This window comes from Cupressus sempervirens, chromosome 2 (assembly GCF_028749045.1).
Source record: "Cupressus sempervirens isolate cs-2001-9-10 chromosome 2, ASM2874904v1, whole genome shotgun sequence".
Taxonomy (NCBI): domain Eukaryota; kingdom Viridiplantae; phylum Streptophyta; class Pinopsida; order Cupressales; family Cupressaceae; genus Cupressus; species Cupressus sempervirens.
In genome coordinates this window covers 159,842,882-159,987,060 of record NC_143119.1, presented here as the reverse complement: position 1 = coordinate 159,987,060, position 144,179 = coordinate 159,842,882, and the positions used below count along the sequence as shown (strand labels likewise).

Below are 144,179 nucleotides of genomic sequence, written 5' to 3'. Positions count from 1 at the left end.
GTATGCTCAAATGCTCAAATGGGCTTCAATGGAGGATTTTTGATAGATTTTGGTGAATGGATTTGATGTAAAAATGGCTTCTAAAAATGGCATTATGGCTTTACTTTCTAGATTGTGTTAAAATGGCTTGGGAGAGGATTCCTTAAATAGGCAAAGGGCTTGAGGGACCAAGGGCTAGGATGCAAGGATGGGAGAAAGCTTATGGAAGGTTTAGATTGAATGAGAGGAGGACACATGGATTGTGCTTCTTTACAGCCAATCAGAGAGTGACACATGTCACAGGGTCATTGGTTAGAGCAAGAGGGGTTGAGGGGTCAACAAAGGAGGCTCAAAGCTCATAAAGACCCTCATAATGGCTTGTAAGAGAAATGAATGGGCTTGTAAGAGTCATTTATGGCTTTGTGGGCTTCATAAAGTTTTATGGTTGGGATATTTTGAGGGGATAGACTTTGGCTTGGCTTAGAAAAGTCTTAAGCTTGTTTAGGATTGAGCAAATTATTAAGGGTAGGATTAGAGATGGCTTAGGATTAGATTAGGGATGCTAGAGATGGGCAAGTGGATGGCATTTAATGAGGGTGGGTGAAGGAGGAGATATTTGTTAGCTTTGGCTTGGGTTAGCAAGTCTTAACCCATGTTTAGGGAATGTGACAAGGTTAGGAGGGGATTAGGATTAGGATTGAAGATAAGGATTGACATCTTCTAGAAGAGTCTAGGCTTTGGATGAGGATGAAGACTTTCTAGAAGAGTCTAGAACTTTCTAGGATGAGGATAAATAAGGTTTTTAGGAAACAAATAAAGTTTTATTTATTTCAAGGGTTTGGGTTGAGGAGATATTTATTAAAATATTTTTAATAAACATGAGAATTAATATTTAATCTTAATTAAATATTTTGAGTTGGGATTAGGGGTAGGAAATGATGGGATTAGCCTTTAATCGAAATTAAAGAAGGATTAGAAGATTTTGGAAGAGGTTAGTGATCTTAAGGAAATTGGCCAAGTTTTGGGCAAAAAATAAATTAATTATTTATTTTAGAATTTTTGGTCAATTTATTAATTAAATAATTAATAAATAAGGAAATAATGTTTAAATAAGATTTAAACATTTTTGGGAGGGATTTCTTAATTAAATATTTTTAATTAAGATAAAGGGATTTAATGGCATAAAAATAAATTAATTAATTAAATAATAAATGATGATGTCATCAGGGACTTTTTTCAGAAAATAAAAATATTTTATTTTCTAAAGGATTTTTAGGTGTCTACAGATACAACCTTTACTAGATTATGGAAATTGGGGTATGCCCTTTTAATATGTACTTTATATTGGATATTAGGGCAGAGATGTTTAGAAAACCATGTAAAGGAAGGAATGCCTTCCTAATTTCCCTAATGCAAAAGGGGTATTTGTATATAATCTTTACAATATTAAAATAATTTATAATGCATGGTATCAACATATGTCAAAAAGGGTTGTACCTCATCAAGAATGTATACTAGGGTATGCCCCTTTTAATTCTATAATTTTTATAGAACTAATGTCCCAAGCTAGACTAGAGGTTTTCTTTCTTTGTTCTTTCCTACCTATGCATGTTTGAATAGAGACTTTGTAAACATATTTTATTAATTCAATCTTTAGGGCTTAGGCCTTTTACCAATCAAAACAAATAATAACAATAATAATTGATATTAATTATTAAATGCCTCTTACCTCTTAGGGTTTCCCTTTTAGGTTTTACAATCTCCTTTTATAAGGATTGATCTCTTGTACATTTTTCTTCTTCTTTTAGTCTAATAAATGTATTCTTTAGAGCCAAATTCTTGCCTTCTCTTGTCTTTGTTTCTCTATGACAGGTTCTTTCCTGTAGATGTTCTATGGGATATGTGGGTTTGTATTGCTCAAATCCTTCAAAAAAATGCTAATTTTTAGTTTAACTGATTCTCAAATAAAAACACCAATTTCAAACATTCTTGAAATTAAAAACATTACATTTATCTCTATGTAGAATAAATCTTAGATTTGACTTATTTATATAAGTTATTATAAAACAGATCAAATCAAGATATAAGAATTATTGAGTCATTAGTTGAAAAATGATTGAAAGATTGCAAGAAAAGCTAGATGTACAAAATTGGTGAACACTTTAAGAGTGCCTAATTTTTTAGTGGATTGTTTTGGGTTGTCCATGTTCTATTTGTTCATATAAGTCAACTCATTTTGTAGTAAAATTGATTTCCAACTTTAGTGGTATGGCTTTTTAGCTTGCAACACATTGTAAAGCACCAAGATTATCTCCTAAAGGTCAAAATTAAGACCCTCTTTTACATTTCCAAGTGAAATCCATGAGCTATGTGGTCTATGATTGGGTCAAAGGCAATAGACCATTAGGATTGTCCTCAATCATAATTTCCCAAAGATTTTAATGGTCACAATTGAGAGCTATGTTAATTGTTTCCATTTATAGTGATGACTTAGATATGACTATTGTATGGATGATATCTAGTGAAACACTATAAAAAATCAATCTTATTGAATATAATATTGTTAGATTATGACAATTAAAATGACTATTACACAGAATTGCAACACAGTGACTAACATATACATAATCCACTATAGTTATAGGTTTATACATTAATTTAATAGAAAATCCTTTTCATCCACTACAATATTTAGGGTCAAATTGCGACGATAATTTGTGACCATGGCATAATTTGTGGTGATTTTCATTTTTTCACAATTATCCTTGACGTTATCACAATACTGATGTTGGCATTGTAATTATGATGCCTACATGAGTATTAACAAAAAAAAATGACATTAATCATTCTCCATTTTTTTTTACTGTGGAGAGTTGCGCATGAAAGAGAGTGAAGAGCTATGAATGATATCATTCTGTTGTGATCAGTGCATTTCATTGTTGTGATCTCTACATTTTGTTGTCATGCCCTTGCTCTATGATTTGTTTATCATGCCTTTGTGATCTCTACATTTTGTTTTTGTGCCTTTACTTTGTGATTTCATCGACATGCCCTTGCTATGTGATTTTGTTGCCATGACGTGCCCTTGTGATCTCTGTGCCCTTTCTTTGCAATTTTTTACTCATGTTGTACCCTCATTTTATGATTTTGTTTTTGTGCCCTAGCTCTACAATTTTCTTCAAGGGATATGTAAATTTCTATTTCTTTTCCTTCATATTTCCTTATAAACATGTATATTTAGAGATCCTTTTTAAGGTGCTTATTACATCATAGCTATACAATAAAAAAATTGATCCAACTACATACATATCCAAGAATCCAAATAATAAAACAATAAAACCCACTCAACCCATGCTAAGTGACTTACCTCAAGATCCTCCACAAAAATAATGTAGACTAGGAAAAATGGGAAGAGTTCACAAGAAATTTTACAAAAACATATCATAGCAGATATTTTTAGAAAGAAATTAGCCATAACCCAATTAAATGGGTCTAGTTTCTAATTAGTTGGGTTGATTACAAATTCCTGTAGAACTACCATTAGATTGGGTACAATAAAATGAACAATCAATTGTTCCTAGCTAGTAGGATCACGTACAGTTTTCCAAGGTGATAAAATTGCATATGCAAGGAATTAAAGAATAACTTCAATGAAGAGTTGAGTGTAGGGATTCGAAGAAGCAAGTTATGCTTTTGTTTAAATGCCATAATCATGAGGCTCATCCCCTTGCAAAAGCCTCTACTATAATTACATTACCTCTAAACCATGAAAAGGATGTTGAAGTGGTTCCCAAACTTGAAACATTCTTATAATCATTTGATACTTTGGATCATCCCAGGGAGATTGTTTCAATACTTGAAACACTCTTATAAGCATTTGATATTTGGACTCTAAATTCTCAAAGACACTTGCAAGTGATTCCAATGTCATAGTACCTAGCACAACACTTTCTTGGATTCTATCCAGTGGCTCCCATAATATCCTATATGTTGTCTAGTTGTTTCTATCGTGCAGTCTCTTTCTAAAGCTGCTCCTTCCCCTTCTCTTTCTAAATCCACTCCTTATCCTTCTCTCTCGTGCCTTAAATTTTTATTTTCAAATTGTTGAATATCTGCCTCTACCTTATCCAAAATCAACTTCACGCTGTGTTGTAACTCTGGCATAGGTGTTTGATCATCGATAGCTTTCATTTTAGCATTAAATTTTTCAAGATTGATCAACACCCTCACTTGTAGACTTATCATGTCAACAACTTTCTATATTGTTTCAACACCATGTTCTTGCTTCTAAGCTAACAATTCTTCAAGTGCATTTTATTGTAAAACATTAATTTTGTTGAACAATTGTAAATTCTTATAAAGTGCATTGTTATTTTCATGTATGTATGTGTGTGTATGTATATATGTATGTATATATGTATGTATATGTATGTATATATGTATGTATGTATATGTATGTTTGTATGTATATATATAGAGAGATCTTGTGGATTGTGGATTGTGGATTATAAACAAAATAAGAAAAGAAAACACGATATTAATCATTCTCTATTTGTTTTGATTGATTGTGGAGAGTTGTGCACAAAAGAGGGTGGAGAGTGTTGAATGAGGGTGGAGAGCTCTGAACATTGGTGGAGATCAATGGAGATCTAGGATTTTTTTGTCGTTCCCTTGTGATTGTTGCATTTCATTGTTATGTTGTAACCTTGTGATCTTCGTGCCCTTGCTCTACAATTTTCTTTAAGGGGAGAAGAGGTATCTATGTAAATGTTCTTTTTTTCCTTCTAAACATGTATCTCTTATTTATATATAATAGCTTTGGTCATATTCAAGGATAATTGGTTATGATGATTGTATGTATATGTGCATGTATGTATGTATATCAGTTCACTATGTGAGATGCTTTACATGCATGCATACACACTTGCATAGTACTTGTGCTAAATTAAATTAATAATTCATGTATTGAATTCATACAAGAAATTATCCTTGCATTCAATCTAAATTATTCATACCAAACTAAGTATGCATAAATCTGTACTTACACATTATAATATCCTTGGTGATTGAGTAAAGATAGCATGCATAATAGTATTCAAGTAATGATCGAATGCATTCACATTAAGTCATAATATGACTGAGAAAAGGATCCATTTATGTTACTCCATACTTATTTTATTGAACATTTTGTTTAACATAATCAGTAATACTAGAATTATATAGCTACAACTAGTACTCTTGTTTATTTTATTTAATCATATACATTTAAGACTATTATTTTTCTTAAAATTAGATTGTATATTTGTTATCACTAAAACACAAATATAGATCTTTGATACTTATCTTTTTTAATTTCAAGATCTTCATATTTAACTTGAAGAGTTTCCACTACTAGGCAGTGGAATAGCTACAATGTGGAGCCACATAGCTCATGGATTTTTCCACCAAATTATATTTTTGTCCTTCAAAAATATTATAGGTGAATGTTCTTCTAATTTTCCGTACATTTAATAATTTGTTGCTTGTGATTTGAGGTAATTTTTTATTCTTAGATAGAGACATCTATCATAAGGAAGGACATGCCAACTTTGATCATCCTGCTTTCAAAGTTGACTCCCTTATCAAATTAATGAAACTACTTGCAACTGACACCCTAATTTTTTGCAACTTGCCTAATCATCCATTCACATAACCATTTTTCTCTTACCCCACCATAGCACGCAACCCTTGTTTGAGGTTTATATCTTAGTCCCTCTTGGGTTTTGAACCTCATTCAACCTATTTCAAAATGGTTCCATTGGTTAAATGAGGTTAACATATTTGATAAGTTCGGTGTCCTAGGTAGTTTAGTGGTTTCAATGTTCAGAAGGCTCTTGGCTTGGATTAGAGTACTAAGATTCAAAGACTTTGTAATTTAGATTGAATGGTTCATATAAATTTGTGCAGATGTTTTTAGATGTCTCCAAGAACATTTAGGTGTATTTTGGTTCATAATAGTCCATGCACCAAATATCAAAACCAAACTTCACATTTCAAAGGCTAAAGGTTTTGAACATGAAACTAGTGCTTCAAAGTGTTGGTTCATCAATCTAAATGTATAGTTCAATGGTTATGGTTTGAAAATTCCAAGTAGCCCATACCATTTTAGAAGACCAAGTCTCGTGACTATTCATACCAAAATATTCATATGAATTCAATCAAAACTATTCATACCAAACTAAGTATGCAGAAATTTGTAAATATAGATTATATTATCTCTTGGTGATTGAGTAAAGATCAAATACAATTTTCCAAGGTGGTAAAATTGTATATGTAGATGTATGTATGTATACATGTATGTATGTATGAATGTATATATGTATGTTTATATGTATATGTATGTATGTATCTTTGGATCTTTGCATTTTATTGTCGTGCCCTTGTGATCTCTACATCTCGTTGTCATGCCTTTGTGATCTTTGTATATGTATGTATGTATATACACGTGTGTGTGTGTGTGTGTGTGTGTGTGTGTGTGTGTGTGTGTGTGTGTGTGTGTGTGTGTGTGTGTGTGTGTGTGTGTGTGTGTAAAAATACATACACACACATATGTGTGTATGTATGTATAGATACACATGCATATACAAAAAGAGAAGCTTCTTTTTATATACATACATACATAGACACACACATATGTGTGTATGTGTGTGTATATATACACAGACATATGCATAAAGAGAAGCTTCTCTAATCACTTGCTAGGAGAAATATAAAGAAATACATGTTTAGAAGGAAAAGAAATGAAATTTTATATAGGTACCTCTTCTCCCCTTGAAGAAAATCACATAGCAAGCACTACTACGTGTGGGCCCAAATTACACTGTCATTGCAAATTGCAAAAAAAACATGAAAATCACCACAAATCACATCATCATCACAAATTTTCATGGCAATTTGACCCCAAATGTTTTAGTGCAAAGGGTACAAAGATGAAAAGGGCATGAAATGACAATAAAATTGCAAAGAAAGGGCATGGAGAGCACAAGGGTGTGACAATGAAATGTAGAGATCACAAGGGCACAACAATGAAATGTAGCGATTACAAGGACATGACAACAAAATCATAGATCTCCACTGGTCTCCACCATGGGAATGGAAATGGAATACAAAGATCACAAGGGAATGGTAATGAAATGTAATGATCACCAGGGCATAGTAATGAGATCTCCATCATTTAGAGATTAGAGTTCTCCACCAATTTTCAAAGCTCTCCACACTTGTTCAAAGCTCTTGACCCTCTTTTGCGTGTAGCTCTCTACAATCAAAAAAATGGGGAATCATTTATATCGTGCTTTTTTTTAAATAAAAAAATCTAAAATCAACTTCACATTGTGTTGTGACTTTGGCATAGGTGTTTGATCATCAATAGCTTTCATTTGAGAATTTCAACATTCAAGTTTTCAAGTTTCTTCTTCATTTTATACTCCTTTCCACCCTAAAAACCACTTTATTACTTCAGTAAAATCAGAACTTGAATAAAGCCAATGATACAAAACTTGTTGCCACTTTGGAAAAAATGTTACCTCCAAAATTGCAACATAACACATACCTAAATTATAACCCAGTTAAATTGGTGTAGTTGTTGATTAGTTGGGTTGATTACAAATTCATGTAGAACTGTCATCAGATTAGGTACGATAAAACAAATAATCAGTTGTTCCTAGCTAGCAGGATCAAATATAATTTTGCAAGGTGATAAAATTGCATATGCAGATGCATCACTTTCATGCTAGGCATGAAGCGCATTCCCCAATTTATAATCAATGGTTGGATATAAAGACTCCATACACTGGCCCAACAGTGGAAGCCAACAATGTGGCCATGCATGTATTGAAGTTAATTTGGGCATCATTATATGATTCAGAATGTTATGAAGTACTAAACCTGGTAGTAACTTCTCCCATGTCTCTAGAAAATGTAGCATAGGTTTAGGGTCTCTTGGCTCCCAGGAATTTGTAGCATAGGTTCAGGATGGTAACTCCTCACACTCAACTCTTCACTAAAGTCATTCTCACTACCGTGCAATGACATTACCTCTAAACCATTCAAAGGATGTTGTAGTCATTCCCAACCTTGAAAACCTCTTATAAGCAATGGAAAAGAAAATTGAGATGCAATAGATAAAAAATTGAAGATGTTTTTAGAAAGAAACAAGCCTTAACCTAGTTAAATTGGTCTAGTTGTTGATTAGCTAGGTTGATTACAAATTCCTATAGAATTGTTATCAGATTAGGTACAATCAAATGAATAATCAGTTGTTTCCAGCTAGCAGGATCAAATATAATTTCCCAAGGTGGCAAAATTGCATATGCAGATATATGTATGTGTGTGTGTGTGTGTGTGTACATATATATATATATATATATATATATATATATATATACATATACATATATGTACATATATGTAAATATATATATGTACATATATATATATATACATATATATATGTATGTATATATATATGTATATATGTATGTATGTATATATATATGTATGTATGTGTATGTATGTATATGTATGTATATATGTATGTATATATGTATGTATGTATGTATACATACATACATATGTATATATGTGTGTGTATATATACATATATACATACACACATGTTTGTGTCTATGTATGTATGTATGTATGTATGTATAGAGAGAGATCTTGTGGATTGTGGAGATCAATTAAGATCTACGATTTTTTTGTCATTCCTTTCAGATCACTGCATTCATTGTCGTGCTCTTGTTGTTGCACCCTTGTGATCTTTGTATATGTATGTATGTGTGTATGTATATACATATGTATATGTATATGTATATATATGTGTGTGTGTGTGTGTGTGTGTGTGTGTGTGTATATGCATACATACATACATACATACATACACACATATGTGTGTGTGTTTATGTATGTACGTATGTATGTATATAAATAGAGAGATCATACATATATATATATATATATATATATATATATATATATATATATATGTATGTATGTATGTATGTATGTATGTATGTATGTATATACATACATACACACATATGTGTGTGTCTATGTATGTATGTATATACATACATACACACATATGTGTGTGTCTATGTATGTATTAATGTATGTAAATAAATAGAGAGATCTTGGCACAATAGAAAAACAATAAAACTCACTCAAATGCTAGCATGGCCATAGATACAATGGAAAAGTCTATTGGTAAGTAGATTCCTCTTTTCTCTCTCATTTTTCATGTGTTTATTTCACTTGAACTATTATTTCTTAGGGGGCATTTTGTAATATTGGATTCATTTAATGCGAGAAGTCAATGAGGACATTCCTAGATGTACTAGTGTGATGAATTTCTCATGAGGTAATGAGAAAATTCTAGGTACTTTAAAGATTTATCTCATGAGAATCTAGGTAACTTGCAATAAAGCCTAGTTTTTATTTTGAGCATTTATATGAGTAAGAAAAAAAAAACCATGCTTATACACATATGGATGTTTAGGTAATCAACCTTACATTTAATAAAAGGAATATGTGCTTCAAAACCAGCTTTGCATTAAACAAAAGAATCATGTATGCACAACTAGTTTTATATTTGAATAAGGGGTCCCCTTAGCAGTAACTACAAACTATAACACAAAGGTTGCACCATGGTATTACAATATTGTAATTATAGAAAACCACCTGATTCATCTGAGTGGGTATATGATGGTGAAGAGCTATATTAGGTGAGTAAAGGTCACTAGTGGTTATAGGAATATAGCTACATCAAAAAAATTAGAAACTAGAACTACATATTTGTTAGAGTGAGTAGTTCAATGGTCCTGATCCCATGGATACAGGTATGTAGGTAGCCAGGTAGGTGGAGTACGCCTCTAGTGTGCATATGCCTTGGACATAGTTAGGTAGCACTTAACTATGTTAAGACATTATATGTTAACTCATGAGGCTCATTCCCTTGCAAAAGCCTCTACCACAATGGCATTACCTCTAAAGCATTCAAAGGATGTTGAAGTGGTTCCCAACCTTGAAACACTCTTATAAGAAATAGCAAAGAAAATGAAGATGCAATACATATATTACTATTACTTATGTATATGTATGTATGTGTGTGTGTGTGTGTGTGTGTATACATGAATACATACACATATGTGTGTGCCTGTGTATGCATATATATAGAGAGATCTTGGCACAATAGAAAAATTGATCTAGGTGCATACATATTCTAGAATCCAAATAGCAAAATGCACTCAACCCATGCTAAGTGACTTACCTCAAGATCCTGCACAAATTATCACCATGCTCATTGCTCTCTCCATTGGCACCATTATTCATTATGTTTTTCAAATAGTTTATGGCCTTATTTAACCTTTGTTGTCCTCTTGCCAAATCACCCAATATGGCTAGAATATCTAGTTGTGCACCTTCTATTCTATCCAATGAGAGATATCTTCTCCTTTTAATTCACTATAATCCTATCACTTTCCACTCGTCAATCTCAACCCAAGTGGATAGCAGGGTCAAGACTCTGATACCACTAATATATCCTAGAACATCTAAAAGAAAATGATAGATGAATAGTTCCAATTTTGAGCATGAACAAGCAGATTAGATTATTATTATTTCAATATGAAATAGAAAAAAATTCTAGAAGTTCAAGATATGTTGCTCCTCATTCTATTAATTATGATTCCATGCTACAAGTCACAGAATAGATTGCTCAATGTTGTTTGGACTAAATGAAAACTCCAAAATTCTTATCCCTGTTAATATAAGGTATGCACTACCACAACATAATGGTCACTACCAAATATGATGGTAAATATTAAATAGTATGATTGTTTACTAATATGCTCGCAGTCAAAAAATTGATCACTATCAAACATGATCTTTGTCAAACAATGATATCATTCCTAACACAAAATGTTGATGGCACTGCTATGATATTCAAGATACTAATTGTAGCCACCTTAATTGCAGCTAATTTATGATGTCTAATGACTAGATCATAGTTCTAATGTTAATGGCATTATCAGATATGTCAATGGGAACAACACTTGAAAACACTTGGACCTTGATCACTAATCAATTTGGTCTCCATGGGAAAATTCTCCAAATTGAGAAAGAGCACACCAAGAAGGATCTTGCACCCCCAAACTACAAGCTCAATATAGAATTCAAAATTAGAATTATCAAATAAGAGAATAATTGATGATGATTAACCCCATTGTGATTCATCTACCAATATGAATTTCTTTTCTCCAAATCATTGCAAGTTGACCCTCAATTGAAGAGGTTTCAAGATTCAAATTGAAAGATGAGGCCACTCTAAGAGTTTTGCTAAAAGAACATACCATATAAGGATCCCCTTGACAATTACCTGTAATAGTCCATAAGAAAAAGAACGGGCTACAAGGAAAAAATAAAGATAGGTCTAAAGTATAACAAGGGAACTTGACACCACACTTGAGTGCTTAACTTAATGAATGAGCACACCAAGCAAAATACCTTGTGTGATGAAGGATTATATGATTTTCTATATATTTCACCACATAGTTGTGCATTGTAGGTTCACATACATTCTTAAGTAGACATTTGTGAGCACTAGGTGTGTAAAGGCTCCATGCAAAAACATGTTCAAGAAAAAAGATCATGAACATTTTTTATGACATATTTTCCAAGAGCATACACAAGTTCATCAAGGTCACTTCCATTACTAAACTTTCATTTACATTTTTATTTTTACCATTTATTTCTTTATTAATTTTATTATAAGAATCCATCACATTTTGTATTCGGTGATGAAACCAATGGGTACAGTTATATGTTTAGAAAATGGGATAAAAAGCCCAATATCAAGGTCATTCACACAAATAATATTTTTTTAAGGGACTTGATAACTTAATACACATTACACATTTCCAAGGATATTCTAACTTGAATGTAAAGGGAATTTAGATGATTCAATAGCATACTATCTCATCCATGGCACCTATTTCATTTTCAATTCTACAATTGTTGTATCTTACACATCATTCCAAAGACTTTACACCAAATGTGTATTGGATAGCATCTTCAAAAATAATCCAATGCATTACAAAATCTAAATCACACCACTACTGTTCCTCATTTATCAAATGTTATCCTTAGACTTGAATCATAATTACAAACTCTAAATCACACCACTACTCTTCCTCAAGATCCTACACAAATAAAAAATGTTGCCTCCAACATTGCAACCATATGATAAATGGGAATACCACATGCCTAGGCCATAACCCAGTTAAATTGGTCTAATTTCTAATTAGCTAGGTTGATTATTAATTCTTATAGAACTTTCATTAGATTAGGTACAATAAAATGAACAATCAGTTGTTCCCAGCTAGTAGGATCAAATACAATTTTTCAAGGTGATAAAATTGCATATGCAGATGCATCACTTGAATGCTAGGCATGAGATGCATTCCCAATTTATAATGAATGTTTGGATATAAAGGCTTCATACACTAGCCCAACAATGGAAGCCAAAGATGTAACCATGTATGTATTGGCATGCTCTCCCTGTGAGGATCCCAAGTATCTACTACTATTGTTAATTTGGGCATTACTATATGATCTAGAATGTTATGAAGTACTAAAGCCAGTAGTAACTTATCCCATGTCTCTAGGAAACATAGCATAGGTTTAGGGTCCCTTGGCTCCTAGGAATTTGTAGCAGCTATTCTCACTACTGGAAGAATAACTTTAGTGAAGAGTTGAGTCTAACGAGTTGAAGAAGCAAGTTCTGCTTCTGTGTAAATGTCATATAATCACAAGATTCATTCCCTGGTAAAATCCTCTACCACAATGACATTAATCTACTATTCAAAATATGTATGTATGTATGTATGTATGTATGTATGTATGTATATATGTATGTATGTATGTATGTATGTATTTCTATATGTATGTATATTTATGTACGTATTTATGTATACAAAGAGATTTTGTGGATTGTGGAGATCAATGGAGATCTAGGATTTTGTTGTCATGCCCTTGTGATTGTTGCATTTCATTGACGTGCCCTTGTGATCTCTACATCTTGTTGTCATGCCCTTGTGATCTCTGTATATGTATGTATGTATGTATGTATACATATGTATATGTATATATATGTGTAAATATACATACATACACACATATATGTGTGTGTCTATTTATGTATGTATGTATATAAACAAAGAGATCTTGACACAACAGAAAAACAATAAAACTCACCCAACACATAACATGGCCACAGATGCGATGGTAATGCCTATTGGTAAGTAAATTCCTCTTTTTCTCTCTCATTTTTCATGTGTTTATTTTACTTGAACTATTATTTCTTACGGGGCATTTTGCAATATTGGATTCATTTTATGCAAGAGGCAATGAGGACATTCCTGGATGGACCCATGTGATGAATTTCTCGTGAGCAATGAAGACAGACTTCCCCTGAGAGTAGCAGGAGGTGATGAGAACATTCCAGGTACTTTAAAGATTGATCCTTTCCTAAAGATTTTAGATTTTAATGGGGAATTTAGATGTTAGGGGGTGGGGCCAAATGAGCTTCCACCTTTATGTGGTTGGCCTTGATGAGTAGAGAATATTAAACTATTCTTGAAACCAAGTGAAGCTCAACATTAACCTATTATTGTATGACAACTAATTGTGTGAATCTCTTGGTTTAAGGCAATGCAGAAGGATGCCATAGTTAAATATGCAATCTCAATTCATATGTATATGACATTAGGTGGAGCTGAAAATTGCAACATGTTTGCATTTTTTTTAGAGGTCTTTAATTAGGTATTTTAAGTTATAGACCATCATGAACATTGTTCATGATGGCCTATAATTTTAAAAACTTAATAGACCTATTAAATAAATGTAATCATGTTGTGTTTTTCAGCTCTGCCTAGTGTCCATGCATATAGAATGCAGTTGCATGCATGAGCATTCTTGATTTAGAGTGGCAGAATCTTATTTTGGATGCGACAAAAAAATGACATGCACTGGAAGATGGGAAAATGATGTCACTTTTGCAGGTTTGGAACCTTTTTTGTACTTTAAGGATTGAACCTTTCTTAAATATTTTAGATGTTAACGGGGAATTTAGATGTTGGGGGGGTAGGGAAAAATGAACTTCCACCTTCACATGGTTGGCCCTAATTAGTAGAGAATATTAAACTATTCTCAAAATCAAGTGAAGCTCAACATTAACCTATGATTTCATGAAAACTAATTATGTAAATCTCTTGGCTTTAGGCAATGCAGAAGGATGCCATAGTTCAATATGCAATATCAATTCATATGCATACAACATTAGGTGGAGTTGAAAAAACCCAACAGGTTTGCATTTTTGTTAGAGGTTTGTATAGACCTATTAAATAAATGTAAACAAGGTGGGTTTTTTTTAGCTTTGCCTATTGTCCATGCATACAGAATGTAGCTTCATGTGCATTCTCAATTCAAAGTGGTAGAATATTATTTTGGATACAACAAAAAAATAACATGTACCAAAAGATGATAAAATGGTGTCACTTTTGTAGGTCTAGAAGCTTTTGTTATACTTTAAAGATTTATCATTTCTTAAAGGTATTAGATGTTAACAGGGAATTTAGATGTTGGGGGGGTGGGGGCCAAATGAGCTTCCACCTTCATGTGGTTGACCCTCATTAGTAGAGAATATTAAACTATTCTCAAAACCAAGTGAAGCTCAATATTAACCTATGATTGCATGACAACTAACTATGTGAGTCTATTGGTTTCAAGAAATGCAAAAGGATGACATAGTTCAATATGCTACTATAAATGCTACTGTAATTCAAATAGATTTAAAGTTTTGAGAATAGAACCCTATACACAATTATATGTGAATGATAACTTCACCTCAATGACCTACTTTGGAGGCCAAAAGTGGTATGGTAGTTATCCATTTGAAATGTCCCTCCCTAATTCCCTCAAGTGATCATGCATTCCTATCTGACCATCTTCATCCTCTACAAGAAAACATTTGTTGAAAAGAGTTACTCAACCAAGTGTTCCATTAAATTCAGCATCCCATGTTGTATTATCTACACTTCTTCTTTCTCCAATGAAGAAACATGTTGCATCCAAGAACATATCCTTATCTCGCTTCCCTAGAGCATCATAGCTAAATTTGAGCCTCTTTGTGATGTCCTCATGGGGAATCTGGGAAGACTTATTCAACATTTGTCACCAAATTTTTTTAATGAATACAACAAGGCATTGCAATTATGATGGCTTGTTCCAATGTATAGCCATCACTCCCACAACATTATCGTCACATAGTTGTCTCAATTGTGATAGGCTATTTTGATGGATATTCATCGCTCCCATAGCATTGTTGTCGCATACATGTCACACTTGTGACAATTTCTCCAATAGCTAGTTGTTGGCCCTACAATAGAGTGAAAGCTTAAGCTATCACAATTGTGATAGACTATTATCACACTTGGGATGGCATAAAGATGAGCTCTTTCCCTTGTCTTGCTCCTAGTTACAAAAAAATTATCCATCACAATTGTGATAGACTCCCTTGTCATCACAATTTGTGACAAGAAAAGTCCAACACCTATTCAATGGGAGCCAATTCGTGGTACTTTCACTTGGGTGATGGGTGGACGTCACAATTGCAATAGCTTGTCTTCACAATTTGTACCCAAATGTCGTAGTGATCATTCTTATTAATTTAGTTTTATTTTGTATTCACAAAATTAATATACCTTAACTTAGGTTTTGAACCTTACAAGAAAATTGTAGGCTATACTTTTTTATATAAACATTGAATTTGAGTTTAAGTGACTTATTTCAAGACCTATATATTTTGAATATTTGGATATGACTAATCAGGGACATACCCTAGGGATAGGGTGAACCACATTAAATCTTTGTATTTTGTGATCTCTTAAGTGTGCATTATTATTTTCTTATATTGGATATATTTGCATGTAATTGTTATATTTGTCTCATTGATCCTAACAAGTGGTATCAAAACCTAGTTATTTTAGTTATCCTCTGCAGGAAAGTCTCATAGTTGAGTGGGAATGATGATAGACAAGGGTAAGCTGAAGGTTGAGAAGTGTAATGGACAAAAATTTTATTTATGAAAAATAAAAAATGGAGGACTATCTTTATCAGAAGGATTTATGAAGGTAATTATAAGGAAAATCTAAGAAACTGGCTGCTATGACAAATGAGGATTGGGATATTTTGGATAGAAAGGCATTTAAAAGTATTCATTTATGCTTGATATAATTAGTGGGATTTAATATAAAAAAAGAGAAGATGACTAAAGATTTTATGAAAACCCTAGAAAAATTGTATTAAAAGCCTCCACTTCAAATAGGGTATTCCCCATGAAGTGTTTATTTAATATGAAGATGGTAGAAGGTGGATCTATTGCAAATCATTTAAATGAATTTAATACGGTGACTATTCAATTATCTTCTATAAATATTAATTTTGATGAAGAAATTAGGTCTCTCTTGATTTTGTGTTCTTTTCCTTAAATCCAGAATAGCTTGGCAATGGTTGTGAGTAATTCTATTTCTGGATCTAATACCCTAAAATTTGATGATGTGATTGGTGTTATTTTGCATGAGGAAACTCATAGGAAAAGCTCAAGTGGATCTACATCACAAAGTGATTTGAATGCACGAAGCAGAGGAAAAATGAATGAGAGAGGAAACAATTCTAGAAATCATGAGAAATCAAGAGGAAAATCAAAGGGAAAGAGGTCTCAATCTAGAGGACCAAGAGATTGACAGTACTCTAGGAAATGAAGGAAGCAAATATGGTAAGTAATAAATCTAGAGAGGATGTTTTTCTTCTTTCCTTAGAAAGTGTCGATGAGTCACAAGTTTTTAATTCAGGGGCTTCATTTCATACTACTACTAGCAAAGGTTGTTATCTTTATTATGTCCAAGGAGATTTTGGGCTAGTTTATTTGGGAGATAATGAACCCTATCATATTATTGGAAAGGGAAAATTTAAGAATAAGTTGTAAAATGGGAATCATTAGATACTACAAGAGGTAAACATGTTCCAAGACTAAGTAGGAATTTAATTTTAGCAGGGCAATTGGGTGATGAGGGTTGCACAATTACTTTTAATGATAAAAATTGGAAGGTTTCAAAATTTTCCTTAGTAATAGTGAAAGGTGTGAAAGTGTGCACCTTATATCTTTGTGCATGTCATATTGTTCCTTATACTTTAATTATTTTGGAGAAAAATGAATATCCAGGAGCAGTTGTTGCAGTTGAGAAAGGGGAATAAATGGTTGCTATGGATTTTGAAACAACATTATGGAACAACAGACTTGGGCATAGGAGTGAAAAAGGTGCGAAATTACTTCATTCAAAAAAAAAATGTTTTACCAGATCTGAAATGTGCCAATATGGATTTATGTGAAATTGGTATGTTTGGAAAACAAAAGAAAGTGAGTTTTGTGAAGAGTGGAAAGGAAAAGAAAATTGAGAAATCAGAGCTTGTGCATACAGATGTGTAGCAGTTAGCTCTAGTATCTTCCCTTGGTGGCTCTTATTATTATGTTACATTTATTGATGATGCAACTAGAAAAGTATGGGTTTATTTTCATACATAGAAATATGATGTATTTACAACTTTTAAGAAATGTAAATGCTTGGTCAAAAATGAGACTGGTAAAATATTAAAATGTCTTAGATCTAATAATGGTGGTAAGCATTACAATAATGAATTTGAAGATTATTGTTTTACTAATGGTATTTGTAGGCAGAAAACTATTCCAAGGACTTCACATGAAAATGGAGTGTTTGAATGAATGAATAGGACAATAATGGAGCATGTAAGGAGTATGATGTTGCATGGTAGGCTACCCTTAAACATGTGGGTAGAAGTTATTAATAGTGATGTATATTTGATTAATAGAGGTTCCTCTACTACTTTGGGTTGTGATATTGTGGAGGAAGTATGGAATGGTAAGAAGGTGAGTTATTCTTTTCTCAAAAACTTTAGTTGTGAAGCATTTGCACATATAGATTATGAAAATAGAACCAAGTTGCAAGCTAAATCTAAGAATGTATATTTATTGGATATGACATTGATGAATTTGATTATAGAAATCTGGATTTTGAAAATCACAAAATGGTAAGAAGCGGGGATGTCATATTTAATAGAAACTGTTGTACAAAGATTGATTGCAATAGTATAAGAAGAAAGAAAATGATTATGTAGTGTTGGATGATACTCAAAGGGATGATGTTCCAATAGTCTCATACTCTACAAAAACTTCAACAATAAATAGAACACACCCAAGTGAATGTTGGACGATCAACAAGACTAAGTAGAACTCTAGAAAGATTTTCTCCCTCTTTGTATTTATATTATTAACAGGTGTTGGTGAACCTAAATGTTATTATAAAGCTTTGTAGGTTGATACAAAGATTCAGTGGGAGTCTATAATGATAGAAGAAATGGACTCCTAAATGAAAAAATAGGCTTGTGATTTATGTTTAAGTTACATGTAGGTAAAAGAGCTTTACTGAATAAATGGGTTTATCGGTTAAAAAAAGAGGGGGGAGGTAAGAAAATATTTAAATCAAGGTTAGTTGTAAAAGGATTTATATTGAAAAGGGGCATTTTTTTTATGAGATATTTTTTCATGTTGTTAAAATGACTTCTATTTGCATTGTTTAAAGTACTATAGCTACTAAAGATTTGCATTTACAGCACCTTGATGTTAGCATAACTTTTATTCATGGTGATTTGGATGAAGAAATATATATGTAATAGCTACAAGGATTTGAAATCAAAGTTAAGGAAAATTTAGCATGCGGATTGAAGAAAAGTTTATATATATTGAAGCAAGCACCTTGGCAATGATATCTTAAATATGATAGTTTTATGCATGAACATGGATACACTAGGTTTCATTCAAACCATTATGTTTATTTTAAGAGGTTGGATAATGACAACTACATTATTTTATATTTATATGTTGATGATATGCTTGTAGCTAGGTCTACCATGGATCACATTAAGGGGTTAAAACAATAGTTAGGACATTCATTTACTGTGAAGGATTTGGGCGTAGAAAAACAAATCCTTGGTATGAAAATTTGTAGAGATAGGAAGAACATAAAATTGACAATATCTTAGGTTGATTATATTGAGAAGGTGTTCTAATGTTGCTCTATAGAGAATGTCAAAGTTGTTAGCACACCTCTACCTGGTCATTTAAAATTGATGAAGAGTGCTCCCCTTTATACCATAAGCACATAATAGAAACAAATAAACAATAGTAATTATGAGAACATATATGGGCTTCTTATTATTGCTGCAAATGCAAAATTACAGAATTCACAATTATAATATGCTAACCCACATGGGCACCTTCATTGCAGTAATCTACAAGACAAAGCTATGAACTATCACCCAAAGTTGTCCTCAATAATGTTTGGGCATTTCTTAAATAGGCAATTTTATGCCATCTGTGAAGGTTCTAGAAACTCAAAATTAATACCTAGGGCCGACAGACCCTAACAATACATATAAAGTCGGGCAAATACATTTTGATATTTATTTTGGACGTTTTGGTCAGCCTAACTTCGGAATGCCATAACTCTCAAATAGTTGCTCTAATTGGCTATTATAACCACTTTATGGAAACCCCTACTCCTAGTCTACAGGCTTAGATTTGGGCAAGTTCCCATTAGTCAAATTTTTAGACCTCATCCAAGTAATTTAAGGCCTCTAAAGGTGAGCCTAAAGTTTATATACCAAAATCGTAAACCACAAATTCACAATAAATCCATGAATATGCATGATATGGCATTGAACTTCAACTTATGGGCTAATATATCTAAGATGAATATCCACCTCTGAAATTAGGACATTCCAAGCTCATATAACAACTTACTAAAAATAGTAAGTTCCTAGAAATAGTAACCCCCCTGTCTACTAGTCTTAATTAATAGAAAAGGTTAAAAATAAAAATAAAAATTGGGTGATGCAAGATTTCCCTCACACCCATGATGCTCATGCATTAAAAACTGAGAAGTGACTTTGTCACGTCTCAGGTGTTCAGAGGAAAACTGATGCAAGAGCATCCTAGGGTAATTGGTTATCCTACATGATTAAGGGATTTTCATGGAGTTGAGTGGACCTATTTGGGTGTTAGGCAATTAATTTTGATGTATTTAATAAGTATTGTAAGCCTTTAAAAGCATTTGGTATTTAATTTTTGTTGGAGACCAACTTGTGGCTCTTCAAGTAGTTAATGTAAGGGATATTTAATTTGTAGCTTACTAGATCAACTTGTGGCTTAGATTGGTATAAGTAGGGGTTTTGGAGAAGTCTTTAGTCATTATGCATCCATCTTGGAGAAGAGTAGGTGGTAGAGGAGAAAATTATGGGAAGGGCTAGTAGCTGAGGCTTGGGAAACAAGGAGATTTCTTGGACTTGCGAGTACTAGTTGGATCTTCCTTGGAGGTTTCTACTAGAGTGTGGATTTGGACTAGATAGGGTTTGGATTGGATCTTGAGGGATCTTCTAAAACTATTATTTGCTTTGCATTTGATCATAATCAAGAAGGCCTTACAACCTGACACATTGCATGTAATCGATTATATCTATGAATAAATTATTGTCATTCAGCTTCAAATCTTGCATTTTTTTTCATCTTTTATTGTGTGGTTATTTTTTGGGGGCTAGGAAATATCCTTTGGGGATTCTCCTACCTTACACTGCATCAAGTGGTATAAGAGTGAAGGTTGTTCCTAAGTGTGTAGACTAAACATTGAAGTTGAGGCAGTTTGCACTAGGATCTTGATCTTGGAGGATTTTATGAAAATCCTGGAAGATGCCTCCAAGAAGATTGGACCCTATGGAAATTTATGATTTTAGTGATGTTGTGGAGGAAAGGATCTCAAAGAATATTGGAGAAGAATTTAAATCTGAGATTGCATTGATGAAGAGTGACACAATTGCTAAAATTGTGAGTATTTTAAGTGGTGTACCTCAACATGTGGGTATTGAAGATGGTTATGAGGAAGTTGTTGAATACTTTAAAGTTGTTGGATCAAATGGTGAGGATAGAACTGATCATGTGGAGAGACCTATGGAAAATAGGGTTGGTCAGTTTGCCAGACCTAGATCTCTGTTGAAGTTGAAGCATAAAATGGAGGTTTCTAATTGCTAAGGTACTTTGAATCCTGAAGACTTGATTGATTGGATTGGTGAATTGGAAGACTAATTTAATATTGAGGATATTGAGGATCCACTCAAAGTAAGGTTAGCACAAACTAAGCTGAAGGGACATGTTGCTCTTTGGTGGAAGGAACCATAAAGAGATAGAGAAGAAGAAGAAGGGGAAATGAAGGTCACTAGATGGAAATTGATGGTGACTAAGTTGAAGGATAAGTTCATTTCTGTTGATTATGAACTTGAGTTTTTTAAGAGGTTGCAAAATTTGAAATTGAAGGATATGACTATGAAGGATTATACCAATGAGTTCTACAAGTTGACTATTTGATCTAGGCATAGAGAATTGTCAAAGGAGAAGGTAGCTTGGTACATTAATGGCTTGAGATTCAATATTCAAGATGAGGTTGGTATGTTGAATATTTCTTCAGTTGAGGATGCTTATTAGTTTTCTTTGAGAGTAGAAGAGAAGCTGAAGAGGAAGAATCAAGGTAGTTCTCAAGGGAAGGAGAAGTGGGACTACTAGGAAAAGGCTAAACCAAGTGCAGAAGATTAACCAAAACCTATTGAGTAGAAGGGAAGGAAAGGTAGAGGTGAGTTTAAGGGTACTTGTTTTAGATGTCATGAAGAAGGACATAGATCTTATGAGTGTCTACAAAAGGTTGATGATAGGAGAGTTTCTATTGTGAATGAAGTTGAAGACCATGAACCTAAGCAAGGAGAGAGTCTATTGGCTTGGCAAGTACTGGTTGGTTAGAGAACACTAGAATCTTGTTAGAGGAGTAATATGTTCAGGACTCATTGTAAGTTTGGTGGTAAAGTCTGTAATGTGATTTTGGATGGTGGTAGTATTGATAACCTTGTTGCTGAGGAGATGGTTCAAAAACTGGGTTTGAAGAGAGTGATACATCCTCATCCTTATAGGATTGGTTGGTTGTAAGGTGAGTATTCTTTGGAAGTGAGTGATTAGTGACTTGTTGATTTCTAGATTGGGTAGCATAAGGATCATGTTTTGTGTCATATTATGGACATGAATAGTTGTCATGTGTTGCTTGGCAGACCTTTGTAGTATGATTGCAAGGTTGTGCATGATTATGTCAAGAATGTGTTTACAATTGAGAAAGGTGGTAGGAAGCATTCCCTAATTATTTTGTAGAATGAAGCGATTTGGTAGAAGGAACCTGAGTATTGGTAGCTGAGTTGAGTTAGCAGATTCTAAAAGGTTAGCAATCAGTGTGGACAAAAACCTGTGGAACAGTGAGGATGGAGGTGAAGAAGCAAAAGAAGAGCAAGGAAAGAGTGTACAAGTTGAAGACTTAAAGGACATGTATGTGAAGAACCAATTTGGGATTTTTGTGTTGAATCCCAAAAGATGTTCTTCAAGCTATTGAGAACATATTTTTGCACCTAGGGAGTCTAATGCAAAAGCATTCTAGGGTAGTTAGCTATCTTGCATGATTAAGGCATTTTTGTGGAGTTGAGTGGACCTATTTGGGCCTTGGGTAATTAATTTTGATGTATTTAATAAGTATTATAAGCCTTTAAAGGAATTTGTTTTTTAACTTATGTTGGAGGCTAACTTGTGGCTCTTCAAGTAGTTAATGTAAGGGATATTTAATTTGTATCTTATTGGGCTAAATTGTGCTTAGGTTAGTATAGTAGGGGTTGTGGTGAAGTCTTTAGTCATTATTCATCCATCTTGGAGAAGAGGAGGTGGTAGAGGAGCAGATTTTGAGAAGGGCTAGTAGCTAAGGCTTGGGAAAAAAGGAGATTGTTTGGTGGGCTTGGGAGTACCAATTGGATCTTTCTTGGAGGTTTCTACTAGAGTGGATCTAAACTAGATAGGGTTTGGATTGGATCTTGAGGGATCTTGCAGAACTATTACTTGCTTTGTATTTGATCATAACTAGGAAGGCCTTATAGCCTGACACATTGCATGTAATTAGTTATATCTATGAATAAATTATTATTATTTGGCTTCAAATCTTGCATTTTTTTTCATCTTCCATTTTTTTTCATCTTCCATTTTTTGGTCATCAATTGGGGGCTATGCCATCTCCTTTGGAGATTCTCCTACCTTGTACTACATCAAAAACTAAGAAACGAACCTCCTCCATTGATAGCCATGATGAATCATCTAGTAACCTCTCTTTCCATCTGATTAGGTATTCTTCATAAGTTTTTTTCGTTGTACTTTTGCCAACACAACTATTCACTATCTCCTCAATATCTTTTGTAGCTAAACTAGCTGTTGAGATACTCCACTACACTTTTGCAACTTCATCTCCATCACCTCCTTCATAATATATCATCAAATCTAAAATGTTAAAAACTAGTGAAATATTCAATTTAGTAGGCAACTCCACTTCATAGGCATTTCTTGAGTCATGCCTTTTCACTATTTTGCATGGTCTAAACTTCTTTATCTTTAGCTTATTATATGTACCCATTGGAAAATGCTCATTTCTCAAATGAGCCATGACTTCATCTCCTATCTAAAATTATTTATACCTCCTTTTAACATCTTCATTAGCCTTGTACTATGTATTCATCTTTATAATATGCTTCCTCACCTCCTCGTGGATGTTATTCAAATATTCAACCAATTCTTCTACTTCAACACTACTTATCTCTCCTTTATCTAATTGCCTCAATTCATAAGCATTTCTAGGACTACTCCCATATACAATATGGAATGGTGATTTACCAGTACTCTTGTTGATAGAATTATTATATGTAAATTTTTCTTGTGGTAAAATTAGATCCCATCCTTTTGGCTTGTCTCCAACCAAACATCTTAGTAAATTTCCAAAACTTTAATTCACAACTTTCGTCTATCCATTAGTTTGTGGAAGATGGGATGAACTAAATTTCAACTTTTTTTTCAATTTCTTCCATAATGTAAGCTAGAAATAACCAAAAAAAATCGTAACTCGATATAAAACTTTACTCTTTGGTAGACCATGTAGTCTCACCACTTCTTTGAATAAAAATTCTGCCACATGAACGACATCACTAATCTTCTTACAAGGAACAAAATGTGTCATCTTTGAAACCTATCAACCACCACAAAAATAGTATCATGCCCATACTGTATCCTCAATAATCCAAGAAGAAAATCCATCTTGACATCCTCCCATGGCTTCTCTGGTAAAGGTAATGGTTGATACAACCCTATATCCTTCTTCACTTCTTTCACCATCTAACATACTTTGCAACTCTGTACAAACTTCTTCACATCTTTCTAAAACTATGGCCAATAATTATTCTTAAAAACTAAAGTTATGGTTTTATCTTTACCAAAATTTCTAGCCAATCCTCCACTATGCTTCTCCTTGATGAGATTCTCTCTCACTAAACTTCTTGGAATGCACAGCTAACTTCCTTAGAGCAACATACCATCTTGGATTATGAAATCCAACTATATCACATAATCTAGTGAGTGTAAAAGGAATACTAATACTAAAAAGAACATTCACACCACTAAACAAGTTAACACTTAAGATAGGATCAAGGCTATCACCATAAAAGAAAGAAAACCAAGAATGGTAGGCTCCTTATGGTATAACCCATGATGAAGTGGATGTGTCCTTTATGGGAGGGGATGTATGATCACATTCTCAAGCTTCCAAAGGATGGGGGTTTTTACCAAGTGTGTGTATGGATGAGGGTTTCAACAATAGAGATATGGAGGGATTTCAGCATTATGATAGTATTTTGGTAGTTTTTAGGCTCTCAAAATAGCATTATAACTTTGCATGAAAGGTGGATTCTATTCGTGAAGGGAAAGGGTTTCATTTATAGGCCAAGGGTTAGAAAGATGGATAGTTAAGATGCAAGGATGACAAAATAGTGAGGGAGGGTCAAGATGCACTCAAAGGGGAGCACATGGATTGTGCTTGTTTAGAGCCAATATGGAAGTGACACTTGTTACAAGGAGGATGAGTGTGAGAGGATAGGATAAGGGTTGGTCAAGGGAGTAATGAGGGAGGTTGAGTATGTAAGAGGGATGTAAGAGTCATAAAGGGGGATGTAAGAATCATAAATGTTGGAGGGTGAGGGTGAGGATGAGTTTGTTGATTTTAGCTTGGGTTGGCAAGTCTTAACCCTTGCTTAAAGTTGTGTACATGTTTAGGAGGGGGATTAGGCTTAGTTTAGAAAGGGGATTAGGGGGCATGTGGCCTAGCATTGATGGGATGGGTTAGTTAGGTAGCTAAGTGAGGTTAGTATGGGTGAATGGGTTGAATTAGAGATAAAGATAGGTTTTAGGGATCTTTTAGGGGTTTAGATATTTTATTAAATAATTTATTTAATAAAATGGGGATATGGGATAAAATTAAATAGATTTGAGAATTCATTTAATTTAATAGAGGAAAAGGGTTTTAAATGATAAATTGATTTTGGGTTATCATTTGATTTTATCAATTGGAATATAGTTAATTTAATTAATTAATCAACTAGGGGATGATGATTAATTAATTAAATAGTAAATATTTAATCAATAATGTCCTAGGAGATAACTAAATACAATTACCTAGTGATGTAATCTGATTTAGGTGTCTACACCAACCACTTTGTCTTGTCAAGAGTAACATGTTCTATACAATCCTTCCATGCTTCACCAATATCAAGATCCTCTAGATACAAATTACTAAGTTCCTTGAGCCCAACCACCTTAATTTACATTTCTGTCAGCAAAAGATTTCTTTGACTAAGGGCATCTACACCTCTATTAGACTTCTCACCCTATGTTACAAAACAAATGTATAACTCTGCAAAAACACAACCCACTTCAAATACCTTTGATTTAATTTTCTTGACTATTCAAAAATTGCAAATGTTGATGATCAATATACAAAATAAACTTCTTAGGAAGAAGATAGTGTCATTGCTTCTTCAATGCTTGAACTATAGCATAAAATTTCATATCATAAACAAAATATTTTCTTTTTGCATCTTTCAATTTCTTACTAAAATAAGCAATAGGTCTACTTTCTTGGCTCAAAATAGCTCCTATTACAATACCACTAGCATCACAATCTACTTGAAACACCTTGTTAAAATATCAAAGTGCTAAAACAAGCTGCTCTGTAACTTTTTGTTTGAACATATTGAAACCATTATCTACTCCTACAGTCCACTTAAATTATTTCCTATCTCCTCTCATTGTTTCAGTCAAGGGTCCATAAATACTGCTAAAACCTCTTATGAACTTTCTATAAAAACTAGCTAATTCATGAAAAGATCTTACCTCTGTAGCACTCTTTCAAGTAGGCCATTCAAGGATAGCCTTCACTTTCTCCATGTCCATTTTCAAACCTTCTACTAAGACTACAAACCCTAGGTACACCAATTCCTTCTTCACCAAACTGCACTTCCTTGGGTTTATCAGCAACTTTTCTCCCCTCAACTAATCAAACACCTTTTGGATATGCATCAAATTCTCCTCCAATGTCTTACTAAAGATCAAAATATCATCTAGGTAAACAATGACAAACTTACCCAAAAACTCCTTCAATACCTCATTCAAGAGCCTCATGAAAGTGCTCAGTGCATTGCTTAGCCCAAAAGGCATGACAAACCACTCATATAGTCCTTCCCTTCTCTTGAAAGCAGTTTTCCACTCATCACCTTCTCTGATCTGATGGTATCCACTCTTCAAATATATCTTCGTGAAATACTCAACCACACTCAAACAATTCATAATATCATCCATTCTTGATAATGGAAATCTATACTTGATTGTGACCTTGTTAATACTGTGAGAATCTATGCACATCCTCCATTCTCCATTATCCTTTGGTGCTAATACTATTGGTACAATGCATGGACTCGGACTCTCTCAAATCAACCCCTTTTGCAACATCTCATGAAGTTGCTTGTTTAAATCTTCACTTTCTACTGGTATCATTTTGTGTGCTTCCTTGTTTAGAAAACTAGCTCCTAGAATCAAATCCATCTAGTGATCGATCTTCCTCATTGGGGGTAATCCATTAGGTATATTATCTAGCACAATATCAAGAAACTCTCCTAACAAATTTGCAACTTTTGCAAGTACTAGCTCTACTGCTTCTTTACCATCTTTTGGTAGTATAATAAAACATATATTCTCATGCTTCATACCTTTGAGAAACTCTTTTCCATCAACAAAACATATTTTGGAAACACTACATACCTTTTCTTATTTCTCCTTCAATAGATTCAACTTATGTTTTACTCCATCCTTGGTCAAAGTGTAGGTATTTGCTCTCCCATTGCATATAAAATGCCTATCAAACTGCCATGGCCTACCTAGAAACATATGACATATGTCCATAGGTATGATATCACACAATACCTCATCCTGGTATCTTTCGATCTTGAACTTCACTAAGCATTACTCATTGACCATGACCTTGTGGTCATATTGCACCCAAGCAATACAATATGGATGCAAGAGTTTTTGCCTCTTCAACTTCATCTTTGTGACCATCATTTCTGACATTAGATTGTCAATACTTCCACCATCACTGATCACATCACAACACTTACCTTCACATTTGCACCTAGTGCGAAACAAACTCCTCCTTTGATCAAGTTCATTCTCACCACTCAACATGACTCTTCTATTAACTAGGACTTCTCCTCTTTTAGCATCTTCATAATGTGATGATCTAGCATCTTCATTGACCTGTGTAACTATGGTCTAGCCTTCTATTCTTCAATCTATCCTTCCTTAGCACTTGGAACATTCAAATTCTCTATGCCCTTCTTCACAGTGAAAACATTTCCCACAGAAGCCTCCTCTTTCAGATCCTTTTCCTCTACCTCTTCTTGTCTAATCTCTATTGTTCTGATCATGGAAACAAATAGAATTTTTTCCCATCTAGTTCTAACTGCCACTTCTAGCCTCATTCCTTTTTTTTTTATCATTTTGGCCTCCATAAGATCATCCTCTAAATCTTCCACCACAACCTCTTCCACTACTCTTTTTATCAAACTTTTTGCTCAGTTTCTCCTCAACTCTTAAGGAAAACTAGTATGCCTCCTCAATACTGGTCACTAGAACAAGACTCATCTCATCCTAAATGCTTGGCCTTAACCCATTAATATAACAAGTGACTTTCTCCTTGTCAGCTTCTGCATGGTTGGTTGTAATGAGAACTCGATAGAACTCTTCAGTATACTCTTGAACAAATTTTCTCGCTTGCTTCAACCCTTGCATTTTCTTCAATAGACCAAGCTCATAATCTATGAGAATGAATTGTCACATCATTTTAGCTACCATCTGATCCCATCTAGTGATTATGTCCTTTCCTCATTTATTTTGATCCAACTAGATCTCTTGCCACTATATCTTTGCATGACCCTTCAATATGGCCTTCACAAACTTGACCCTATTTAGATCTTCATATCTTCATATTTAAAGTACGCTTCCAATTCATCGATCCAATTGATCAATTCATTTGGGATGAGATTTCCCAAAAATGTGGGAACATCAAATTTAGGTCTTTTTCCAATATAACAAGATTCATTCCTCTATGCATTTGTTCTTACATTGCTTGCATTTGCTTCTAAAAGGTTCTAAAATTCTTAGGTGTAACACCTTTGACTCTTCCACCATGCTCTCTTCATGGAGGCATTTTTGCATTTTTGTTGAAACCCTAGTTCAAACTACCTTACAATCAGCAATCTATCTGCACACTCAACCGAAACCATGGTCCTGGTGTGAACTAGCTCATAGTTGGCAATATTTCCACATGCTCTGATACTTTAGCTCTAATACCACTTGATGAAGGGTGCTCCCCTTAATACCATAAACACATAATAGAAATAAAGAAATAATAGTAATTGTGAGAAAAAATATGGGATTCTTATTATCACTGCAAATGCGGAATTAAAAAGTTCACAATTACAATATGCTAACCCACATGGGTGCCTTCATTACATTCATCTGCAAGATAAAGCTACAAACTATCACCCAGCGTTGTCCTAGACAATGTTTGGGCATGTTGAAAATTTGCTAATGAAGATATGTAATTGTTGTCATTTATGGCAACACATGATGTACATGCTTGTAGAAAACCTTAGTAATAAAGATACTTAGCTTTTGGTACTTAGAAAATTGTCTAAGTATAAAATTGGCTAACAGTAGTCTACTATTTTGTATATAACTTGTTACTAACATCATATTATGATTAGCGAAGTTAGATGGAGATACTATACATGTTTATGATGACGTGTATAACCTCAAAATTTAGTACAGACTATAAAAAAAAACAAAAATCATGTTTTACCAGTAAAATAGAACAATGGAATTAAAGGTAAATGATTTAATTTGTTTACAAATAATTACTTGACCAATTAGGGTCAACATCCTAGATGTTTACTTTAAGTTGGAAAAGTATATTATGGTCTTAGCTGACCTAGTAGAAATTTGTGAAAAGGCATGGTATTTAGAAATCTTGTGAATTCAAATGTGTCGTGCTATCTTGAGTAATTGTATTGTGATACACAAACTTTTGTGAAGCCATATATGCAAAGTTCTAAGAAGCTATTTTGTGATCTGAGATTGAGTTGAAGATCAAAGATTAGTCAAGAAAGAAGTTACATCACCTATATACTAGAGGAATAATTACTTGTTTAGGAAGTGAGCTCTTCTTGTAATTAGAAGTGCATATTTGGGCAGTGGGCTCATCTTGCATCTATTGTACTACTACTCCTAATAGGGTTGGAATCTCCTAACAGGGATTCAAAGTCTCCTAAAAATGACTCTCTATACTAAATTTTCTCATTAACTCCTAACAAGTTCCATCCTCTAACAAGGAGCATATATATCACTATATTATCTAGTGGGTGTCATCCCCACCAAGGTTTTCCCTTGGCCAGGGTTTTCCTAGTTAATAAAATCTAGTGTTATGAGTTATCTTTGTCCATGGTTATTATTACTATTCAACATTACTTGTTTACTTTCTTATGTATGGTTCAAAGTAATAAATAATATTTAGTTGGCGACTAAAGTTTGTAAATTACTGATTCACCTCCACCCCTCCCAATAATTCCTATTTCTAATAGGGCATTTCTTAAATGGGCAATTTTATGCTACTCAAGAAGGTTCTAGACACTCAAACTTAATACCTAGGGCTGACAGACCTGAACAATACATATAAAGTCAACCAAGTACATTTTTGACATTTATTTTAGATGTTTTGGTCGGCCCAACTTTGAAAGGCCATAACTCTCGAACTATTGCTCTAATGAGCTATTATAATAAATTTTCAAAAACCCCTTCCCCTAATCTACAACATAAGATTCTCACAAACACTCATTCTCTGAGTTTTTGGACCTCATCCAGGCACTTTAAGGCCTCAAATAGTGAGCCTAAAGTTTATATACCAAAATTGTAAACCAAAAATCTGCAATAAATCAATGAATACACATGATATGGCACTAAGCTTCAATTGGTAGGTTGACATATCCAAGATGAATATCCACTTCTAAGATTAGAACATTCCAAGCTCATATGAAAAACTTACTAAAAATAGTAAGTTCCCAAAAATAGTAACCCCCTGTCTACTAGTCCTGATTAAAATAGAAAAGGCTAAAAATAAAAAATATTTTTGGGTAATGCAAGATTGCCCTCACACCCAGGATGCTCTTGCATCAAAAGTTGACTAAGGAGATGTGTCCAAAGACACACAAAAATGAGGATGAAATGTCCAAGGTATGTTATGCTTCAGTTGTAGGGAGCTTAATGTATGCCATGGTATGTATTAGGCCATATATTGCACATGTAGTGAGAATTTTCAGCAAGTATATAAATCATCCTAGAGCTGAGCATTGGAATGTATTTAAATGGATTCCTAGATATTTATGAGGACCATCCAGTAAATGTTTACATGTTAGGGGCTCTACTACTGATTTACAAGCTACGTTGACTCAAATTTGGCAGGTGATTTGATTCTAGGTAGAGTACTATAGGTTATATATTTACTATTGGTGGGACAATAATGAGTTGGATTTATTTGTTATAGAAGGTGAATTCTTTATCCACTACAAAGGCAAAGTATGTTGTTGCTACAAAGGTAGCCAAGGAGATAATATAACTTCAATTCTTAATGAAAGAATTGGGACATCCACATAGAAATACTTTTTTGTATATAGATAGTTAGAGTGTCATTCATCTTGCCAAGAATTTGTCTTTGCATTCAAAGATAAAATACATACAATTGTAGTAACATTTGATTCAGTCAATTTTGGATAATGGACGATAAAGTTGGACAAGATACATACATATGATAATCTAGCAAATATGTTTATAAAGGTAGTGACAAGGGAAAAGTTGAACTCCTCTTCAATTTTAGCTAGTCTTCTAGACTAAATAGAATAAAGGAACAACTGAGCCTAGGGTAGTGTGATCTAGTGGGAGCCTCATGGAGTAGTGATATTGCTACAAGATCAATCTCCAAGTGGGAGATTATTGTTTAGTGTAGAGCCTAATTAGTCCCCAAGTGGGAGATTGTTAGTTTATGGTGACTAGTTAGGGACATATTTTACACTCACCATAATTCCTCAATAGGGTTTGGATGGCGATATGTTGTAATTATTGTAACTATAATTTTGTAAGGGGCAAAAAGCTTGTATAAAATGGCTTAGGATTATGAATTTTACAGTGTGATGAGATAGTAGCTTCTTACACCAGTATTGAGTTGTAAGGGATTACATATTGTAATCAAGTTTTAATCACTAGATAATAAAAAATATTGGACTCATTGTTCAGTGGACATAGCCCAAGAATTAGGTGAATTGCATTAAATCGTTGTGTCTTATGTTATCTTTTGTGTGCATTATTAGTTTTTTGATATTGGATATGTTTGTATGTAATTTTTATTTATGTCTTATTAATCCTAACATATAGTTACAAGTTGAACTTGAGAAAGGTGTTGAGGCTCACACTACACAATTGCTACTTAAGCACTCAAAAATGTATTATGTCCAAAAAATCCAAAGGGGAAAGTGAAGAAGGCATTAGTAAATTATGATATGAGTGTTGCCCACATTTTTACTTTAGCCTTATATAATCATCTTACTTGACACAAGAAACCCCAAAGTGAGTCTTGAACTTTGAACTTGAACCAAGTGGTTCCATAGCTCAAAGGTTTAAAGCCATCTATGCTTCATGTTAGATATTTCTGCATTGTTTTCATTTTACTACATTCTCATATCTTGAAGTTGAACCATGACCTTCAAAGTTCAACAATCCAAGGTCACTTTTTTTTTATAGTTGAGATGAAGCCTTGTGTTCACTAGCATATATTGGTGCTCTTGAATATGATTGAACCCGTACTTTAGGTTTTTGTATATTCAAAGTTCAAAGTTAAAACAAAGTTCGTTTCTATTAAATGTTGTGAATCAGGTCTATTGAGCATTATGTCCCAATATTATTGGCAGTTACAACTTGAAATATGAACCAACTATTCATGGTTCAACGATTCAAGGCTTGCAGGCTTATGCCTTATTGCCCATAGACATGTGGCAAACAAAAATACATTATTCCTCCCAATAAATGTGAAAAGATGTGTATTTAATTGTCATTAAAAAGGGTGGCATTAGAGGGAGATTTGGTATATGTAAAGATAATTTCCTCATTAAAAGATTATGACATCCTATCAAATCGGTACCATCCCCTATCTTTCAACACACATGTCATTCAACTGAGTTGTCATAAAATCCCTTTTTCTGGTACGTGCCATAATTTTCTGAATGAAGTAAACCTGATGTGTCTACTTAAAGTCAAAAGGGAATAGAAAGAAGAATTTTTGTCAGAGGATTTTTGTTAAGTCAAGCATGATACGCCTACATTTCTAACCCAAATCCTTTGTTTTTGTTTTCTTTCATTATTTTTAGAGCTTGTCTAGTTTCTTTTCATACCCTATTTAGTTCTACAAGTTAAAAATCAACACATTTACATGGCTATCTCATGTCCTAAGTTGCCAAAAGAAAAAGAAAAACTTAGATCTTTAATGAGTTTCTTACGAGAATTAGGGGAGACAACTCTTGTGGACAAAGAGATTAAAAAGATTTGATTGTCATTAAAAAAGGTGGTGTTAGAGGGAGATTTGGTATATGTAAAGGTAATTTCCTCATTAAAAGATTATGACATCCTATCAAATCGGTACCATCCCCTATCTTTCAACACACGTTTCATTCAATCAAGTTGTCATAAAATCTCTTTTTTTGGTAAGTGTCATAATTTTCTGAATGAAGTAAACCTAATGTGTCTGCTGAGAATTGAAAGGGAATAGAAAGAAGTGTTTGTGTCAAAGGATTTTTGTTAAGTCAAGCATGATGTGTCTACATTTCTAACCCAAATCCTTTGGTTTTTTTTTCTTTCATTATTTTTAGATCTTGTCTAGTTTCTTTTCATACCCTATTTAGTTCTATAAGTTAAAAATCAACACCTTTCCATGGCAATCTCATGTCCTAAGTTGCCAAAAGAAAAAGAAAAACTTAGATCTTTAATGAGTTTCTTATGAGAATTAGGGGAGACAACTCTTGTGGACAAAGAGATTGAAAAGATAAGGTCTAGATTCAAGAACACCCGACTTGGGTCCATAGTTGAAAGAGTGTTTGCAATTAGCCTATTTCAAGCTACTTGTTTTCCTGAAGTTGTCCCTTGCCCTGAATTGGTGCTATAATGGAGGGATACATATGTTGTTATTGAAAGATGTATCCAGGGCCATAATGATGAAGTTCGAGTGTATGTAAATTGTATCACTATCATAGGATCCCTATGGATTCCACCCAAAGATGTGTATGAAGAGTAAACCATTAGTGTATCATATTCCCAATTTATGACCAATTCTAAATATTTCAACAACACCATTGCTAAGAATTGGTTGCTAAACCCAAAGAAGGGTGGTACTCACTTGCCAAGATCCCTAACCAAGGAACACATGATACCAAAAATTAGAGATATCATCATCTTCTTGAATAGGGTAAAGGGGAACCAACATGCCATCTTATAGGAGAACCAAATATTTTTCTTCATCCATGTTGTGCTTGACAAGGGAAAATTTGTTGATTGGGCAAAAATTATTGTAGGCATGCTTCATGAAGATCTCTCATGGGTAACAAGAACAAAAGGTTTCTACATGTCATTTTATTTGTTTTATGTCCTAGCTTGTTGCAAATAATTTGAAGGATTACCCCACCAAATTTGCATTGCTAACATGGCTATATATGACTATTACCCATTGTTGCAAAAGAGTAGAACCCTTGAATATTTTTGAAGGGTACAAGATACATTCCTTACTAAGTTAGTATTTTTGTTTTAGGGGAAGGAAACCAAAAGATTGTTTGAAGAGGTTATGAAGTTAATGACAATTTTTTTTATTGGATATATTTGTATGTAATTGTAATTTTTGTCTCATTAATCCTAACATATAATTATAAGTTGGACTTGAGAAAGTTGTTGAGGCTCACATTACACAATTACTACTTAAGCACCCTAAAATGTATTTTGTCCAAGAAATCCAAAGGGGAAAGCAAAGAAGGAATTGGTAAATTTTGATATGAGTCGTGCCCATATTTTTACTTTGGCCTTATATAATCATCTTACTTAACACAAGAAACCCTCAAGTGAGTCTTGGACCTTGAACTTCAACCAAGTGGTTCCGTAGTTCAAAGGTTCAAAGTCATTTATGATTCATGTTAGATATTTATATGTTTCTTTCATTTATTACTTTCTCAAATCTTAAATACTTGAACCGTGAACCTTTAAGATTCAAGGTTCAATGATTCAAGGTCACATGTTTTGTATATTCGATATGAAGCACTCTTGCATATGATTGAACTTGTACTTCAAGTTTTTGTTAGTTCAAATTCCAAACAAGTTTATTTTTGTTAAAGGTTGTGAGTCAATACTATTAAGTGTTATGTCCCAATATTATTGGCAGTTAGAAATTAAAATTTTAACCAACTATTTCATGGTTCAATAGTTCAAGGCTCATAGGCTTATAACTTACTGCCCATAGACATGTGGCATATGAAAATACTTTATTCCTCCCAATAAAGGTAAAAAGATGTGTGTTTAATTATCATTAAAAAAGGTGGCATCGAAAGGAGATTTGGTACATGCAAAGGTAATTTCCTCATTAAGATATTATGAGATCCTGTCAAACTGATACCATGCCCTATCTTTTACCATGCATGTCATTCAACCAAGTTGTCATAAAATCCCTTTTTCTTTTAAGTGTCATTATTTTCTGAATGAAGTAAAGCTGATGTGTTTTCTCAGAGTCAAAATTGAATAGCAAGTAGTGTCTAAATCAGAGGATTTTTATGAATTCAAGCACAATGAGTCTGCATTCTAACCCAAATCCTCTATTTTTGTTTTCTTTTAGTATTTCTAGAGCTCATCTAGTTTCTTTTCATACCCTATTTATTTCTACAAGTTAAAAACCTACATATTTCCATGCCTACCCTATGGTGGGGAGGTGAGTTCTACCCTAAGTTCTACTCTCTTCTAGAACTCCTTAGACTCACTATTGAGTCCCTATGGTTACTACCTATCCCTGGTACTAAGGGAACTAATCTCTTCCCCTTCTAAAGGCTTCCTACCAATCAAAAAGACTATCAAACCACCACTTCTCATGACAAATAAAAATCAATCATTCTCTCTCTCTCTCTCTCTCTCTCTCTCTCTCTCTCTCTCTCTCTCTCTCTCTCTCTCTCTCTCTCTCTCTCTCTCTCTCTCTCTCTCTCTCTCTCTCTCTCTCTCTACAATTTTTTCTAACTGAGACATGCCTTGCTTGCTTAGGCCTTGCTTGAATTTAGAGTTGTCTCCACCACACACACATACAAAAAAGAAAAGAACATATGTACAAAGGATTCTTCTTGACTCCAAAAGTCCATTTGATTGAACACAGGGATCAAGAAGAATCCTTTGCTTAAGCTACTCCTATGCAACACAATTCTACTCTACTAAGCTCTACCAAAAACATATAAATTATAGACTAAAATTGATTAACACGCTTGAACTATCTTTATTGAATTCAAAAAATCACATCACATTCAAGAAAACTTTATTCACTAGAAAATAACTCTTTTCTAGCTTCTACAATGCTCCTTCTTTAACTCTCTAACTTCTCCTCCTGTTTGTGTCATCTGAGACACTTCAACTTTTATCTCCATGCTAGCTTGTTTAGCAAATCATCAAGATTCGGTGCTCAACCACCTTCTTCGACTCTGAAACTTCTTTCTTCATTTGTAACTATTTCTTGGTTGATGTGTCCTTTTCCTTTCTCCACGTATTATTTCTCTTTTTGATTTTTTTGACTGCAATGTTGCAAACAAGTCTTTCTCACCTCTTCACACTTCTTTCTTCCTTAATTGTGTTCCAAGTTGCAATGTTGTTTATGGCCATCTTCTTAACACTTTCATGTCTTTATGGCTTATCCTCTAACTGTCTACTTCATCATTGTGATGTTGCAAAAATTGTTCATCGCTTTATACTTGTCTTTTTTTATTGCTTACCCTACCTTGCGATCATGCAAAAATATCTTGGTGCAACTTCACTGCCCATTCTCTTAACTACTTGTTTACCCTTGCAACCATGCAAACATAGACTTGTGTGACTTCATAGTTGTTTTGTTCTCCTTAACTGTCTATTGACTCTTAAGACCTTGTGAAAGATGATTTTCTTAAGTTGTGACCTTGTGAAATCATTTCATTCCCTTTTATCATTGCTTCGTTGCTACTTTGCTAACTTAACATCTTCTATTTACAACATTGTGAAATGGTCTATTCTTCCTTTAGTTGCACCCTCATTGTTGTTAGTCAAACTTAGCATTTCTTGGTTGTGATGGTGCAAAACGTTATGCTTTTTTGTTCATTTTTGCTTCGCTATAGTTACATTTCCTTAAACACTAACAGTTGCGACGATGTGATCTATTATCTTTCCTTCCTTCACAACTTCACATGATTAGTGAACTTAACTACTTATCTGGTTGCAAACTTGTGAATATCAAATGAACTAGGATGAAGTTCCTGAAGTTCTTATTTTTTGGCTCTTTATTCAATGTGATCTACTCCTCGACCATAAGCACAAAAATGAACTAGGGCTTGGAGTAAAACCCTGCAGTGCCCCACACCATTCTCACCCTCTGCAAGAAGAGATTAAGTTGGCTTAGTCAGTAGTAATGTTGGACTAATGCCTTGTTTCTTGAATTCTTCTTCATTGATCCATGTAGCTTCTCCGATTTGTAACCCTTTCCATTAAATAGGATACTCCATGTATACTCGATGCCTTGTCATTTTCTTCACTCTGGAATCTAGTATCTTTTCTACCTGTAGTTTTTGTTGTACTAGTTTTTTATCTCTTGGATGTCTCTTTACATTTCTTCTTTCTAAGTATCCTTTGGAATCTCAAGTCCTTTGAAGGCAATTAGATCTTTCACATTAAATATAGGTGATAACCCTAACTCCTTTGGTAAATCAAGCTTATAAGCATTATGTCCATACTTCTCCGAAATTTTGCAGGGACCAATTCTTCTCATTTGTAGTTTTCTATGAATTCCTTTTTGCAACTTGGATTTTTTTAGGTGCACTAGTGCCAAGTATCTAACTTGAAATTGCACATCTCTTCTTCCTTTATCCACCTTTTCTTTCAATTTATGAATTGCCTCTATCAGAGTCTTCTTTACTTGATCATGCACTTCTTTCATGGACTGAGAAAAATCTTCATCATGCCCATTGATTGATCCATGTTCTTTTATTTCTCTAAGTTTATAAATGCCTATGGGGTGTCTTCCATAAATAATCTAGAATGGTCTCTTACCAATAGTTATGTTAATACTGTCATTGTAAGAAAATTATGCATGTGATATAACTTGATCCCAAGTCTATCCATATTATTTTGTTAAGCATCTAAGAAGATTTCCAAGTACTATGTTTATCACTTCAATTTGACCATCAATCTGAGGATGGTATGCAGTGTTATGGGATAAATTTGTTCCCAATCTCCTCCATAATATTTTCTAGAAATAACCCATGAACTTGACATCTCTATTAGACACTATACTAACAAGTAATCCATGAATCCTGACTACTTCATTGAAAACAAATTGTGCTATGTAGCTTGCATCATGAGTGGTTTTATATGGTATGAAATGACTCATTTTGCTAAATCTATCCACTACTACAAATAGACTATCAAAACCTATTTTAGTTCTTAGTAACTCTACAATAAAATCCATACTTAGACATTCCCAAGGTCTATCAGGTACAGGTAATGGTTAATAAAAACCAACATTTGATGAGGTTCCTTTTGCTTTCTGACAAATGGTACATTATTTAACATACTTTCTTACATCTCTTTGCATCCTAGGCGAATAATAATATCTATTTACAAGCTCTAGGGTTTTGTTCAATCCAAAGTGTTCACTCAAACATCCACTACATTTCTCTTGGATAAGGTTCTCTCTCATTGAACCTTTTGGAACACAAAGTTGATTGTCCTTAAACAATAAACCATTCTGCAATGTATAATTAGTAAACTCACTATGAAAATGATTTTCAAAAGAAGAGCATACCTTGTAAGCTTTTGAGAAATATTCATCTCCTTCATAGAGATCTTTGAAATCCTCTACTCCAATGATTTTCAATTAAATTTCTTGCACTGTCAGCAATCTTCTCCCTAAATCATATGTGACTTTGTTAGTGATACGCTTCTTGTGCTTAATGGTGAAAGTGTAGGACTACAAAAATTCCATCCATTTTATGTGCCTCAAACTTAGTTTCTCCTATGAATTGATATAGTTGAAGGCTTGATTGTCTATGAAGACCACAAATTCCTTGGGCAACAAATAATGTCTCCATTTTCTGAGTGCTTGCACTAATGAGTATAATTCAAGATCATAGGAAGAATACCTTAATTGGGCTTCATTCAATCTTTCACTAAAAAATGCAATAGGTCTTCCTTCTTGACTTAAGACTGCTCAAACAATAATGTTGCTTGCATCACACTCTACGGTAAATAGTTTCTCAAAGCTAGGTAGTACCAAGATTAGTTTGGTAGCTACCTCTTTCTTTAGTCTTTCAAATCCTTCATCTACCCTTTTTGTCCATACAAATTTTGTCTTCATTCCTCCTTTGATAGTTTCCAATATAGGAGCACATATCCCACTAAATTTTCTTATTAACTTCCTTTAAAACTATGCCAAACCATGAAAAACTATGATAGTTGTGCATGTCTTTGGTGTAGGCCAAGTTAGAATTTCTTTGACCTTGTCTTCATCCATCTTCAACTTACCCAATGATACAACAAATCCAAGATAGACTAGTTCTTGTTTCATGAACTCACATTTTTTGAGGTTTATGGTTAGTTTCTCTTCTTGCAATCTTCTTGAGACAATTTCCAAATGTCTAAGATGCTCTTCCTTACTCTTACTATAAACTAGAATGTCATCTAGGTAAACCACCAAAAAATTACCAATATAATGTTTAAACACTTCATTCATTAGTCTCATAAATGTGCTTGGTGCATTTGAGAGACCAAATGGGCATGAAAAATCATTCATATAATCCTTTAGTGGGTTTGAAGGTTGTCTTCCACTCATCACCTTCCTTCATTCTAATTTGTTAGTACCCACTTTTTAAATGAATCTTGGAAAAATACTATGCATTGCCTAGACAATCCATCAAATCTTCTATTCTAGGAATAGGAAACCTATATCTTATTTATTTCTCTAGAATTAGTATAGAGTCCCCACTTACCTCCTTTCTTTAGTGCTAGCACAACTGGTACTGCACATGGACTAATGCTCTCTTTGATCAATCCTTGATCTAGCAACTCTTGAATTAGCATGGCAATCTCCTTGTTCTATTCTAGAGTCATCTTGTAAGTAGCTTTGTTTGGCAATGAAACTCCTGGCACAAAGTCTATATGATGACTTACTGCTCTGTATGGGGGTAGTGTGGATGGTGTACCATTACTAATGATATCCCTAAACTAATCTAATACAACTTGTACCTCCATTGGTATAATACTATGATTTCTCACCTCATCTTCTTTCGGCTTCAATAGGACAACAAACCCAACTTCTTCTTTTAGGTCTTTTAGGAATTCTTTCCCACTCATCAAAAGTGTTTTGGCACTAGCCTTCTCTATCTTTTCTTTTTCCACTATGGATTATATCCTATAATTGACTCCATTCTTCTCGAAAGAATATTTATTCTCCTTCCCATGATGTACTAGCTCTCTGTCATGGTTACAATTGTTGGATGTAGTTGATTAATTGTGTGTTGTCTTTGATGTTACACAAATGTCATAATCATTATCAGTTAGTATATGTCGAGCTCACTCAGATAGTGAAGACGGTTCTCAATGTCTACCAAGTGTTCATGTGTTTGCCTAGTTTAGAAGGTAGTGTCTACCGAGTTCACTCAGACATTGAAGGAAAAGTTACAGAAAGCGAGTGTTAACTGAGCTCACTTGGATAACGAAAGAAAGTTGGATGGAATCGATGCTAACTAATCTCACTCGGTTGCCAAAGGATCTTCGTAATTTTTTAGTGTTGACTAAGCTTTTGATAGTTAACAAAGGAAATCGTTTCAAAGTTAGTTTCTACTGAGCAAGGTCGACTAACAAATAATTTTTTTATTTTGTTGTATTAAGCTTAATTGATTTATTTATTGATTCAAGCCAACTAAGGTGATGAATATTGATTATTCTAAGTTATATTTGAGTCGACTTGACAAAGTGGAAGATATAAGTATAAGGTCAAGTTGTGATTTCAAAGAGTGAGAAAGTGAGAAAGTGTGCAAGAGAATGTGTGAATTGTGGTGATGTGATTGAAAATCTATCAATGAGCAGAGGAAGCAAATTTAAAGGATAAGCATAATATCCTTGTGGTGTAGCAAAGTCATATTCAATCAGAAAGGATCAAGTACAAGCTAGAACAGAGATCTAAAATTAGCAAATTGGTTGCATTCAAATAAGATCATCTCATTGTTACTTTCTAACCATTGTAGCAATGATCTAAATCTCTTAACAGAGTTTGCTTAGCAGCTATTTGCAAATCCTCTAACAAGGTGACAATTCCATTGAATTATTCTCAAGACCTCTAACTAGGCCACTCCTAATAGGGTGATTGAATCCTTTAATAGGGTCACACCTAATAGTGTGTTTTTTAACCTTTAATAAGGTTGGCTCCTAACAAGGCTCACTTTAGAAGAGTGAAAATCAGTAACCAGTTGCTATTGGTGGTTTTTCCCAAATTCGGTTTCCATGTTAAATCCTGTTGTCAAATGTGTTCGTGCTATTTTCTTTATGTGTTTGCAACTAAGTTAAAGTAATGATAATCATAGATAACATCTAAAGTTTTATATGTTAATCATTTACCAAGCTAATCCGGTTATTATTGAGTTACAACATTCTATGTGTTTATAGAACTTCAGCAGTATTTAGTTATCTGTTTACATTTTACTGAGATCTAAGGGATCTAGGATTTATTTTTGTAGTAATTGATTCAACCACCCACCACCCCCCCCCCTCTTAGTTACTCCTCTTATATTTCCAACAATTGGTATTAGATCTTTTGGTGCTTGCAGAGAAGGTTTCAAGGACCTAAGCTAAAGATCAAGATGTCTTACAAAAGAGAGATTCCCAAGCTGAACAGAGACAATTTTGCAATATGGCAAGAGTTATGAGATTACATCCGGCTACCATTAGTGATTCAGTTTGCAAGTATCTTGATGCTGAATACAAGACTCCCATTGGAACATTATTAGTTGAAGACATTGCTGAAAATAAGAATCACAATATCATGATGATTGATATTGCATCTGCTCTTAGTTATGTTGAATTTGATGAGCTAAAAGATTGCAAAACTACTTTTCAAATGTGGAAAAAACTAAAAAAATCTATGGAGGAGATGACAATGTAAGAAGAGATAAAGCAGAAAGCCGTAGAGGACAATTTGATCAAATGATAATGAGAGCAGATGAAAACATTGAAAAAAATATGGAAAGAATCAAGGCTAGTCTAAGTGAAATCAAAGCATCTAGAGGAGACATCAAGGAGGAAACTATTGTAAGTGCTTAGAACTCTCCTTTCTATTTATGCAATTAGAGCATCTGCTATTCAAGAAATGAGATGTGATCCAACTAATAAGATAGGGTTGGATGCTCTAGTTGGAAGATTAATAGCTTTTGAATTAGACAATTCTGATAACTATGTTCCTACTTCAAAGAATATTGAATCTGCATTTAAAACTAAGCTTTCACTCAAAGAAAGGGGTAAAAAGTCAAAATCTAGTCAATCAAGAAGTGAAGAAGATGGATCATTAGAAGAAAGTTCAGACAATGATCTTGAAGTTGTTGAAACCCTTCTTGCAAGGAAGTATTCCAAAGGAAGAGGAAAGTACAAAGGTAAAGTTCCTCTAATTTGTTTTTCTTGTGAAGAAATTGGTCACATCGCTGCTAGGTGTCCAAAAAAAGAAAGCAAGGATGAGAAGAAAAGAAATAAGCATAGAGGCAAGAAGGACTCCAAGAACTAAAAGAGCTTCAAGGACAAAGGTAAGAAATCTTGTTTCATAGCTAAAGATTCTGATAATAGTGAAGATGAAATGGTATATATAACAATGAAAGATGAATCTGATGATGAAGAAGATAAGATGGCACTTACCTCTCATGTTAGAAAAAATGATATATGGATTATTGACAGTGGCTTCTCACATCATATGACTGGTGACAAAACAAAATTTGAGCATATGAAATATTATGATGGAGGTAGTGTAAGATTTGGAAACAATGAACCTTGTAACATAAAAGGAAAAGGATGTATCTTGTTGACTAAAGAACTTGTATGTGATAATGCCTACTAGGTTGAAGGACTAAAGCATAATCTACTAAGTGTGGCATACCTAAATAACATTGGATTCAAGGTAGAATCCATGAATGGATAGGCAAAGCTACTAGATGAAAAAGGAAATTTGGTTGGATCTAGCAAGAAAAAAAGGTAATCTATTTTATCTTGATCTCAGTGATTGTTCATGCTTTATTGCTCAAGTAGAGGAAAGTTGGTTATGGCACAAAAGGCTATGTCATGTGAACTTTGATAACCTACTTAAGATAAGCAAACATAAAAGAGTAAAAGGTATTCCTAGTTTGAAGAAGCCTGACATGGGTTTATGCAAGAATTGCCAAATTGGTAGGATGGGAAAGATAAGCTTCAAAAGCAAAGACTATCAGTCAGAAGAAATATTGGAAATTGTTCATACAGACTTATGTGGACCTATTGGAATAGAAAGTTATAGTGGAGAAAAAATTTTCATTCTCTTTGTTGATGACTACTCTAGAATGATGCCAATAATGTATCTAAAAGAAAAATCAAAAGCCTTTCAAAAATTCAAGTGTTATCTAGCAAGAGTAGAAAAAGAAACTAGAAAGAAGCTTAAATGCCTAAGATCAAATAGAGGTGGTGAATTCATTTCCCATGAATTCAACAATTTCTACATTGAAAGAGGAATCAAAAGACAAGTATCTACCCTTGGTAAACCACAGTAGAATGGTATAGCAAAAAGAAGAAATTGATCTAACATGGATTGTGCAAGAAACTTGATGATTGAAAAGAACGTTGTTCTCAAATATTGGAAGGAAGCTATCAACACTATAGATCATACCTTGAATGGAGTTTAGTTGAAGAAAGATTCAAACAAGACACCTTATCAGCTATGGTATGGCTACAAACCTAATGTAAGTTACCTAAAAGTAGTTGGCAGTAAATGTTACATATTGAAAGAATCTAGAGAAGGGAAATTTGATGTAAAAGGTGATGAAGGCATATTTCTAAGATACTCCTACAAAAGAAGAGCATATAGATGTTTGAAATTATCTACTCAAAAAATCATAGAAAGTGCACATGTCAGAATTGATGAAAATGCAAAAAATAGTGAAGAAGAAAGCAACAAGGAACCTAAAGACTACAAAAGATTTGTTTATTATGAACCTGATTCCCTTCCTAATCTATCTAAAAGAAAAGAAGCTTCAACTCCCAAGTCCCTAGAAACTCCAATAGCTACAGAGTTATAGATAGTGCAACCCAAGCTACAAGGACCCGAGTCATAATCAGAGGCTGCGAAGCTAGTTCAAACTGAGCCTGATGGATTGAATCACAGATAGAAGGAAATGATCTTAAAACTAAAATTTAAGAAGAAGATGGTGCAACTCATTCAAAGACCAAGGAACCTGTGTTAGCAAGATATGTTAGAAGACATCATGCACGTGATCAGATCACTAGAGACAAATCAGATGGAACAATGACAAGAAGAAAATTAAAAGGTACATGTTTACTTGCTAAATTTGAACCTAGAAGTGTTAAAGATGCTCTATAAAATGATAGTTGGATTGAGGCAATGAATAAAGAGATAGAATAGATAGAAAAAAGCAAAACTTGGACTCTTGTTCCTAGACCCAAGGATAAAAATGTAATTGGTACAAAATGGGTATTTAGAAATAAACTAAATGAAGATGGAAAGGTATCAAGAAATAAAGCAAGACTAGTATGCAAAGGTTACTCTCAAGAAGAAGGTATTGACTATGGTGAGACTTTTGCTCCTGTAACAAGACTTGAAGGTGTTAGAACTTTAGTAGCATATGCAACACATAGAGGATTTAAAGTATATCAAATGGATGTTAAATCTACATTCTTGATAACGAAGTCTACATTGAACAACCAAAAGATTTTGTAGATCCTAGCAAAGGACGCATGGTTTGGAAACTTCACAAAGCATTATATGGTCTCAAGCAAGCTCCCAGAGCTTGGTATGAAAGACTCTATTATTACTTGGTACAGATTGGTTTTCAAAGGACCAATGATAACAATATTCTGTATATCAAGGAAGTACTAGATAAGAAGATTGTGTTAGCAGAAATATTTGTTGATGACACTCTATTTATAGGAAATGATGATTTATGCAAAAAAAATTCAGAAGAAATGAGTAAAGAATTTGAGATTTCATGTTTGGTAAAATAAAATTCTTTGTTGGATTACAAATATAGTAGAATAAGAATGGTATCTACATCACTCCATCCAAGTATATCAAGGAGATACTGAAGAAATTTGGAATGGAAGACTCAAGACCAGTTGGAACACCTATGTCTAATAAACATAAGCTTTCCAAAAATGATGATTTCAAAGAAGTAGATAAGACCACCTATAGATCAATGATTGGAAAATTATAGTATGTTGTACACATAAGGTCTGATATTGCTCTAGCAGTTAGAATAGTGGCAAGATTCTCAGGAAATCCCAAAGAAAATCATATGATGACAATCAAGAGAATCATGAGGTATTTGAAAGGTACTGAAGACTATGGTTTATGGTACAAACTTGGACACAATTTGGACTTGAAAGTATTTAATGATGCTAATTGAGTAGGAAGTCTTGATGATAGAAAAAGCACTAGTGGTGAAGCATTTTTTCTTGGTAAAATAATAGTATCTTGGATAAGCAAGAAGAAAAATTGTACATCTCAATCCACGACAGAGGCAAAATATGTAGCAGTAGTAGTCAATTGTTCTAACATTGTTTGGTTCAAATAACTATCAGAAGGAATGAAGGTAGAAATAAAAGATCCAATTGTCATATACTATGATAACACCAGTGCGATCAACATATCAAAGAATCCAGTAATGCATTCCAAAACAAATCACATTGTTATAAAGTATCACTTCTTAAGAGAGTTGTTACAAGATAAAGAAGTTAGATTGGAATACGTGAATACAAAGGAACAAATTGCAGACATATTCACCAAGCCATTACCTAAGTATGCATTTTTGTATCTAAGAGGTAAGCTAGGGGTCATTTCCCTATCTAAAATTCACTAAAATGAAGTTTAGTGAATGCATCAACCATAACCTGTTGAAAATCAATTAGTTGATGCAGAATTGGCAAGGGCATATTGCAGATAAATCAATACTTAAGGTACATTGGTATTTACAAAGTTATTGTCTTTGGCATGTGTTGTCAAAGAGGGAGAAGTTTACTATCATATCTCTGAGAAATTTTTGGAACTAGAATAAAGTCAAAAATCGGAAAGGGAGAAGTTTTCTAAAGATGAAAGAGGGAGGATTTTCTAAATGAACTTGGTATTAGCTATTGTGAACTAAATTCAGTGAAAGGAAGAGATCATACTAACAGAGGGAATTTTTCAAATTCAAAATTTCATTGTGCTATGACATGTTGTGTTGCCATCAATGCCAAAGAGGGAGATTGTTGGATACAATTGATTAATTTTGTGTTGTCTTTGATGTTACACAAATTTCATAATCATTATCAATCAGTATATGCCAAGCTCACTCAGATAGTGAAGATAGTTCTCAGTGTCTACCGAGCATTCTTGTGTTGGTCTAGTTCAAAGTTCAATTTCTATCGAGTTCACTCAGGCGTCGAAGGAAAAGTTGCAAAAAGTGAGTGTTAACCAAGCTCACTCAAGTAACAAAGGAAAGTTGGATAGAACCAATGCTAATCGAGCTCACTCAGTTTCCAAAGGATTTTTGTAAGTTTGCAATGTTAACCAAGCTTATGTTGGTTAACAAAGGAAATCATTTCAGAGTTAGTTTCTACTGAGCAGGGTTGGCTAGCAAAGGATTGCCTTATTTTGTTGTATTAAGATTAATTGATTCATCTATTGATTCTAGCTGACTAAGGTGATGAATATTGATTATTCTAAGTTATATTTGAGCTGACTTGACAAAGTGGAAGATATAAGGTCAAGTTGTGATTTCAAAGAGTGAGAAAGTGAAAAAGTGTGAAAGTGAAAAAGTGTGCAAGAGAATGTATGAATTGTGGTGATGTGATTGAAGATATATCAATGAGCAGAGGAAGCAAATTTAAAGGATTAGTAGAGTATCCTTGTGGTGTAGCAAAGTCATATTCGATTAGGAAGGATCAAGTACAAGCTAGAATAGAGATCTAAAATTAGTAAATTGGTTGCAGTCAAATCAGGTCATCTCATTGTTACTCTCTAACCATTGTAGTAGTGATCTAATTCTCTTAACAAAGTTGGTTTAATAGTTATTTGCAAATCCTCTAACAAGGTGATCATTCCATTGAATTGTTCTCAAGACCTCTAACCAAGCCACTCCCAATAGGGTGATTAAATCCTTTAAAAAGGTCACACCTAATAGTGTGCTTTGTAATCTTTAACAGGGTTGGCTCCTAATAGGGCTCACTTCAGAAGAGTTAAAATCAATAACTAGTTGCTATTGGTGGTTTTTCCCAAATCGGGTTTCCACATTAAATCCTAGTGTCAAATGTGTTCATGTTATTTTCGTTATGTGTTTGCAACTAAGTTAAAGTAATTATAATCATAGATAACATCTAAAGACTTATATGTTAATCATTTACCGAGCTAATCTAGTTATTACTGAGTTACAACATTCTGTGTGTTTATTGAGCTTCAACAGTATTCAGTTATTTGTTTACATTTTATTGACATCTAAGGGATCTAGGATTTATTTTCATAGTAACTGATTCACCCCTCCTCTCTCAGTTACTCCTCTTATATTTTCAACAACAATTATAGAAGGGATATTATCTATTGTAATTCTAGAGCAAGAGGAAATATTAAAATTTGACAATGGGCAGTTTTATGTTTGGTTTTTAGAGCCAGCTAATCTTTTCCAAAAGGGGAGCACAAGAATGGGAGAAAATATTTTTTATTCTAATTTAACTTGGAGAAGGCTCATTTGGGTTGTGTAGGAACAAAGTCTGACAATGTTGAGATCTTCTCATAGTTATGTTGTTCTTTGAGATGCGGTATAGGAAGCAAGGAATGCCATGATGCACAATTGTGCTAGTTGGAATTCGTGGGGGAGATTGTTGGGATATGAAGCCCAACAATAATATTTCTTTTCATTCTCCCTCTTGACTCTTCATATTCATAGAGTTCTATATAATGGTTGTGTGTAGCCCATGTATTGTATTGGTTAATTCATTAATAGTAATTCCCTGCTAGAGTGTGGACGTAGGCAAATTTTTCCAAACCACAATAAATCTTGTGTTCATGTATTTGTCCTCTTTTTTCTATTTCTTGGCTTGATTTAATATTTACATTTGGTATCAAAGCTGAGGTAAGCCTAGAGTAGAGATGGAAGAATATGAGATTGATTCCATCGTCAATGAATTCCTTGATAATTTAAGAGATGTTGTGTATCTAAAAGTCATAAAGAAATATCGTGTACATTGGTGGGATGGATAAAAAAGTGAGGATGATTCACATGAAGGAGAGGAAGATTCATCTAAAGAAGAAGAGGATGGTAGGCTTATTCCTTTCCCTAGTATTGATGTAGCTATGACATATAGTCTCAATAAGAAGAGATGGCCTTATGGGATGGGTTTTAGCCTTATTACCTCCATGCAAAAGGCAGAGATGACTTCTTTGAAGAACAAAGAATGTTCACAGAATGTGTCTGCTATGAAGTTTCCCTCCCTAATCAAGGGGGATAAAATTTTCAAATAAGGAGCAAGGAATGGAAAATTGGTAGTAGATGAAAATGAACTTGATGTAAATGAGGCATATGATGCCAAGAATTGGGTATATGAAAATAAGATTGTCTCACAAAGTTCGGTTACCAAAATTCTACAAGACAAAAGTTTAAATTTTACCACTGTGTTCTCACCAATAATGGAATATAAAAATCCTTCTACGAATAGGTATTGTCTCAAAGGAAGCATCAAAGTGAGCCTCAAGAAAAAGAGATGATTCAACCATTGTGCAAGAAATCAAAAGGAAGAAACAATATTATTAGTTTTGAAAGTGAAATGGGGAACAATGTCGAGTTGTCTAGCAACAACAATGTGGAGGCTTTGGAGATGGTAAATTCTTCTCCATTGCACCAAAATCATACTAAAGCATTTGGGCTTCCACCATGTTCTCTTGGAAAAGATAGGGAAAATTTTTGGGAAGATGATTCCAAAGGCTAGACTATTGAGGATCCAGATGAAGGTATTTCAAAGAAGCTCCCACTACTCAAGATTGCACAATTGTAGAGGGAATTTCCACAATTAGACCACACAATTGGGCCATTGTGATGGAAGATCTAAAAGCTGCAAGGCAAGTCTAATGATCAAGTCTTTGCAAGAAGTGTTATAGAGATAGTGGATGGAGAAACAATGGTCACATATGTGGGGCCTGAGAGAATTTGTGTAGAAAATGGATGTATGATTGGTGGAATTGACAACAGAGGATGAGGTTGAGAGTTGAACCCATCATTTATCATTCAGGAAGATCAAAATCTAGTTCAACCTCCTATTTCTTGTGAAAATGATTTTGAGGTGAGGAAAAGGTTGTGGTCCTAGTTTACCATGAAGAAAATTATAAAGTTCATACTTCCAATGATTTGTTTTTGGAATTAAACAAACCAAGATTGAAGATATTTTAGACCTAGTACTTGTAGAATAAGTTGGAGCTTTTCCCATATCCAAATTAGATTAGGAAAAGGCAAAAGAGGATGATCTTCATGGAAGGATTGTCTCTGTCATTGATAGAACTAAAAAATTGCTTAAAATGAAAAGGAAATTGAAGTCAAAAGGAAAAGAGCATCCCCCACAAATAACTTCAACTAGTTCTAGTTCAACATTTCCTTCCCCACATACTGATAGGCTTGCACCATGTTCCTCTATAAGTGATCAAGATCATGAACAAGAAGTTGAACCCTCTATGAAAGAGCCAATTCAGGTTCAAATTTAATCATCTCAATGAATTACTCATTCCCAAAGCTAGAGGAGGAAGAATAAGGAGGAAGTTGTAGTGGTTTTGGATAAGGAGCCTAGTGAAGGTGAGGAAGTAGTAGGATCCACTACATAAAGCCTTGTAGAAATCATAGATTAGGAGAAACAAATAGTTAATGGCACTAATATTGTGAGTTCAGATACATTGCCTATTGGGAACCCCATTGGATCCCAAACTCCTCAAACACAAGGTAACCCCTTTGCTCCAAATTGTTTTGACCTTTTTGTCAGTAAAAAAAAAAGTATAGTACCTATAACTATTTTGTTATATGACATGGTTGATAAATACCTTGGTAAGACACCAAAAGGAAAGAAGCCAAAAGTAGAGGTCATGCTTGAATTAGATGATAAAATGAGACATTGGGTGGCAAACATTTATAAGCCTATCAATGATCAAAATCAAGATGAAGTTCTTCTAGAAGATTTTACAATAGAAAGAACTAATCTTGGGTTGGGTACTTGAGCAGCACACATTAAAATATTCAATGCCAAAAACTAGAAGATTGAGCATAAGATCTAGAAATATTGGGAAGACAAAAGAGACTTGAAATAGATGATATGATTGATGGTTGAATACATTCATACCCTCTAGAATCTTGATGCACTAATGATACTAGGTAATACTTCTGTAGTAGATGTCTCATCTCTTTCCAACTAGAAGTTTCTAGATCAGATAAAAAGAGACAAGTTTGCTAAGAAAATTAATGACTGGGTAGATACAGTGATAGCTAATGGGGTAAACTATATTTTTAAGTTCACTAAAATTAAAAAATAGTAAAACAAAGTAATGGTCAAATTGGAATCTAAACTAGATGCATGGGAGGTTGAAAAGATTAAATGGGGTGAATATTGTTGAAAACAATTGATTAATTGTGTATTGTCTTTGATGTTACACAAAATGTCATATCATTGGCAGTCAGTATATGCTAAGCTCACTCAGGCGATGAAGATAATTTCTTGTATTTGCCAAGAATTTTAGAGTTTGCTAGTTTAGAAGATAGTGTCTACCAAGGTCACTCGGTTGTCAAAGGAAAGCTTGTAGAAGTTGAGTGTTAACCAAGCTCACTTAATTAATGAAGGAAATGTTGGATGGAACTAGTGTTAACCGAGCTCACTTGGTTACCAAAGGAAGTTTGTGAATATTTGGTGTTAACCAAGTTCACTTGGTTAACACAAGAAAGTTATTTATGAGTTAGTGTCTACCAAGCATGGTTGGCTAATGAAGGACTTTCTTGTTTTGGCATATTGAGTTCAATCGATTCAATTATTGGTTCTAGCCGACTAAGCAGATGAATATTAAGTATTCTAATTTGTAGTCAAGCTAACTTGAAAATATGTAAGATATAAATATAAGGTCAAATTGAGGATTGAATGTGTGGAACATAATAGAAGCTTTGATGATGCTTAGGGGATGCAAACTAGACGGATAAGCAGAATATCCATTCAATCAAGAAGGATCAAGTATACAAGCTAGAATTGAGATCTATAATCAGCAATTCAGTTGCATTAGAAATCAGGTCATCTCATCGTTACTTTCTAACCATTGCAACAATGATCTAAATCTCTTAACCGAGTTGTCTTAGCAACTATTTATAAATTCTCTAACAACGTGGCATTTCTATATTGAATTGTCTAAAGACCTTTTAACAAGGCCACTCCTAATAGGGTGATTAAATCCTCTCATAGGGTCACACCTAATAGTGTGTTTTGTAACCTTTAACAGGGTTGGCTCCTAACAGAGCTCACTTCAGAAGAGTGAAAATTAGTAACTAGTTACAATTGGTGGTTTTTCCCAAATTGGGTTTCCATGTTAAATCTTGGTGTCACTTGTGTTCATGCTATTTATTTTATGTGTATGCAACTAAGTTAATCTTAAGGCTAATCATAGAAAATATCTTAAGTTTTTCATTTACCGAGTTACTGTTGTTATTTTAGTTATTGTCAAGTTACAGTATTTGCTAGTGTGAACCGAATGCATATGTTTTTGCCAAGTTATAACATAATACAATTTAATCAGAGTTTTGATTTGTATTGATAGTTAAGGGATATAGGAATTTTTTTTGTAGTAATGGATTCGCCCCTCCCCTCTTAGTTACTCTTCTTATATTTCCAACAATTGGTATCAAAGCTTTTGATGCTTGCAGAAAAGGTCTCAAGGACCTAACCTAAAGATCATAATGTCTTACAAAAAGGAGATTCCAAAACTAAACAAAGATAACTTCAAGGCATGGCAGGAACTCATGAGGCTACACTTGGAAACTATTGGAGATTTAGGGATAAAGAATCTAGACATCAAATACAAGGCTCCTACTGGAACTATGACCATTGAAGCAATTATAGAAAAGAGTCATAGTATCATGATGATTGATATTGCTTCATCTCTCAACTATGTCGAATTTGATGAGGTCAAAGATTGTGGAACTACTTACAAAATGTGGATCAAGCTTAAAGCCATCTATGGAGGAGATGACAATGTAAGGAGAGCCAAAGCAGAAAGTCTTAGAGGACAGTTTAATCAAATGAAAATGAGAGAAGATAAAAACATTGCAAAATATGTTAAAAGAATCAAAGCCAGTGTTAGTGCTATCAAAGTCTCTGGAGGAACATGTTAGGATTAAACCATGGACATAAATAACAATTACATGAAAATATAACCAATAACAAAAAATAATAGATCGCACAGAAAAGAACACGAGACACCAAGATTTAACGTGGTTCACCTTATCCCTGGGCTATGTCCACCAAATAGCAAGTCTGATATTATTATGATCCAGTGATTACAATCTGTAATCCCTTACAGCTCAATACTTTCACAAGAACCAATTTTGCATCACAACTTAATGAAAAATACCTAACCCTAAGCGCTTTTATACAAGTAATTTTATGTTGCTTTAGGGTTACAAGATGTTGGCCACAACATCAGCCATGACCCAAAAAATATTTATGAAGTATGTACAGTACTTTCCTAATCAGTCACCACAAACTAATAATCTCCCAGTTGGGGACTGATTAGGCTCCACATTAAACAACAATTTCCCACTTGGAGATTGATCCAGTAGCTATACTGCTACGACATGGGGCTCCCACTGGATCAAACCACCCTAGACTCTATTGTTCTTGTAATCATGTTCAGTCTAGAAGACCAACCGACGTTGAAGAGGAGTTCAGTTTCTCCCTTGTTACTACCTTTGTCAACATATCTACTGGATTTTCATCTATATGTATCTTATGCAAATTTAACTATCCATCCTCCAAAACTAACCAAATGAAATGGTACCGCAACTGTATGTGTTTGGTCGTTGAATGCAGAGCAGAATTTTTTGCAAGATGAATGGCACTTTGACTATCTGTAAATAAATAATTATCCCTCTAAGGGTGTCCCAATTCTTCCAAGAAGAACTAAATCCATATCATCTCCTTGGCTACCTCTGTAGCAGCTACATACTTTGCCTCTGTAGTGGATAAATCATTTACCTTCTGTAACCTAGAAACCCAGCTCACGGCTGCCCCACCAACAGTAAAGACATAACCTGTAGTACTCTACCTGGTATCAATATCCCCTACCAAATATGAGTTAACATAACCCTATAAATTAGTAGTAGAGCCCCCAAAGTGTAAACACTTATTGAATGTTCCTCTCAAATATTTGAGAATCCATTTGACTACATTCCAATGCTTAATTCCTAGATTACTCATATACCTGCTAACGACTCCCACTGCATGTGCAATATATGGCCTAGTACATAACATAGCATACATCAAGTTTCCTATAGCCGAAGCATAGGGTACCTTGGACATCTTATCCTCCTCTTCTTGTGTCTTAGGACACATCTCCTTAGTCAACTTCAAATGACCAGGTAAAGGTGTGCTGACAACTTTAGCATTCTCCATAGAGAATCGTTGTAACACCTTCTCCACATAATCAGCCTGAGATAGTGTCAATGTTCTATTCTTCCTATCTCTGCAAATCTTCATACCAAGGATTTGTTTTACTTCCCCCAAATCCTTCATAGAAAATGCATGTGCTAATTGGCATTTCAACCCCTTAATGTGATCCATGTTAGACCCAACTACAAGCATATCATCAACATATAAACATAAAATAATGTAGTTTTCATCATTCAACCTCTTAAAATAAACACAATAATCTAAATGATGCCTATTGTATCCATGCTCATGCATAAAATTGTCAAATTTCAGATACCGTTGCCAAGGTGTTTGCTTTAAGCCATATAAACTTTTTTTTAATTTGCACACTAAGTTCTCCTTACCTTTGACCACAAATCCCTGTGGCTGAGTCATATATATCTCTTCATCCAAATCACCATGAAGAAAGGTTGTTTTAACATCAAGCTACTCTAAATGCAAATCTTTAGTAGCCACAAGACTTAAAACAATATGGATAGAAGTCATCTTAACAACAGGAGAAAATATCTCATCAAAATCAATGCCTTTTTGTTGTGCACATCCTTTCACAACTAACCTGGCTTTAAATCTTCTTACCTCCATCCTCTTCTTTTAACCTATAAACTCACTTATTCTATAAATCCTTTTTACCTACAAGCAATTTGCATAAATACCAAGTCTTATTTTTCAGTAAAGAGTCCAGCTCTTCTTTCATTGTAGACTCCCATTGAATCTTAATATCCACTTGCATGGCTTCATCATAACATTCAGGTTCACCAACATCTAATAATAAAATAGAATACAAAGAGGGAGAAAATCTTTCTGGAGGTCTAATTTGCCTTGTTGATTGTCTAACATTCACCAGTGTGTGTGGTATTTGTTGTTGTGGTTGTTGCACATCATGAGGAATGGCTAGAACATTAGCTTTTGGAGTATCATCTAGCACTACATAATCATCTTCTTTCCTCTCATGTTGCTGCAATAGATCTTTGTACAACACTTTCTCATTAAATATGATATCCCTACTTCTTACAATTTTATTATTTTCAAAATCCCAAAGCCTATAACCAAATTTATTAATGCCATATCCAACAAATACACATTTCTTTGACTTAGCTTCTAGCTTGGTTATGTTTTTAGAGTCTATGTGAGCAAATACTTCACAACAAAGGTCTTGAGAAAAGAATAACTCACCTCTTAACAATCCATGCTTCCTCTGGAATACCATAGCCCAAAGGAGTAGAGGGACCTCTATTAATCAAATATACAATGGTATTGATAGCCTCCACCCACATGTGTAAGGGCAACCCAACATCCAATCTCATGCTCCTTGCATGCTCTATTATAGTCATGTCCATGCATTCAACTACTCCATTTTCCTGTGGAGTCCTTGGAACAATTTTCTGTCTACGAATACCATTAGTGGAGCAATAATTTTTAACTTCATGACTGCAATACTCACCACCATTATTAGATCTAAGACATTTTAATTTCTTAACAGTCTCATTTTCAACCATTCATTTCCATTTCTTAAAATTTTGAAATACATCAGATTTTTGTCTAAGGAAATAAACCCATACTTTTCTAGTTGTGTCATCAATAAATGTAACATAATAATGACAACCACCAAGGGAAGATACCTGAGCTGGTCCCCATACATAAGTATGCACAAGCTCTAATTTCTCCTTTTTGTTTTCCTTCCCAATCTTCACAAAACTCACTCTCTTTTGTTTTTCATATACACAACTTTTACAGAAATCCATATTAACACATTTTAGACCTGGTAAAACTTTCTTTGAATGAAGTACTTTCATACCTTTCTAAGTCATGTGCCCAATTATGTTGTGCCACAATGTTGTATTAGAATTTATAATAGCTATTTTTTCTCCTTGCTCAACTATAGTAATTGTTCCTGAGCATTCATTTTTCTCTTAAACAATTAAAGATATAAGGTGTCTACTTTCACACCTTTTGCTACTACAAGGGAACTTTTTGAAACCTTCCAATTTTTATCATTAAACCTCATCACTGAGTTGCCCTGTTGAAATTAAATTCCTACTCAACCTTTGAACATGTCTTACCTCATGTAGTAGCCAATGATTCTCATTTTGCAACTTAAACTTAATTTTTTCCTTTCCAACAATCTGATAGGGTTCATTATCCCCCAAATAAACAAGCCCAAAATCTCCATAGACATAATCAATCAAATAACCTCTATGAGGTGTAGCATGAAATGAAGCACCAGAATCTAAAACCCATGAATCATCAACACTTTCTAAAGATAGAAGCAAAGCATCCTCTTCAGATTTGTTACTTACCACATTTTTCTCCTCATCTCCATTTGGTTTATCTCCTTCATTTTTCTTTCGATTCCATCAATCTTTTTTTTTATGACCTAGTTTCCCACAGTACTAGTAGTTGTTCGATCCTCTCAATTGAGACCTCCTCCCCTTTGACTTTCCTCTTGATTTTCCACAATTTCTAGAATTACTCTCTCTCTTAGTCATTTTACCTCTTCTTTGTATATTCAAAGCACTTCCTAATGTAGATCCACCTACGGTTTTCCTATGAGTTTTCTCACTCAAAATAACACCAATCACATCATCATATTTTAGGGTACTAGATCCAAGAATAGAATTATTCACAACCATTACCAAGCCATTCCAACTTTTAGGCAAAGAACACAAAATCAAGAGAGCCCTAATTTCCTCCTCAAAATTGATACCCACAAAAGATAACTGACTAGTAATAGTATTAAACTCATTTAAATGATCTGCAATAGATCCACCTTCAACCATTTTCATATTAAATAAATGCTTCATGAGAAATACCTTGTTTGAAGTGGAGGGCTTTTCATATAGTTTTGCTAGGGTTTGCATCAATTCTTTTATCATCTTTGCTTTTGTAATATTAAATGCCACTTATGGTACCAAGCATAATTGAATCCTTCCAAGTTCCTTTCTATCCAAAAGACCCCATTCATCATTTGACATAGATCTTTGATTCTTGGATTTACCCTCCAACAACTTTCATAAATCCTTCTGATAAAGATAGTCTTCCATTTACATCTTCCATAACTGGAAGTTCTTCCCATTAAACCTATCAACCCTCAGGTTACCCTCATCTACCATCACTCCCACTCAACCGTGAGACTTTTCTGCAAAAAATAACTGAAAAAACAACCTCGCTCTAATACCACTTGTTAGGATTAAACCATAGACAAAAATAACAATTACATGCAAATATAACCAATAATAGAAAATAATAGATCACATAGAAAAGAACACAAGACATCAAGATTTAACGTGGTTCACCCGATCCCTGGGCTACGTCCACCAAACAACAAGTTTGATATTATTATGATCTAGTGATTACAACCTAATTACAATTCTGCAATCCCTTATAGCTCAATACCTCCGCAAGAACCAATTTCACATCACAACTTAATGAAAAATACCTAACCCTAAGCCCTTTTATATAAGTAATTTTATGCCGCTTTAGGGTTACAACATGTCAGCCATATGTCAGCCACAACCCAAATTTTTTTTTTGGGGTGATGCCCCAAACCCCAAAAAAATTATGAAGTATGTACAGTACTTTCCTAATCAGTCACCACAAACTAATAGAACAATTGAAAATGTCACAGTTATAAGCAAGGTACTTAGAACCTTTCTTCCTATCTATGCAATCAAAGTACCTGTTATTCAAGAAATGAGATCTGATCTAAATAACAATATAGCTTTGGATGCTTTAATGAGAAGATTAACAACTTTTGAGCTAGATAACTATGGTAATTATGTTCCTAGTTCTAGCAATCTTGAGACTACATTTAAAGCCAAGGTTTCACTTTAGAAGAAAGCTAAAAGATCTAAAATAAAATAATCTAAAAGTGAAGAGAAAGACAGTTCTGACAATGATCTTGAAGCCATTGAAGCATTACTTGCAAGAAGGTATCCTAAAGGCAAAGGAAAGTATACAGATAAGATTCCTCTAATCTATTTCTCTTGTAAAGAAGTTGGACACATTGTTGCAAAGTGCCCAAACATAGAAGACAAAGATAAAAATAACAAGAAGGATTTTAAGAACTTCAAAGACTACAAGGAAAAAGGTAAGAAATCTTGTTTTATGGCTAAAGATTCAAATAGTAGTAAAGAATATAAAATGGTTTATATTATTATAAAAGATGAATCTGATGATGAAGGAGATAAAATGACACTTATCTCTCATGTTAGCAAAAATGATACATGAATTATTAATAGTGGCTTTCACATAATATGACTAGTGATAAAACAAAATTTGAACACATGGAACATTATGATGGTGGTAGTGTGAGATTTGGAAACAGTGAACCTTGTTACATAAAGGGAAAAGGTTGTATCTCACTAACCAATGAACTTAGATGTGACAATGCTTATTGGATTGAAGGACTAAAGCATAATCTACTGAGTGTGGCACAGTTGAATAAAATTGGATTCAAGGTGGAATTCATGAATGGAAAGGCCAAACTATTGGATGGAAAAGGAAATCTCGTTGGGTTTGGCAAACAAACAAAAGGTAACCTATTCTACCTATATCTCAGTGAAAGTTCAAGTTTTATTGCTCAAGTAAAAGAAAGTTGGTTATGGCATAAAAGGTTGTGTCATGTGAACTTTGATAATCCAGTCAAGATAAGCAAAAACATAAGAGTAAGAGGTATTCCTAGTTTGAGGAAATTTGTTGGAACACCTATGTCTACTAGACATAAGCTCTCGAAAATGATGATTCCAAAGAGGTAGATCAAACCACATACAAATCAATGATTGGAAAATTGTAGTATGTAGTGCATATAAGGCCTAATATTGCATTAGTAGTTGGTATGGTGGCAAGATTCTCAACAAATCCCAAAGAAAATCACATGATGGCAAACAAAAGAATCATGAGATATCTTAAAGGAATTGAAGACTATGGATTATGGTACAAAAAAGGAGGCAATTTGGATTTGAAAGTATTTATAGATGTTGATTGGGTAGGAAATGTTGATGACAAAAAGAGCACAAGTGGTGGAGCATTCTTTTTTAGCAAAAGACTAGTGTCTTGGACAAGCAAGAAGTAGGATTATATTTCTCAGTCCACAATAGAGGCAGAATATGTGGCAACAACAATAATTGTTCCAATGTTGTTTGGTTCAAGCGACTGTTGGCAGGTATGAAGATAGAGATCAAGGATCCAATAGTTATCTTCTATAATAACACTAGTGCAATTAATATATCCAAAAATTCTATAATTCATACCAAAGCCAAGCACATTGCTATAAAATATCATTTTTTAGAGAATTGGTACAAGAAAAAGAGGTAAGATTGGAATATGTGAATACTAAAGACCAAATTGCAAATATATTCACTAAGCCATTACCTAAGGATGCATTTTTGCATCTAAGAGGTAAGTTAGAGGTCATTCCCCTATCTGAAGCTCACCAAATAGAGTTTAGTGATGCATCAACTAGAGCATGTTGAAGATCAAACAGTTGATGCAGTATTGTCAAGGCACATTGTAAATGAAGCAGTACATGCAGTACATTGATATTCACTGAACATTGTCTTTGGCATGAGATGTCAAAAAGGGAGAAGTTTGTTGTCATATCTCATAGAAATTTTATTACTTCAAAGATGTCAAAGAAGAAGAATTCGGTCTAATATCAAAGAAGGAAAGTTTACTTTCAGAAGAAGATGTTGAAGATAGAGTTTTTTTGACAGAGGAAGAAACTAAAGGCAGAGAGAGCTCACACTGATAGAGGGAGTTCTCATGGATGAGAATCAAACTAAAACTAAGGATATTAATGCGATCAAATTTCCACAATTCATAATAGTTATGATACTTAGTTTCTGGATTATATTGTGTAGAGGTTTTTGCCATCAACGTTTCGAATCACACTACATGATCCATCATCAAGATGAGAGAGCAAGAGATGTAAAATAATGTAAGTTGTAGATTTAGCATAGACTCACCAAATAAAGGAGACCAAGAGAAAGGGATTGCACACACCCCAAAGCTAGAAAAATAATAATAATAAAACAAATGGTGTGAAAGACTAATGCATCTCACAATTGCAAGTAATAAGGTTAATAGTAAGGGAGAGAAAACAATAACCGATCTAAATCCAAGTGAAGCAAGCATATGGATTAAGAAAGTGTATATATATATATAAATTACCTATATATATTATGTACTTATATATATGTAATATGTGTGTGTGTGTGTGTGTGTGTGTGTGTGTGTGTGTGTGTGTACACATATAAATATTACACACACACACACACACATATATATAAGTATATATATGTGTGTGTGTGTAATATGTATATTACATATATAGATAAGTATATATTATAAATATAATATAATATATGCTTATATATTATAAATATATATAAATATAGATAAATATATATTTATATATATATATATGTATAATATATACTTATATATATTATATATAAGTATATATTAAACATATATAATGTGTATAATATGTACTTATATATATATATATATATATAATATGTATAATATATACTTATATATATGTATATATATATATACATATATACATATATATGTATATATATACATATATACATATATATATGTATATATACATACATATACATATACATATATATACATATACATACATATATATGTATATATGTGTATATATATTACCTATATATAAGTATGTAATATATATCTATATAAGTATATATACATATCTATGAATATGAGAAAAAAATACGCCTAACATTGCACACAAGTAAAAAAGAAAGAAAATAAAAATGAAAATGAAAATACAAGAGCCTATCTATATATGCGTAATAAACCACTGCACAAAAATATGAGAATATAACAATAAAAAATTTATATACATACATATATATATATATATATATATATGTATATATATATATATATATGTATGTATATGTATATATATATATGTATGTATATGTATATATATATATGTATGTATATGTATATATATATATGTATGTATATGTATATATATATATATGTATGTATATGTATATATATATATGTATGTATATGTATATATATGTATGTATGTATATGTATATATATATATGTATATATATATATATGTATGTATATATATATATGTATGTATAAATATATATATACATACATATATATATATACATATACATACATATATATATATATATACATACACATACATACATATATATATATATACATACATATATATATATATATATATATATATATATATATATATATATGTATGTATGTATATATATATATGTATGTATGTATATACATATACATACATACATATATATATATACATACATATATATATATATATGTATGTATATACGTATGTGTATATATACGTATGTATGTATATTCACACATATTATGCATGTATATATGTGTGTGTACATGTATACAAATAATTAAGAAAGCAATAAAATAATAAAAAGAACAAAAATGGGATAGAAACAAAAGGAAAAGAGGAACACTAACAGAAGTATCTAGGATGAAAGTGCAATGAAAAAGGCAAAAAAGTGAGGTGGAGGGCACAACACACCTAACTAAGAGGACCTAAGAGACGAAGGAGTACAAGAGCACCAACAAGAACCTAAAAGAAGAGCAAAAGAAAAAGGGGAGGGGAAACCCCCACCACCCAAGACCAGACAAACACAAACTAGAGAAGAAAGAAACAAGGGGAAGAGAGGAAGAACCATGAAACAAGAAACAAGGTGAGGGAGAGAAACCAAGCAGGAAGGAAAGGGGAGAAAGAGACTGTAATGGGCACCCCTGGATGTCCCAAAAAAAACTAAACCAAATTGTTGAAAGGAATTATGTCAAACAGTTTGCATTCAACTTCTTATTTCTCCGTTTAATGTTTTAAACCCCTTATAACTCCGCAAATCAAATGTTTATTTGTTTGTTGTGTTTCATGCATGGAATTGGTATCATACAACATAAACAAGAAAGAAACTACAATGATATGCAAAGTGGAAATGAACTGCTGCTAATAAAATGTTATTTTTAGAATTCATAAAACCAAATACATGGCAAATTTATCAACTCACTAATTACTTCAGCAATATTGACATAATATTCCAGCCCATGCTTTCGAACTTGCTGCTACAATACTTTGTCCTTCAATCAGTCCACTACCTTCATAATACCATTCCCTCAAAGCGGCATAAGCGTCGGACAAGTAGTGAAGAAGATATGAGCAAAATACCAAATCTGCCTGTAGTCGAAAATGCAACTAAACTGCCTGATAATGAAACCAATAACAAAGAATTTCAAAGGCCAAACCCCAAGGGAATGACGTCTAGAATGTTACAAGAGAGGATAGACGTCCTCAAATGCCAAGAACGGAGCTGCAACTCACACACCAATTTCTTCTCATATTCAAATTGCCTAATGAAGCCACAAATGCTTCCTTTTATTCTATTTCCAAGGGTCCGCTCAACTCATATGGGAAATGTGGGATAAAAGATGTGTAATATATAAAACATATATTAAAATACCCCTTATGTCTCCCTTGGGTACACATCACCATAAAATAAATATTAAATTAACACTTTAATATTTTACAATTAAATTAGACGTTACTTTAATAAAACTTCAGGCATTAAAATGTATTAGCAATCGGACTCCGAATAATGCGAGTGATAGCTCATCGGAAAGCTCTCACCGAGGAGTATCGAATCCAATCACCAAAATTGACCTGCACTGTGTCCTGTCGACTTACTAAAAATAGTAAGTATGCCTGAAACTAAGTAAATCAACTTCGTTTTGGCCCAAACTGGAAATGACTAGGCCAAAACACTCCAGGATCCCATTAAACCCTTCGTTAGCTCTCGGGACCATGTAGAACAAGGCTAACACACACACACTTGGTCAACTGCTAAAATGGGGACATTACAGAGACTAACCAGTACAATGAGGGTGTCTATCCCTTGAGATCAACATAAGATGCCAAGAAGGGTTGAGAATCCAACCATCAGTGCGATCGAGGTTGATGGGGTGGTTATTGATCTCGATGGCTTCTTTGAGCTTTCTTTTCAAATAGTTGTCCTCATTGGAAGATTACATACACACACACACACACACACACACACACACACACACACACATTTGGAAGATATATATATGTAATATATATATAAAACATATTTATGAGGATATATTATATATAGATAATAAATACTTATATATATGTAATATATGTGTGTGCTTATACACACACACACACACACACACACACACACACACACACACTTATATATGTAATATTTAGATACTTATATATATGTAATATTTATATGTATATATACATACACATATTACGTATATACAAGTACATAATATATATAGGTAATTTATATATATATATACACCTTCTTAATCCATATGCTTGCTTCACTTGGATTTAGATCGGTTATTGTTTTCTCTCCCTTACTATTAACCCTATTACTTGCAATTGTGAGATGTCTTCTTGTTTTGTCTTTCACACCATTTGTTTTATTATTATTATTGTTCTAGCTTTGGGGTGTGTGCAATCCCTTTCTCTTGGTCTCCTTTATTTGGTGAGTCTATGCTAAATCTATAACTTACATTATTTTACATCTCTTGCTCTCTCATCCTGATTATGGATCACGTAGTGTGATTTGAAATGTTGATGCCAAAATTCTCTACACAATCTAATCTAAAAACTAAGCATCATAACTAAGAATATGTTCCTTACTTTATTCTTGCTCTAAAAATTTTATTGTATTATGACATGTTGTGTTGCCATCAATGCCAAAGAGAGAGATTGTTGAAAATAATTGATTAATTGTGTATTGCCTTTGATGTTGCACAAAATGTCATATCATGACCAATCAGTGTATGTCGAGATCACTTGGGCAATGAAGATAGTTTCCTATGCTTGCCAAGCATTCCAGAGTTTTCCTATTTTAGAAGACATTGTCTATCGAGTACACTCGATCTTCAAAGAAAAGTTTGCAAAAGTTGAGTGTTAACCAAGCTCACTCGATTAATGAAGAAAATGTTGTATGGAACCAGTGTTAACCAAGCTCACTTGGTTACCAAAGGAACTTTTTGAATATGCAATGTTAATCGAGTTCACTTGGTTAACACAAGAAAATTGTTTCCGAGTTAGTGTCTACTGAGCATGGTCAGCTAACGAAGGATTTTCTTGTTTTGGCATATTGAGTTTAGTTAATTTAATTGTTGATTCTTGCAGACTGAGGAGATGAATATTAAGTATTCTAATTTGTATTCAAGCCAACTTGACAATATGTAAGATATAAATATAAGGTCAAGTTGAGGATTGAATGTGTGAAAAATAATAGAAGATTTGATGATGCTTAGAGGAAGCGAATTAGAAGGATAAGCATAATATCCTTGTTGAGCTACAAAGATACATTCAATCAGGAAGGATCAAGTATTCAAGCTAGAATTGAGATCTATAATCAGCAATTCAGTTGCATTAGAAATCAGGTCATCTCATTGTTACTTTCTAACCATTGCAACAATTATCTAAATCTCTTAACCAAGTTGACTTAATAACTATTTGTAAATCCTCTAACAAGGTGGCATTTCTAGATTGAAGTGTCTAAAGACGTCTAATAAGGCCACTCCTAACATGGTGATTAAATCCTCTCATAGGATCACACCTAATAGTGTGTTTTGTAACCTTTAATAGGGTTGGCTCCTAACAAGCCTCACTTCAAAAGAGTGAAAATCAGTAACTAGTTGCAATTGGTGGTTTTTCCCAAATTGGGTTTCCATGTTAAATCTTGGTGTCATTTGTGTTCATGCTATTTATGTTATGTGTATGCAACTAAGTTAATCTTAAGGCTAATCACATAAAATATCTTAAGTTTTTCATTTGTTGAGTTACTATTGTTATTTCAATTATTGTCAAGTTACAATATTTGCTAGTGTAAATCAAGTGCATATGTGATTGTCGATTTACAATAGAATGCAATTTAATCAGAGTTTTGATTTGTATTAACATCTAAGGGATCTGGGATTTTTTTTTTAGCAACTGATTCACCCATCCCCTCTCAGTTACTCTTATATTTCCAACATAATACATCATCCATATTACTAAGGCTTAGAGCTACAATATCACTAAGTTCTTAGTAGATATACCCAATGCATCAATTGATGTTGACTTCTTATTTGTTACAAGATCTAATCTAGAATGGATGAACATAGTTCTTGAATAAGGGCTAGATGAAACATCTTAACTCTTAAGGGAGATGGAATGCCTTAAGAAGATTCTGGACAATGACATCAAATGTATTAATATTAGGATTAGGGGTAATCAAGACAATCTTGATAGAGGAATTCAAGAAGTACTAGCATCTTTTCAAGACAAGATGAAGATCATGAAGGAAATAAGGGAAACAATAGCTAAGGATTTCACCACCATTGCCTGAGTTGATTCCATGATGATCATCTAGAGAGACCACCTGGAAGCACATGAGAAAAAGATGGACCATGTTTACAGGATCAAGAACACGTGGAAATTGAAGTTGGAGCACATTAGGGTATCACAACAGAAATCATTGATTAGATTTGTGACATTGTTCAAAAAGTACAAAGTGTTAGTCTCAAAACGGTTTTAACATTTGAGTGTCATCGCACTTAACCATTTTCTACATTGGAGCCGAGCACACTATGTATGTCGAGCCACAACATAAGCCGAGTCAGGAAATCTAACAGGTGCCAAGTGATCTTCAGGTGCTGAGTAGCCTTTAGGTGCAGAGTGAGGATCAAGTGTCGAGTGAAGATCAAGTGCTAAATAACTTTAGGTGTTGAGCATGATACAAGTGCCGAGTGATATTTGAGTGCAGAGTCATAGATGATGTCGAGCAATACAAAAATGCAATAGGAGCCGAGTAAGCCAGTTTATTACATGTACCGAGCATCTAGGATTAGTAAGTGCCGAGTAACATAGAATACACATATGAGTCTGTAACTTTACAAATTCATATGTAAACCGTTTTCATGGCCGACATATGATGAATCTCAAAGGATTAAATGATAAGATCAAATATTTTATATTTCCTATGCAATATACATGCAACCAATAAGAAAAATGGAGAAGGCATGCAACCAATGATAAAAGTGCAAGGAATGAGCGGGAAACAGAGATTCAATATGGATCGTAGATCCACATCTAACCCTAAGTCTTCGAATGTCTTTATAAGGAAGACTAAGTCTCATTGTATGATAATGGACGAAGGTGTGGAAGGAAAACTATTTTTAGAGTGAAGAATATCAGATCTCAGAGGATCAAGTTCAGAGAAAGCAGATCAAGTGCCTGCATTTAGCAATCAAAGGATTGTAAACTATCAGGTTTATTATACCTAATACTCTCTAGCAACTGTATTAGAAAGGAAACCCTATGGTGATAGGTTAGCTTAACAACTATTTTGTAGATCCTTTAAATAGGTGATTAAATCCTTTAACAAGGTAATACTTCATGTAAAGTGTTTGTAAATCCTTTAACCAGGCCACTCTTGATACAGTGTAAAGCCTTTAACAAGGCAGGCCTTTAACATGGTAGACCATCAGAAGTGGTTAAACATTATTGCTGCAGTAATTTTGTGGGTATCATCCCCACCCCAGTTTTACCTTCTTATTCCTCGAGGGTTTTTGGGTTACCAAAATTTCTAGTGTTATGTGGTGATGCACATGTGTTTTTCATAATCGCTTAATGTTGATATGCATGCATGTACATTTCAATATTATGTTATTAAGGATTTGTGAAAAATAGGTTAGAAGCTAGCACTTCTAATCCAACCCCCGCCCCCCTCTCAGAAGCATTATTTCCATTAAGATATTCCAACAGAAAGAAGCAGGTGGTGGACTTCTAAAAAAATAAGAATAGAAAGTCAATCCTACCACCACAATTGGAAATTAGATAAGACTTAGGGGTTGTTATCCAGTAGTACACTTTCCTATTTTTGGTTAATAGTTTTAGAATTGTGTTTAAACTTGTTAGTTTATTACTCCGATGGGAGTTAGTTTTAAAATTTGAATCTGAAAGCCCTATATGTCTATCTTACTATGCTTTTATGATTTTGTGAGGGTCAACTCTGGGGGTACTAAAAACTTTGGTTTTGATTATCTTGCTTTAGATCTATGATACTTATATATACAATGCAATAGGTATATGGAATCTTAAGGTTTTTTATATGAATGCCTAGTTGGTAAATCTTGTGGTTAATTAAAGCATAATGTTCATCGTCTAATGGGAATGGATGTCGTGTGAAGTCAGTTCATTCTTGCATTATATATTGTTCTTATATCTAAAATGACAAAGTAGCCTTCATCTGCATTACCTAGTCTTAGATCATTTTGTTATAGTAATCAGTCACGTGGCTTATTATTATTTTGAGATTTGAATTGATCTTTAACTTGCACATTCTTTTCATAGTTATGAATTGGATGTTTCCTCCTTATGCTTTCTAGATAAAAGTCTTTTCATAAATTATTATTTCAAAAGAAGATTCAATTGTGAAATATTTCAAGTTAGGAAGCTACACCTGTTAAATGTAGATAGTTTTCTATCAAAGAAACTCATTTGTTGGTGTTGTAGTTTTCCCTCAAATTGGGAATAGAGTCAAGAATTAATTAAAGTCTTCAAAGGGAAAAATTATTCACTAACAATAAGGAAGGAAATCAATTTCTCATTTGATGAAATAGTTTAGCATACCAAGTACCATCTATGTAAGGTTATATTAATATTTCACAAATATTCAAGGTCTTTTCCCTCCTTGTGTACGCACTAAATAGTAGTTTTAGATTTTACTAGCAAGGGACCAAATCAAAATTTAACTTGTGCTTTTAAAATACTTAATTAGAGGAAAAATGAAATGAAAAAACTTAAATTCACCAAACCAGGAGATCTATTAGACAACCAAGAAATTCCATCAAATACATGCAGACACGAAGGATTAGTTGAGCAATGTCCAATAACTAGTTCAATACCTTTTTTCATTCTTAGAACTTAAACCTAGACCTCCATATTTTATCCCTTGACCTTCAAAGTGCCTCACTTGTGCAAGTCGAGATTTGTCTCTAATAGGGGAGATTATGAAAATAACACATGTTCTACATTATAACACTATCAAATTTTGTAGATGAACAAGGTGCCACCACCACCTCTACTTATCTTATATCTTCTGCCCATGCTGAGTTGGTTGGTAGGAGGAAAGTGAATATGGATAGACTATCCCCAATTGTTAATATGTAAAAGATGATAAAATCTCCCCAAATGTTAGATATGTAGGCAACCAAAGTGAGTGCAAGAGGCATATAGTACAATGATGGCTTCTTTCCCTACTAAGCATGCTTCACAAACTCTGATTGATTTTTGTGTCATAAGCTTCACTCTTATGGCTCAGTAAGCCTAAGGAACTTTGGAAAAAAAAAAAAAAAACTAATTAATATCATAGTTTTATAGTCATGGAAGCTACAAGTTTTAGAGAGTCTCTCGATGTTATTCATCCGAAGATCATCCTTCAATCTACATTTTGGGTCATCGTACTTGTTTGGAATCATGCATTTTGTCAATTAATGCTCTTTTTCTATAGATTTTTTAAAGCTTGTTACTAAGAGTTCAAAAAGATTTCTCATAGAATCCAAAATCCACTTGAATATTGTGACCTTTACAATTTTTCCTACCAAATATTTCTCATGAAATCCAAAACCCACTAGGGTGCTACAACATTTCCAAGTAGGTCCAACCTATACCTTAATTATGATATTGCTATCGAGATTTAACTGTGTAGTTTTTGAATCAAACTCAATGACCCACGTTTCATGAGTAGTGATTCAACACGAATCTATGTCTTGTGAGAATAAATGGAACAATTAGAACTCATTGGATCTAGGTGAAACTCACAGAGATGAAGCACCGAGACTTCTCAGGAGATCACCCATCCCAGTATTACTCCAGTTCAAGCAGACATAATTACACAGTTCCCTCCATGGTTAAACTCACTCTTCTTGCAACCCCATTTTCAAAACCTTCACTAAGTGTTGTGACTTATGAACCATTCATTAGAAAGCCCCTTAAGCTCATCAATTGATAAGCATGAGATAATTTCCATAGAAAGTCAAATTGTGATATTGCTATCAAGATTTAACTGCATAATTTTTTAGTCAAACTCATTGGCCCATATTTCATGAGTAATGATTCAACACAAATCCATCTCTCATGAGAATAAATGGAACACTTAACACTCATTGGATCCAGGTGATGCTCACAGAGGTGAAGCACCGAGACTTCCTGGGAGGTCACCCATCCCAATACTACTTTAGCTTGAGCGCACTTAACAACAAAGATTCCTCCATGGTTAAACCCACTTTTCTTGAAACCCCATGTGTAAAACCTTCACCAAGTGTTGTGCCTTATGAACCATTCAATAGAAATCCCCTTAAGCTCATCAATTGATAAGTTAGAGATAATTTACACAGCAAGTCAAAATGTGATATTGCTATTAGGATTTAACTATGTAGTTTTTGAGTCAGACTCATTGATCCATGTTTCATGACAAGTGATTCAACATGAATCCATCTCTCATGAGAATGCATGAAACACTTAGCACTCATTAGATCTAGGTGATACTCATAGAGGTGTAGCATTGAGATTTCTTGGGAGGTCACGCATCTCAGTACTACTCCATATTGAGCACGATTAACTACAAAGTTTCCTCCATGGTTAAACCCACTCTGCTTGCAACACATCTACAAAACCTTCACCAAGTCTTGTGCCTTATGAATCATTCATTAGAAAGCCTCTTAAGCTAATCGATTGATAAGCAACAGACAATTTCCATAGCAATTGTGATATTGCTACTAGGATTTAACTGTGTAGTTTTTGAGTCAAACTCATTGACCCATGTTTCATGAGTAGTGAGTCAACATGAATCTATCTCTCATGAGAATAAATGGAACACTTAGCACTTATTGGACCTAGGTGATGCTCACAAAGGTGAAACACCAGGACTTCCTGGGAGGTCACCCATCCCAATACTACTGCAGCTTGAGCGCACTTAACTACGAAGTTTTCTCCATGGTTAAACCCACTCTGCTTGACACCCCATTTCAAAAAATTCATCAAGTGTTATGCCTTATGAACCATTCATTAGATATCCCCTTAAGCTCATCAATTCATAAGTAGGAGAGAATTTCCACAACAACTCAAATTGTAATATTGCTATTAGGATTTAACTACATAGTGTTTTAGTCAAACTTATTGACCCATGTTTCATGAGTAGTGATTTGACACAAATCCATCTCTCATGAGAATAAATGGAACACTTAGCACTCATTGGATCTAGGTGATGCTCACAAAATAATTAACAATAATTAACAATTTCTACTAGTGTGATGTTCAAGAATTAAGAATTTCTATCAAATAAATTGTACCCATTGAGTGCACAATTTATACCTTAACATTCACTTTTCTCGAGTTCCCCCTGCTTAGCTTTCTTTAAAATTCACACTTTATCCTCCATAAGAAAAAGTCACAAAAAAGTACGTTTGAGCAGATACTAAAGATATGTCTTTTATCATAGAGACAAAAATATCTTAAGAGATCAAAATAGAATTTGCACTCTCTACTATGCCCTTACCACCACAAATATTACAACCACATTAAACAATGAGTTGGCTTACCAACTTGATGGGGAAATTTTAAAACTGACAAGTTACAATAAAAAATAGTGTCAAAGAAAAAAAACATGACTAAAAGTGGGTTCTCCTCCCAAATTTTCAAATGCTTAAACATAGAAATATTCTTCGGCACTTAAAATTGCAACAATTTTCAAGCCCAAAATTAAACAATTGTTCCCTCAAAGGCACTAAAGAAAATACAATTTTTGGAAACAAATCAAATACAAAATATAAAAAATTAATAAAACCTAAATGTTCTATGTGACACAAGGAATTTAGGAAGAACAAAAAAATAGACAATGAATATGGTGATTTGATAAGCAGAGCCAAACAAATTCTCATCGAATCCAAAACCCACTTCGATGTTGTGATCTTTACAAAATTTCTTACCAAATAATTTTCATGGAACCCAAAACCCATTTGGATGTTGTGATATTTCTAGGTAGGTCTAGCCTATACCTTAATGCTGAAGAATTAACAGTTTCTACCAATGCGATGTTCAAGAATTAAGAGTTTCTACCAAATGAAATGTACCCATTGATTGCATAGAAGAATATAAAATATACAAACTCACAAATTCTAGAAATAGTAAGCCAAACATTACACCTTACCTTTGCTTTTCTCAGCGTCCCCTACTTAGCTTTCTTTGTTTTTTATAATTTATCATCTACATGACAACCCACAAAAAGTACATTTGAGCATTTACTAAAGATATGTCTTTTTATCATTAAGACAAAAATATCTTAAGAGATCACACTACACCCCAACCACAACAAATATTACAAATGCTACAATAAACAATGGCCTTACTTATTGACACGATAAGGAAATTCTAAAAATTGGTGAACACTAAAATGTAGGGTGAAAGAAAAAAATCATGACACAATACCTAAAAGAGGGTTCTCCTCTTCCAAGTTTTTCAAATGCTTAAAACCTACAATCTTCTCCTGTACTTAAAAATTTAACAATTTTCAAGCCTAAAATTAAACAACTGTTCCTTCAGAGGTACAATTGAAGAAAACACATATTTTAGAAATCAACCAAATACTAAATACAAAATATAAAGCCTAAATGTTCTACATGACACATGAAGAAATATAGGGAGCCAATGAACTCTTGACACATTCATTAATAATATAATTCCACTGCACCCTGTAAACATGACATGTGGTTTCTAGTGGCAAGTGTACTTTTTGGTCTATACTTCTATAATAATTTTTAATAATTATATTCATTCTTTTCATAAGATTGTGTGTGAGTTTATGAGCATCAACATTTCAAACTCAACATCATCACAATGAGATAGTTAAGAATGCAAAGAAATGAATAATTATCCTGTTCTCTCACAGCCAATAAAATTATAAATAAATAAAGTTAAAAATCTTAAAATCTGATTGGTCCATAAAAAAATAGCGATCATAGGTATTAACCCGATGGATCAAATCGAATGTGTGGCTGTGATTTTTAGTGTAGGCCACGCAGATATTTGTAAAAATATCCCCAGTAAATGATTAAAAGAAATATAAGTAGGGCATAAAATCACTCCCGGGGAAGTTTGGTTTAGAGCCGGTTACACCTATCGTTTGCGATCTTCTGGATTCAATATAGAATTGCTTTCAGCTGGCTTTTTAACTTGTAACATTGCTTCAGTAGCTTACTATCGAATCCTTTAATAACTGGGTTTCAGTCCAATTGCTGAACACCTTGTTGGACAGTGCTTTTTTTCTTCCACGTCAAATTCCATCCAATCCAGAAGTATGCTGATATTCCAGTTGAGAATTTTCATTTTTCCTGGTACCTACTTTCTATTTGTTCCCAGTTAGTGTGAATTTGATGATTTTTAAGTTTCAAGACATTTCATAATACTTCTGCAATGTCATTTGCTCCTGCTCGTCCACGATGGCCATTGAGTGCTCTGCATTCCCTGGCATCCTCAACACAGTGCAATGGTCCGTGTCTGCAAACTTCAGTAAGCCCTTGCTTGTTAACATCAAAACCTACATTTATTAAACAAATATGTACAAACTCCTCGCATAATATCAACAGACAGAAAGCGTTCTCAAACAATCCTAGACATCTTGGTGGTAAAACTGAGAAGCTTCGGTCAGATAGGGATAGTAGTAAGAAACAAAAGTACCCATGGAGAGGGGAAGAAGAAGAATCAGAAAAACTTCCATGGCAAAAGGAGAAATTATCTCCAAAGAAGCACAATGGTCCTTATTCTTTAAAGAATACATCCAGGGATAAAAACAAAACAGACACTCTTAGAGACAAACAAGATACGGAGTTCAATTCTTCGAGAGGGAGACTTTCATTTGGCAATGGCCCCATTATGCCCACTGCTCCCTGGATGCAAGGATGGAGTAATGTACCAATCAAGGACCTCAAGAAGAACGCTGGAAAAAATAAGGTGGATTTGGATTCTGATAATGATGACTTGGGCCAAACTCAGCATTTCGATGGAGGCAAACGGAAAACTGCAATGCACAGGATCGTTGATAGGCTTAGAAATCTCGATAATATTGAAGAAATCAGAAAAAGAGACAGAGATGATAGTAATTCAAGTTCACCTGAAGGAACATATCTTGCGGAAAAGAAAATCATGCCAAGTATTAACATTGGAACTTTACTTGAGAACAAATGGGGTGACATGGACCAGGGGACTGAAGAAAATGGAAAGGGGTCTGTGAATATTCCTTTGCCTTGGGAAAGAAACAATGCGAGTGCAAAATCGGCAAAGAAAGAGAGGGAGAAGAGAGTGAAAGCCCCAACATTGGCGGAACTTACAATTCCTGACACAGAGCTAAAGAGGTTGAGAACGCTAGGCATTAGACTGAAAGAAAGAATTAATGTACCAAAGGCTGGACTCATGCGGAATGTTCTTGACAAAATACATGATCAGTGGAGGACCTCTGAGCTAGTGAGGCTCAAATTTGATGAACCATTATCTGAAAATATGAAGAGAGCTCATCAGCTCTCAGAGGTCAGCAAATCTTCCTTTTATCTTGACATTTCCATTACTTTCAACTTCAAATGAAAAGAAATATATATGTTCTTCTTCTTATGCTTCTGTTAATCATATCAAGGCTTTTTACTATAAAAGGATCTTTTACTAGATGATCGGGTTCTGAAAAACTGTCTTATCTATTGCACTATCTGTATAGTTTTACAAGATTTCAAATTTTTTTCGTTCCTTGTCATGCATGTTCTATAGAAAATAATTGGCATTCATCAGTTTTCAGCATCATCTATTTCCACTTCCAGGATAAAACTGGAGGATTTGTTATTTGGAGGGCAGGAAGTGCTCTTGTTCTTTATAGAGGAAGTAACTATGAGCCTCCTTCTGTAAGAGCTGCAAGGGCTCAGGCTAGAATCAGTTCAGGAGTTGGTATACTGGTTGCAGATAACAAACCATTTCTACCTGATACAAAGCTACCTGACCTAGTGACAAGAAGGAAGAGATCTAATGTATTGGATGGAGATGCTTCAAGCAGATTGCTTGATCCCCATAATGCAGGCAATGCGCAGCCTGGCCATGAAATTATATCTAATGAGGTGCAGCTCTTTCCATCAACAGGAAAGTTGGATCCTGAAAAGGAAATAAATGCCATATTAGATGGATTGGGTCCTCGTTTCATTGATTGGTGGGGGCATGATCCCTTGCCAGTAGATGCTGACTTGCTTCCTGAGGTGGTTCCCAATTACAAGACACCCTTCAGGCTTCTTCCTTATGGTACGAAAAGGTCAAAATTGAGTAATTCAGAAATGACCAACTTACGTAAGCTTGCACGGCCGCTACCTATTCATTTTGCCCTTGGTAATCTCTTGACATTCTGTGTTCATGAACATTTCAGAGAAATGTTGATTATGTTTTAATATTGACTACTTTGTTATTTATTTTCTTGAGGACTTTGTTGTTTGATCACGATTCTTTGTCTGTAAAAGGGAGAAATAGGCGTCTTCAAGGATTGGCTGCTGCTATTGTAAAGCTTTGGGAAAGAAGTGAAATCGCAAAGATTGCTGTCAAGAGGGGGGTTCAAAATACCAATAACAAACTAATGTCTGAGGAAATTAAGGTAAATACAATTTCTTCACGTGACATCAATATCTAACCTTGGTTGAGCTTTGATAAGTAGAGTGATGCTGATTCTCTTAGAAATGATGGTAAATCATAGTTTGTTTCTCTTACTGCTATATTTTATGAACGGTGAAATCTGTAGATATAGACACACAGAGATGCTTTACTAACGCTTATGATATATAATACTTCTCCTTCTCACGAGCTTTATGCTGCTAACAAAATCTACATCTTTAGATCCATTTCTCTTAAATAAGCTAGATCATCATAGTTTTATCTCTTGGTTTTGAGGGACAAGTAATTTGATAAATATTTTTCATATCAGGGAAGGGCATTTGGCCTGTTTTTGAATGAAGATGCTTCTTGTAGCATATAGTATTGAAACGATTACTCAGAATTTTCATCATAAGCCAACTTAAAATAGCCAACTTAAAATAGCAATTTCTTATTGCACTCTTACACATGCAGTTACAAAGTTGCAAGCACATTAGACAATAGATGAAGTAAATATGAGGTTTCAAAATAAATTGAGCTTTCAGATCAATAAGTTGGATTTATTGCTGTAGATTGACAACTTATAATTTCAATCTTGTGCATTTTGTGGTCCACCTTCAGACGAGATATTGCGAGAGTTGAATCTGTTATTTGTTTCACTTGGCCTCCTCTCTTCAGACACTTTGGGGTTGACAAGACATTTAAGCACCTCAAGACATATTTCCATCAACTGAGCACACGGACAATTGTTGATATTTATATTTACTAATTTGTTCTTTGCAGCCAGTCCATGCCAGCTAATTGAAATCTTGGCTTGTTTTAGCTGTTTCCTTTTCTTTTTTGATCATAATTTTTTTGTTGTTGTGAATTCTGATGACCCAAAGGTGATATGATTGAAAAAAATCTTTGAAATAGTGTGCCACTTTTCCTAAATTTGCTGTCTTTTATTATTTTTAGAAAAACTATGATGCATCTATGATATAAAAGCTTTTCTAGTACCTTGGAAGATATTATGAGTAGTACTTACTATCATTTCAGATGGTCACTCCATATTCCTAGACCATTTTTGGCTTTGTATCAGTTGCATTTCTTTACTATTTTAATGGGACTAATTGTAAGACTAGACTCATCGTTGGACCCTTCTGCAGGCCTTATGCATAGCTAGTCATTTCAGTAGACACTGGGAAAAATATCCCCATATGATCCAACAAAATCCTATCAGGAAGCAACATGTTTATACATGTCACGAATCTCAGGGTCTATTACACTTGTAATCCCTGTGCACCATATTAATTCTTAGTTTTACTCACAGTTCCTTCTATATTGCATGAGGAAAATCTTATGTACATGCCAGTGCTTTTCTAGAGCAGTTAGCACACGTATGTGCTGAAGGCAAATGCTATTCTGCCTCATACTTGGGCGAAAGCTAAATTCCTATTGGACAAACATTGAATCTGATATGAATTAAATTGGGGTCGAGAGTCTGACGACACTTAGTCTAGCATATGCTAAAAACTAGCAGAATCACAAATTAACACCCATTTGATATGATTTCTATATCTCTCTCCAGGTTTTTGGACTTAATGCCTCCCACATTTTACTAGCTCATGTATGGCTTCTTGCTGTGGACAACATCATCAATTTCATATTATGGGGAGCTGCAATGTTTAGAGAATGACTTATATGTACGTACACTGTATGCAATTATGATTTCTAACCCTTTTGTCCTAGTGGATGTCTTTTCAATACAAAAACACTAATAGAAATAGGCAAATTACAACACCAGTTCAGAACTAATAGAAACAATAGAAGCTTCCCTTCATAAGATCTTTGGATCTCCCAATTGACACTTGAGCAGCACATTACTCATTCATAACAGAAATTGAAGACGTCTTTTTCAAATAGGGAGGAAATGAGGAGGACTTCAGATTTGTAGTTCTCACATGCATTCTTTTTATGATAGTGCACATAACATTATCTGTAGTATGTAATGTCTAGAAAATTTTGTAAATGTGATGTATAATGGACACTTTGGTTCTGCTAGTTGGAATCACACTGTTTCACTTTTCACTTACGAATGGTAGCAGAAGAGTAGGAGAGATGTTACTGCAACAAATATCCCGAATCCTCATGAATTATGACATATGTCATTGATGTTAGTGAATACGGAGTTGAATCTCTTATGACAAGTCTCTTCTGTCTTCTTTACATTTTGTAGGATCTGTTTAGGATTTACTATTTTGCATCAGCTAAGTCTATATCAATTCAATGGGAGAGAATTTGTTGGGTTAGATTGTTGTTTGTCCACAAAAGGATCCTTTCAAATTTATCAAAACCATAAAGATTCAAATACTCTTTTGATGGTAACTATAAGCAAACAATCAATGACTGGAGAGATTTTAAGAATTGATACTATTAGAATGTATCTTGCTTGAAGGTTGAGAATTTGAGACAACACAATGCTCAAAGAAAATCTTTCTTTTTGAATCTTTGTATTATAAAGGTCAACTCTTGAGATCTAGGATGACTGAAGGTGATCAAGACCCCAACAAGCCAATGTCTCCTTTAGAGGAGAATCTCGAGCAACTATGAAATATCTGTAGAAAATGTTGACAGCGTAATATCTTATTTAAGTCTAAATCATACTTGCACTTAATTAACAACAAAATGTGTAGACGACATTTTTTAAAGTGTGCATGTAGGTGGTGTCCAGCAAGATCTGCAAATTCTGCATTGTAATTATTTTTTTCATTTATATTTTGAAGCCTTTCATTTCATCATTTAGTTTTGTCTTTTTATAGAGCCTTTTTAATATTTGTGTGTGAGCTGTAAATGGAGGTAAAGATGACTTAGTTGTCTCAAATCATTTTCCACATAACTAGATAATGGGTTCTTGTACCTGCATCTGCATCCAGATTCAAACTGATAACTTAGGCTGAAAGTAAAGAGAATAAGTTTTGAGAGATTCTATTCTAAACCTAAGAGCTCAAAACACGATGTCTGATTAGGTGAAATCTACCACACTTTGCTTTGCCAAATCAACTACACAAAGAGGAGCACTCTTCAAAGTTTGTGCTAAGAATTTTCACATCATAAAGAAGAACAATGCAGATTCAATAATTGAAGTTAAGCATCCACATAAAAGGCTCATATTATAGAAGTATAAATCGTTTTACGGAAAATATTGCGAAACTAGAATAGGATTATTTGAAAAAACATGAATTTATCAGAAAAAAATAGATTCACAAAAAGATACAAAAACTTAGAAGAAAAACAATCAAAAACTACTTAAAAAAATAATTTAAGGGCATTTCCACATAATAGGTATATCGAGGGAAAATAATATATAGAGTTCAACCAATGAATTGTAGAGAATATATATACACATCATTTATGTTCACATCTCTAATTACTTTGTGCAAAACATATCGTGATACCACAATGGCATAAAAAATGTAGCCAAAAGCTGGGGGGTAGGAGGCCTTGCTGATGCTTCTCCTTGGAAAGTCCTTAACCCAAGTCCTTCAAGAACACTACTTGAAAAGATGGCTGTTTTTGTAACTTCCAAATCTTCATGCTGAAGAATATAATCATCAATATCATCATCATCGTCATCACTTTGAGGTGCAATATTCCACTCAGACTACAATTTGTTGGAAACAACAATTGGAACAATTATTATGTTGTCATTGATGTCAAACCTACCGGAGAGACGTTTACTAATATGTAGAGTACCATTGTTGATTAATGAAGAGGATTTGAAAAGAGAAATGACTAGATGAACTAGTGATGTTGTTGAGTGAACAGGAGCAAGAATGATGGAATTACAATGGGCACTTGATTAGTTAGTCTTTGGCAAGATGATGTATTGTTCAATCATCATATGAAGTATAGAAGTGTTAAGTTGAACACAAGCAAAACTTAGCAAAATGTGGTCGGTTAATGAATGAGTTGAAACAAAAGATTAAGGAACTTAAGAGTTAGCTGAGAAGAAAGTATTAGCTGAGTGATAATTATGGCCAAGTGAGCTGAAGAAGTATAGTAGCGACCGAGCAAGCCAGTAGAAGTGGAGTGAGACATAACAGTGACGACTAAGCTACATAGTGTTGATTGAGTGTCAATAAAACAAGCAATTTGTGAAAGAATCGAGTTTGAGGCCTACATAGTTGAATTTTTGGATTAGTGAAAACGTGTGGATGATAAGGATTGATGAGCTGGCATATTTAATGCATGAATTGAGTTTGTTATGCGATTAAAGGAAAAGATTTAAAGAGAAGTTTCTAGAAGTATCAAGAAAGAAGTAGAAGAACAAAAGAATGTATAGATTTGTTGAATTTGACCTAACCCTAAGATATACAGTGATTTTCAAGTGGCAAAAGATCAAAATTACCTATTTAAGGAGGCATAAGAGATGTTTTCTAAGGTTAGTTTGTTGTTGATCGACGATCTTAAGGAGAACCTATGAAGAACAAAGCAACAGAGGAGAAGTAAAGAGATTGGTGAATTGTGATTGCTTGAAAGCTTATCAAGCAGATCAGTGATGGAGATGTTAATGAAGTCCAGTCAATGAACCAACAAAATGAGCTGAATGGAGATCTGAATTTGCAAAGTGAGTTTTGCTTTACAAATCAAACATGTTGTTACTTTCTAACCATTGTGGCAATCGAAATCCTTTAATCAAGGTTGACCTAACAAACATTTTGAAATTTTTTTAACCAAGGTGACATTCTAATGGAATGATCTAAAATCCTCTAACTAGGCCACTCCTAATAGGGTGATTAAATCCTTAAATAGGGTCACACCTAACAGTGTGTTTTGTAACCTTTAACAGGGTTGGCTTTTAACCGAGCTCACTTTAGAAGAGTGAAAAGTGGTAGCATGTTACTTGGTGGTTTTTCCCAAATTGGGTTTCCAAGTTAAATACTGGTGTTATATATGTGTGAATGTTATATGTGTTATACATGCTATTTACTATTATTTATTTTACTGTTGGTCAGCATATACTGAACAAAGAGCTAAGTAATGAACATAATGTTAAGTTGCTGATATGTTGCTATATGGACCAAGTGTTTAATGAGATTGCTTAAGTTGTTTGAAGTTAGTGAAAGTTGAATTGGTACATATGGACTTGAGGATAACCCCCCCACCTCCCCTTCCCCGCACCCCTCTCAATTATTCTAAATATTCTAACAATTGGTATCAAAGCTCTTGGTGCTTGTAAGGAAAGTTTGAAGGACTTAAGCCAAAGATCAAGATGTACAAGAGAGAGGTACCTAAGTTGAAAAAGGAGAACTTTCCAACATGGCAACAAGTGATGAAACTGCATCTATCTGGAGTTGGAGATTCTGCATTGTCTTACCTAGAGAATGAATACATTGAAGTTCCTAGACCCATGACTGTTGAATAAATGAAGGAGAAGCAGGAACATCATAATCAAATGATGATAGATTAATATCTTCTCTAAGTTATGCTGAATTTGATGATGTAAAGGAATGTGCTACTACAAAGAAAATGTGGGATAAGTCAACACAAATCCATGGTCGAGACAAAAATGTGTTGAGAGGAAAAGTTGAAAGTTTGAGAGGCAAATTTGATGATATGAGAATAAAAGAAGGTGAAACTGTTGCTCAGTATTGTGGCCAAATCAAGGAGGTTGTGAATGCTATTAGATGAGCTGGAGGCATCATATCTGATGAGACTATGATAAGTAAGGTATTGAGGACTTTACTTCCTATATATGCAATTAGAGTATCTACAATTCAAAAACTAAGATGTACACCTAGTAATGATCTGATCTTGGATAGTCTAAATGGTAGACTCACTGCATTTGAGTTGTCAAATTTTGATAATTATTCCCCTGCTAGTATTAAATGTGCTTTCAAGTCTCAATTAACCCTTGATGGATCTAAGAGAAAGAAGAAAAGAAGACGTGGGCAGTGATAGTGAACTAGATGATGATCTTGATGATTTTGAAGCATTATTGGCAAGAAGGTTATCAAGATGAAAGGGTAAATACAAAGGTAAACTCCCTATTATTTGTTTTACATGTAACAAAGTTGGTTATATTGCTGCAAGGTGTCCTGACGGAGATGAGAAGGAAGAAAGGAAGGATAGAAAATACAGAGAAAAAAGAGAAAGCAGAGATAACTGAGGTAACGAAGACTACAAAGGAAAAGGTAAGAAATCATGTTACATTGCTGAAGAAGATGGTTTTGATAGTGATACTGAAGAAAATAATGAAGAAGTTGTTTATGTTGCTGAAAGATGAATCCGATGAAAATGAGAAAATTACATTGATTTCACATGTGAACAAAAATGATAGATGGATAATTGATAGTGGTTGCTCACACCATACGACTGGTGATATAAGTAAGTTCGAAAAGTTAGAACATTATAATGGAAGTAGTGTTGAGTTTGGAAATGATGCACCATATTATGTGAAAGGAAAAGGATCAATTATACTAAATGATAAGATCAAATGTGACAATGCATATTGGGTTGATGGTTTAAAATATAACTTGTTGATCAGTTCAAGCTACTAAGTTGAATTTCAAAACAAGAAGGCTAATATGATGCTACTGGTGAACTAATTGGAAGTGGTGTATCAAATTAGAGGTAACTTGTTCTATCTAGACCTATTTGAAGATACTTTTCTATTTGCACAATTTGAAGATATTGGGTTATGGCATAAGAGGCTATCATGTGAACTATGATAATTTGGTAATCATTAGTAAGATGAAAATAATGAAGAGGAATGCAAGAAAGAACCTATAGACTACATAAATTTTCAAGTAAGGTGAACCTAACACCTTACCTGAACCACAGAAAAAGGTTGCCAAGTATCAACAACCAAGCATTGTTGAGGTTTAGTAGAAGAGCTCTGTCGAGCATTAGGTTATAGGAGCCGAGTTACATACAACAAAAGCCGAACATCAGAGAGAAGAAACTAAATAGATAGACCAAGCTGAGTTGCAGCCAAAGACATTTGTAGAAGAAGAGCAAGCAAAACCAAGTGAAATACACATGGTTACCGGGAGACCCGTCTCCCCCCTAAAAGTCGCGTCTCGGAGACTTTTCACATCTCTGGAGACCTCAGAAAAGGTTGGAGACTTCATGACGAAGTCTCCTGAAGTCTCCCCATCTCCTAATCCAAAAACTGAAGTCTCCCCAAAGTCTCCTAGTAAAATATAAATGTAAAATATAATATAAAATAATTTTATATATTTTAGCCCTCATTTTAATGTTTTTAATACAAAAATTAAGACCACTGACAATTTAAATGATTAAATCATTTAAAATATTTTTGGAGAGTGATGATTTTTTGGAGAGCATGATAGCTGAAGACCTTGAGATGGATTATCACAACCTTGTGGAGTAGATGATAGTACCATCAACATACTAATACTAGATATATTTCTGTTTTTTGTTTATTGTACAAAGTGTTCATTTTCGTTTGCATATCGGCAATTCAGCATCAAACTATATTTTTTTGAATTTAAATTTTGAATTTGTAATGATGATCTCAACGATTATCAATCTGATATGATGGTGATCATATGCAATATTCGAAAAACAAATATTTCTATGAGATACAATATTGTGATCATGTGAGTTTTGAAATCTTTGACTCTATGAGTCTATTTTAATTTTTAATGTGACATTACTATTATTATTTACTTTAGTCTTGCAGTATTACTAGTTTCAAATTTTGTATTTACTTTTAGTATTAGACTCTTTAAACATTAAAAAAAATTTATAAAAAAAAAATTGCCGTCTCCAAGTACCCCTGTCTCCTATTTGAAAAATTGCTGTACCGGTACCAGTACCAGTACCGGAGACCTCAAAGTCTCCCCGACTCCCGGTGACCTTGGAAATACATGAAGAGGAAAGAAGATCTGAACCTGTCTTAGCAAGGCATGTAAGGAGAAATTATACACCAAACCAAATCATTGGAAGCAAAGATTTAGGAGTCATGACAAGAAGTAACTTGAAGAATAATACATTTTTATTATGTGAAGTTGAACCTAAATCAGTTAAAGATGCTTTAGAGAATGAAGATTGGATTAAGGCAATGAATGAGGAAATTGATCAAATAGAAAAGAACAAGACATGGACATTGTTAAGAAAGTTAGCAAATTGAGAATTGAAACATCTGCCTTAATATATATATATATATAAAACTATATTGCAGCATTTCATTATTGTTTTATATGCTTAAAACATAACAGTCAGGTGGTGAGTATTGGACGGTTTATTAACATTGCGGATTACATATACATCAGCACACCATTAGTTATGATGAAGCGCCATCTCTGAATGGTTATCAGGTGGCTTAATTGCTTTACATGCATTGTTATCAGGTGGCCTATTGCGTTATGCAATCTTTTATATTGAGATTAACTCGTGTGTTTTAACTAACACCGTTTAGTGTTGTCTTGAACTGGTATGTAACATCCAGATTTTCTAAGTCTAAATTAACATCTAACATATGCATAGAATACGGTTATAACTTCGATTTCATAAGAAGGCAGTTACATCATTCATGTTCATGTGAAGAAGATTTACCGTTAAAGTCAGTTAAACAAAAATTTCTTAACTAAATACTTGAAATACCTTTTAATGAAATTACTTCAAAAATTGAAATCACATACCTTGGAAAAACTGAGACTGAAAATCATCTAAGTATGCTTTTGCGACCACCCGGGTTAGTCCACAAATACACTTTAACAATTTCTCAAATCGACTGCTATCTCAAAAATCATTTGATGAATACTACTAAACACCAATATAACTTAAATTAGGGCATCACATATCATCTTATCAATTAGGGCATCAATTACAATTGGTTTATTTAGGGCTTATGGTACTGCTTTACCACTTAGGGCTTTTGCGACCACGGATTCAATTTAGGGCTTCTACGACAACGGATTTTATCTAGGGTTTCCGCGACGACAGATTCAATTTAAGGCTTCCGCAACCACGGATTCAACTAGGGCTTTCGATACCACAGATTCAGTTAGGGCTTCCAATACCACCATATCAATTAAGGTTCCAGCTGTTACACAATCAATTAGGGCTTCGGATTTCTTTTCCTTCCAATTGCTTCTCTGTGACAATTTCTCAAGATTAGATAATTACTTATATTCAGTATTCATTTATATGAAGTAAAATGATTATAACAATGAAATACTTCAATTTAATCTTACCTTCTCATAAACAAAAATGATAATACCTGTTTCCGATAAACAATTGATTTCATGGCTTATCTCTGTTTGATGCATATCTGACATCTTGAGAGAGGTGAAACATTGCCAGAGGCTTTACCACCCAACCTCGAACCGCAATATATATCCCCACACGATCTCTAACGAGAAAGGCCCTCCCTACCCGAAATTGACAGGGAACATCTTACCATTCATTGGACATCATGATATATAACAGACCATACGACTTGGCAGCAAGAGATCATCATAACAGGAATATGCATGAGCTATTATTAATTCATATTAAATGATATATATTAAAATGTCATAACTGATATTATTGGTTCTTATTGTTGATGAATCTTTCCTCACACCCCCTCAACCTCATCAGGCCTCCAAGCCCGTGATTTCCAGGTGCTTGTTTAATATTAATAATTTCACTCTTGCAGGGTATGAATGTTTGTAATACATTCTGAATTGAATTAGTTAATCAGAGTTTTTCATTGCATATCCATATCCTTTATACATGTTTAATACTCTCTTATGAATAAAGAAACATTTATGGTTTAAGGTAGTTTCCAAGAACTAGAATTCTTTTACTGACCACCCCGATTCAGTCTACAATTCAGTCAGCAATTATATTAATGAAAAAGAGACACATTGAACATTCTTGATTCAACAGTTGCATTAGAAAGAAAACACTACTGGCCTTTCTAAATTCGGCAACATTCTTACTTGTCTCCTACGCTTATATCTTCAACCAATTTTCAATATCTATATCCTTGAAAACAAATTCTCAATACACACAGATACAGCAGATGAACTCATATTATAGCCAACTTGCAAATTAGAAAAGAACAACTCATTGCACTCACTAACCATTTTGAATGCTCACAAAATATTCTCTACCACATCACTAATAGATTATACTAAAGATACCTATATTTCTCTGTATCAGTCATTAATTTGAATATTAACTTTGCTTGTAAAGGAAAGACCATCCAAGTACGATTTACAATTCCACATGTAAAGTTTAACATGATTTGATGATGGAATTATCAAAAGAAAATTACAAGTAATGGCGTACAATATTACTTTGAGAAAGAAAAGAGCAATCAAACTTTAATTTTGTCACAGTCGGCATTCTCTATCATTCACCCAACTGTTCAATAAGCAATTCATGGATGTAGACTATAAGGCATTAACAGGAATTCAAAATATAAAGTAAACAACATGATTGTTACAATCTGAAGTATTACATAAGGTTTGAATCACAACCCCGACTCATAAAGTACAAGAATCTATAATGAAATATGGAAAATAAACTTCAAACACGTCCTTACTTGACTCAGGGCTACACAGTTAGGTTAACTATATCCATGCTCGGTTGCTTCCTTCAAATTTCCGCAAGTACAGACGACAACTAGCAATACAAAGATGAGAGTATAATGGTGTTATGGGTACCGTGGCTGAGCAGGGTGGTAGACGTTTTCAGAATGAAAGGAAGACGGATATTCCTCTCCCGATAGACGACAAGGCCAGCATATTTATTAAAATAAACCCGACCTTACGGCTTCCTGCCATTACAAGATCTCAATTTCGATTTGCATTCCATCCGTTGGAAAAGAAAAATGAAAAGAAAGATATACTAAATCGAAGGTGAAAGATGAAAGGTTTTATTTTATTAATATTATTTAATGTTTAAATCGATGACTAAGTGCTAACATTAAAGAATATTAAATTAGAAATAATAGAGCTGGAAAGTGAAAATAACACAAATATTATTATAATTCAAAAATTATTAAAATCTTATAAGTACTTTTAAAACATCATTCTATTAATTTATTAACACATAAAGATGCCAAAACATTTTTATATTCAAATGCACATATATAAACTATTATTAAAAATAATACGACGAAAGATAATTTAAAATCTTTTAAGAATACGTTTATATTTAAACTTAATTAATTAAATTTAATTAATTATTAACAACTCATGCAGTTCCAGAGATGAGTCCTGTTACAAATCGCTTGGTCCTCTGCCTGTCTGTCCAATGATGGTGATGCCTTGCCTAATTCTTTTCTGACAATGCTTCCACCCTTTCGACAAGCTCCCTACAAGGAATTTCTCTATAATTAAATTATAAATTAATAATAATCATATTAGTTAACCTTTCGTCTTAATTCCACGAATTCGCGATTAACGAATAACTAGCATGTCATCTTCACTTGAAATCATAACGACTAACTATCTTATCATTTCGCCAGATTATATCAAATTAAATTGCCAACTGACTTCATGTGAACCTCAACGTCCATATTTCAAGCTAGGTCAAAAATTGGGATGTAACATGGTACGTGTATATTGAAACATGAATGTATAGAGTCATGTCTCTATTATGTTCTGTTTCAACATATATATATATATATATATATATATATATATTCCATTTCCATTCTGCAGATCATATCAATAAAATTAGCAGTACTGATCTGAGAGAAGGTTATTATATTTTACAACAAGTACATCAAGTCTATCAAACAAAAGATACCAGACTATTACATATCAGAATACGTATCGAAATACTTTTGCTAGTCTATACCAAACATGGTCTATTAAACTTTACATGCTATCAGAGCCTCGTTGGTAGAGAGACTATCAAAAGTACTGCAAATATGTCAAATAATGTGAGAGTAGAAGACAGACTTGAAGGTGCTATAAATTTCTTTTCATGGAAAATTTGGATTACCATAATTCTTGAAGAACTAGAACTAGAATCATTCATTGAATCTGATAATCCAATTCCTCAAGATCTCAGGATATTTGGTTGCCTTGTGTATATACATATACCTAAAGAAAGAAGAACTAAGTTAGAACCCTCAGGAAAGAAAAGAATATTTGTTGGGTATAGTGAAAACTCAAAAGGATACAGAGTCTATGTTCTCAGACAAAGATCAGTAGAAGTAAGCAGAGATGTCATATTTGAGGAAAACACTGCTCTAAAACTATTCATAAGCACAAATGATGAGCCTTCAACAGAGTTAGATGAAAGTCCACAATCTGAAATTCAAAGGGAGAATCTATCAGAAGAAACAAGTTCAGTACTAGATACAGAAAATAGAAACATCTCTAATACCAAAAAGAGACTATTATGGGTAAGAAAAATGATTGAAGAAAATAATATTGAACTAGATGAAATCACTAAGGAAGTTAAGAAAACCAGAAACAAATCATGCTATACTGCACTAGTAACCGAACTCACTAAATTTGAACCTACATTTGTTGAAGAAGCTCTAACTTGCCAAGCATGGAAAGATCATAGTTACATCGCCTTGGGAGACGGGGGGACAAGTTTTCGAGACGGAGGGACAAAGGGGCCTTGATTTGGGGATGACAAGGGGATGACGGGGGATGGGGGGTGGTGGAAGGAGTAGGGTGTATATACTATACATATGGTACTTAAAATGCTAGTTATGAAAAGACGTACTACAATTATACAATATAATATACAAAGATTTAAAAAACTTGAACATTGAACATTGCATTGAAGTTTTCAATTGGAATATCATGATTCATGATCAAATGACAAACGAACAATGAACATTGAACATTGAAAATCGGCAAATAATAAATATTAGTCTAGACTCTATATATTAGCCTTCAGATAAATAGTATGAGTATCTAAATTCTACTATCTAATAGTAATCAATGACCATATGAGTCGTGACATAAAGATGATTAGAATAAGTATCATGTGCCATGAATCATGATATCAAAATAAGTATATAATGCAAACAAAAACTACAAGTCTCCAAGAGTCCAAATCAAAATGTCAAATCAATGAAGGAGACTCCTTGGCGTCCCTCCGCAATGAAGGAGACTTTTTGGCATCCCCCCGTACCCCTACACTCAAAGATGTCTCATTGTCTCGGAGAGGTCTCCCCCGTCTTAGAGACCTCTAGCTATCTCCGACGGTAGTGACACTCTAAGTGGCGCCGCCTGAGACGCCGTCCCCCATCCCCGTCTCCGAGACGACCTAGTTTTTTGGGGGGGGGGGGGGGGGGACGCGTCCCTGTGTTACACTGGGAAAGATGCTATGGTTGAAGAATATCAATCAATACTTCAAAATGATCTCTAGGATATTGTACTTAGACCTAAAGCCAAATTTGTTGTTTCCTCTAAATGGTTATATAAAATCAAATATGCAATAGATGGGAGTATTGAGAAACATAAAGCAAGGTTTGTTGCTCAAGGTTTTTCACAGAAAGTAGGTATTGATTATGAAAAAACTTTTGCCCCAATTGCTCGTTTTAGTTCAGTCAAGACAATTCTTGCTTTAGCAGCAGCAAAAGGATGGAAGGTACATCAAATGGATGTGAAAACTACATTCTTAAATGGAGTCATAAATGAAAAAGTTTATATTGAACAACTTGAAGGTTTCATGATAAAAAATGAAAATCTTTATGTATGTAAACTAAAGAAAGCATTGTATGGCCTGAAACAAGCCCCTCAAGCTTGGTATGAAAGAATTGATAGTTATCTCATCAAATTAGGATATTCTAAAAGTGAAGCTGATCCTAACATGTATTTAAAGATATCTAATGGAGATATGATTATATTGGTTCTTTATGCTGATGATCTTTTAATAACAGGTGAAGATCATCTGATTGCTAAATGCAAACAAGACCTTGCTGTTCAATTTGACACGAAAGACCTAGGTTTGGTACATTACTTTTTGGGTCTAGAAGTATGTCAAAAGGAAGATTACATATTCTTAAACCAAGGAAAATATACTCAGGACATTTTGAATAGATTTGGGATGATGGACAGCAAGCCACTTACAATTCCAATGGAAACTAATCTACACAAGCTAAAAGAGGAAGCAACACATTCAGAATCTATTGATCCTACCTTCTATAGATAGATCATTGGATCTTTAATGTTTTTGGTTAACACTAGACCTGACATCTGCCATGCTGCGAATGTTCCGAGTCACTTTATGTGTGTACCCAAGAAAATACACCTGATGGCGGCTAAACATGTTTTGAGATATCTAGGTGGCACTATTGGTCTTGGACTAAAGTACAAAAATGTTGAAATCAAACTTGAAGACTACACATATTCTAATTGGGCTGGTTGTTCCTTAAATCGAAAGAGTACCACAGGATGTTGCTTCAGTCTGAGATCAGCGATGGTGTCATGGTTCAGTAGAAAACAACCTACAGTTGCCTTGAGTTCTATTGAAGCAGAATATATGGCAGTCTCCATGGGAGCACATGAAGCAGTTTGGTTAAGAAAGCTATCATTTGGATTATTTGGGAAGAAGTTAGATTCCACTGTGATCCATTGTGACAATCAAAGTTGCATCAAACTTTCAGAAAATCTAGTATTCCACAATCATTCAAATCACATTGAGACTCCTTATCACTACATCAGAGACATGGTTGACAAGAATGTGATCAAGTTGATTTATGTTAACACAAATGATCAAAATGCTGACATTTTCACTAAACCTCTTGCTAGAGTGAAAATAGAGTATTTTAGATCTAAACTTGGTATAACAAATATGTAATTACATTTTCGTAAATTTTATACATGAATATTATATTAAATTATTGTTTGCAAACTTGTTAAATGTGTTGATGCGAGTTTTGTGTCACTACATAACATATTAGTAATTGGATGCTTGATACAGAATATCAAATACACAATTCCTCTCTTGAAAAGTTATCTCTCATGGGACATGAGTATAACTCCAATGTTCCTTACACCGTTGGATACTCGCTCAGTTTTATCAATGTGATTTGCTGGTAATCACATAGGCGGCCTTACGTTTTCTTGTTTGAGAAAAATTTGGATCTTGGTGAGAAAATGGAGATGGTGGTTCGGTGTGAATGCTAGATGATGTTGATGGCGCGATGATGGCAATGTAGGGTGAATGGCGATGGAAGGTGAGAATGCTGATGTTTTGGTTTACTTCTCTAACTAACCTCTTCTAAGCATGAAATTTGGCTGCTCAACTACTCCTACTCCTAAGAATGGAAGGTTAGTAGATGGACGAGGATCGAATCTAATGAAGGCTAACCAGCGGCCCTACCTCCATAGATGCAACGCTTCAAAGGAAAGTAAACTAGATCACCACACAAAGCCTCCCAACCAGCCGCTAGGATGCTAGTGGCCTAGTGTTGACCCCTATCAAACATCTACCAAAGCTACCATGCAACAATCCATTTTATTTTACTCTTACTCTAACAACTTGAAATGAAATTGCTTCAACTTGAAAAGAAAATTTAACTATGTGGAAGTAGAAAACATGCAATAACACCCAATGTTCTTAGTCAACATGCAATGAAAAAGAGAGCACTTTGGTATTATTTTCGCAACAATTTCTCCAACCCCTCCTTTACAAATGAGAGCCAATGGCCTTATATAGAGGTCCAAAATACAATGGACGGTAGAGATCAAAACAAGATCGACGATCCAGATTGGATCCAAAAACCCTAATTAGGGTTGCCACCCCATCGGCCAATGAGAAGATGTCACCTCATCAATGGACCAATGAAAAAAGTGCAAAAGTGGCAACCAATGAGAAGGCACCAAAATGGTGGCCAATCAGAAACAAACACTTGTCCTATTCTAGAAGAAAGAGAAAGTTGCCACTTGGGCTTACATAAGATGATCTTCTAATATAATTCTTCCTTTCTCTTTTGTTCTTTTAGCTAAGGCAATGAACTTAGCTAGCCTTTCGTTAACTTCTTCCATAGGAGGACAAGGTGTGTGCTTCGCTCGGAGTTCTGCTGACTTTGCCACGCTGTTTGCTGCTTGTAGTATCCTTTCGTGATCCTTCTCATATTCCTTTGCAAACCCAATAAAAGCATTGAGTGAGGAAAGGGTGTTCAGATGTTTCCTTTTGACGGCAGCCTTTCCTAACTCATCCAATCTCGATCCAAATCCTGTCTCACTGACATCCTCCTCTCTAATACCCTCAAAATCAAGCGCCACCCCAACGTCGCTTCTGATTACCCTTGCCATCATATTTGCCATCTGTTTTTGGTTCTCGCTATCATCATTTTCTATTAGTCCTTGGATATCATCAACTGCGTGAGCCATTACCACCTTGCCTCTCGGCATAAGCATTTGCCTTAACCATAGTGGTGCAGTGCATCTCCCCAAATCCGGATTCGGTTCGACCAACAAAGCATCACCAACGGCCTTAGACGCCTGACTTATCTCTTCAATATCAATCGGCCCATCTTCTTCTCTACTAGTTTCTGCCATATTTCCTTGCTGGTTCTCCGAGAGAGGGGAGTACTCCGTACTTTCACTGTAGCCACTTGATTCCGAATCAGAGCTCACCTCCACTGCGGCCCCTTTATCACTCGAATTGACCTCGCTTCCGATGAAAGTCTCTTAGCAGGCGCCCCTTGTAATACCCTTACTGTCTTCATGGCGAATGCATCGCAAAACATCTTGTAATCCTTGTTATTGTGCAAATGAAGCTGCGGATAGCATTCATGCACCAAATATTGCCCCGGCCCATTACCAATCTCTCCTAAGGCCCTAAGTCCCGGACTCTCATACAATCTAGCAATTAAATAAAACAGATAGGATCCCATGTAGAATTGCCTTTGGTTTTGAACTGTTCTAAGTTGCAATTCTAAATTTTCACTTATGATCCTAGCCCAATCAAATTTTCCTTTTCCCTTTTCAATTTCATCAATGAAGAAGTACATCCAGTTTTCGAATTGCATAGCTTGAGCTAGGCCCATGATCCGGCTGAGAAGAACAATGAGATCGACATATTCTGGCTTGAAATCTGCCACTGTAAGCCTTGTTGATTTGTTAACTCCTTTCCTTCCTTCGTGTATCCAATTCCGCTTTAGATGTGAGAAGTAGGCCTCTTGGTTACCTTGAAATGATTTGGCCGCCTGATCCACCATTACAACTGTCATGCCCTTGCTCTGGGGAATATTAAATGTCTCTTCAATTGCTTGTTCGCCAATGTTGGCCAACACTCTCTTCCCTTCGCCAAAAATGATGGATTTACTGTCTAGATCAAATCTGGATGCACACTCCATAATCAATTCTGGACAAGGCAAAGTAGGAGGAAAAGCTGCTGCATGTACAATTCCGCTCTTGTATATCCTCTTTGCCAAGGGGGATTGTCCTTCCTTTAGTCTGTCCCTCATCCGTATCATGTCCACTGTAGCGATATTAGTATCGATTATTTTCTTCATTTTCGAGAAGAAAGAAGTTTTGGGCGTCATATCCTCTTTGTCTTTCTTAGCGTTTGCCCGCTTGGGATTCTTACTTGCACTATCATCCTCCATGCTTGTCGCCCTATTACGGGATGGTAGAGTGGTGGACCAAAAGGCAAGAAGAACCAAGTAGTGCAATTCTTAGAAAAGAGTGAAAGAATGGATGTCAGCTTAAGCACTCCTTGCAACTCTAGATGATGACTTTCACTTTAACTAATAATCTTACAGCAACTTTTCGGAACCCGGGATATGACATCAAAGAATTACAAATCCCTTTGCAAATTAGGAAACAAAGCCTCTAAGCTTATCCAACACTTGCCTTCTATGCAAAAATCAAACTTTCATATGTATCTCTTCTCCCAACAAAATTGCCCAAATCTGATATAAAAAATTGCAGCCCCTCTAGAAAATCAGAATTTTGTCTTCCACAAAATTCGGCCCCCACAAAATTCGGCTAAGCATGAAAAAAAATCTGCCCTTCCACAAAATTCGACCAAGCAAAGAAGGAGCAAAATCTGTAAAATCTGCCACCTAGGGCACAAATCGCAGCGCACAAAGTGGAGCAAAAATCCCCAAAAACGCAAAAAATCTGGCCCTTAGACAAATCGCCCAACAATGGCAATGGAGAAATTGCCCAAAAATCGCCAAAAAACTGCCTTCCACCAATTTCGCCCAAGTCTGGAAATCTGCCCTTGCTTCAAATTCGCCCAAGCATGAGGAGCAAATGAATTGATGAAAATGAAATGGGAGGGGACTCCCTTTATAGCAGCTTTCACCTTCCTCCCAGGCTGGCCGACTTGGTCCTATAGAGGAAAAAAAACCAAAATTAAAGCTAAGTTAGTGGCCCACTTTAAATACTTTGCCAAAATTTTAATTTTCTAAAATGAAAACTGCACTTTTAATTTACTAATTAACCACAAATTGCAAAACGAAATTGAATGGTGCCTTGGGGATGCTAAAAATTTCTATTTAATGAGGGTTTGCTAATTAATACATCCTTGAAGTTGAATTTTGGCTAACCAAAAGCCATTTCTTAATATTAATTTACCAATTTCATTAAATACCAAAAGCTTTCAAGGCAAATTTAATCTATTAAAGCCAATTTTTGCAATTTTCCTCTAAATCGATTTTGCTAAATAATTAAAATTTTATGACAAAAAATAAAATTGCCTCTAGAGTAAAAATCGATTTTGCAATTTAACTTCATCTTACAAAATTAAATTCTATTTCACCAAAAAAAAAAAAGATTTTCCAAGAACCTAAGTCTAACGAAAAATTTCCTTATTTGAAAATCATTCAAATTTACAATTAAATCCAAATTTTCAAAAGAAATCGTCTAAGTACAAAATTCACAATCTTATCCTGCCAAGTTGAAATCAATTTTGAACTTATTCGGCCTAAGGATAGAACTGATAGCTCTGGAAAATCAAGTTGAAACCCGGTGAAAAATACATCTAACCTTCTCCACTGGCCCTAAAGGCGATTAAAAAGGGGGTCCCCAAGATTTTGGGGCGATGTGTGAAAACCTCACAACATCTGGCGACTCCACGGGTGAAATGTTCCTGAACATTTCGAGAAACAAGTAACTTAGAACAAAATCTCAGGATGGCCTATTCGCAAATCACTTAAGGACGAGCACTCAACAAGGGAAAGGACTCTCAAGTTGAACCTAAGCACTCTGACCATAAGTTACTCACGTGTGTGCAAATGATTTATTCCCCGCTCGACAAGAAGTTGATAGTCTCTCAGATCCATTAAACTTAGCTATTATAAATATCCTTACTTCAAAAGCAACCCGAATAGAGCTCCGCTGCCAGTCAGGCGTCTATAGCCCCGACGGAGTTATCGCTGTGGCACCACAATCACGGTTCTGCCTTTAGTGATTATCTTTATAGCACCGGCAGAGATGACTGCACACCCTTTAACCAAATTTTATCTTTATTTTCACTTTAATATTGCCTTTTCTCTTTTCTCCTGATATTTTCTCTTTTTCTTCTCTCTTTTCAATCTTTTGTTTGGTTTGCAGGCAATGAAGCTTGCGGAGGGTTTGGAAGACCACAGTGGCGCTGAAGCAGGTGTATGATTTTTACTAAGTCCAACTTCACTTTAAAACACCAAGAACTCAGAGCAATTAAGTGTGAGTAGAATGTTGTAACCATGTCAAAAGATAACTTAAGAACCTCTATAGAGTCTAACCCAAATTTAGTACAAGTCCTACCATAGACCAATAACTAAACACATCCTTTAATCTCTGAACCTTGTTAAATGCATTCGAGAAATGAACAAGACAGACTCCGTTTTGTCCCAATATAATATAAAATCTACACACCTCGCCCATGAGTGATAACATGGAACCCTCCTTTGCACTTGCAAAGGTCCAAAACCAAAACTACTCTCCGACTGAGGGAAGCAAAAAGATCTCAAGTCAAATGACTTGATGCAAATCATATTCAAGCTCCCTCAAAACACCTAAACTAAGCAACTAAAAGAAAACTACTCTAAACAATTGAAAGGGAAACTACTCTAACCCTTTGGCCAAATGGTCCAAGACAAACTCTATTCTAAAGAACTGAAAGCAAACCTAAACTAACAACTGAAAGCAAACCTAAACTAACTATGTACAAAGGGCTCCAGACAGAGTCCTAGGCTTGGAAATAATGCTTGAGGAATTGCCCATTGACGGGCAATGGGACATCTCCTCCAGTGAGTGTCTTGAGTCTAAATGCATTATCTCCGATGATCTCAACAATCTGGAAAGGACCTTTCCAAAGTTTGTCGAATTTATTATGTTGTCCTTTCTTTTCATGGGCTTTGTCCCAATATAAGACCAAGTCAGAAATCCTGAAGGCCTTGTTTTGTGCTTTTCTGTCAAACCAACGTTTTACTACCCCTTGATGTTTTGCAAATTTTTCCAGGGCTTCGTCTCTTTTCTCATCTAACTGCATCAGTTGAGTCAACCTGACTTGGACTTTGTCTTCGTTCTCATCATAGTATTCCTGTATGAACCTTAAAGTTGGAATTTTCAATTGAATTGGGAATACAGGGTCTTGTCCATAAACCATATGAAAAGGAGTGATCCCTATGGACTCTTTAACTCTTGTTCTATCTGCCCACAAAGCGTATCTCAGTTGTGTGTGCCAATCTTTTGGGTTCCTGTCTAAAAGTTTTCCAATCACAGTCAAAAGGTTCTTGTTTGTGGATTCTGCTAGGCCATTTCCCTGGGGATAGTAACCTGATGAAAATTTTAAAATAATCCCGTGATCAAATGCCCATGTATGAAATTTCAAAGAAGTGAAAGCAGAACCATTATCACAAACAAAAGCAGAAGGACACCCAAACCTGGTAGTGATTCTTTCCTCTAAAAATTTGATAACAATCTCAGCAGTGCAATTCTTGAAAGCTTGGGCTTCTGACCACCGAGTACAGTAGTCAGTTGCGGTTAGAATATACCTGTGTTGTGCTGAGGAAGGTGGATTGATAGGACCGATGAAGTCAAGTCCCCACATCGCGAAAGGTCTCACCTCGATGATTGGCCGCAGAGGCATTGCCGGATTCCTTTGTCGTTTTGCCGAAGTTTGGCAAACATGACAAATCTTTACGTGCTCGTGAGTATCCTTGAACAAAGTTGGCCAATAATATCCTGCTCTTAGTATCCAATGTGCTGTGGCCAAGTCTGATCCGTGTCCTGTTCCCCATTTATCATGAAAATGTTCCAAAATATTTCTGGCTTCTTCCTTTCCGACACATCTCAAATATATCCCTTCATGATTTTGCTTGTATAATACTGCTCCTTGTAACATATATCTTCTGCTCTTGAATCTCAATGCTCGCTTCTGTACTGGATTCAAATGTGAAGGGCACCGCTGATTCAACAAATAGTTGGTTATGTCCTGGTACCATTCATCGGGATGTACATCCTCCAATTCATAAACTTGTTGCACAAGTCCAGGCCCCTCTGATGCCATGGTCTGTGCCAATTGTTGTCCTCTAACCAATTTCATTGGTAGGATTTCTATGTCATATTCTTGGATAGTGGCGACCCACTTGCCTCTTCTTTCTCCAAGCTCACTCTGCATCAGTAGCGTCTTCACTGCTATATCAGGTACAATTGCACGTACTTTACTTCTCAAGATGTAGTGCCTGAATTTTTTCATTGCCTTTACCAAGGCATAAGCTTGCTTCTCCACATTTGGATAATTCAATTCAGCTTCTCTGAAAGGTGCACTCATGAAGGCTATCGGGTGCTCTTCATCTTCTTCATTCTTCTGTGTTAAAATAGCCGCGCATGCATGATCAGAGGCGAAAGAATATATATTGAATGGCCTCTCATAATCTGGACTCACTAGAACTGGTGCATTGATGATAGCATGTTTTATCTCTTCAAATGCCTTCTTAGCTACTGGAGTCCAATCCACTTTTGCATCCTTTTTCAACATGTCATTCATTGGCTTCACGATCTCAGCAAATGCAGATATGAACTTTCTCACAAAGTTGATCTTTCCAAAGAACGATTTGAGCTCCTTCTTACTTCCTGGCATGCCAAGTTTGGAAATTGCTTCCACCCTCTCTGGATCTATCATGATACCTCTTTCTGAAATTATATGTCCTAGCAATTTACCCTCGGTGACTCCAAACATACATTTCTTCGGGTTCAGAGAAATTCCATACCTACTACATTTCCTGAAAACTTTCCTCAAATCCAGAATGTGATCTTCTCTGTTCTTTGAAAATACGGTTATGTCATCCATGTAGATTATAATGCACTTGTCTTTTAAGTCCTTGAAAGCATAATCCATGGCTCTTTGAAATGTTGCGCCTGCATTGATCAAGCCAAAAGGCATCCTTCTGTATGCAAATGTTCCCCACTTCGTGGTGAAAGCTGTTTTTAACCTATCTTCTTCTTCGACTATCACTTGATTGTATCCCGAATATCCATCCATAAATGACATCATTTGGGCTCCATTTACAATTTGCAAAACCTCGTCTAGTGATGGCAATGGATAATTGTCTTTTTCTGAGGCTCTGTTCAAATTTCTGAAATCTACACATAGTCTTATCTCTCCGTTCTTCTTCCTTACTGGGACAAGATTGGCGACCCACGTTGAATGTCTCACTGGGAAAATGATCCGCGCATCTAGCAACTTCTTTACTTCTTGATATATCAATGGTTCTAACAAAGGATTGACTGGCCTCTGCCGCTGCCTGAATGGCTTACTCCCTTCCTTCAGTGGAATTGTATGTGTGATGATAGAAGGATCATATGTTTTCAAATCTCCATATCCCCAAGCAATTACATCTGGGAATTCCTTCATCAAACTCAATATATCTGCCTTCTCCTTAGGTGTGCAAACTTTCCCAATGTGAACTATTTTGGGACAATCTTCTGTCCCCAAATTAACCTTTTCACACTCATCGCCCCCTGTGGGTTGATACTGCATTTTGTGGAACTGGTCCATGTCAAATATCCTTTCTAACTCAATAATCCCCTTTGGAATAGTATTTTCTTTTAAGCTCATAATTCCTTCTGCATCAATCTCTGCTTCTTCATCCACTTCACCATCTATGATTTGCGCTGTGAAAACATCTGAATTGGTCAAGAATTTGAGGATATGTCTATCATCTTCAAACACTTGGAAATTCTTGACATTGTCTGGTACTGATGGAACTGATGCCAACTCAACTCTGAATTTCTTCAAACCATCCAACTTAATTGGTGCCAGCGAGCTTGCAGTCTGTGCGAGGGCATTTGCCACCTGATTGTTCGCTCTATAGCTAAACTTGATATTGAAGGCATCGAAGTCCTCTATCAAATCCCAAACCCTGTTTCTATATCTCTTCAATCTCTTGTCATAGCAGGCGAACTTCTGTTTTATCTGCTCAATTATCAAATATGAGTCCCCAAGAACATGTAGTATTTTGGCACCTTTCTTGATAGCGCATAACAATCCTAAAATCAAAGCTTCATATTCTGCCACATTGTTAGTGCATGAGAATTGCAATCTATGTGCCTCTAAATATGTTGTCCCTGTTGGGCTGACTAACTCAAATCTGGCTCCAGCTCCTTGTTTGGTTCTGGAACCATCGAATCTTAGAGTCCATACTCCATTTCTTTCTAAATGCTTCTCCTTTTGGAGACTCTCCGACTCGTCTATTTCATCATCTTCTTTTATTTCCGCACTGGGTGGTGTAATTTGGTTCTTTGTTTCACCCATCATGTTGCTTTCTACTTCATCAACTTGTTGAATCTCAACCTTCTCAACTTGTTGAATCTCAACCTTCTGTTTACCATGTTGATCTTCTCGTTTTAGAGCCCTTGGTATTCTCTTTTCCACTTGTTCTAAGGCTACTGTACACAGAGAGCAAGATAACTCCGAGTGGAATGCATTGTGAATTCTGCACCAATTGGGTAATAATAAGTCTCTTACTGGTGTTCGGTTACCCAACTCCATTCCTTGTTGCACGGTCCTAGTCACGAAATTCTTGAAATTTTCAAACATGCCTTCACCCTCATCGGACGAAGCATCTGGATCTGACTCAATCAGGATCTCAGTGGAATCCCTTCCTTTGCTTATGATATTCATTGTCAATACTTCTACTTTCTTTGGTCTGTAGGTGCTCATATTTGTCTCCACAAACAATATTTCGTTTGACTCCCCATTTTCGGTCACTGTCAATCTCAACCTTGGGGTGCTATCAATTCTAATTTGATTCGCCAAACCTTTCCATGGGAGCCACATGTGGGAGAAGTCAGTAGCCATATATCCATTCAATTTTCTAGCCCAATCTCTCCCTAGGATCAATCCGTAGGTATCAGCTACATCCACTACTGAAATGTCTACCATGTGTTCCATCCTCGGATCAGATGCCAACTGCATATGTATATTGTGTAATTCTCCTACCACTGGCACTTTCGTTTTATCCAATTGAGTAACTCTTCTGTTGGAGTCCAAAGGCGTGATTCCTAACCTTCTGCAAATGTTCGAAGGCATGACGTTGCTTGATGCTCCTGAATCTATCAAACAATTGTGAAGCAACTTCCCGAACATCCTTACTGACAACAAGAATGGGGCTGGTTCCTCTTTCCCTTGATAATATACCACAGGTGTCTTATGTGCTTGCTTTGGCTTCACTCCGAAATCTATTGTTTGAGTAATCTCTTCCTTCTTCACCTTTTCTTTATTGTTCACCGGATTTTGACTCTTTTGAGTTTGTTGTTCTATAGGCGTCGATCCTTGAGCCACATAAATTGGTTGAGGCCCTAACTGGCCATTGAAACTGCTAATGTCGCCATATGCAACCTCTTGTGTAGGGTTCTCCCCCTCACCATACGAAATTTCTTGAGATGAATTTGTCATATTCGCTCCTAGAGCGTCTTGGATTACATGCACCGAATTAGGAGGAGACCTCCCTTGAGTATGTGTTACTGTACTTTGAGTTTGAGATCCTTGTGGTTTGTTATCCTTCAAATTGTTAAGGAACGTATCCCTAACCTCTGCTATCTTCAGTAATTCGAACAAAGGGAGACTGATCTTGATCTTCCTCATCTCCTCTGTCACACTTTGTCCCAACTTCTTCAATTCTTCGTTATTGACAGTGTTGTTTCCCGTTCTTCCTCTATTTGTTTCTTGTGTCGACTGGACATTCTGTGATCTTTAAACATCTTGATTGTTCTTTTGTGTACCCTGTTGAAAATTCTGTTGTCCATTCCCACTGCTATGGTTACTCAGTCTGTATTCAGGGGCATCCCTTGAAGCGTTTGGTACATTGCTCGCATTGGGGTGTGGAGGTGTATTGAAATTATTCGGGGGAATGGAGGATGTGAAGGGTCCGTCATTCCTCCTGTTGTTTCTCTGATAAAATCTTGCGTTGCTAGCCGGTTGTTGAAATGTTTGATTCCCACCTGTTCCTTGAACTAGAACAGTATCCTCCAAAGGTGGGAAAGAAAAATCCGACTCATTGTTATATTCATTTTGATTTATCACCTCGCTAACTGGCCCATTGGCTGATTCGGGTGGAAATCTTCCTTGGTGCTCTTTATATGCTTCAAATTCTGGCGGGAATGAAAACTCCTCAAAAGTCAAACACTGATCATATCCCGGGGATGGAACAATCTCATACCCCGTGACCTTCACATCTTTCTGACTATTTGACTCATCTATTATGTTTTGAAACAGGTTAGATGCCCTCTTGAACTCAGCACATCCTAACTCCGAATGTAAATCAGTCTCATGAAATCTGCAATATTTGGACATAGCGGACTCAGCTAGAAATATTCTATCTATCGGTCTACTGCCCGCTGAGGCCTGATTATCAAGTGGTGACACCACATTTCCATTGTTCGGGCCTGTGTTCCAAGTCTTCCTTTGGTTAGACTGATTGCTATATCCTTGGTCTTGTGACTGATTGTTACCTTGATAGTTGTTGTTTTGATAATTCCTTTGATAACCACCACCTTGATTGTTTCTTTGGTAGTCTCTATCCTGATAATTTCTTTGGTATCCCCCTTCTTGATGGTTTCTTTGATACCCTCCTTGATAACTTCCACCTTGATTCTGGTAATTATTCCTTTGGTTCTGATAATTGCTTCCTTGGTTGTTTCTATGGGAACTTTGGAGTTGATTGTTCTGATTTCTCAAATAGGTGACTTCCGTGGATAGCTTCTTGACTTGGTCAATCAACTCTTTCATCTCATCCTTCTCTTCTTGTGTCCTCGTGGAGGAACCTGCACCTTGTAGATAAACTGGTACTGAGGGTGGTGCTTGAGATAATGGAGGTCCCGGGTGTACCACCAATTGATTTGTAGGAGCTTGGTAAGCAAGTTGTGGAACTGGATTGTTCGGATACCTTACACCTTGAGGTTCTATTCCTTGTTGGCCTAATTGCCTCCCAATCTTAATTGCTTTAGTGTAAGCCTCAGTTAGCGTTGTAGGAGCAGGATTCGCCATCCTTGTGAACATAGCCGTCTGGCTGTCTAAGGCACTGTAGTATGCTTCCAATGCACCCGCCTTTGTTATTGTGTAAGGAGCTTGCAATCTCGTGTAAGCCTTATGGAAACGATCATTGAAGGAACTTATTGACTCTTTATCACGTCTCCTGATGTCCACAAACATTCTATGTAACTCCAGTGGTGTGGTGGGTATACCAAACTTTGCAATAAAGGCTTCCCTGAGTTGAACCCATCCCGTTATTGATGATGCTGGCAAATTGACAAACCAGTAATATGGTTCCTCACTCAATGAATAGGGGAAAAGCCTACATGCAACATCTTCTTCTTGAATTCTTCTGTTGCATAATGCCTCTTGAAACACTTTGATATGCTCTTCTGCTGTGCGGTTAGGGTTATTGACAAAAAACTTGGAGCAAAAAACCTCAGGATTTCTAGGTAGATCATGGTACTGTTGGAATGAAATGGGTGAAGCATTGTTTTGAATCCATGGTGGTTGAGCCATTGTTGGTTGATTGGCTTGAACTTGAACTTGAACTTGAACTGGCGAATTAACCAAAGCTTGGATTGTTTGACCACTTGAGGAGCTAGCTAAGTTTGAGATATCAGCTACCTGACGATTCCTTGACCTTTTGGGAGATTCTAACACAAGTAAATCTTCTTCTTGGTGTGGTGTATTTCTCAATATCCTCTGTCTCTTATCCGATATCAATCTCTCAAATCTTTCAGGGGAAAAAGATCCAATCTTTCTATCCAGCTTGAATATAGTTCAGACCCGACTCAAGTGATTCTCTAATTCGAGTCTTCTTTGATAATAGCTTGAGCTTGTCTTTGCGCCTTTCTTTCTCTCTCAAGCTTCCTTTCCAATTCTCTTTGGCGTTCCAACTTCCTTTGAATTCTCCTTTCAATAGCTCTTGCTTTCCTTTCTTCTTGATTCAATACTTCAATGGTGTCCAAATACTCTCTGGTGTTTTCACTTTCCTCCCAAGCAATTGAGCCCAAACTGGCTACAAGGTGATCCTGAAGTGTTCTCCAAGTTGCTCTAGGTTGATTTGATCTAGGAAGCACCATTCTTCTTCATACTTATCTTGAAAGTTTCTCAAAAGGGAAAATTTCTTGCCCTCCTTCTAGCGCCAGATAATGTTGATGCGAGTTTTGTGTCACTACATAACATATTAGTAATTGGATGCTTGATACAGAATATCAAATACACAATTCCTCTCTTGAAAAGTTATCTCTCATGGGACATGAGTATAACTCCAATGTTCCTTACACCGTTGGATACTCGCTCAGTTTTATCAATGTGATTTGCTGGTAATCACATAGGCGGCCTTACGTTTTCTTGTTTGAGAAAAATTTGGATCTTGGTGAGAAAATGGAGATGGTGGTTCGGTGTGAATGCTAGATGATGTTGATGGCGCGATGATGGCAACGTAGGGTGAATGGCGATGGAAGGTGAGAATGCCGATGTTTTGGTTTACTTCTCTAACTAACCTCTTCTAAGCATGAAATTTGGCTGCTCAACTACTCCTACTCCTAAGAATGGAAGGTTAGTAGATGGACGAGGATCGAATCTAATGAAGGCTAACCAGCGGCCCTACCTCCATAGATGCAACGCTTCAAAGGAAAGTAAACTAGATCACCACACAAAGCCTCCCAACCAGCCGCTAGGATGCTAGTGGCCTAGTGTTGACCCCTATCAAACATCTACCAAAGCTACCATGCAACAATCCATTTTATTTTACTCTTACTCTAACAACTTGAAATGAAATTGCTTCAACTTGAAAAGAAAATTTAACTATGTGGAAGTAGAAAACATGCAATAACACCCAATGTTCTTAGTCAACATGCAATGAAAAAGAGAGCACTTTGGTATTATTTTCGCAACAATTTCTCCAACCCCTCCTTTACAAATGAGAGCCAATGGCCTTATATAGAGGTCCAAAATACAATGGACGGTAGAGATCAAAACAAGATCGACGATCCAGATTGGATCCAAAAACCCTAATTAGGGTTGCCACCCCATCGGCCAATGAGAAGATGTCACCTCATCAATGGACCAATGAAAAAAGTGCAAAAGTGGCAACCAATGAGAAGGCACCAAAATGGTGGCCAATCAGAAACAAACACTTGTCCTATTCTAGAAGAAAGAGAAAGTTGCCACTTGGGCTTACATAAGATGATCTTCTAATATAATTCTTCCTTTTTCTTTTGTTCTTTTAGCTAAGGCAATGAACTTAGCTAGCCTTTCGTTAACTTCTTCCATAGGAGGACAAGGTGTGTGCTTCGCTCGGAGTTCTGCTGACTTTGCCACGCTGTTTGCTGCTTGTAGTATCCTTTCGTGATCCTTCTCATATTCCTTTGCAAACCCAATAAAAGCATTGAGTGAGGAAAGGGTGTTCAGATGTTTCCTTTTGACGGCAGCCTTTCCTAACTCATCCAATCTCGATCCAAATCCTGTCTCACTGACATCCTCCTCTCTAATACCCTCAAAATCAAGCGCCACCCCAACGTCGCTTCTGATTACCCTTGCCACCGTATTTGCCATCTGTTTTTGGTTCTCGCTATCATCCTTTTCTATTAGTCCTTGGATATCATCAACTGCGTGAGCCATTACCACCTCGCCTCTCGGCATAAGCATTTGCCTTAACCATAGTGGTGCAGTGCATCTCCCTAAATCCGGATTCGGTTCGACCAACAAAGCATCACCAACGGCCTTAGACGCCTGACTTATCTCTTCAATATCAATCGGCCCAACTTCTTCTCTACTAGTTTCTGCCATATTTCCTTGCTGGTTCTCCGAGAGAGGGGAGTACTCCGTACTTTCACTGTAGCCACTTGATTCCGAATCAGAGCTCACCTCCCCTTTATCACTCGAATTGACCTCGCTTCCGATGAAAGTCTCTTAGCAGGCGCCCCTTGTAATACCCTTACTGTCTTCATGGCGAATGCATCGCAAAACATCTTGTAATCCTTGTTATTGTGCAAATGAAGCTGCGGATAGCATTCATGCACCAAATATTGCCCCGGCCCATTACCAATCTCTCCTAAGGCCCTAAGTCCCGGACTCTCATACAATCTAGCAATTAAGTAAAACAGATAGGATCCCATGTAGAATTGCCTTTGGTTTTGAACTGTTCTAAGTTGCAATTCTAAATTTTCACTTATGATCCTAGCCCAATCAAATTTTCCTTTTCCCTTTTCAATTTCATCAATGAAGAAGTACATCCAGTTTTCGAATTGCATAGCTTGAGCTAGGCCCATGATCCGGCTGAGAAGAACAATGAGATCGCCATATTCCGGCTTGAAATCTGCCACTGTAAGCCTTGTTGATTTGTTAACTCCTTTCCTTCCTTCGTGTATCCAATTCCGCTTTAGATGTGAGAAGTAGGCCTCTTGGTTACCTTGAAATGATTTGGCCGCCTGATCCACCATTACAACTGTCATGCCCTTGCTCTGGGGAATATTAAATGTCTCTTCAATTGCTTGTTCGCCAATGTTGGCCAACACTCTCTTCCCTTCGCCAAAAATGATGGATTTACTGTCTAGATCAAATCTGGATGCACACTCCATAATCAATTTTGGACAAGGCAAAGTAGGAGGAAAAGCTGCTGCATGTACAATTCCGCTCTTGTATATCCTCTTTGCCAAGGGGGATTGTCCTTCCTTTAGTCTGTCCCTCATCCGTATCATGTCCACTGTAGCGATATTAGTATCGGTTATTTTCTTCATTTTCGAGAAGAAGGAAGTTTTGGGCGTCATATCCTCTTTGTCTTTCTTAGCGTTTGCCCGCTTGGGATTCTTACTTGCACTATCATCCTCCATGCTCGTCGCCCTATTACGGGATGGTAGAGTGGTGGACCAAAAGGCAAGAAGAACCAAGTAGTGCAATTCTTAGAAAAGAGCGAAAGAATGGATGTCAGCTTAAGCACTCCTTGCAACTCTAGATGATGACTTTCACCTTAACTAATAATCTTACAGCAACTTTTCGGAACCCGGGATATGACATCAAAGAATTACAAATCCCTTTGCAAATTAGGAAACAAAGCCTCTAAGCTTATCCAACACTTGCCTTCTATGCAAAAATCAAACTTTCATATGTATCTCTTCTCCCAACAAAATTGCCCAAATCTGATATAAAAAATTGCAGCCCCTCTAGAAAATCAGAATTTTGTCTTCCACAAAATTCGGCCCCCACAAAATTCGGCTAAGCATGAAAAAAAATCTGCCCTTCCACAAAATTCGCCCAAGCAAAGAAGGAGCAAAATCTGTAAAATCTGCCACCTAGGGCACAAATCGCAGCGCACAAAGTGGAGCAAAAATCCCCAAAAACGCAAAAAATCTGGCCCTTAGACAAATCGCCCAACAATGGCAATGGAGAAATTGCCCAAAAATCGCCAAAAAACTGCCTTCCACCAATTTCGCCCAAGTCTGGAAATCTGCCCTTGCTTCAAATTCGCCCAAGCATGAGGAGCAAATGAATTGATGAAAATGAAATGGGAGGGGACTCCCTTTATAGCAGCTTTCACCTTCCTCCCAGGCTGGCCGACTTGGTCCTATAGAGGAAAAAAAACCAAAATTAAAGCTAAGTTAGTGGCCCACTTTAAATACTTTGCCAAAATTTTAATTTTCTAAAATGAAAACTGCACTTTTAATTTACTAATTAACCACAAATTGCAAAACGAAATTGAATGGTGCCTTGGGGATGCTAAAAATTTCTATTTAATGAGGGTTTGCTAATTAATACATCCTTGAAGTTGAATTTTGGCTAACCAAAAGCCATTTCTTAATATTAATTTACCAATTTCATTAAATACCAAAAGCTTTCAAGGCAAATTTAATCTATTAAAGCCAATTTTTGCAATTTTCCTCTAAATCGATTTTGCTAAATAATTAAAATTTTATGACAAAAAATAAAATTGCCTCTAGAGTAAAAATCGATTTTGCAATTTAACTTCATCTTACAAAATTAAATTCTATTTCACCAAAAAAAAAAAAGATTTTCCAAGAACCTAAGTCTAACGAAAAATTTCCTTATTTGAAAATCATTCAAATTTACAATTAAATCCAAATTTTCAAAAGAAATCGTCTAAGTACAAAATTCACCATCTTATCCTGCCAAGTTGAAATCAATTTTGAACTTATTCGGCCTAAGGATAGAACTGATAGCTCTGGAAAATCAAGTTGAAACCCGGTGAAAAATACATCTAACCTTCTCCACTGGCCCTAAAGGCGATTAAAAAGGGGGTCCCCAAGATTTTGGGGCGATGTGTGAAAACCTCACAACAAAATGAAAGGTGATGATCTTTCATATTCTACATTAAAGGTCTCTATTATAACGTGACGATCTTATCAATAGATGATCAATCTTTAAATACGAAAAGTATTGAAGGTTATTGGTGTCATTGTTATATGCCGAATTTTGCCGAACACATTGTTATCCATTATGATTATAGGCCAGATTTTGTCCGGACATCATGAAAATTATTAGTGTCATTGTTATATGCCGAATTCTGCCGAACACATTGATATCCATCATGATTATATGCTAGATTTTGTTCGGACATCATGGAAATAAATTATTATGGTTATTCAGACTAGATCTTTGCCGAACATCATATATAATCAATTCTACTATATTGTATACAAAAGTTTCAATCCCTCATTGCTAAAGAGGGAGTGTTAAGTAGATTGAGAATTGTAACATCTGCCTTAATTGTAATAGTAATATATATATATATATATTGCAATATTTCATTATTGTTTTATATGCTTAAAACATAACAGTCGTGTGGTGAGTATTGGACTGTTTATTAACACTGCCGATTACGTATACATCGGCACACCGTTAGTTATGATGAAGCGCCATTTCCGAATGGTTATCGGGTGGCTTAATTGATTTACATTCATTGTTATCGGGTGGCCTATTGCATTATGCAATCTTTTATATTGAGATTAACCCATGTGTTTTAACTAACACCGTTTACTGTTTTCTTGAACCGGTATGTGTATATTGAAACATGAATTTATAGAGTCATGTCTCTATTACGTTCTGTTTCAACATATATTTATATATTCCATTTCCATTCTGCAGATCATATCAATAAAATTGGCAATACTGATTTGAGAGAAAGTTATTATATTTTACAGCAAGTACATCAGGTTTGTCAAACAAAAGATACCAGTCTATTACATACCGAAATACTTTTGATAGTGTACACCAAACACAGTCTATTAAACTTTACAAACATTGGTACCCAAACCAAATAATAAGAATGTGACTGGAACCAAGTGGGTATTCAGAAACAAGTTGAATGAGAAAGGTGAAGTCATCAGTAACAAGGCAAGATTCAGTTGTGAGGGATATGCACAAGAAGAAGGAATTGATTATGGTGAGACATTTGCCCCAGTTGCAATGTTGGAAGGAGTGAGAACTTTTCTTGCATATGCTGCTTACAAAGGATTCAAAGTATACCAAATGGATGTCAAATCTGCATTTGCGAATGGAATCTTAGAAGTTTACATTGATCAACCTAAAGGATTTGTTGATCGCAGCAAGAGAAATATGATATGTAAACGACACAAAGTTTTATATAATTTGAAGCAAGCCCCTAGAGCATGGTATGAAAGGTTAACCACTTATTTGGTGAAAATTGATTTTACAAGAACTAATGACAATAGCAATTTTTACCTGAAAAGTGAATCTATGAACAAGGTATCGTTAACTGAAATCTTTGTTGATGATATCATATTTGGAGGACATGATGTGTTGTGTAAGTCATTTGAAATGAAACATGAATTTGAAATGTCAATGTTTGGAGAGATCAAGTTCTTTGTTGGTTTACAAGTTTATCAGATGAGGAAGGGTGTTTACATTGCTCAATCAAAGTATATCAAAGAGATATTGAAGACTTTTGGAATGGAGGATTCAAGACTAGTTGGAATACCTATGGTTATTGGTCATAAATTGTCAAAGAATGATGATTCGGCTGAGGTAAATCAAACATTATATAGGTCAATGATTGGAAAAGTACAATATGTTGTACATAGCAGACCTACCATTGTATTAGTAGTTGGTATTGTTGTTAGATTTTCCGCTAATACTAGAGAAAATCACATGATAGCTATGAAAATGATACTGAGATATCTGAAAAGAGTAGAAGACTATTGATTATGGTACAAAAAGAGTGACAAGTTTGAGTTAAAAGTTTACACAGATGCTTATTGGGCAGGAAACATTGATGACAAAAAGAGTAGAAGTGGAGTTACTTTCTTTCTAGGAAGAAGATTGATTTCATGGACAAGCAAAATGTAGAACTGTGTTTCTCAATCTACAATAGAGGCTGAGTATATGTTGCTGCAGCAATCAGTTGTTCAAATATTGCATGGATCAAGCAATTGTTGAAAGGTGTGAAGGAAGAAATTACTGAACTTTTTGTGATATATTATGATAACACAAGTGCTATAAACATATCAAAGAATCCTATGATGCACACAAAGATGAAACACATTGCTATCAAGTATTTTCACCTAAGAGAGTTGGTACAAGACAAAGAAGTGAGGCTGGAGTATGTGAACACAAAGGAGCAGATAGATGATATATTTGCTAAGGCATTACCTAAGGATGCTCTTGAATACCTAAGAGGTAAGTTAGGGGTGATTCCCCTATTTGATGCAAGTTAAGAAGAGATACTGAAAGAAAAAATCCATGTCTACAAGATTTTGTAAATAATGAAGTAATCTTTTGAGGAAATTAGATTTGTTGTATGGCTGTATTTTGAAGATTCAAGAAGTGTTTTGCAGAAATTACAAACAATGGTAGAGAGGGAATGAAGATGTGATTACTAATGTCAAAGAGGTATATCTGATTTGTTTGCAAATATCAATGTCAGATCTTGATTACATTTGAATTTTCTTGACATTGTTAGAGTGTTGGTTGATGAGTTATTTTATATAAATCAGAGTTATTTTAGAAATCAGAATTGATATCTCGATGGTAAAGTGCATACAAAATCTGATTTTTTTAATGGATGTCTTGCTATGAAAAATATTCATTATTTCAGATTTTGTTAATATCTGATATGTGAAATTGAAGAGCAGATGATTGATTTAAAGAAGAAATGTAAAGTTCTAAAAGTGTTTGCAGATTTGTGTATGATAGAAAAATGATTGATGACAAAACAGTTGACAGTGTGGTTTATGAGTAAAATATAGATTTGGATTTGTTTCAGATTGTGAATGTGGATGTGAGCAGTAAGCTTTGACAGTATTGTTTATTGATCAAATTTTTGTAGACTAATGAAGTGTGTTTTGAAAAAATGGAAGGGTGATATTCATATCAACAGTGGTTGTCATAAATTGACTCAGATTTTAATATTATACCAGATAATGACAAAAGGGTTTTGACAAGTTTGATCATTAATCAGATTTGAAGACTTGTGCAGATTTTGTATTATACATGTACTTCCAAAAAATTGGTAGAATACATGTACTTTACCACTCCCATACCATTTGTTTGATGTAAGAAGCCTAAGTCAATCCACTCGATAGAAACAAACATGTGTCTCAAGTTCATTTTTTTCTGAATTAGAGTTTGTAGTGCAAGGATTTGTGTTGCAAACCTTGTCACCCCTAGTCAAACTAACTCCTTACCTCCTGTGAACTGATGCATCATACTCATGTAAATAATTTGGTAACCATTTCACCCCTTGTCACCCCTAGTCAAACTAACTCCTTACCTCCTCGTGTGATTGTAGATAAATTTGGTAACCATGTGGGCCTTTTGTATTGCCTCCTTAACCCATTCAATATTTTCAATATCCACTAGGTTAGATCAAGGCAATGTGCCACATGGTGTAACATGCCAAAAACTCATACTAATTTAATGAATTGGAAATATCTAATAATAGCATTTCTTTTCAATGTAACATGAAAGACAGTTATAACTACCTATGCATGGATATCGTTTTCCTTTCCATTTGAACATAATCAAGTAAATAATTAACTAAATTAACTATCTTAATCTATATAATTTGAAGCTAACCATTTCATCTAACTATAATTCTTAACTGAAAATGCAAGACATAAATATAAAGTAAAATACCTGATTTACAGATGATTGCATGATGATTTTGACCTTGAGTTGTACAAGCCTTGGCTACCGAAGGAGAGGAGAAGCATTGGCATTGGGCTTAACCTCCCAACCACAGACCCTTAGGTATCCCCACACAATCTCTTCCGAGGAAGGCCCTTCCTACCCTGGAAATCAAGCTTGGGGCACCATTGAGCAGCCACTGAGCATTTTGGTGTTAGAGTGTCGGCTAAACAACCAACTCGGCTTAGGATACCTTCCATACACCCATCTGCCAACTACTAGCTCCTTGACCTCTAGTGATCACATCAGCAAGCATGCCACTAACCTAGTTTGGCCAAGGGTTTGTGAGGGCACTATGTACCTGATCACCCACAACTCAACTTGACATCAAGACTACACTTAGGACCATCATAAGCTAACACAGGTTTTAAACGAACATAATTACTTTCCTAAGTTATTGATGGTTCTTCCTTTTATTATGCAGGATCAACCTATAGTTCATTGATTTTCATTCTACACCTCTGATCTTGACCATACTGGTCTTCTTGATAACTGAATGCTAAAGCATTTATTTGTTCAGGCATCATGTCTTCCTTACTGGTACTGGCATAGTAAAATATAGATGAATGCGTTGCCAATGCATGAGCTACTCGAGCATTGGCATCATGTAAAGGTAATTGAAGTTAAGATAAAACAATTCTGATTCACAAGCTGCTATTGCTTATCTCAGGAGATATATATACAAATATCCCTATATAAGTTATGCTTCAGCATTTAAGATCTTGGAGATGGAGTTTCTTTATTGAGAGAATTCTAAATCACTCTTGGTTAGCATGCAAAAAGAGAACTACCGTTCATATCATAATCGATCTAATTTATTATTTCATGATCGACATCAACATGCCTCAATGGAACCGTGAAATTTGAACATAGCTAAAAATAAATGATGATTTCATGACTTGAATCAGTGGTTGATACTTGCACGACCTAAATAGTTTTGATGGCAATTCGGTTGTCCAAACACTAGTAGCTATGAAAGTAGGGATGCACGATTGGCTACTGTCGCTTGAACTAGTGGTCTACAATATTTTATTTGGATTGAAACTTTATTGCCTATATAGGATGTGACTAACTTGCAGGAATTGATTGCTAGGCAAGAATGAAATGATAGAAATAATTCTGTGTGCAGTGATGATTTTTGTCAACGACAAGAATGTTATATTGGAATGAGCTTTGTATCATACTTTAGCCTTCTAGGCTGCATCCTCAATTACAAGCAAGATTTGTAAAGGTGGCAAGGAGTTACAATGCATACGACCATTGGTTCAATATGACAAATATAATAATATTGATGTGGCCACTTCATAGGAAAAATAATATAAGGCTGATGAAACATAATAAAAATATAGCCACACAAGGTGAAAGATAATTGCAAGGAATAATATTAATCCATACTATTTCCCTTAGTTCAATAACATCATACACCACCTAGTTGTACTTGTGTTTGTATGTACACCCCTATATATATATATATATATATATATATATATATATATAGACGCATAGTATTTTGACAACTTATGTATACGCCTTATATTAAGTGGACGTATTCATAAGTCTAATTCATGCATGCATACACACATTTTGTGTGTGTCTGTGTGTGCAAGAGTACGTAGAAAATATGGTATTATTCTACTAAGGCATGGCAATACCACATGGAGCTCTGAGATCATCAATTACATAAGGTAATATATTCTAATTAGATGTTTATTGATCTTTTATTCTATATTGCATATTTTTTGACCGGGTAGCTCATGGTAGTCCTTAGTAGACTCTTGCTTGCCTAATCGTTTTTCCCCTTAGCCTTGGTGGTTAGAATTCATAGGTGAAGTGGTGTCTCTAGCCCAATTCCTTTCATGGCAATGCTTCCCCCTTTGACATGCTCCTGAAGAAGAAATTCTCCATGATAATATCATATTCCTCAAATAATCATAACAGGTTATTGATTATAAAAAAATACATCATAACAACTAACTACCATTTCACTTCACATGAATGAGTAACCATCTCTCCAATATTTCTAAATAACAATATAATAACATTATAATGAATAACCAACATGTCATCTTCACATGAAATCCTAACAATTAAACATCTTACCATTTCACATGATTATAACGAATTTTAACTATCAATTGACTTCACATGAAAGCATGACTACACAAGCAATTAAAAAAATTAGGCAAAAATGGGATGTAACACATGGGGTAAAAATCATAGAGGGATATTTGTCTGTTAAGAGTTTCCAGCAACAACACAAGCAACACCATTGCTTGTAATAGTTTGAACCACATTTTGTGGCCCCACATGTATTACTACTGAGTCATACATCTCAAACAATGGAGTTGCAGTTTTCATTATATCTGATGCATCAACAAATCTTAGAAACATAGTGCCTCAATCACAAGAGACAAAGAAGTTGACGAGGGATTTGTTCCTTCTACTATCCATCCATCTAACATAATGGTACATCCACTACTAGCCCATTCTGACTGATACTTTTGAACAACATGTTCAATATATTATCACATCATTGAGCATACTAACTCTCATTGCATTGTAAAGCAAGGCTTTAAATCCAGGCCTTGCAACTTCAACACCATCCATCATAGCTTGTCAATATGGAGATCTACAAGCATGGAATGACAAGGTAGAGGAGGAAAAAAATTGATATTGTCTTCATTCCCTGTTCATAGAGAATTTTCTTCCATCTCCTATTCTCCAAAGCGGTTTGTGATCCTGGTGTAGTACAAGGTCGAAAGAATTCATGGATGTTTCTGTAAGAATTTGGCTTAGGCCAGAATTCACCCAAGAACTAAAGAACTCAACACAAGCACACAATAGACCAAAATAGATAGAGTATGATCAGAATGATGATATTCATTCAATATGCCAGCTTAGCCAACTTGAGAGTACACTAGGAATGCCTGTATATAAAGGCCTTAGGAGAGCTTCTAGAATGCATAGAAGTCAGCATTATGATATGTCATACAACCAGGCACATGTCCACCAGATATGGATTATCCTCCATTGAGCACGGGATTAAGTGCGATGATGTGAGGATAAACCTACAATGGTGTAGCACGCAAATCAATGGTATAGACAACATGTGCTTAATGAGGAGTGCAGATAATTGTGTTGTCATCATGACAACTCAGTGAATGATGCATACTCCTGTGTTGTAGACACCATGTGCATAATTAGAGTTGCGTATCTCAATGAGAGTACACAAACTCCTAAGTGTCTCACCTAAAATAATAATAAAATAATGCAAAATAATTAAATAATGCATTAACCTAAGTAAACTTAAGTGTACTAAGTAAATACTTATTTACACCAGCAGTTTCTTCCATTTGTGTTTGGGCCATGTGTTGTTGTAGATGTTCTCTTACTAGTCTTAGATTGCTTGAAACCCTCCCCTCTATCGCCTTCCTCATCCAATTGATTCCTCCTAACATTTGTAGAGCTAGAACCTATTTTAATCCCCATTCTAGCTTTTTTGCTTGTTCTGAATACTTTTGTCAAGAGCTCTTTTGGCTCAGTATGTGACATCTGTAGGGCATTTTGCAAATTTTGGAGCATTCTATTACTGGGAACAATTTGCAAACATTTGTTGTGTTCCTTATGATTTTGCCTAAAACTTTCACAACTAATTCAATTGGTCCCGAAGTATTCAGATTAGTTTTGACACTTATGCCACTTATACTTGCACACAAAAAAATGGGGAAAAGGTTGTAGAAAGGGGTTTGCGTTGGTCAAACCCATACTTTAAGAATCAACCTTGAAATGTAAATGAAATTGTATGGAGAGATTGCTGATTTGAAATAGAAGCTAGATTTGAATCATAAGTTACCTTATACCTTGATGGCGCAATGCTTCTTTTGATGTAATCACAAAGTGTATAGCCTTTTGACTTTGCACAAAAGCCTCAAAGAAAATCATAAAAGACAAGATCTTGCACCATGAATGTTGTAGTTGGTCTCAATGCTTGATGAGGGAATGATGCTTTGAAGGCTTGGAGACTTGGATACTTGAAGACTTTGAGAATGCTTGGATGCAAAATTGTAGAAATCTTATTTAGATCTTGATCCTTCTTATCAAAATGACGAGAGAGAGATCACTTATATACCTCTCACAACATTTTGGGATTCAAAATTGATCCAAATTGACCACAAAAACTAGTTCCCCACCAAAACACCGCAACAATGCTCTAATTCAAATTTGAGCCAAATCTTGGGGGAACACAATGCATAGGAACATAATGCCCTATATGTTCTATACCTAAGAGTGAGCCATAATTGAAATGAAAGGTTGGGGAGTAGGTTAGATGTTGAAATAAGAGGCAAAAGTGATTTCAAGATTGAGAATTACAAGGGCCACAGATAGTAACATAGAGCCTATGTATGCCAATAATGATGGAATTGGAGAAATAACAAAGGAGCAGACCTAAAACATGGGCTCACGTCAATATTTGGTGAATTTGAATTAATATAGGAGTAATTTAAAGGTCCAATGAGCATTTGGAGAGTGTGAAACCAATGTAGGAACCCATAAATGTTAAAATGTTGCTAAATTGAGCATTTAATTATAGATGCTAACTTTTTAGAACAATGCGTTTAGTCCACACTTTAGAGGGAGCATGAGTCCACGTCATGCTCACAATAAAGTAGAAGAAAGAGGTAGAGATATGATAATGGGCAAACAACAAAGAGATAAGACATCACTAAGTTTTAAGGGTACAAGGCCCCAAATGAGAGATCTTAACTCATACTTCGTGCAAGGACACATAAAACAAAAACAAAAGCCTAAAGCTTACTAAGATTCCAATTCAAGTACTTGAAGAGACCTCAAGAAAGAAAATGTCTCAACCACTACAATCATGCTTAGAAAGCTATTGCAAAAAGGTCATGTAAAGAGCTGAAGAGCACACATCATAGATAAGATTAGACTCCATAATCCAATCAAATAGCAAAGTGCATTATGCTATGAAATCATGGAGGAGAGAAGGAAACCATGAATCCATGAGAGAGAGAAGGGAAAGAGAAGACGGGAAATGATCTAGCAGATTGTGTTATGCTAGTTCCACCCATTGAAAATGTAAAGGAGTTGATGGTCTAGCATGCTAGTCAACTCATAAAAATCTATGCCAATGATAGGTCGAATGGTTGAGCAAATTGTGTTATGCTAGTTAACCCATGAAAAGAATAGGTCCAACGGACTAGAAAATGCTCATCTTTAATCCTAAAAATGTATGTGATGGAGAGGTCAAATAGGCTAGCAAATTTTATTATGCTAGTTCAACCAACCCTAAGGGTAGCCCACAAAATCTATGCACCCAAGGAAATCCACCAAAAATGTACGAAGGAAAGTGATCTAGCCTTGGTAAATTGTATTATGCTAGTGTACTCTACCTGAAATGCTTTAAATAATCAGAATATTTGCAATAGGAAGGCCATATATGCCCTACTTAAGATGGCAATAGAGGACCATTTTGACATCTTAAGGAAAAGAGGAATAAGTATAAAGTGTCTATAACACCAAGGAGGTTTCCTATAAGCAATATCCACTTGAAACCAAAGAGGTCACAACTCCTATGAGGTCAAGGAAGGGACAAATGTAAAGAGATATAATGCAACAAGTGTAAGGGGACCCTTTGGAAGCACGCTGAAAAGAGACCAAGAATGATATCATTGACCAATAAAAGAGAAGAATTTACACCCTCCCTATTGCTAGATAAAGGCGGTTCTTGATGAAGGATGACACATGTTTTTAGCCCCCAAGATAAGCTATTTGTTCATGGTATCTAAGTGAAGTTTGAAGAAGCTCCTAAAGAGATATGTTAGTAGGAGTAACATGGAGTTGTTCGACTAAATCATATTCCTTTCCAAGAGTTCGAGGGAGAAAGGGTGCACGAGAAAATACAGGTTGAGCAGTGGGAAGAGGATGAACAGATGAATTGGTGGGTCGTGTTAGTAGTCATAGTCTACACCTCACAACTGGGGGTGGGGGGTGAATCAGTCGTGTGCAATAATTCTTAACTTCAAACATCTTTAACTAATCACTAGTCAATAATATAACAATGCATAACAATGTAAAAGCCAACACCATAACACAAGGGTTTTTTTTCTTGAGGAAAACCCTATTTGGGGAAAAACCCCAGTAGGGACAATACCCATAAGATCATGTACTAATATGAAAATGTCCTTTTTAGAGGACCCGAATGTGTTAGGAATCGATACAATATATTTAGTACATCTTAGCCTGTTAAAGGACAAATCCCCGTTTAAGGACTAAACCCCTATTAAAAGGTCCCAACCTGTTTAGGAGTTGACGAGAGCAAAATGCTCATTGCCAGAGGACACTGCCTGAAGAGAGAAGGTTAAGTCCACCTTCAAGAAGACTCACTATCTAAGATGCAAAGGCTAAAGCCACCTTCAAGGATACACAAATCCAAATGATGAACTGACTGATGGCAACACACACTTGTCATTACAGTTCCAATGAAGTGCACTAGAATGATAATAGATTCTACCATACCTCTTACCAAAGCATCTGACAGTCCTGCTCTTCTTTGATATCCAACATCAAGGCTTGCACATACAATAACCTTTCCTCTTGTTCCATACATTACAACGGAGGAAATACTTTCCTTTATACAAGTTAACAAAAAAGCAATTAGGGTGACCTGTTAGGACTTCTCCATTGCACAAATAAATAAATAGACCCATGCTAAGATGTACATGACACCTTTTACAATTATACAACAATTACATTAATTAAATTACATGCCATGATCCATTATTAATGCTCACCACATTAATCAACATGCTACACCATCCTATTGGCTTCCAAGGACCAAAACAATATCCATACACCACATGCTAGCAGTCATCACAATATGAACCAAATGATCCACAAATCTCAAGACATCTGTCAATCCAAGTCTTCTATCATGCTCTAAGCTCGCATACCTCAATTCCAACTTGCCAACATTCTATACCCAAAATACAACAACTACCTCTGGCATAATTCTCTGTCACTAGCCTGCAACCAGTCTTCACCAAAGCAACTATATCTTCTCCAAACCAACACATAAAGAGCTGCGCCATAGACATAAGGTCTACACTCATCCTGCAGCACATATCCAAGCTCGTACACTCAGGAATGTCATACATTGTCCGTATTGCTTTAATTAATTGCCTGTAACACACCAAAGCTAAGTTTCTCTAACTCCATTCTGGAACTACAAAAATGTTGTTAAGAATGACAAAACATGTTATCAAATCATCATGTCGACAACAATTCCAACTCAACAATCTCAACAATATTCCCCGTTCCTAATAGGTTGTCAATTATTTCTTGTGTTATATGTGAGCAGCAACATGATAATTGGGTTGTTGAGCACCTTTTACTACAATGATTGGTTTGTTTTGAGGTTGACAGGTATCTTTACAAAGATGGACGATAACCTTAGGCTTTTCACTACCAAATACATTAAAACATTGACTTAACTTGGTTCTTGATTGTTCACGGTTTTATCTCTAGAAGAGAGAGCATTAAGGATAGTGGTAATGATATTATCCTCTTGTTCCAAGGTTTCCTTATGCATAGGAAAATTTTTAGAATAAGGATTGGGGATTTCCATCGCTGGTTCCTCTCTAAAAGGGATGCCATTTAATGAAGGTAAGGTGATATTAAGAAAGGTATTTATAATATCATCATCTTTCTCCAAAATATCCTTATAAAGTGGAAACATCTTAGGAAAAGGGTCAACTTCACATATGAATGTGTCATCTCGAGAGGGAAGATCTTTAACAGGTTCAGAAGAAATGTCAACCACAACATCATCTTCTTTTATCAGGATTGCATCATGAGGGAGAGAATAATTGATATTATGGCCTTGGTTCATCCCAAGTAGGGAGATTATCGGGAGTAGAAATATGACAAACTTTAGGAGAGGGATAATCATAATCCACTAAAGCTTCATTCCTAAAGGGAAAGTCATTGAAATGAATGGAAGGTAAGGTATCATGCAGGTAATCATCAACTTTCAGCAAGGTATTCCATGGGGATGGAACATATTAAGAGAAGAGTGAACATCACTCTTTAATACTACTTGCCAAAGAGAATGATTATTGAGAGAAGAGTTAACATCTTTTCACACCAATATGTCCTCATGGACATAACGTCTTTTCGAGAGAGATGAAGTGATGGAAGCGAGGCTAAGCCACTATCATCTCTAGGAAATATATGCATTATAAAACTAATCTAATTGAAAGCATGAGCAAATTCATGTTTCACCAATGCAAATAAATGGAAGGAATACCTGCTAAAATTAGATTTAATTTTAAATACAGTAGATCTAGACATCCAAATTAGAATGGAAATGTTATGAGTTGGATTCACCAAGATGTACGGTAGAAAAAGGGGTAAGTTACATCAGTGATTTGTCCACCTTTCCCTTATGCACAATTGGAAGGAAGATGACCCAATAGGCTTAAGTAGGACTTAAGTGCTAGGTGAGTACAATGATCTGTCATAATAATGACTAAGATGAAATGGATTTCAGGTAAAATGATATAATGATGAAAATTGAAAAGATTTGGGAAATATAGATTGATGAAAAATAGACGAACACCTGTAACGACTTGAAACAGAAACCAAAAAGCTATACTAACCTGCAGTTTAAATTTGAGGTGATTTTGCAGGGTACAGAATGAATTGGGCGTTTTGTTTTAAGGAATGGTTTGCAAATTTTTGCTGTGTTCTGTGTGATTTTGCCCGAAACTTTCATAGTCAGTCTGACAGATCCTGAACTTTCCTAAGTACCGCAGACAGCTACGCCACTTGTACTCGCACACAAAAACAGCGGGGAAATGTCATAGAAAGGGGTTTGCCTTGGTCATCAAACCTTGAAATGTAAATGAAATTGCATAAAAGAGAGATTGCTGATATGAAATCGAAGCTAGATTTGAATCGTAAGTTATCTTATACCTTGACAGTTCAATGGTTTTTGATGTAATCACAAGTGTTGATGCAATATCCTTTCTTTTGAGTCGACACAAAAACCTCAAAGGAAATCACAAAAGACAAGATTTTGCACCGTGAATGTTTTTGTTTTCCACAATGCTTGATGAAGAAGAAGCCTGATACTTTGAAGGCTAAGGCTTGAAGACTTTGAGAATTCTTGGATGTGAGATTGTAGAAGAGCTCTTTAGATCTTGATCCTTCTTGCTAAAATGAGGAGAAATAGGGCACTTATATATCTCTCTCAATACTTCTAGATTCAAAGTTGATCCAATCCGACTATGGGATCTAATTCCCTACCAAAACACAACAGCAGTCCTAAACAAATTTGAGCCAATTTTGGTAGAATACAATGCCTTGGGTGTTGAGTTTCTAGGAACATAATGCACTAGGTGTGTTGTACCTAGAAGAATGAGCCAGAATTAAAATGGGAAGTCGAGGAAAAGTGTAAATGTAAAATAAAAGGTACAATTGATTTTGAGGTTGGGAAGAAGTACTTAAGGCACAAATAGTAGCATAGGGTCTATATGCCAATAAATGATGGAATTGAAGAAATAGCAAAGCAGCACACCTAAAATAAGGGCTTATTCAATATTTGGTGAATTTGAATTAACATAGGACTTACAATATTAATTTAAAGGACTAATAAGTATTACGAGAGCGTGAAATCAATGTGAGAACTCATACATGCTAAAATGGGGCTAAATTGAGCGTCTAGTTATAGATGCTAGCTTTTTAGGACGACACAAGTTGAAAGCTAGATTTGTCACCCATTAATATCCCTTGCCTTTAAAACATTGTTTTTGGATATGCATGCTAAAATTATCAACTCTTAATGTGCGTTGCCTGGATATTATTGGCATTTGGCATTGGCAAGAGATGTTTGGCTACACTAAGCCAAATATGATCGGTGATAGGTTGTTATTGATGGCAACTATGAGAAGGAATGATCGGTGAGGTACCTAGCTAGGACTGATGTATCAAGGAGAAGACATGAGAAAACATGAATCTAGAGGACGGATCATAGGAGGATATTCTATGATGTATATTCAAATCAAGTCTGCAATAGAGACTCATGATGTTGAGAAGTAAACAAGAGTCTATGTGTCAAAACTTGGTTAGATGACAAGTTCATATGTTACCTATGACAGTAGGATGGTCAAATGATCGATATAAATCGATGCAATCGAAAACAAATAAGTAATGATGAATTTTCTTGAAAGGAGTAATCTTATTGGAAGAGTTAGAAGATGGAAGAAAGACATGTAAGAAGATTTGATAGGGAGCTAGTGCAAGTCAAACATGTTTTGACTATTCTAGGGAATTGCACAGGAAAGACCTAATGATGATCAAGGCAGTGATTGTAAATGAGCTGAGGACATATGTATATGTGAAGTGAACAAGGTGTGTGTGCAACAAGTTTGTAATTTGATTGAAGAGTCGAGATTAAGAGGCAAAAGAGTGAGTAGAGGTTAAAGAAGATGAGCAGTGAATAAGGAGAGAGCAATGAAAAGAACAAGAAGAAAGAATAGTGAAAGAGCAGAGAGATCGAGAGGTGATTACAGCAAGTGAAGGAGCAGAGATTAAGCAAAGAGAAGCTATAGTGTGAGAAGAACATAAAGGGTCTGACATCCTAGCAATGCTACAGAGAAATCAATCAACTTGTTGTTACCTGATAGTTATAACAAGGCAATCCCTTAAATGGGTTGACCTTAGCCAGTCTTATTGTTGTGAATGCTTTAATAGGGTGGATTCTTAGGAGTCCTAAATTCTCTGATTGAGGTAGATCCTAACAGATCTTGTACTCCTAACAGTGTACAAAACACTCCTAACAAGGTGACCCCTTAGAAAGGGTATTTGTAAACTTCTAACAGAGCAACCTTTTAATTGTAGTGAAAGGCTTGTGGGTATCATCCCCACCATGGTTTTTACCTTCTAACAGGGGTTTTCTATGATACCAAGATGACTGTGTTATGTGTTGGGTATTTGTAAGCTCCTAACAGAGCAACCTTTTAATTACAGTGAAAGGCTTGTGGTTATCATCCCCACCACGGTTTCTACCTTCTAACATGGGTTTTCTGTGATACCAAAATGAGTGTGTTATGTGTTGTGATCAATTGACGATCTAAGTTTGTTTGTTACAACGGTTATTTGATTAATGTTTTGGAAGAAAAGTATAATCGGTAGTTTGAATTAGCAATTTACCTATTCTATTGATTCACTCCCCATCCCCCCTCTTAGTACCATTTCTTTCCAACAATTGCTATCAAAGCTAGGTCCTCGAGAAAATAAGCCTAAGAGTTAGTGGAAAAGATTCCTAAAGATGGATAGGTATAGATATGGGAAAGAGCTTGAGGATTAGGTGTAACAACCACTTTTCTTAGGTCTTAATTAACAACTTTCATACTCAAAGAAATACAATTATTACTTCTTTTTCATAGGAAGACAGTTAAATCAGTTTCGTTCATATGAAAGAGATTGATGGTTAAAATCAGTTAAACAAAATTTCTTAACTAAGAACTTAAAACACCATCAATGAATTTACTATAAAAATTAAAATCCACATAACACGGAATTTGAACCAAGAAATCATTGTAGGGATGCTTCTGCAACCACCCAGGTTAGTCCACAAATACCACTATAACAATATCAAATAAAAATTACCATCCAATACTGCTATATTGAAATAAATGATGATTACCATTAAATACCACTATATAAAATTAGGGCATCACATACCACTGTATCAATTAGGGCATTGATTACCATGGGATCATTTAGGGCTTCAAATACCACTGTATCACTTAGGGCTTTAGTTACCATTGGATCATTTAGGGCATCAGATACCATTGTATCAATTCGGGCTTCAAATACTAGGAAAAATAATATCTATCTATCTATATATCCCTTGCCTCTTTCTCGACTCATGACATAAAAAAGTTTAAAGAAGACTCTTTGGCTTCTGTAACTTAAAGAATATCTTGCCAATTAAAAACACCAAGTGTTTAATTGGTTACAAACAAGGAAAAGAATAAAAGATGGGAAAAGAGTTGGAAGGTTATAATTTGAATATTATTATAATTCGAATGTTATTATATCTTTTTTTTTTTTTAATTTTAAAAATGCGCTTGGTAAACTTTTTAACGTGACTGGTAGCGCTGGCGCGACATGCCCACCGGTACCACCAACGCTTTGACCTGGAGCTATGAACCAGTGAGGCCACAAACGGGGGACCTCATCCCCATGAGATTTGAACCTGGATGGCAAGGATAACAACGCAACAACTTAACCATCACAACATGCCACTATTGGCAATGTTATTATATCTAAATATTATAATAATTTTATATTATATGTGTACATGTAAATATATTAATGGGGTGACATCACTTTATTAAATTATTATAATAAAATGGTGCCATTTCATTTTTATATCTATATGTACGTATATAGATATATCTATTATACTAATATGGTGAAAGATCATTAAAAATCCGTTGAGGTACGTTTTATATTTTAACTCAATTATTTATGTTTCTCAAATTATTTCTTTAAATAGCTCATGCGGGTCCCACAGATGTATCATGTTTCAAGTTGCTAGGTCCTCAACCCATTTGCCCAATGATGGAGATGCTCCTGTGCCTAATTCTTTTTTGACAATGCTTCCACCCCTTCAACGTGTTTCCTGCAAGGAAATTCTCTGTAGTTAAATCATATTATTATAACAAGTTATAAATAATCATAATGGCTAGCTGCCATTTCAATTCCATAAATTTGTGATAAATAATCAACTAGCATGTAATCTTCACATGAAATTATAATAGCTAACCATCTTATCATTTCACAGGATTATAACCAATTTAATTGTCAATTGATTTCATGTGAACCTCAACGGCTATATTTCAAATTAGGTCAAAAATTGGGATGTAACAGCAAGCCAACATGATTCATGTACTATAGGTGAAGTTGAGAAAATCACTTGCAATAAGAAGAGAGCTGACAAATAGATTAAATGAGAGTTAGGATTCCATTGAGAAAATTGAGCAACTATCTAAGGGTGCCATATCTAAATAATATGAGAAAGCCATCAAAGAACTAATGGAGAAAAATTTAAAGCTCAAGATAAAGTCAAGAATCTGAAAGAGAACTTGAAGGACAAGCTGTCAATATATGTGAAGGTCTTGAAACAAAAAGCGTTGTAGAAGATTAAAGAAAGCATGTTGAAAATGCAAAGAAAATAGCTGAAGTGGCACTAAAGGCAAAAGAGGCAGAACTCAACCAGCTCAAACAATAATTAGCACTGGTACAAAGGCAAAAGCAGGATACCATTGATGAAAATCAGCAAGTTGTGAATGAGAATGAAAACCTAAGGAATAAAGTTGAAAAGCTGAAAAATGAACTGAAAACTGAGAAAGAAAACAATGATAGACTAAAGAGGTATAATGAAAACACAAAGAAGCTTGATGAATAATTAAATAGTCAAAGGAAACACAAGGACACGACAGGTTTGGGCTATACTACTCAAGGAACATTTGAAGTTGGAGAATCATCAAAGGCAAATAAGACTCTACACGACTCAAAGGTACAATTATGCACGACTGGTAAGAAATTAAATAATCTTGTTTCAATTGTGGAAAAGTTGGGCATACTACTAATGTTTGTAGAAGTCGACCTATTGGCTCCCAAAACCATAGATTGGATTTCTACGAGTCTTGCCAACTCGATGTTGGAATATCCAACCGGTTATGGCCAACTTGACAGAACTAAACAGTATAGTTCGAGTTCCCTGCGGGCGCCCCTGATTCTGAACAAAACACTTAGATCCAAGACACTTACAATAGATTGATTAGAATGCGAATGTATTCAAAGTTTCCCAAATGGCAAGAATTATAGAAAACTTTAAATTTGCAAAATTACGAATTAAGAGTAATAAATGAATATATGAATGTTTTCAAAATAATAATAAGTTAATGCAACAAATGAATATATTAATTCTTCAAAGGGAAGATATCAAATAATTGTCAGCATATGGATTGTGAATTATGAAAAATATAAATATCAGTGCTGAAGGGTGATAGAGTCAGTAGTATAAGTTTAAAATGTACAACTTTATAAAATTCTACGTACATCAATTATAAACAATTTAGTAATCAAGATGCGACAAATCAAATATATAGATGCAATTTTAAAATAATCTAGAATGCATTTTAACTCCTGTGGTAGGGAAACAAACCAGACATAGATTTGGAAACAATTAAATATTTTTCAATATCTATGATGTTCGATTTTAAAATGCTATAATTGATTATGTCCACTTATCTATCATATAAATTATTCATAAAATTAAAAATAATAATTATAAAGAACAAAACTATATAACATTTTAACTCTAAAGCTTCATGCAAATAAGATAAAATAAATATTTCTTACTGATCATGCCGAAAATAAAATTACACTTACACTGGAGATGATCCATCCAATGCAGTTTGATTCTAGAACCACATATAAATTTATTCAATAATCCAACATCCACAGGCTTAGTTCAAAAGTTCATTTATTTCCCAATGAAAGAATAAAATATATCAAAATGCATATGATATGTAAAATTTTTGTATATGAATGAGTATTAAAAAAAAAGTATCGTAAGTCCCTTTTGCATCTTGTATTACATATTTATAAACGACGAAGATGTGTGTAAGGAATGGCCATATCCCTTCACAATACCTAATCTTAATTACTTACGAATATACATCTATCTACTAATGTAAGTAAATAGAAACTGTCTTATTATTATAACTTCCTATTGATGATACAACTGCATGTTTAAATATATGAAACAGGTTGCTCAGGCGGAGAATTTTGCACACAATATTACTTCTCCTATTTGGACGTCGGTGACACTCCTTCCTATACTAAATCACAGAGCCCTGCTACGAAAACGAAAATCATTAGACTTTTCTGGCAATTGATATAAAATTCATTTCTCGGGGATTTTCTGAAGCTTGGAAACCTATTGAGATGATAATGCTTTGACGCCCGTAAATGACCAGTGCACAATGATAACTACTTGGCAGATTGCGAAGGCACGACTTCCAGATTTAACCGAGTATGAGGACATTGCACACTCCATTTCTACACATGCTCCTTTTGCGGATTTGCAAAAGACGTCCTTTTATATGCCTGTGCATGAATCCACTCAAACTCATCATTTGGCGTCACACACAAATATTGCACTTATCACATCACATACTCGGGTGTGACCTCTCTGTTAATTTGAGAAGTAACACACACTCCGTCAATTTAGTTTCTGATTGCTCTGTTATCCCAAGCATCAATCCTGTCTATGATTCCATGTGTGCGTGAGTTTGATCATATGATTGCCTTTTAAATCTGCCCGGGCTTAATACATTGGCATTCGAACTCCTCCTAATCCCATATATAAATGTCTCAGACACCTCCAGGCTTCACTAATGGACGAACAAAGACTGTGCCACGGAAACCACCTTCAGCTTTCAATCACGTCTCCTCCCACAATGACTAGTTCTTGACACGTCTCGATACATCAAGAATGGATTGGTATTTTTGATTGAAAACTATTATTTCATCCTTATATTAAAAACTATCAACAGGCACTAGTTCAACCTAATCCTTAAGGTGTTAGTGCATAGTAATGCCTAGTGAGATGGCATTCTCAGGAATAACTGATCTGTTTGGTGGACCTTACAACAGATCAAACAAAACTTGATGATACGTCTGCAATGGCATTGATGAAGCTGCTGCAATACCATTATCTGTGCTCACAGTCCGTCTCTTATGTGCAGTCTCAATTTGTCCAGGACAGTGATATCTGTACTACATTCACAACAATCTGCAATCATTCCCATTCTTAGTTTGTGACTATAAATCTGGAATATCTGCATGGCCAGATTGTTGTAATTTTCAGCAAGACCTCTGAAGTTAATTCCAATATGTTCCAAATATGCTTGCTTTCTGAACATTGCAGACCTCCTCTGCAATTTAATGATTCCAGACTTTGCTGCTAGAAAAACTAGGACTCCAGTGCATATGACTGAGATTGTATGCAGGCCAGAGATGCGTCTATGTTCAGGATCAGAGCAAGCCGATACAGCCATGTGTGTGAGTTTTTGGAAAAGGAGCAGAACAAAATCTGGCATAAAACAGGACTTCTGTTTAAATCAATATTTTCCTCTGAAAACTGTCTCGAGATTCAAGGCAGTGATGCTTCTAATCTGTTGCATAGTCTTAATGATTTGGAGCCTGCTATATATGTCCTTTGTTGACTTCTCTTCACTGGAAGAACTCACAGCTGCATCTGTATACTCCCATTTATATCAGTATCATATCAAGTTCTGCATATGAATGTAAATCCCTAAAACCACTCGTATTCTAGGCTCCCATATTCAATTAATACAGATCTGGTTCTGATTGATCAAACCATAGCATTCGATCATTATCTTGTGCAAATGAAAACCCCTATCCAACAGAAATTGATCAAACTTCCACAGCAGAATGAAAAAGTGATGCTCAAAATGGAAGTCCTGATTTAATAAATCATTGTTCCATCACAAACAATGATTAATAAGCCTCAAGGATTTAATGGTCATTGCTATAATTGTGGAAAGTATGGTCATATGGCTTATGAATGTAGATCTAGTCTAAGCAACAAGTCAAGGGGAAGTAGAGTTGATGGTCATTGTTATGCATGCAACAAGGATGGTCACAAAGTTGAAGAATGCAAGTCAAGGGTACAGGTTTCCTGGTCCTGGGTCAAAGTGACGATTACATTGGCTAGAGAACGACAATTTGATGTCACCTATTCAGTGTGTGGAGATTATGGACATATGGTAAATAATTGTGGATTGAGAACAATGAGAGGTAATGCTGGACCTTGGAAGTCAACTGCTATGGTGTGTTTGTTTGTCACAAGATTGGACATCTAGCAAAAAATTGCATGTTCAACAACCAGTTGAAGAATAACAAAGGGAAGAAAGCTATTGATGTGGAAACAATAAGAAATGAGATGAGCAAGATGTGGAAAAAGAAAGAAGATAGCAAGGAAGAGGTTAAGACACAAAATCAGGAGCCATCAATCTCAGGTGTGGTGGATTCTTCATCAAACTAAGTATTTGGCTTATGAGGAGTACTTGAAGGAACATTATCAACCAATCCCCTATAGGTATGGAAAGTCAATTAAAATTTGCATAGAAAGATGTAATGTGATGACTAAACCTTAGTATGATCAAATGAATGATTGTTAAGTGACTACGAAGTGGATAACATTGAAAGGTCAACACTTTAATTGCTGTAAGAGAAAGGTTATAATGGATGATAGCTTGAACAGATGAGAAATATTGTTTACCATTAGAAGAGATGCGGCAACTACTTTTGTGAAGATATAAGGGCAAAGTGAGCTCATTTGTCAGATTGCAATCTCAAAATACTCTTGAGTAGCTATGATGCAGGAGCATTGTGGGTTTGCTCTGTGACTACTTTGGAGTTCTTGGAGGAATGCTTAGCAGTTGCTTCGGAGAGTACTTGGAGTGTTACTCAGTCAAAGAAGAGGTGCTCGGCAATCCTAGAGGTGCTTGGTCGTCAAAGGCACTCGACATGCACTAGGATCTTAGTGATGCTTGGTTGCAGTGTTGACCGAGTAGCTTGCTTTATGAAGGGACTCAGTCACCAAAGGAGTAGAACTCAAGATACATTGGTGAGCTTGGCTTATACTGCATGGTTCAGTTGCTGTGTTGACCGAGTGGCTCGGTCAATGAAGGGGCTCAGTTATGCTTGGTGGAATTGTTGATACTCCAATGTGGTTTTATGATGCTTGGTCATGTCTTTATGTTAGCTTTGCTCGAGTTGTCTGTGTTCAGTGTCTAGTGTTAGCCGACCTTGGCATTTAATTTGGTTGTATTTAATTTCCATTGTAAGCCAACTTGTGGCTTAAGTGTGCATTTAATGCAAGGGTTTATTTGATTTGTTATCATACTAAGCCGACTTGTGGCTTAGTTGGGTATAAGTAAGGGGGTCTTGTGGAGTCTTTAGGCATTCATTTAGGGGAGTTAATCATTATTGAGTGTGGGATCCAGCATGGAGAGATGAAGTAGCTGAGTGAGCAAAATTTTCCGTAGTGTGTGGACAAAATACCGAATGTAAGGCAGTTTACACCTAGATTTTGGGTAAAGTTTGAGAAGGGCTAGTAGTTGAGGCTTGGGAAACAAGAAGATTGCTTGGTGGGCTTGCAAGCACAAGTTTAGATCTTCCTTCGAAGTTTCTACCAAAGCGTGGATCTGGACTAGCTGGGGTATGAGTTGGATCTTGCAAGTTCTTGCAGAACTACTATTGTAATTGTTGTTGTATTTGGCCTTAACCGAGAAGGCCTTACAACCTGACACATTGCATGTAATCAGTTATTTTATGAATAAAGAGTTGTGTTTGGTATTAGATCTTGTATTGTTGTTTTGTTTCCGCTGTGTAATTATTTGCTGGGGGCTAGGACATCCCCTTTGGGGATTCTCCTGCCTTGCACTGTGTCAAGCTACCTATTGCAAACTTTCGTGATTATTATTCAGTTTGATACAAATTTGAAAATTGCAAAAAGGATTCACTTGTGTAGACACAACCTATGAAGCTAGAGGTATGTTTCTGAAAAGTGAGGTCAAAATATTGCAATCATAGTGAGTCATGGAGCACAGTGTATATACCTATTTTGATTGACATAATTGAGAAGCCACAACCAATTTTTAAGCTACATCCTTCGAAGGCAAGCAAGATCGACATGACAAGAGCCCCATCTTCGATAACTCATGGAGTACTATTAATTGAAGATGTTCGATCATACATCCATTGCAAAATTGAAGAGCTAGGAGTGGAAGACATAAACGAAGCATTTGGAATACTGTGCGTGAACAAAAAATTGTAACAAGCACAAGCCCTTGGAAGCGAAAGGTTCTACCTATGCGGTCAAAATTCCAAATAATTTCCAACATGAATGGGTCAGATATGTATTAAGTATACTTCATGAAGAAATGTTGTGTTTAGACAAACCATATGTGATAACCAAAGAAATCATTCATATAGTAATTGGGTTATGCGCAACCGTTCAATTACCCTCGATAGGAATGAAAGCTGGAAATTTGGTCACATAGCTAACCACAAGAAGTTTGATTCAAGTTCATTAAGGGTGAGCAACATTAAAGATATAGAAGTGGGATATGCAGTGATGGTGAAAGTTACAAAGTCTATCAATCGAGTAGATTGAACAACGTGCTTGGTGGAGCAATTTATGCAACATATAGAATGGTGAAAGAAGATGCAGTATACAATCTGAGTGAGATGCTGAGAAGCCAACTATTTGCAAACAGACACAAAATCAAAAGAGACAAAAGACAAGCATTCAGGTTTGGAGCGATTCTAGTATGTATCTCTTTTCTGTTTGCAAAACTTCTTTCCTAGAAAAGGTATGGTCCAATGGTCAGAAGATAAACTTGTGATATTGCAAATAAATGATTTCATTAAGGACTTATGAGAAAATTTCTATAGTGTCATTTGGGGTTACTTCAAAGATTTTTAGTCTAGAATGCATAAAAGAGAAAGAATATTTGTTCGCGTGGTTGAAGAATACAAGGAAGAGATTTGTTTTCTGGTAGACACTGATACATGCATTATACAAGCAGTTCAACCTAGAACATTTTGATTACCCTCAACTGGTTATGAAGCAGATAAAGAAACAATTAGGGCACATATTAATGAATTACTATCTAGACCTATAAATATTACAAGTCAAAGATTTGGAACTTGTAAAGAAGCAGTTTCAAAAATCAAAATGGAGTTCACAAAACCAGTAATTCAAAGAAAATCACAAAGATCGATGAGTATGTTATCATAAAGGTTTGGGAGTGCAAAATCAAGCACACCAATGGTTACTATTGAAGAATCTGACAAATAACTCCGATTGATTTGACCAATGAAGAAGGAGATCAAGAAACCTGAAGCACATTATAAAGGAAAGGTAAAAGAAAGTCACAGGGTCCCCCAATGACAAGGAAAGCTGAGCAGGTGGAAGAACAATAGGTCAGTGAAGATGAAAAAGAATAGTACATATAGGAAGAAACATGTGTAAATATTGTTGAGGAAGTTGATACAGATAAAGCTAAGGAAAGTGGCAAGGAAACATATCCTAATGTGGATTCCGTTGTTGAAGACATAATACATAATGGAAGACTGAATGATGTAGAATTCAGTAATTAACTATGTGAGGACAAAGATGAGAGAATGATAGAGGAAGTAGTTGTTAGGTATATGTACAACTTTCATAAGACACCAAGTGAACTGTATGGAACAATACCCAAAGAGCTTTATAAGCTAGTCAATGGAAGATGGAGAACAACACTAAAGCTAAACAGAGAAATCATGGAAAGAGCACTCATGGAAATAACTTGAGTTGAGTAGAGAAGAAATTGAGATATTTATTGAAGCCATTAGATAAGATTTCAGTATCAAAAACACAGTTGCAAGAATCATGATTGGAGATACTTAGAGTAAACAATGAGATTGTTGAAACCTAAAAGAAACTAGTGGGTACTTTGGAAGACATTGAAAAAGAAATAAGAGAGAAGGATGCAATTGATGCAACCGGTGTAAGTAAGATGGACCAAGGCAAAGATAAAACAGAGAATGTCAAACATGGAGAAGAACAAAGTGGTGCTGATATAATAGTTATAGAAGATATAGCCTTTGAATAAATTGATCATACACCAAAAGTCTAACCAGTAACAAAACTTAAAGATGAAAGTTTGAAAGAGTTGGTAACAATGAAAAGGAAACTGAGTTTTACCGGTACTAGTGAAAGGAAAAGAAGCGAACCTATTGCAAAGATTATCATAGATGAAGAAAAGGAAAATGAAGAAGATAAAACACTCAAGAATGATGACATTACAAAGCTAAAACCCAAGGAGCTATTGGAGTATTATGAGAAGCTAGAAAGAAACAACAAGGGACAGAGTAAAGGCAAAGAAGAGGAGAGCCAGGATAATGGAAGCAACCAGAGACTTCCTAGGAGAATTAATTCCAGATGTGGAATGTGATCCTAATGTAATTATAATTGATCAAATGGACATCCTGATCAAAGCAAGTGCATAGCAAGTCCCAGAATTGGAGACAACAACACTTAGAGTGGTAGAGGAGAATTTGAGAGGAAGAAGATAGAACAACTTATAAAGACAATAGACAAGGACAGGATAACTTTATCAGAACAGGTTACTGAAGCAAAGGTCGTGCTGAGGAAAGGTGGACAACTTATGCTCAAAGTGTCAAAAATGTCAGAGTACACCGATGATATAGATAAGTGTAGAAGTATAGCTCAAAAGGAAATAGATTCATTAATTGAATAGTTTGATCCAATTTCAAGCTCAACATTGAAGTACAATTCAAAGCTAAAGATGATTACACAAAAGATAAAGCAGATGCAAACTGAAGAAGGAAAGAGGATGACTAGATTATTTGAGCTACAATCCTATTTAGCCCCCATACTGGAGAAAATGCAGCAAAGTGTAAGAGATGCAGAAAGACTACTTAGTCTACCTAATACTTGTACTTTGGACTCTATGGAAGAACTAGTAGCAGATCTACATGAAGAGTTAATCATATTGTCATATTTGAATAAGTCACTAGAGGCAACCATAGAGAGCCAAGAAGTATTTGACTGATTGTGAGTTACCTTTGTCATTGATGACAAAACACGAGAAAAGTAAGAGAAATGAGAAAGATATAAAGAGGGAGATTATGAATGGATCTAACGGGAAGAATTCACATAGAGGAGAATACTCATATAGGGAGATGCAAGGTAAAAGGGGGAGCAACTATAAGGTTAAAAGAAGCACAAGGTTTCATGAGATGTTTTTCCATCAATACCAAAGGGAGAGATTGTTGCCATTTGGCATTGACAAGAGATGTTTGGCTACACCAAGCCAAATATGATCGGTGACAAGTTGTTATTGATGGTAACTATGAGAAGGAAATATCAGTGAGGTAGGCAACTAAGGTAGAATGATCGGTAACACCTAGTCACAACCGGTGTATCAAGGAGAAGACATGAGCAAGCATGAATCTAGAGGGATCATAGGAGGATATTCTTATTCTATGATGTATATACAAATCAATTCTATAATAGAAACTCATGATGATGAGAGGTAAACAAGAATCTATGTGTACAAACTTGGTTAAATGATAGGTTCAATGTTACTTATAACAATAGGATGGTCAAATGATTGGTATAATTTGATGCATTTGAAAAAAAAGTAGTGATGAATTTTCTTGAAAGGAGTAATATAATTGGAACAATTAGAAGATGGAAGAAAGACAAGTAAGAAGATTCGAGATGAAGCAATTACTGATCAAACATATTTGACTATTCTAGGGAATTGCACAAGAAAGACCTAATGATGATCAAGGTAGTGATCGTAAATGAGCTAAGGACATATGGATATGTGAATTGAACAAGGTGTGTGCACGACAAGTTTGTAGTTTGAATGAAGTATTGAGATTAAGCAGAAAAGAGTGAGTACAGGCTAAAGAAAATGAGCGGTGAGTAAGGAGAGAGCAAGGAGAAGAACAAAAGAAAGAACAATGAAAGAGCAAAGAGATCGAGAGGTGATTACAAGTGAAGGAGCAGAGATTAAGCAGAGAGAAGCTACAATCTAAGCATAAGAAAAAGGGTTTGACAGGCAAGCAGTGCTACCAACAGATTAATCAACTTGTTACATAGCAATCACAGCGAGGGAAATCCCTTAAATGGGTGGACCTTAACCGATCTTATTGTTGCAAATCCTTTAACAGGGTGGACTCTTATAAGGTGTTCTAAATCCTCTAATTGAGGTAGATCCTAACATATCATCTTGTACTCTTAACAATGTACAAACACTCTAATAGGGTGAACCCTCATAAAGGGTATTTGTAAGCTCGTAATAGAGCAAACTTTTAATTGCAGTGAAAGACTTGTGGGTATCATCCCTTTTTACCTTCTAACAAGTGTTATCTGTAAAACCAAAATGATTGTGTTGTGTTGTGAATCTTTTGATTGATCAGTGATCTATGTTTGTTTGTGACAACAGTTATTTGGTTAATGTTTTGGAAGTAAAGTTTTATTGGTAGTTTACTTATTGTGCTGATTACCACCACCCCGCCCACCCACTTGATACCATTTCATACCTATATATATATATATATATATATATAGGTATGAAATGGTATCAAGATATATATATTTGTTATACATTATGGTTAGCAAAAATATGAACTTAAGGTGTGTAGGGTAAATGGGTATGGATGCATATGCATGTGGATATGACCAAATGCATTATGCAACTAAGTGAGCACATGGTTAGATTATGTATAAAGCCATATGAAACTGATGGAGGAGAGTCCAAGGACAACATTATACTGGAAGTGTTCAAAGATTACATAATTATAGTGGAGTCCAAATACGACATAAATGCAGTGGAGAAGGGTTTTATAATTTATTGTTAGAGCGAAATAGGAAGAACTAGTGGAGGAGCTTCACAAATTATTCCCATGATAATTAATTGCAAAATTAAAAAATCCCACAAATATGCTTAAAAATTTGTAATATATCAAAACTTGACTTGGCTATGTCATAAATGTCGAACTCGATTCTTCCTTTTGCAATCGTTCTATGATTCTAGAGTGCTACCTTTGTGTCTCTAATTTCTACCTCTACCTCAATAAACCCTTGCCTAGCTTTATGCTTTCTGACTACAAACATTGCCACTTTTATAAGAAATTGAGATTATTTTTGGGTATAGTAGGTTTGTAAAATGTTTTATTGTGCCTTTTGTCAATTGGATTAAATCCCATTTTTTGATGCTTTATTCCTAATTAAAACATGATTTTTTGCCAACAAATTGTTGGTTGTGATTGACTGATTTTCCCTGATTTTTTTGGGCAAAAAATTAGCCCTACCATAAATTTTTGATTAATTGGGTATACTTGGGATTTTCCCCTGGTTTCAACTTCTTTGGCTTAGACCAACCATACACTGTGCTTGGATATCATCTGTTCAGTAAAAGGTATGAGCAATGATTTCACCAAAAAATATTATTATCAATCTTGCCAATCTAATCTACTTGAGTGACGAGAAACTATTGAAATTTCCAAAACAAATACAAGTAATCACCAAAACTTCAATGAACTACTTTTTATTTTGGTAGTTTATAGCAATAGTTTCTCCCAAATTTCTCTCTTGTTACAAATGAGAGGGGCAAGCCCATTTAATAGGCCTTCAAATGACAATGAATGACCAAGATCAAAATAGAATCAATGGCTGAAATTTTGGGATATAAGCTCTAATTAGGGTTCAACTATTAATAGATTCTATGTCGAGGTAGTGGGGTCAAGTGGACCAATGAGAGAACAAGATGACCACTTGGAAGAGTGTGGGTCAAGTTGACCAATGAGGAGACAAGATGCTCATAGGGTATTTAATGACCTTTTGCCCATAATAGCCCGTTCTTTATTCCCTTCTTTAAATGATGTGCATCTGGATATGGCTATTTCTATCTCATTTATAGAGAAACTTGATATAGTCTCGCATTCGTATCCATAATAGCTACATCCTTTTCACACTTGCTTAAGTTTTATTCCCATTTTGGCATTGACTCTCGGGTCTTGTGCACAATGCTTGAGAGTATGAAAATATTCTTCAGATGTGTTTGTACTCTATAATAGCTTTGTCCTTTTCATATTTGTCATTGATTCTTGGATTTTTTATTTAATGGTTAAGAATATGAAAATATTCTCTAGATCATCTTCTAAGACTGAACTCATGCCAAAGAATCCCGCTAGCTTGTTCTTCAAGTTATTTTCTTTTATCTCTTTGTTAGTCAGCCTCTTTGAACAATGCTTCAACTATATTATGGATTCCTTGCTGGATGTTCCCGATTACTTTCCTCAATCAAGCTGACTCTTCATTTGATTTATCAAATAATTCCTTTCTTGTGACTATTGCACCATACCTTCGAGGAAATTCACACACTTCATTTTCTCTTATCACTCCACCATCCATCAATGCTTGCCTGAGAATTTCTGTCGAAACCTCCAAGTGTGGAATGGTCTTGTTTTGGTAGATATGGGTATCTCTCATGTCTGATCCACACACTGTATTTTGCCAAGGATAGCCAAAGTTCTTCCATATATGTGAGCTAAATCCTCCACGAACTTGCATGCAACATTATAAACATTCTTCATCCACCCCGTGGTGTCTTGATGATTCTTCTTAATTCTTCAAGGCCATTAATAAATTCCTTTGGAAGAGTTGTAGGGGCAACACACGTTTGATCTTCGTGCTTAACTGGACTGGATGGGTTAGGCATTGTAGATGTCCACACAAAGCTTTTTACTTTTCAATCTTTAGTATTTTCCTATCTTCATCCATTCTTTGAATGCTTGGGTGGAATCATTAAATTCTTCCATTACTTGTGCCTCAATTGCATGTCCTAGGTTAATTGTTGTCACATTATATTCTTTAGGATAATTTTGTCTTTGGCCTTGTTTGTCCTTGGTACTACCACATGTAAATCTTTGGATCTTGATTCATCCTTGGTGATTTTGGAGAATATTTGTGTTGTGTTTCTTTGTTAGTTTATTTATTTGGTATAGAAGTTCCTATAACTCCAACACAAGATCGATTTCTTCCATTTGATCCTTCTTCATTCTTTCTCTCATCCATTTTAGAGCAGCTAACTATTGATCACGCACTTGTAATTTTTCTAGCTCTTGGTTTGTTTCCTTGTTGTTTCTTGTTCTAGCTCTTGATTTTAATATCTAATTTCAAACATAGGTTTATTTTTGTATCTCCTTTCTAGTTGTGTAGATCTCAGTTGATTCTTGGATTTGCATTTGTGAGTTTATTTATATTCATCATTGCCGATATTGTATCATTTAACCTTGTTCTTTCATTTTCAATTTCTAATCATATCCAATCAATTTAATCAAAAGATGGTAACAAAAGCCCACCAAGTGCCCAATTCTCTCACATGTTTGGAGTTGGTCCTAATTTGTTGTCTCCTAATGTAATAGTGTTTGGAAACGGCTTCTAGTTTGCATTCTTAGGCTAGATGATCCATTATCCAACTTTACAAATATTAATAATCATTATGAAGTAAGAATATATGTTAACATCTCTACACGTACAAGCATTAACATTAAATATTGAGATTTCATGAGATAAATCCATTTAAACATCATTCATATTTAAACCAAAATAAATCAATAGCATTAATGATTATTCCAAGGCATGTCTCTATAGTAACCATATTAAGAATTTGTTGGAAATGTTTACAAACCACAATATCAAGTATGGTTGGAATTGTATTGTGAGGGCATGGATGAATTCCTTTTCCATCCATGTCAGGGTGGCATACTTGAGAAGACCCTTATGGCTGAGAGCTCTCATTTGCATCCTGGCCCATGAAGATGGTAGGATCTTGTGCCCACTCCATCCCTTAGTTCACCTTGGAGGCTGGTCGTCCTCTTTGGCTAAGCTTAGGAGCACTCATTCGCCTCTCATTCCACGAGCATGATAGGATTTTTGGTTCATCCATCTTTCGGTGCCATGCTTGATAAGATCCTCAAGCCCTAGGGCATGATTGGAATTTTGCTCCCCCCTTGCCCTCGGGCATGGTGGGATTTCTAGTGTATCCATCTTGAGGTGGTGTGTTTGATATCTCATGAACTTTAGTGGCCATCCTTCCTATTTGCAAGCCATTTCTAATCATTCAAAACTGATTTCCTATAGGAATTCTGCATTTGCGTTCATTAATAAATAATCATATGGGAAATGCAAATAAATTACTTACAATTTATATTTACATGTTTATGCAAAGTAAATACATATATCTATTAATTCATAATCTAATAACCTAATGTGTTAATTTCCCTTTTTGTTTATCTAATTCAAACTTTAAAGCCTTCCTCAAATGAGGCTCTCACCTTTTATACCCTCCAAGATGGGAAGGGTCGCAATGCTTAGTTTCCTTTTATACCTTCCAAGGTGGGAAGTGTCACAACCATTAGTCTTGAAAAGATAAATCTTAACAGCCACTGCCTTTCCATGATTGCTTCTATTAAGGATAACAAGGGTCACATCTTTTCAAAAATGGGAGCTGCCTTTATAATCTGTTCTCTGCCTCTAAACTTAGTCAGCCCTATTGACATTCAATTCTAGTTGGCCTCCTTTGAAATAATTTACTTTTAACTAGTTGGCCCTTTTTAAATTTCCATTGATTTCATTGCCTAGGATTATTTATAAGGTCACCTCCCTTTGAATTTCCATTAATTTCACTCCTTAGTTTCATTAATTAAAGCTACAATGTGTCTTACAGAACAGGAGCATGACAATTTATCTCAATTTTGCAAATCAATATACTTTACTAATTCTATTTAATTGATTATGACACTACTTGAGTTGAAAATCGATATACAATTTTGGCATGGTTGATATCAAAAGACATTAAATTTAAATTATATCTCTTACTCAAAAAAACTACACTCCTTTGAGTTTCATTTAATATATACAAAATAACGTTTGATTTTTAAAAAAATCTCTTGTTTTAGCTACACTTGAACCTGGAGAGGAATGACAATTATAATCAAGTTTATTCTTATTTAATGCTGCTTCATATCTAATGTCTATGCCATAGTCAATACAAAATTGTAGAAAAACGTTAATAAAGATTGATTGAAATATGATGGATAGGTTGATAGAGTTGAAGAGGACATGTCCTTATATTTTTCTGCTTATTGTAGAAATATGTTTACTAAAAATATTAATATTTTTGACATGTAAAATGCCTGCCAAATTTAAGGTCAAATATAATAGGTTTTTTAATGCAATTATGTTGTTATACAGTACACTACACCCCTTGCTGTCATTATCGAATTCCTCTTGGCTTTAATGATTGATCTTGTTATATCTGAAACCTTTATTCCAAAGGATGACTATCACATCCTGATCTGACTACCTCAAGGGTTTACCCCACAGCTTGCGAACTTGATATTCTGTCCAATTCTATTTCTAAACTTGACTTCTTGCAAGAAATATGGATTTTTCTTTTAATGAATTCTCATTCACAATTCCCTTATCAAGGGAGTTGTGTCTGTTAATCATTGCAAATTCATTATTGAATACATGAAAACTTAGTCCCTTTTTTACATGCTTGCTGTTTAAAAATATTTTTTGTCTGGTTGAAAAAATTGCATGGATCCTTCATTGTTTCAAAGAGGAGAAAAATTAACTTGTAGGCTTGTAGAAATTCAGCTTTGTTCCCTCAATAACAAACATTATACTATTCTTGTTACGGAACATATGATTTGTAAAATATTTCTGAGCTTTATCCCGAAAATTCTGAGAATTGTGAAATGTTCAGGAAGAGGCTAGTGCTTGGTGATTTCTTTTTGAGCATTCAACTATAGCACTCAATTGGATAATCATTTAATATTGTCGTACCAAAAATCACTTAAAACTAGATTTGGTTTTCAAATGCTGATACTTTCAGTCTTAATATTTTCTTTCCTTTTTGTTTCTCTCTAGGAGCTTAAGTCAAGGTATCTGTTCCTGAGAAAGCCATAATTTAGTTGATCGTCATCTTAAGTTGGCATATTTTATTTGGAACAACCAAATGCATGGCATATATTACCTCTTAAATGGTGTGGCTGTTAATGTGACTTCTTCTATTCTGAATTGTGCTATTGGTATATGGTTTTCTAACAATATAATACTCCTAGAATTTCCCACACTTGGGCTGTGTTTCTTTAGGGTTTATTGAGGATTTGACATTCTATGTTCCTTCTGTTTTATTTATTCTTGCTCTCATAACTTCAGGTGATATAATTTTGGATTGTCAGTATTGCATGCAATTTTAATGGATAATCTGCATTGTATTTTCTATTTCCTTTAAATTTATTCTTGTGTTAAATTTGCAGGAACTTACAGGAGGCATCCTACTTTTAAGAAATAAGTTTTATATTGTAATTTATAGAGGAAAGGACTTTCTACCTCCACTTGTTGCCAATGTATTAGCAGAGAAAACAGCTGAGGCAAAGGTCTTTCAAGATGACGAAGAAGATGCAAGGTTGAAAGCAGCTGCATTAGTGCAAACGAGGGCTGAAATAGGAACTAGTATTGCTGGTACACTGGCTGAAACCTTAGAGGCCCAAGCACGCTGGGGGACAGAATGTAAAGACCCACAGAAGGCAAGGGCAGCTGCTGCTGAGGCCAGGAAGGCTGAAGCAGAAAGAAAGTTTCAGCAGAAGATAGCTATTGTAAGTTTAGTATAACAACTATCTTCAATTTTTAAGACTTAAAATAGCAGATATTAAATCTGTCATGTAAATGGAATAGCAGATTGGCAATACGTACAAGGGAAAGAAAAACATATGCCTTCAGTAATATGCTTCAAGTTGGAACTTAGACTTTATGTTTCAGTTAAGATTGAGGACATAGTTGAGAATATCTTTGTGCATTAACTTCAGCTTTTGGATAACAGGCCCAACTAAAGAAGCAGAAAGCAGAGAATGAATTATCTAAGTTAGAAGCATTTTTGTCACCTTCTGAACCACTGGAAGATCGAGAAACAATAACAAATGAAGAAAGGTTTATGTTTCGCAAACTTGGCCTCAGAATGAAACAATTTTTACCTCTGGGTAAGTCATGATTGGATTAGAAATGCAGTTAGCTCGAGATTTTGTGGCAATCAATAGCACCAATTTCAGATAGAATCATCACTAAATTGTATAAATCTGTTCTGGTCTTTTCCAGGGAGGCGGGGAGTTTTTGATGGTGTAGTTGAAAATATGCACTTGCATTGGAAGCATAGAGAATTGGTGAAAATCATTTCAAAAGGATACAGTTTTGCATGTGTTGAAGACATAGCAAGAACCTTGGAAGCTGAAAGTGGGGGAATATTAGTAACAGTTGAGAGAGTATCCAAGGGTTATGCTATGATATTTTACCGTGGGAAGAATTATCAGCGCCCAACTCATTTGAGGCCCAGAAACCTCCTAAACAAGAGAAAAGCATTGAAACGTTCTCTTGAGCTACAGCGGAAAGAGGTGCCTTCAATTTTCTTTGACATGAGCTTTTGTGCTGCTATTTTTTTGGGGTAAATTTAGGATTTATTGACTTAAATTCATATGGGAAACTGAAACAGTTATTATTTGAAGTTGTGGCTTCTCTGTTCTTGCTGCTGTTCATATAAATCTATTTGCCTCATTATTGATTAGCATTGTATCTTTTGGACAAATTTGCAGTCACTGAGTTTTCACATATACCAGCTGGAGCAGAACATAAAACAGTTGAAATTGGACCTTGTATGTTTCTTTCTACCTGGCTGCTCAGTATTGCTTTTAAAGTCTATATAAATTCTTGACCACAACTGGTTTAGAGGGATGTCTAGCAATTATATTAGGTTTTTCCTTTATCAATTGTTTCTATATAGAAATTAGAGAGCTTATGCACCAATTTTAACATAAATTGTTATTAAGTGCACATTGAAGGTGTTCGTATGGGTTTCAATTATAATGGATTTTCTGCTTACTGCTTTGAGACAATGACATTTAATATACTGTCTCTCTATTTATCTTCAGAACAAGGCCGATTATGCGGATGTGGATGCACATACTCCAGATTCAAACTCAGAACAGGAAACTACATATTCTCATACATTTATAGAGGTGTGAATTCAGTAAAATTTAGATATATAATTTCTGTCTTTAACTACCAACATCGAACGCCAAATGCTTTATAACAAAAGATAAACAAAAAATTTGTTATTGCCATGCAGAGTGATGATGAGGAGTCAGAGAATGAACATTTTTACAGTTATAGTGAAAATGAAGATACATCTTCTGTACATGATTCAGAGATTGATGCAGTTGAGGCACTTCAAAACTCTGAGCCTGAGACTAGATTACAGGAACATATGAGCAAAGAGTTTGATCCAATCTTTAGCGGTAAGAGCGAAGACCCTTCCTAATTAAGGAATAGCATGATTAGAGTGATCAATGTTTTGAAAGACTGATTTGGTATTCCTATCTGAGTTTGTATATGAAATTTGTGAATAGCTATATTCTGATTGAGCGGCAAAAAATGTTTTTTTCCAGGATATCCACTATGAGTCAGTCAAGAGAAGTGATTGGAGTAAAGTTACAAAACTTCGTTTTGATCCTTAAAATGAAGGAACCAAAGGTATCAAGACGGAATAGCAGCTGCTGTTTGAGTGCAGTAATTCTTTCAATAACAGGATTTTTTGAAGATAAGCTGGTGATAATTTTGAATGATCCAAAGATTTTCACGTTCTGTGGAATCTATACAACCATGGTTTCTTTGTGGATTTCGTACTTGAATTTGGTAGCATGAGGACATTCAAATTATCAGTTAAACATTCTCCTACGGAGAATGGTCTTGCTTTGGTTACATTAGCTGTGTGCTAGTTGTAACATCTGTTGCAAAATCAGGTTTTCTATGCTTGGGCCTTAAGAATCACAAAAGGTCCAATCTTGGTTGATCAAAATTTGTATCTATAAGATATTCCATTCTGTCAAACTTTCTCTGTTAGTCTTTGAGTCAGTTAAGTCTTTGACAACCTGTTGTTGCATCCAATTATTATGACTTGTGATCATGTTATGCAAATACATGGTAAACATGCATGTAGAATATCCCTGACCGTGGTTCTTTTGCATAGTGTTGCAAAGTCTCGGGATGGAATGTAGGGATGAGTCTTTGAGATAGGGTGACTAAGGGCCTTGTTTTGGGGATGGTGGGAGTAATATATATATATATATATACACACACACACACACACATACATACTTGAGAATTTAGCTATTAAAACAAATGTCCAAGGAACAGCCATGAAACTTTAAAATGCTAAACATATTGCATTAATCAATAAAAATGTTGAATGTCTATATATTTTAATTTATATAATATGCTGTTGATTAATAGTTTGTCTTCCTTGGATTTGGTTTATACCCTGCCTCTTAATGTGCCCAATGTGTGGTGGAAAACAAAGCAATTAACGACAGAATGGATCAATGTAGTAATCTATGAAAGACCCTTGAATTGAAAGGTACAACTCACTTGTGATGCAAAGATTTGCAATGAATTTTTTTTTAGTAGATCAATAAATTTGTGGGGGGATGCTCTTAACCAGAGAGCGGAAGAGGTATAACTACATTGCCCAACTCTTCAAGCAATCCTGACAAATTTCAAATGATGACTCATAGCCTCCACAACTATGAATGCATATGAGTCATGCTCAATCTCTTCTAATAGCTAAAATGCGATCTTATCTATCTATTGAATGTAAGATGCAACAATGCAAGGCTATCTATCAATGCACACTGCACAAGAAGAGAAAGTATGATCAATTAGACAATACCCAGATTGCCTAAGTTACTGAGATTTTGCAATGACTTTGCTTCTCATTTAGTTCCTTACATTAATCAAATCCCAGACTTCTCACATAGCAATGAAATGCACATGAACTAACTTGCATAGAACAGAGGGATCAAGATAATACTGTAAATGAGGGAAGCAAAGCCTACAACCACCAAAAAGAAAGACACAAAACCCAATTTATTTGCAATCTCACAGTGTCATTAACAACACATTTCTTTCCCAACACCATGCAAGAACTAAATGAACAACAAAATCAATATGCAGACACAGAGTCTCACAGAGTAGTCCTAGCTATAGGAGTTTTCCCACATAATAATTTTGCCAATCTTATTTACTCATCAAAAGGTTACATTTATAGTCCTTAGAAATGGCCAGTTACGCTTCATGATTACTCCGTGGAGCATTTTTAAATCATTCTAATAATAGGATTGATTGGAGAGTCATCTGTTACAAAATTTTACCCTTCGAGGCAAATGCCAAATATGGCTACAATATTAGAATGTGAGAAAGAGAAGAGGTGACACTTGTCAAAGAGAATGCCAAAGCCTCAATTTTTCTTTGGGGTTACAGCCTTGGCTCTGTATGCTTTCATTGCATCAATTACACTTTTCAACTCATGGACACCTGGAATAAGAATGTTGTCAACACTAATCATCCAGTAATCATGCATCTTTGTCAATTCTTCCACTCTGGAAATCTTTGATTGGAGCTTCTCCACTACACGCCTTAGAATAGAATCCACTTTTGAAAAGTTTGAGATCTTTGACATCTAGAAGCTCGATGGATTAGTAGCTTCTTTAACGAATGCCAGAAATTTAACTTTCATTCGTTTGATATCTACTAACTGGCCATTATTGGTGACATGATTCAATATGCAGAACATTTAGATGTTCGAATATTTTGCCTATGACTTTCTGCACCAAATCATGTACATCTTTTAGCTCATTTTCAGACCTTACTAAGCTCTCATCTTTGAATTCCAATTATTAGCAATGGTTCTTGGCTTGTTTTGAGAATCTTGTGGGTTATAGCAACATTAGTTTTCATACCAATCACCTCTTGCAATAAGGCCAATTGCTATGTTAGGCTCTCTGATGCTTTGTGCATTAAGGATTGATGATTGGACACTACTCTTAATTTGTCAGTGTCTAACAATAGGTTTCCAAGGTTCTCAATGAGAGGGGGACCTTGGCCCTTCATCTGATCAATCCAGGCATGGCCAATTTGATCAAACTGCCTCTCCTACTATAGTTTTAGTAGCAAATTCTTGTTCTCTTTTGCACTTAGGTCAAATGTGCTTGTAGAGGTGCTTCCAAATGCAGCCTTGATGTAATCCATCAATTCCTTATTTGAGGCTTTAA

General features: G+C 35.0%; 1 protein-coding gene across 1 annotated transcript; it reads left to right on the top strand.

Annotated features, from left to right (window-relative positions):
• Positions 1 to 72,176: 72,176 nt before the first annotated feature.
• LOC149571539 (CRM-domain containing factor CFM3, chloroplastic/mitochondrial-like) lies at positions 72,177 to 141,960 on the top strand. Its single transcript, XM_089813051.1, has 10 exons — positions 72,177 to 73,646; positions 73,928 to 74,480; positions 74,609 to 74,739; positions 139,341 to 139,679; positions 139,904 to 140,060; positions 140,176 to 140,468; positions 140,667 to 140,726; positions 141,003 to 141,089; positions 141,200 to 141,368; positions 141,519 to 141,960. The coding sequence occupies exons 1-10, from the start codon at positions 72,537 to 72,539 to the stop codon at positions 141,530 to 141,532; spliced, it is 2,913 nt and encodes a 970-aa protein (XP_089669177.1). The 5' UTR covers positions 72,177 to 72,536; the 3' UTR covers positions 141,533 to 141,960.
• Positions 141,961 to 144,179: the final 2,219 nt, after the last annotated feature.

Excerpts from the sequence above, each read along its gene's own strand:
- LOC149571539 (XM_089813051.1), top strand. The coding sequence starts at position 72,537 with ATGTCATTTGCTCCTGCTCGTCCACGATGGCCATTGAGTGCTCTGCAT. Across the intron at positions 139,680-139,903 it reads TTCAGCAGAAGATAGCTATT|GCCCAACTAAAGAAGCAGAA; the intron begins GTAAGTTTAGTA and ends TTTGGATAACAG. Across the intron at positions 140,061-140,175 it reads GAAACAATTTTTACCTCTGG|GGAGGCGGGGAGTTTTTGAT; the intron begins GTAAGTCATGAT and ends GGTCTTTTCCAG.